Source organism: Oncorhynchus nerka, linkage group LG22 (genome assembly GCF_034236695.1).
Source record: "Oncorhynchus nerka isolate Pitt River linkage group LG22, Oner_Uvic_2.0, whole genome shotgun sequence".
In the NCBI taxonomy this organism is placed as follows: Eukaryota; Metazoa; Chordata; class Actinopteri; order Salmoniformes; family Salmonidae; genus Oncorhynchus; species Oncorhynchus nerka.
The window spans coordinates 72,431,460-72,575,638 of NC_088417.1; the positions used below are offsets into that span (position 1 = coordinate 72,431,460).

The following is a 144,179-nucleotide window of genomic DNA, read 5'->3' on the forward strand; positions in this document are numbered from 1 at the left end:
GAACATTCTTCAGCTGGATCCTCGCAACTAGCTATCGAGCGAAACAGCAACCCTGGTTGATTACTCCTGGCTAGCGTTTCCACCCACGTAGCTTGAAGCTAGCCCGGCCAGAGCTTCTAGCATACTCCTGGGCTACAATACCTTGACTACGACCGGTCTATCGATATCACTGCATGAAGAGGAATAAACAGACTCACCCCATCGCGACGTCCTCCAAAGGCTAACTCTCTAGCCCTCGCTATCTCCTTGCTTGCTAGTTCGGCACGCTAACTGCTAGCTTGTTTAGCCCAGGTCCGCTAACTACTACCTTGTTTACCCCGGCCTGCTAATCTGTTAGCTTTTAGCACAGGCCTGCTAACCGTCCCCGCCGCGTCCCAAAAACGCAGTGGCCCATATGTACTCTATCTCTTCCCGATTAAAAAAAAGAAAATTGTTTATACCTTCCGGAAACTTGCCTCACCCAATGTGATACGGAATCGCTATTATCTTTATTTTTAGAACACACTCAAGAACCTCCAGAAGCTAACCAGCTAGCTAGCTACAAGCTATTTAGTCATTGTTAGTTTTCTTAACCTGGATAACACTCGCCAGCCCAGCCCCCTGCCCCATCCACCGCTGCCCCCTGGACTCTGATCACTTGGCTACATAGCTGATGCACGCTGGACTGTCCATTAATCAAGGTACTCCATTCTGCTTGTTTGTTTTATCTGTCGGCCGAGTTGCCTAGGCAATGCCATCTCACCTGCTGTTGTTATGCTAGCTGATTAGCTGTTGTCTCACCCACTGTTTTAGCTAGCTTTCCCAATTCAACACCTGAGTTCACTGTATGCATCGCTGTATGTCTCTCTCAAATGTCAATATGCCTTGTATACTATTGCTCAGGTTAGTTATCATTGTTTTAGTTCACAATGGAGCCCCTAGTCCTATTCCTCACACCCCTGATACCTCCTTTGTCCCACCTCCCACATATGCGGTGACCTCACCCATTACAACCAGCATGTCCAGAGATAAAACCCTCTCATCATCACCCAGTGCCTGGGCTTACCTCCGCAGTACCCGCACCCCACCATACCCCTGTCTGTGCATTATGCCCTGAATATATTCTACCATGCCCAGAAACCTGCTCCTCTTATTCTCTGTCCCCAACGCTCTAGGCGACCAGTTTTGATAGCCCTTAGCCGCACCCTCATACTACTCCTTCTCTGTTCCGCGGGTGATGTGGAGGCAAACCCGGGCCCTGCATGTCCCCAGGCACCCTCATTTGTTGACTTCTGTGATCGAAAAAGCCTTGGTTTCATGCATGTCAACATTAGAAGCCTCCTCCCTAAGTTTGTTTTACTCACTGCCTTAGCACACTCTGCTAACCCTGATGTCCTTGCCGTGTCTGAATCCTGGCTCAGGAAGGCCACCAAAAATTCAGAGATTTCCATACCCAACTATAACATCTTCCGTCAAGATAGAACTGCCAAAGGGGGAGGAGTCGCAGTCTACTGCAGAGATAGCCTGCAAAGTAATGTCATACTTTCCAGGTCCATACCCAAACAGTTCGAACTACTAATTCTGAAAATTACTCTCTCCAGAAATAAGTCTATCACTGTTGCCGCCTGCTACCGACCCCCCTCAGCTCCCAGCTGTGCCCTGGACACCATTTGTGAATTGATTGCCCCCCATCTAGCTTCTGAGTTTGTTCTGTTAGGTGACCTAAACTGGGATATGCTTAACACCCCGGCAGTCCTACAATCTAAGCTAGATGCCCTCAATCTCACACAAATCATCAAGGAACCCACCAGGTACAACCCTAACTCTGTAAGCAAGGGCACCCTCATAGACGTCATCCTGACCAACTGGCCCTCCAAATACACCTCCGCTGTCTTCAACCAGGATCTCAGCGACCACTGCCTCATTGCCTGTATCCGCTACGGTGCCGCAGTCAAACGACCACCCCTCATCACTGTCAAACGCTCCCTAAAACACTTCTGTGAGCAGGCCTTTCTAATCGACCTGGCCCGGGTATCCTGGAAGGACATTGACCTCATCCCGTCAGTTGAGGATGCCTGGTCATTCTTTAAGAGTAACTTCCTCACCATATTAGATAAGCATGCTCCGTTCAAAAATGCAGAACTAAGAACAGATACAGCCCTTGGTTCACTCCAGACCTGACTGCCCTCGACCAGCACAAAAACATCCTGTGGCGGACTGCAATAGCATCGAACAGTCCCCGCGATATGCAACTGTTCAGGGAAGTCAGGAACCAATACACGCAGTCAGTCAGGAAAGCTAAGGCCAGCTTCTTCAGGCAGAAGTTTGCATCCTGTAGCTCCAACTCCAAAAAGTTCTGGGACACTGTGAAATCCATGGAGAACAAGAGCACCTCCTCCCAGCTGCCCACTGCACTGAGGCTAGGGAACACGGTCACCACCGACAAATCCATGATTATCGAAAACTTCAACAAGCATTTCTCAACGGCTGGCCATGCCTTCCGCCTGGCTACTCCTACCTCGGCCAACAGCTCCGGCCCCCGCAGCTCCTCGCCCAAGCCTCTCCAGGTTCTCCTTTACCCAAATCCAGATAGCAGATGTTCTGAAAGAGCTACAAAACCTGGACCCGTATAAATCTGCTGGGCTTGACAATCTGGACCCTCTATTTCTGAAACTATCCGCCGCCATTGTCGCAACCCCTATTACCAGCCTGTTCAACCTCTCTTTCATATCGTCTGAGATCCCCAAGGATTGAAAGCTGCCGCAGTCATCCCCTCTTCAAAGGGGGAGACACCCTGGACCCAAACTGTTACAGACCTATATCCATTCTGCCCTGCCTATCTAAGGTCTTCGAAAGCCAAGTCAACAAACAGGTCACTGACCATCTCGAATCCCACCGTACCTTCTCCGCTATGCAATCTGGTTTCCGAGCCGGTCACGGGTGCACCTCAGCCACACTCAAGGTACTAAACGACATCATAACCGCCATCGATAAAAGACAGTACTGTGCAGCCGTCTTCATCGACCTTGCCAAGGCTTTCGACTCTGTCAATCACCATATTCTTATCGGCAGACTCAGTAGCCTCGGCTTTTCGGATGACTGCCTTGCCTGGTTCACCAATTACTTTGCAGACAGAGTTCAGTGTGTCAAATCGGAGGGCATGTTGTCCGGTCCTCTGGCAGTCTCTATGGGGGTGCGACAGGGTTCAATTCTCGGGCCGACTCTTTTCTCTGTGTATATCAATGATGTTGCTCTTGCTGCGGGCGATTCCCTGATCCACCTCTACGCAGACGACACCATTCTATACACTTTCGGCCCGTCATTGGACACTGTGCTATCTAACCTCCAATCGAGCTTCAATGCCATACAACACTCCTTCCGTGGCCTCCAACTGCTCTTAAATGCTAGTAAAACCAAATGCATGCTTTTCAACCGATCGCTGCCTGCACCCGCTTGCCCGACTAGCATCACCACACTGGATGGTTCCGACCTTGAATATGTGGACACCTATAAGTACCTAGGTGTCTGGCTAGACTGCAAACTCTCCTTCCAGACCCATATCAAACATCTCCAATCGAAAATCAAATCAAGAGTCGGCTTTCTATTCCGCAACAAAGCCTCTACTGTGTTATTGACTTGTTAATTGTTTACTCCATGTGTAACTCTGTGTTGTCTGTTCACTCTGCTATGCTTTATCTTGGCCAGGTCGCAGTTGCAAATGAGAACCTGTTCTCAACTAGCCTACCTGGTTAAATAAAGGTGAAATAAATTTTTTTTTTAAAAGTGTGTATGTGTGGGTGTGAGAAGTCAGTATGAAATGAATTGTGTTGTATTCTTGACTTTAGAACGTTCTCTGAATAAACTGTACTAACCTTTTGTATAAGCTGAGTCTTTGACTAATTATTATTATACCCATGGTCTTACAAACCTCGGGAATTGGTCAGAGCTATTGATTGATTCATTGGGATTGGAAATTATCTTATCAATAGGTGAAACAAATCAGGGTGTGACAGACAGGTGCGACCAATTATCTCAATCATGGCTGCCCATAGACTCAGTCTGGCTAGGAGGGGCAGCCATGGGTTCAGGTGCTCCTCAATCTCTGATGAGGATAGCACTGTGGCTGTGCGCCTTGCAGTCCTTTTGTCAACTGGAAAATGTTATTACAACTTGGGACTATGTAAGAATACATTTCACAGACATATTTAACCATTGCCAAATTTGTGAAGTTGAGTGAGCGACATACTGTAGGTATACTAATCTCGGAAATCTCAGACCTAGTGGGAGGTAACCCGTCTGCCTAGGAAGACTGTGTAGCCGATGGGCGTAGCCTAGGGAGACTTACCTTACATTTGACTGCTTTATTAAAAACGGATTAAAAAATGGATCTCTAAACAAGTGAATTATTTATCCTTAGGCTCCCTGCGTGGTATGTATATAAAACATTTATAGATAGAATTTCACTAGATCATTTAACTTTTTCTAAATGACAAAATATAAGACACATTTACCTCAAAATTGTTTTGTTGGAGTGACTTAAAAAATGAAGATGAGACAGATAAAATGTATACAGTAGTTTAGCAAGGTTAGTGGCCGCCAGGGGGAAAAACTGTGACATAAAGCGCTAGGCAGATACTGGATTTCTGTGGCTTTACACCACACAGTGCTACTCAATTCCTCATGCACTATATCCTGTCTTTCTCTCTTTCTGTCACACCCTGACCATAGTTTGCTTTGTATGTTTCTATGTTTTGTTTGGTCAGGGTGTGATCTGAGTGGGCATTCTATGTTGTGTGTCTAGTTTGTCTATTTCTATGTTTGGCCTGATATGGTTCTCAATCAGAGGCAGGTGTTAGTCATTGTCTCTGATTGGGAACCATATTTAGGTAGCCTGTTTTGTGTTGGGTTTTGTGGGTGGTTGTTTCCTGTCTTTGTGTTTGTTGCTCCAGATAGGGCTGTTTCGGTTTTTCCACATTTATTGTTTTGTATTATGTTCCTGTTTAGTTTTCTAATTAAAAAACATGAACTTCAACCACGTTGCATTTTGGTCCGCCTCTCCTTCCCAGGAGGAAAGCCGTTACACTTTCTCCTCTCTCTTCCTAACAAACCCCCAAATTTGTGAGCTAACTTGGAACAAATAAAATAGTACAGGCTAATTTAACATGGTACATACTGTACATAAGCATAAGAATGATATAGACAATGATATTTTTTCAAATAGAGAAAGTTTCTATTAGATGTGTGGGCACTATTTCTCAAAACAAATGATAATTGGTCAAGTATATACTGGCTAAATTGTTTTAGTTCAAAGACAGCTTTGGTAGTATTATAAACCTTAAAATATCTGTTTTTGGTAGGCTACAGAATTTGAGAGCCCGTGAACCTTAGGCATTAGGTTCAAGCAAACCGGTTTCTCTCCCTAGTCAGAGGATGCATGCCTATTTCCCAGAATCTGATCACCAGCAGCAACCTATCCTCCTTATTTATGTTTAGAAAACAGATTTGAAGGCCACAATTGTGGGGGGAAAGAACTAATCAGGCAACCTATAATCACCCTTAGAATACTTCCAGAACCATCTTTATTTCTTATTTAAATTTGAGAAAATCTACAATAGAAATTGGCCCACCCCAGTCTTCATTCATAGGGATGGATGTGACATTGCACAGCAATAAGCTGGTTTATATATCTGTTATACATTTTTACTTCTTGATTTCAATATGGAAGGGAAACCAGGTACTGGTGTTTGTATATACTGTTTCCTTCATTGTCTTATGTCTGGTGGTGTCACTCCTATGCGACGCTCATCCCTAATCTGAGTATGTGCAGGCAGAATTGTTGCCCTATCTGATGTAAGACAATGGGAAAGGGGATACCTAGACAGTTGTACAACTGAATGCCTTCAACTGAAATGTGTCTTCCGCATTTAACCCAACCCCTCTGAATCAGAGAGGTGCGATGCCCTGCCTTAATCGACTTCCACGTCTTTGGCGTCCGGGGAACAGTGGGTTAACTGCCGTGCTCATGGGCAGAACGACAGATTTGTACCTTGTCAGCTCGGGATTCGATCCAGCAACCTTTCGGGGTTACTGGCCCAACACTCTAACCACTAGGCTACCTGCCGCCCCCAATGCTGTTTCCCGATGTGTAAAAGGCAAATTTATTAACTATATTAGAATAATTGTGTTATTCTTATACTATATTTTTGTGTAACAATTGTGTAAGAGTTCATTCAATTGGGGGAGGTGAGGGGGTAAGGGGGTGGATAGGATGGTCCCCCACGATGAAAGGGGGGCATGACTGAAAAAGAAGCACTGATCTAGCTAATGATTAGCACAAATACATATGGGCAACTCCATGCTTCAGCCTATCGTTTTAGACCCCTGCGCTACAGGCAGGGGTCTAGACTGCGACCATTTAGTGACCCTTTGAATTGGCTGTGCGAGTTACATTTTTAATTGGTTGCGTCATTGCGAGTTGTAAATTGTATTTTTTGGGTGGGCGAAAACCACGATTTGATCAAACAGTATCCTACGTCTTCAAGAAAGTGCTTTGATTTCTCAATAAAGCACTGTGAATGACCTTATAAGATGATTAGTTATTTATTCTATTGCATTACGCTGCAACCAAAATGTTGGTGCGACCAAATCATTGGCTGGTGCGAACCAAATGAAAAGTTGGGAAAACGCTAGTCTGGAGCCCTGGCTACAGATTATAACAGTTATTGCTAATAACTTCAACCAATCATGTAATAACATGCCAAAATCAATGTATTTATGTATTATTTCCATTGTTTTGATGGACATGGAATAGTCCCAGAAGTGCAAAACTCATCAATCTGGCACTCCAGGCAGGCTTAAGCAAACGCTCAAAGTATTTAAACGATTTCAAATACTATCTGAACCCAGATCTGAATGGCATCAGGGCAATTGGTGTCATTTTAACCTTGCCTGAAACCTGAAGACTTGCATTAGCTCCACAAGCTAACTCCGTGGGTTAGTCTCAGCATAGGCGATCAGTCTTGTGCTGCGCAAAAGTAACCCGGTCAGTAACACCTGCAACCATCCAGCTCAATCCCAAAATATATTTTTTATAAAAAATATCTTGTAATAGTGTAATGAAAACGTTTGTTTTGAAGATGACATATAATTGATGTTGTATTAATGTGGTATGAAGGTTATTATGAATGATCCTGCAACATTCATGAAGGTGTTATTAATGATTTCATAAAGGGCTTATGAATTCTTTATGCCTTTGGAGTTGCCAAAACACACATACTGGTATATCCCCACACATACAAACTTAACATGTATTCAAAACACATGCATGTACAGACTCACAGGAACACATAGGCATGTGACAAAATAACACACACACACACACACATACTCAGGAAACATTTTTTTCAAAATAAAAGTATATTGTATAGTGGTAACTGTTTTTTGTTGTCACTGTACCAAACCCTATGACACACTAAACACAGAACAGTATTGGAGCAGAACAGAGTCAGCCTTGCCCTTGTAGCAGTTTACGGGCAAAGTGCCTTACTCATGGCCACCAAGGCAGTAGGCTATAGCACCTGAAAAGTATTGTAGGTGTAATTAAACGTGTCTGAGACCTAAAGATTTGCGTAAGCTCCCTGAGCTAATGCCTACACTTAAGCTTAGCAGGGTAACACAGTTTTGTGGCCTGCAGTAGACCTAGGTTAAACACCATTCTGTCCCATTGGTCCTGTGACTTGGATAGGTACAGTATTTGTGAGGAGGTGAAATGGGTGGTGGAATGTAACAAATGCTTCCGTGATTAAAGGTTTTTTGATACCTGAAGACAGAGCCAGCACTTGCCTTTTGGGGGCCCTAAGCTAAATTTTGTTGGAGACCCCCCACCTTGTGGGCAAAACATTTTATTGGCCACCCCTCTTGACGATTTTAGAGATACATTTTAAAGATACTTTCCTGCAATTCTAAACATTATTCTTAAAAAAAAAATGTTGCTTTGCCTGGGGCCGGCCCTGCCTAAAGAGGTTAAAGTAGCAGGCCAGTTTGAATCCTAGGGCTGGGGTTACTCAACATTCAAGTGTAGTTCACCAAACTACCAAACTACCTCTGTTACAGTTCTAGACCCATCTGGGCACAGACTGGATTCTAGCCCAGGTGTCTCTAACCCGGTCAACCACAAACTCTCAAGCAAAGTTACTCACCATCATACACATCCTGTTGTGTGTATGGTGTGTCAGGGATTAGGTACTGTGATAGCAAATAGACCAATTCCAGTTGAACAATGCTAAAGCCAGGACTAAATTCGGACTGTGGAAGATCCGCAATGTAGGGTTTACTTTGAATGCGATATATACAACAGGGGTAACATTGCCTTTAATTGGTGCATAGACGAAAAGGGGCGATCAGATTAAATCAGATTAAATCCCGGCCAGAGTAAATATGTATTCAAGTGTGTGTGTGTGTGTGTGGGGGGGACATTTTAGTAATTTAGCAGACACTCTTATCCAGAGCGAATTACAGTTTGTGTATTAATCTTAAGAGAGCTAGGTGGAACAACCACATATCACAGTCATAGTAAATATTTTTTTCTCAATAAAGTAGCTATCAGCAAAGTCAGTAATTAGCTAGAATTTGATGGGGGGGTGAGGGGGTGTAAGAGTTTAAGAGGTTTTTGAAAGATGGGCAGGGACTTCAGGGGGAAACTGATTCCACCATCGGGGTGCCAGAACAGAGAAGTCCTTAGACTGGCCAAGAGACCAGAGGTGGTAAAACGGAGTGCTAGGGTTGGGGTGTAGGGTTTGAGCATAGCCTAAAGGTACAGAGGGGAAGGTCCTCTTGCTGCTCCGTAGGCAAGTACCATGGTCTTTGAATGGATGCAAGCTTCGACTGGAAGCCAGTGGAGTGTGCAGAGGAGCGGGGTGACATGGGAGAACTTGGGAAGGTTGAACACCAGACGGGCTGCAGCATTCTGGATAAGTTGCAGGGGTTTGATGGCACAAGTGGTGAGCCCAGCCAGTAGCGAGTTGCAGTAGGCCAGATGGGAGATGACAATGACAAGTGCCTGAATTAGAACCTGAACCACTCCCTGTGTGAGGTAGGGTCGTACTCTAAGGATGTTTTAGAGCATGAACCTGCAGGAGTGAGTCACTGCTTTAATGTTTGAATGACAGGGTGTTGCCCAGGTTGACGCCCCAAAAAATGTTGCACTCTGGGAGGGGACACCTTGGAGTTGTCAACTGTAATGGAGAGGTCTTGGAGCAGGCAGGGCTTCCCTGGGACAGAGCAGCTCTGTCTTGTCGAGGTTAAACTTGAGGTAGTGGGCCGACATCCAAGCTGAGATACAGTGCCTTGCGAAAGTATTCGGCCCCCTTGAACTTTGCGACCTTTTGCCACATTTTAGGCTTCAAACATAAAGATATAAAACTGTATTTTTTTGTGAAGAATCAACAACAAGTGGGACACAATCATGAAGTGGAACGACATTTATTGGATATTTCAAACTTTTTTAACAAATCAAAAACAGAAAAATTGGGCGTGCAAAATTATTCAGCCCCCTTAAGTTAATACTTTGTAGCGCCACCTTTTGCTGCGATTACAGCTGTAAGTCGCTTGGGGTATGTCTCTATCAGTTTTGCACATTGAGAGACTGACATTTTTTCCCATTCCTCCTTGCAAAACAGCTCGAGCTCAGTGAGGTTGGATGGAGAGCATTTGTGAACAGCAGTTTTCAGTTCTTTCCACAGATTCTCGATTGGATTCAGGTCTGGACTTTGACTTGGCCATTCTAACACCTGGATATGTTTATTTTTGAACCATTCAATTGTAGATTTTGCTTTATGTTTTGGATCATTGTCTTGTTGGAAGACAAATATCCGTCCCAGTCTCAGGTCTTTTGCAGACTCCATCAGATTTTCTTCCAGAATGGTCCTGTATTTGGCTCCATCCATCTTCCCATCAATTTTAACCATCTTCCCTGTCCCTGCTGAAGAAAAGCAGGCCCAAACCATGATGCTGCCACCACCATGTTTGACAGTGGGGATGGTGTGTTCAGGGTGATGAGCTGTGTTGCTTTTACGCCAAACATAACGTTTTGCATTGTTGCCAAAAAGTTCAATTTTGGTTTCATCTGACCAGAGCACCTTCTTCCACATGTTTGGTGTGTCTCCCAGGTGGCTTGTGGCAAACTTTAAACAACACTTTTTATGGATATCTTTAAGAAATGGCTTTCTTCTTGCCACCCTTCCATAAAGGCCAGATTTGTGCAATATACGACTGATTGTTGTCCTATGGACAGAGTCTCCCACCTCAGCTGTAGATCTCTGCAGTTCATCCAGAGTGATCATGGGCCTCTTGGCTGCATCTCTGATCAGTCTTCTCCTTGTATGAGCTGAAAGTTTAGAGGGACGGCCAGGTCTTGGTAGATTTGCAGTGGTCTGATACTCCTTCCATTTCAATATTATCGCTTGCACAGTGCTCCTTGGGATGTTTAAAGCTTGGGAAATCTTTTTCTATCCAAATCCGGCTTTAAACTTCTTCACAACAGTATCTCGGACCTGCCTGGTGTGTTCCTTGTTCTTCATGATGCTCTCTGCGCTTTTAACGGACCTCTGAGACTATCACAGTGCAGGTGCATTTATACGGAGACTTGATTACACACAGGTGGATTGTATTTATCATCATTAGTCATTTAGGTCAACATTGGATCATTCAGAGATCCTCGCTGAACTTCTGGAGAGAGTTTGCTGCACTGAAAGTAAAGGGGCTGAATAATTTTGCACGCCCAATTTTTCAGTTTTTGATTTGTTAAAAAAGTTTGAAATATCCAATAAATGTCGTTCCACTTCATGATTGTGTCCCACTTGTTGTTGATTCTTCAGAAAAAAATACAGTTTTATATCTTTATGTTTGAAGCCTGAAATGTGGCAAAAGGTCGCAAAGTTCAAGGGGGCCGAATACTTTCGCAAGGCACTGTATCTGCCAGGCATGCAGAGATGCATGTCACCACCTGGGTGTCAGAAGGCGGGAAGGAGAAAACTAATTGAGTGTCATCTGCATAGCAATGATTGGAGAGACCATGTGAGGATATGACAGAGCCAAGTGACTTGGTGTATAGAAGGGGAGAGGGCCTAGATAAGATGCAGGGATTTGCATTTAAATCTTGGTGGGAATAAATAAATAAATAAATAAATAGGATGCATGCCATCAAAGCCTCTACACAACACAACACAAAACAATACATTAATTGCACTATAACGGTGACAAACGGTGTCCACAAATTGTTAGGGCCTACATAAAGCTGTCCCAACAGCAGTCCCAACATCTTACCAATGCTACACCTGGCTATCAGAGGAGCCTTGTCTGGCAGCAATACAGTTCATTCAGCCACATTTACTATCGTTTTCAAAAACATAGCTGATATGGCTGACTTGCTTCAATAAATGTGGTTTCTAATGGCAATTGAAATATACAAACTATGGCATAAGGGGACGACAAGTGGATAAGAGGCAATCCGTAATTTCTAGGATGGACGTAGTCAATATAACTATTTGTTTAGCACTTTTGAAATGTACAGCGACAGAATTCAGAACATGCAAGGTTATGACATTTACATTTTTAGTTAAAGCAGGGTGTTGGTGAACTGGTAGAGTTGACCAACAGTCTAAAGTAATACAGAATTTCACGCCCTGATCTGTTTCACCTGTCTTTGTTATTGTCTCCACCCACCTCCAGGTGTCACCCGTTTTCCCCTTTAGTCCCTGAGTATTTATTCAGGTGTTCCCTGTTTGTCTGTTGGCAGTTTGCCTTGTCAAGTCAACCAGTGTGTTTTTCTGTGCGCCTGCTTTTTCTTATCGCTTTTTTGCTAATCCTCCCCCTTTTTTTTTTTTTTTAATCCTTTCCTGCCTTGACTCTGAACCCGCCTACCTGACCATTTTGCCTGCCCTGACCTCGAGCCTGCCTGCCACTCTGTACCTCCTGGACTGCATCTGGGTCTCGCCCTGTGCCTTTATACAGAAATTATTGGTATTTCAGTTGGTTGGGATATATTGACCAAATTATCAGGAAAGCTTTGGGTGCATTTCCTTTCAGAATTCACCAGAAACAACCATTCCACACCCATTTTCTCTTCTTTTTTTGTATAAAGAAATCTTGGACCTCCCTAGGTGTTGAACCCCCCCACTCTGCAAGATAAAGTTAACCCCTTGCCTACGGTTTACACTAGTTACCACAGCCACAAAGTCTACATTGGCTATATAGTAAAAGATCATGAAAACAAAAATTAGCTTTTTGGTCTTGATTTAAGGTTATGGTTAGGCATTAGGTTAGCAGTGTGGTTAAGGTAAGGGATTGTGTTAGGGTTAGGCTTAAATCCGATTTTAAGATAAACTTGGGTTTATGACTTTGTGGCTGTGGTAACTAGTGGCGACCCTAGGCTACAGTTGACAGGGCACGGATTGTCACCTTCCTCTGTTCTTCAATCTTCAGTGATGCGCGTGGAGGAGTCTGTGCGGCTCGGATAGGTCCAGTCTTCGCTGGTAAACTATGAAATTGATTCAGACTACATTTTGTATTTCCAAGGTCTAACCAAAGACAGTACAGTATGAAAGATAGGCTAAAACTGCTTCTCCAATAGATCCCAGATCATACTTGTCGGCGACGTCATGGCAACGTTGGTTAGAAAGTTTATGTGTAGAACACGTCATCGGGTCGTCTCGCGCCAAACTGCGCATGTGTATGTCATCAAATCAAATGCACTCCTTTGATATAAAGTTGTTTTAACGAAAATGAAAACGTGTCAGTTTGTCACTTTCACAAGGTTGGCGTAATAGCATGTTCAACTACTTAAGACATTGACTCGAATCTAGATTGTGCCTTTAGCTTTCGAGAAAATTAACAACTAATATTTTTTCACTTTTCTCATTGACTTCTCAAAACCCGGCCTGCGTTCCCGGAAGGCTTGCGATGTTGCGTCTCTGGGTTTAGAAACGCTGTGGTCTAACCTTCGGCGGTCTCTTTAACTACGACCAGTGAGAACATGGAAGTAGGAGCAGGGTTGCCATGTCGCCGTTTTCCTAAAATTGGGCTACTTTGAAAACGATGCCGCGGGAGAAAACATTTGTCGCGGGTTGCTGGTTTTTCTTAGCCAACTTATGCTTGATCCGAAAATGTGGTCGTAGGCGCCTATTTTAATTTTATTTTAATTTCACCTTTATTTAACCAGGTAGGCTAGTTGAGAACAAGTTCTCATTTGCAACTGAGACCAGGCCAAGATAAATCATAGCAGTGTGAACAGACACATGGAGTAAACAATTAACAAGTCAATAACACAGTAGAAAAAAAAGAGATAGTGTGACGCAATTGAGCTCAGTACTGCATCACCATGCTCAGCCTAAATTTTGTAAAAATGTGGAGGGCTCCCTATGGCTCTGCGTTGGCATGATCGGTTGACCGTAGGAGGGGTCGGGAGGTCCTGTATGAAAACAGTGACTTCCTTAATTAACAACTTCCATCACAATAGCTCTGCACTACTCCTTTAAGAGCAGGAGGTATGAATGCCCTGCCTTCGACAGAGGCGGTATCACTGTTCATGCTGCACGGCCAATGCAGACGGCAGATTGACCATGTAGCGCCTTTAAATTTCACCGCGGCCACCATGGCATTTCTCTTAAATAAATCTAAGTTATTCACTGTGACATGCTGCTGCTGACTATCAGGCAGTGAGCAGGCTGTTACCGAGGGAGTGGTGGGAAGGGGCAGGCCGGGAGTTTATGCGTGTGTGTTGAGAGCACTGGTTGAGAGAGTACTGCAGCAGACAGCTGAGTCACGGAGACCAGCTCACAAGTCGTGACATTTTTTTTTACCAGTTGTATGTAGGCTATTTATATTGTTCACTATGGACACATATTACCAACCCTTTTTATTTAAAAGATATTAACGCGCTAGAACTGATATAAAGGCGACAAAGCACTGGAAAACGACATTCAGCATACTAGAGCGCTTTAAGATACATTTGCTCAGAGGTAGCTTAATAAAGTAAACTGCATTATAATGTCGACTTGCCTATTGAAATAGCAAGTCAATCTCGCAAGTAGGCCATTTAGAACGGGTTGTACTCTTAAGGATCTGCCCCTTTTTTCCATTTTCGCCTAAAATTACATCTGAAATGACACCAAAATCAGACTGCCTGTAGCTCAGACCCTGAAGCAAGGAGATGCATATTCTTGGTACCATTTGAAACGAAACCATTTTTTAAGTTTGTGGAAATGTATAAGGAATGAAGGACAATATAACACAATAGATATGGTAAAAGATAATACAAAGAAAAAACCAACCGTTCTTTTGTAATTTTTTGTACCATCATTTTGAAATGCAAGCGAAAGGCCATAATGTATTGTTCCAGCCCAGGTGCAATTTAGATTTTGGCCACTAGATGACAGCAGTGTATGTGCAAAGTTTTAGACTGATCCAATGAAACATTGTAATTCTGTAAAAAAAAAAGAATCAAGACTGCCCGAATGTGCCTAATTTGTTTATTAATAACTTTTCCTGTTCACAATTGTGCACTTTCCTCAAACAATAGCATGGTATTATTTCACCGTAAAAGCTACTGTAAATTGGACAGTGCAGTTAGGTTAACAAGAATTGAAGCTTTCTGCCAATATAAGATATGTCTATGTCCTGGGAAATGTTCTTGCTACTTACAAGTTCATGCAAATCACATTAGGCTACGTTAGCTCAACCATCCCGTGGAAGGGACACCGATTCCGAAGAAGTAAAACATTAACATCTGGCACATGATAATGGCACCATTGCCAGAATAACTTAGCATTTGTTTTTTGAAGTGTTTCTTGCACAGAGATTGAGGTTCTCTGTCCAACTTTCAAAACATGTCTTTTTACTGCTCTAATTACATTGGTAACCCATTTATAATATCAATAAGGCACCTCAGGAGTTTGTGGTAGGCCTATATATAGTGCATTCAGAATATTTTCAGACCTTGTCTTTTTACAAAATGTGTTACGTTACAGCCTTATTCAAAAATGTATTTTAAAAAAATCCCTTATCAATCTACACATAACCCATAATGACAAAGCAAAAACAGTTTTTTTGAAATGTTTGTAAATCTATATTTTTTTTAAAACTAAAATATTATATTTACATAACTATTCAGACCCTTTACTCAGTACTTTGTTGAAGCATCTTTGACAGCGATTACAGCCTTGAGTCTTCTTGAGTATGACGCTACAAGCTTGGCACATCTGTATTTGGGGCGTTTCTCCCATTCTTCTCTGCAGATCCTCTCAAGCTGATGGGGAGCGTCACTGCACAACTATTATCATATCTCTCCAGAGATATTTGATTGGGTTCAATTCCGGGCTCTGGTTGGGCCACTCAAGGACATTCAGAGACTACTCCAGAAGCCACTCCTGCGTTGTCTTGGTCGTTGTCCTGTTGGAAGGTGAACCTTCGCCCCAGTCCGTGGTCCTGAGCGCTCTGGAGAAGGTTTTCATCAAGGATCTCACTGTACTTTCCTCTATTCATCCTTCCCTCGATCCTGACTAGTCTCTCAGTCCCTGGCGCTGAAAAATATATCCACAGCATGATGCTGCCACCACCATGCTTCACCGTAGGGATGGTGCTAGGTTTCCTCCAGATGTGACGCTTGGCATTCAGGCCAAAGAGTTCAATCTTGGTTTTATCAGATCAGATAATCTTGTTTCTTATGGTCTGAGTCCTTTAGGTGCTGTCGCGCTTTTTACTGAGGAGAGGCTTCCAACTGGCCATTCTACCATAAAGGCCTGATTGGTGGAGTGCAGCAGAGTTGGTTGTCCTTCTGGAAGTTTCTCCCATCTCCACAGAGGAACTCTGGAGCTCTGTCAGAGTGACCATCGGGCTCTTGGTCACCTCCCTGAGCAAGGCCCTTCTCCCCCGATTGCTCAGTTTTGCCAGGCAGCCAGCTCTAGGAAGAGTCTTGGAGATTCCAACCTTCTTCCATTTAAGTGTGATGGAGGCCAGTGTGTTCTTTGGGACCTTCAATGCTGCAGACATTTTTTGCTACCCTTCCTGAGATCTGTGCCTCGACACAATCCTGTCTTGGGGCTCAATTTCTTCGACCTCGTGGCTTGGTTTTTGCTCTGTAATGTAGCAAAATGTGGGAAAAGGGAAGGGGTCTGAATACTTTCTGAATGCACTGTACCACGGCTAAGGGCTGTGTCCTTGTTTCAGACATAAGGAAGTGGATGGCTGCAAACTTTCGACTTTTAAACTCGGACAAAACAGAGATGCTTGTTCTAGGTCCCAAGAAACAAAGATATCTTCTGTTGCATCTGACAATTAATCTTAATGGTTGTACAGTCGTCTCAAATAAAACTGTGAAGGACCTCGGCGTTACTCTGGACCCTGATCTCTCTTTTGAAGAACATATCAAGACCATTTCAAGGACAGCTTTTTTCCATCTACGTAACATTGCAAAAATCAGAAACTTTCTGTCCAAAAATGATGCAGAAAAATGAATCCATGCTTTTGTCACTTCTAGGTTAGACTACTGCAATGCTCTACTTTCCGGCTACCCGGATAAAGCACTAAATAAACTTCAGTTGGTGCTAAATACGGCTGCTAGAATCCTGACTAGAACCAAAAAATTTGATCATATTACTCCAGTGCTAGCCTCTCTACACTGGCTTCCTGTCAAAGCAAGGGCTGATTTCAAGGTTTTACTGCTAACCTACAAAGCATTACATGGGCTTGCTCCTACCTATCTCTCTGATTTGGTCCTGCCGTACATACCTACACGTACGCTACGGTCACAAGACGCAGGCCTCCTAATTGTCCCTAGAATTTCTAAGCAAACAGCTGGAGGCAGGGCTTTCTCCTATAGAGCTCCATTTTTATGGAACGGTCTGCCTACCCATGTCAGAGACGCAAACTCGGTCTCAACCTTTAAGTCTTTACTGAAGACTCATCTCTTCAGTGGGTCATATGATTGAGTGTAGTCTGGCCCAGGAGTGGGAAGGTGAACGGAAAGGCTCTGGAGCAACGAACCGCCCTTGCTGTCTCTGCCTGGCCGGTTCCCCTATTTCCACTGGGATTCTCTGCCTCTAACCCTATTGCAGGGGCTGAGTCACTGGCTTACTGGGGCTCTCTCATGCCGTCCCTGGAAGAGGTGCGTCACCTGAGTGGGTTGATTCACTGTTGTGGTCATCCTGTCTGGGTTGGCGCCCCCCCTTGGGTTGTGCCATGGCGGAGATCTTTGTGGGCTATACTCAGCCTTGTCTCAGGATGGTAAGTTGGTGGTTGAAGATATCCCTCTAGTGGTGTGGGGGCTGTGCTTTGGCAAAGTGGGTGGGGTTATATCCTTCCTGTTTGGCCCTGACTGGGGGTGTCCTCGGATGGGGCCACAGTGTCTCCTGACCCCTCCTGTCTCATCCTCCAGTATTTATGCTGCAGTAGTTTATGTGTCGGGGGGCTAGGGTCAGTTTGTTATATCTGGAGTACTTCTCCTGTCCTATTCGGTGTCCTGTGTGAATCTAAGTGTGCGTTCTCTAATTCTCTCCTTCTCTCTTTCTTTCTACCTGAAATGACTCCTTGCTGTTCCCAGTCCACCTGGCCGTGCTGCTGCTCCAGACCAGATTACTATTTTGATGGAAAACCAAATTTAGCTTCTTAGCCTATGTCGTTAGAAATTACTTAGATTTCCTTCTTAAAATGCTTGACAACCTTATGGATAAAGGGTTCATAAAATAAATGTGGCAGCTCCTCTCTTGCTGCGAAAACAAAATGTTGGGCTAGTTTTCAGGCTTCGTGAGTGGGTTTTGATAGATCATTGAGCTAGAAATTTCAACTGGACTTGGCAACCCTGAGTAGGAGGTATCTTTGAAAGTGAACGTAGCCTATTACAGTTTCGTCTTTGTTGGACCTAAATCTTTGTACGGCCTTATCTCTAGTCTAGACAAATATGTAGAATTTGAACTGTGACACTTGAGTTATTATTTTTGTCCCTAGTGTTGTGTTATGTATATTTTGAATGAATAAATATGATGTTTTAGTCAATTGAATCGGCTTAAGTGAGACACAAAGTGCATTTAGTAGCAGAGAGGTTTCCAAACAAGCTCACCTGAAACAGAAAACGTCGGTATTTCTGAATTTCTTCATGGTAAGAGAGGCCTACACGCAAGTGGCAACAAGTCTGTCATTTACATGCATTTCATCTATCGTCAATATTTAACCTTCATCTACAGGTGTGTGTTTTTTTTTTTTTTACATCCACAGGTGTGTGCTGTCTGGCACTGGTCAAGTAGCCATTGACTTCAGACTTTGAACTGTGACCCTGAACCTGTACTCCTGAGGTTCTCCAGGATGGTAGGGTGAGGGGCTGACATGATGGAATATGACTGAGGGGGCACAATATCAGATGTCACTTTTCCATTTGGAGAGGGGGTGTCTGGCTGAGGAAGAAGTAGTATCTCTGTGTCTGATGAGGGAGAGGAGGCTTTCTATGTGCCTGAAAAGAGACCCTCCCTGAACCTGGGCAATGGCCTGAGACCCATGTACACGGCGCATATCACGTATCCACAGTAATGTTTCCTGTTTGATGATCCTTTCATCATCCATCCTCAATCATTGATATTTGGTGTGTGTTTAGTAGGCATGATGTGAAAAGGGCTCGATCATTGTCCATGTGATGTTCTATGTACAGAGTCCAGCAGCAAAGAACAGAGTCTTACTCCAGCTGCTACTCTGTGGACAGTTGACTGTGAGACCAGAAACAGGAAGTAAGAACAGTCCTCCATGTTTGATCAGTCACAGACAGGATGCAAACTATGTTTAAGTGTGTTTTTATGGTGTAATTATGTATATATTTATGTGAGTATTTGTTCCTGGGTTTAGTGGGAATATAATGTGGATGTATGTCCATTTGTTTACAAAATGGTCATATCTATGTTTAGGCTCATGCACCAGTATGTGTAGTAGTTTCATCTCCCACTACCTCTCTAGGTCTCAAAGTTTCTTGCAGTGGAACTTCCTCCAAGACCAGAGCTGATCAAAAACCCAGATGAGAAGAGGCACCCAGCCCTGACTGTAGACTTCACCTTCAAGGTAGGCTGATGTACTGTATGTTCAGGCACAAATGTCAACAAGAATTGAGTTGATGAGTTAGAGAATTGCTCTTCTTTTCTCTTCTTTTTATTTCATTCTGTGGTTCCCAGGCCACCAGGAAGACACTGGGGAAGGATGATCTGAGGAAGTTTAAGATCATGCTGTGGAAGCGTTACCCAGAGTTGTTGTTCAGTGCGCTCCCCAGGGCATGGACATGGTGACTTGGTGGACAGGCTGCTGGAGTATTATGACCTAGAGGTGGCCCTGCAGCTCACCAAGGCCCTGTCGAAGGACATGGGCCTCAAGCGCCTGGCTGACTTCCCCAGGGACATTTGCAAAAGAAGTATGCACATCTTCTTTATTTTATTTGATGAATGTAATATACACTGAGCAAAAATATCAACGCAACATGTAAAGTGTTGGTGTCATGTTTCATAAGCTGAAATAAAAGATCCCAGAAATGTTCCATACGCAAAAAAAAAAGCTTATTTCTCTCAGATATTGTACACAAATTGTTTTTTTTTGCCTTTGCCAAGATAATCCATCCACCTGACAAGTGTCGCATATCAAGAAGCTGAATGAACAGCATGAACTGCATGATCATCACACAGGTGCACTTTGTGCTGTGGACCATAAAAGGCACAACATAATGCCACAGATGTCTCAAGTTGAGGGAGCGGGCAATTGGCATGCTGACTGCAGAAATATCCACCAGAGCTGTGGCCAGAGAATTTAATGTTTATTTATCTACCATAAACCGCCTCCAACGTCATTTTAGAGAATTTGGCTGTACGTCCAACCGGCCTCACAACCGCAGACACCTTGTATGGCATCCTGTGGGCGAGCGATTTGTGGTTGTCAACATTCTGAACAGAGTGCCCCATGGTGGAAGTGGGGTTGTGGTATGGGCAGGCATAAGCTACGGACAACGAACACAATTACATTTTATCGATGGCAATTTGAATGCCCAGAGATACCGTGACGAGATCCTGAAGCCCATTGTTGTGCCATTCATCCGCCGCCATCACATGTTTGAGCATGATAATGCACGGCCCCATGTCATAAGGATCTGTACACCCTTCCTGGAAGCTGAAAATGTCCCAGTTCTTCCATGGCCTGCATACTCACCAGACATGTCACCTATTGAGCATGTTTGGGATGCTCTGGGTTGACGTCTACGACAGTGTGTTCCAGTTCCCGCTAATATCCAGCGACTTCGCACAGCCATCGAAGAGGAGAGGGACAACATTCCACAGGCCACAATCAACAGCCGGATCACCTCTATGCAAAGGAGATGTGTCGTGCTGCATGAGGAACATTTTGGTCACACCAGATACTGACTGGTTTTCTGATCCACGCCTCTACCTTTTTTTACGGTATCTGTGACCAACAGCGTATAACATGCGTATTTGAAATGGCCAATGAACAGGAGAAATATACTAGATTGTGCCTTTATTCTCCTTTCCCCCTATTTTCTCTGTGCAGATGAGGTGCATTATGAGCTGAGACGCACTCTGCTGAAGAAGTAGAGCAGTATGCACGAGGGCTTTGCCCAGCAGGGAGAGCATAAGGCCTTTGACAGTATCTATAATGATCTCTAATTAACAGACGAAGGCAACGCTGGGCCTAATATCCAGCATGATGTCCGAAGGATTGACAAGTTTTCCACCAATCACAAGGAGAAGCTGATCACCTGCAGGCAAATATTTGACCCCAATATGATCTATGAGAAGCATGTCAGGTCTGTAGTCACCAATGGCATCGCCGGGGTGGGGAAGTCTGTGGCTGTGCAGAAGTTCATTATGGACTGGGCTGGGAGCGGAAGCACAAGCATGTCTACTTCCTGTTCCCACTGCCCTTCAAAGAGCTCAACCTCATGCTGGACCTAAAGACCTGCCTCCTGGAGATCATCCACGCCCTCTACCCTGAGACCAAGGTGCTGCCCACATTCGAGTGCGGCGACGGCAAGGTCATGTTCGTCTGTGACGGGCTGGACGGGTATGCACATCCCCTGGACTTTCACCGCACAGACTTGGTGTGATAGCACCGAGCTGACCATGATGCATGTGGTGCTGACCAACCTGATCAGGGGCAACCTGCTCCCCTCCTCCTTCTGGATCATCTCCCGCCCACTCACCTCCAGTCTCCTGCCCCCAGAAGCTGTGTACCAGGTGTTGGAGGTGCTTGGCTTCACTGACGAACAAAAGGAGTACTTCAGGAGGAGATTTGAGGACCTGGCGCAAGCTGATATGGTGATCGCCTACCTGACCACCTGCAGGACCCTCCACATCATGTGCCATCCCATCCGCCCATGTTCTGCTGGGTGGTATGCGGACTATTCCAGCTCACGTTCAGGGAGAAGGGGCCGGATGTAGAGCTGCCCAAGGGGCTGACCCTGATGTGCGTGGCGCCAGGGGCTCGGCCTCTCACACCCCAGAAGAGGAGAGGGACTTTCTGATGAAGCTGGGCAAGCTGGCCTTCACAATGCTCGAGAAGAACCAGATGGTCATTGGCAAGGCCACCTGGAATGACTGTGGGTTGGAGGTCGCTGAGGCTGTCACTAAGAGTGGCCTGTGCATTGAGTTCCTGATCGAGCAGTTTGTCATGTACCAGGAGAAGGTCCAGACCTTCATCCACCCCACCATCCAGGAATACCCGGCTGTCCTCTACGTGTTCCTCATCTGGAGGTGCACAGGGAAGAACATCCTGGAGCAGCCGCTGAAAAGCATGTTCTCACTCATGTTCAAGAACCCCAGTCTGCAGTGCCATAGAGAGAGGCCTGCAGAGCCCCGATGGAAACCTGGACGTCTACCTGCACTTCCTCTTGAGCATGGCCCTCAATAAGAGCAAGTGCTCGTCAGTCTCTGAGGACAGCCTCCATCATCAAAAAGAAGATCAAAGAAAACCATCACCCTGACAGAACGCCAACCTGCAGTGCTGTCTCTCCCGGCGCCGACAGAGATGGCCGCCTCGCTTCGCGTTCCTAGGAAACTATGCAGTTTTTTGTTTTTTTACGTGTTATTTCTTACATTAGTACCCCAGGTCATCTTAGGTTTCATTACATACAGTCGAGAAGAACTACTGAATATAAGATCAGCGTCAACGACCAAGAATATGTTTTCCGCGACGCGGATCCTGTGTTCTGCCTTACAAACAGGACAACGGAATGGATCGCATGCAGCGACCCAAGAAAACGACTCCGAAAAAGAGGGAAACGTAGCGGTCTTCTGGTCAGACTCCGGACAAGGGCACATCGGGCACCACTCCCCAGCATTCTTCTTGCCAATGTCCAGTCTCTTGACAACAAGGTTGATGAAATCCGAGCAAGGGTAGCATTCCAGAGGGACATCAGAGACTGCAATGTTCTCTGCTTCACGGAAACATGGCTTACTGGGAAGACGCTATCCGATGCGGTGCAGCCAACGGGTTTCTCCACGCATCGTGCCGACAGAAACAAACATCTTTCTGGTAAGAAGAGCGGCGGGGGCGTATGCCTCATGACTAACGAGACATGGTGTGATGAAGGAAACATACAGGAACTCAAATCCTTCTGTTCACCTGATTTAGAATTCCTCACAATCAAATGTAGACCGCATTATCTTCCAAGAGAATTCTCTTCGATTATAATCACAGCCGTATATATCCCCCAAGCAGACACATCGATGGCTCTGAACGAACTTTATTTAACTCTTTGCAAACTGGAAACCATTTATCCAGAGGCTGCATTCATTGTAGCTGGGGATTTTAACAAAGCTAATCTGAAAACAAGACTCCCTAAATTTTATCAGCATATCGATTGCGCAACCAGGGGTGGTAAAACCTTGGATCATTGTTACTCTAACTTCCGCGACGCATATAAGGCCCTGCCCCGCCCCCTTTCGGAAAAGCTGACCACGACTCCATTTTGTTGATCCCTGCCTACAGGCAGAAACTTAAACAAGAGGCTCCCACGCTGAGGTCTGTCCAACGCTGGTCAGACCAAGCTGACTCCACACTCCAAGACTGCTTCCATCACGTGGACTGGGACATGTTTCGTATTGCGTCAGATGAAAATATTGACGAATACGCTGATTCGGTGTGCGAGTTCATTAGAACGTGCGTCGAAGATGTCGTTCCCATAGCAACGATAAAAACATTCCCAAACCAGAAACCGTGGATTGATGGCAGCATTCGCGTGAAACTGAAAGCGCGAACCACTGCTTTTAATCAGGGCAAGGTGTCTGGTAACATGTCCGAATATAAACAATGCAGCTATTCCTCCGCAAGGCTATTAAACAAGCTAAGCGTCAGTACAGAGACAAAGTGGAATCTCAATTCAATGGCTCAGACACAAGAGGCATGTGGCAGGGTCTACAGTCAATCACGGACTACAAGAAGAAACCCAGCCCAGTCACGGACCAGGATGTCTTGCTCCCAGGCAGACTAAATAACTTTTTGCCCGCTTTGAGGACAATACAGTGCCACTGACACGGCCTGCAACGAAAACATGCGGTCTCTCCTTCACTGCAGCCGAGGTGAGTAAGACATTTAAACGTGTTAACCCTCGCAAGGCTGCAGGCCCAGACGGCATCCCCAGCCGCGCCCTCAGAGCATGCGCAGACCAGCTGGCCGGTGTGTTTACGGACATATTCAATCAATCCCTATACCAGTCTGCTGTTCCCACATGCTTCAAGAGGGCCACCATTGTTCCTGTTCCCAAGAAAGCTAAGGTAACTGAGCTAAACGACTACCGCCCGTAGCACTCACTTCCGTCATCATGAAGTGCTTTGAGAGACTAGTCAAGGACCATATCACCTCCACCCTACCTGACACCCTAGACCCACTCCAATTTGCTTACCGCCCAAATAGGTCCACAGACGATGCAATCTCAACCACACTGCACACTGCCCTAACCCACCTGGACAAGAGGAATACCTATGTGAGAATGCTGTTCATCGACTACAGCTCGGCATTCAACACCATAGTACCCTCCAAGCTCGTCATCAAGCTCGAGACCCTGGGTCTCGACCCCGCCCTGTGCAACTGGGTACTGGACTTCCTGACGGGCCGCCCCCAGGTGGTGAGGGTAGGCAACAACATCTCCTCCCCGCTGATCCTCAACACGGGGCCCCACAAGGGTGCGTTCTGAGCCCTCTCCTGTACTCCCTGTTCACCCACGACTGCGTGGCCACGCACGCTCCAACTCAATCATCAAGTTTGCGGACGACACAACAGTGGTAGGCTTGATTACCAACAACGACGAGACGGCCTACAGGGAGGAGGTGAGGGCCCTCGGAGTGTGGTGTCAGGAAAATAACCTCACACTCAACGTCAACAAAACTAAGGAGATGATTGTGGACTTCAGGAAACAGCAGAGGGAACACCCCCTATCCACATCGATGGAACAGTAGTGGAGAGGGTAGCAAGTTTTAAGTTCCTCGGCATACACATCACAGACAAACTGAATTGGTCCACTCACACTGACAGCGTCGTGAAGAAGGCGCAGCAGCGCCTCTTCAACCTCAGGAGGCTGAAGAAATTCGGCTTGTCACCAAAAGCACTCACAAACTTCTACAGATGCACAATCGAGAGCATCCTGGCGGGCTGTATCACCGCCTGGTACGGCAACTGCTCCGCCCTCAACCGTAAGGCTCTCCAGAGGGTAGTGAGGTCTGCACAACGCATCACCGGGGGCAAACTACCTGCCCTCCAGGACACCTACACCACCCGATGTTACAGGAAGGCCATAAAGATCATCAAGGACATCAACCACCCGAACCACTGCCTGTTCACCCCGCTATCATCCAGAAGGCGAGGTCAGTACAGGTGCATCAAAGCTGGGACTGAGAGACTGAAAAACAGCTTCTATCTCAAGGCTATCAGACTGTTAAACAGCCACCATTGAGTGGCTGCTGCCAACACACTGTCATTGACACTGACCCAACTCCAGCCACTTTAATAATGGGAATTGATGGGAAATGATGTAAATATATCACTAGCCACTTTAAACAATGCTACCTTATATAATGTTACTTACCCTACATTATTCATCTCATATGCATACGTATATACTGTACTCTACATCATCGACTGCATCCTTATGTAATACATGTATCACTAGCCACTTTAACTATGCCACTTTGTTTACTTTGTCTACATACTCATCTCATATGTATATACTGTACTCGATACCATCTACTGTATGCTGCTCTGTACCATCACTCACTCATATATCCTTATGTACATATTCTTTATCCCCTTACACTGTGTATAAGACAGTAGTTTTAGAATTGTTAGTTAGATTACTTGTTGGTTATCACTGCATTGTCGGAACTAGAAGCACAAGCATTTCGCTACACTCGCATTAACATCTGCTAACCATGTGTATGTGACAAATAAAATTTGATTTGATTTGATTTTTGCTAGGGGTTGGTGCTGAAGCTCACAGCCACAGCCGCTCTAACTTTGTGAATAACCACCGACTGGTAATACTCTGGCGACAGTATTTATAAAGACAAAGAGTGTTGTTAGGTTAAGGGAATTGGGGAAGAAACATATGGATACTTCAGGGTTGCTTTGTAACAAAAAAGTAATAGTGGAAAAGTGCAAATCTGTAATGTGAAAAGCAACCACAAGGTGGCAGTAGCAGTACACTATACTACTAAGAGAGGAAGTGAGGTCACTGGGCTACAGTGAGGGGTTATCAAAATAAGAGTCAAAGGGACGTGTGAAACCAATTAAGCCATTGAAAATGTATATTTATAGGCCATTACACATGTATTGACTATACACAAAATATAACATTGCCATTATGCTTTACATAAATAGTGAGCTAATGTAAACCCAATGATTGGGATCGCTCTGGATAAGAGCGTCTGCTAAATGACTTAAATGTAAATGTTTACAAGGTTTACACAAATGACATGATGCAAAGAATAACAGTAGATGAAGAGAAGTTCCCTTGAACTAAATTGTCTTTAACCTAGGTTACAGTTGTGAGTCAGTTCATTAAATAAATTAAATGTAAATGTGTATGGTCACAATTTTAATGTATTCTTTTTCATCCATCTTTTCTTAGTTGTCAGTTTTTTTTTTATCCTCTAGATTATTGCATTTATAATCCATACTTGACTATTGCCACGAGATACAGCAATAGAAGGGATTGTTGTCAATAAGTGTTCATTGTCTTTTTCACTTAACTATGGATGATACATGAGTGGACTAAGTCCATCCGTCTTCTCATTTCTTGCTAGTGTGTTTTGCTGTGATCCCTTTTCCTGTGTCTTTTCTCATTGTTCTCTCCTCGGTTTTGGGAGTGGGTGAAGGAGGGGGAAATAGAGCCTTGTGATTGGCCAGTGTGAAAGTCCTTTGGTCAAGCCCAGCTGGGCTGTTTATCACACAGGTAAAGGTGGACCTGAAGTCCTCTGCAGTCACGCTCTTAAACACCAGACTCCTCTGGATCACCCTGCCGTCCTCTGAAACTGACCTGAAACCGACACATTTATAACACTTAGCCAACACTCCTTCCACATATTATATAGTACAAGAGCTGAACAGAACACTTTGCCTACTCTACGCGTGTAAGAGTCATGGTTTGACATAGGTTTCAAAGCAAACCCCAGTACTTACTCTTCTGTTTCTGATACTCTGCCATCAGTGGAGGCTACATTTGGGAATGTGCCGTTGACCAGCCAGTAGACAAGGGCAAATTCATCAGGAAGGCCTGGGTCTGCCTTACATTCAATAACCAACCGCTTTCCTGTGTATGACAAGCACATCCTGTTTGCCAAAAACTGGTTCTTATCTACACCAGAATATAATTATCAGACCATACACCCAGAACCCAAGTTCTAAATCTCGGTGGTAAAGACTAGGGGTTCTGTGATTATAAACACTTCAGAGTATCCATGGCCATGATTGATATTACCATTTTAATAAAAACTGTGAGATAGCAGAATTCCTTACCTAGAACAGCTCCTGTTCTGGACCTTAAGAGCTGGATAATTCTGGGAGATGACACCTGTGTGTTATCTAGACAATAACAATTGATGTTAGAGACATTAGGAAATGTTGAAAAATCATGTAGGCAGGCAGATAGACACACACACACACCTGTAGAGACCTCTGAGGGCAGGACCCAGAAAAATCCCATGAAAGCTGTAGTGAAGAGATAGAGCAGACCCTAAGCCTTTGTGTAACAGGCACACAGACACAGAAATGTAGATGCACATGCAGCAGAAAGTAATCATATACCCAGTCAACATACATCAGTGAAGGTGTGTGTGAGAATGTTAGATCGCTTACCGGTGAGAGAAATTGTTAACTTCATACTGGGCTTCTGTCTGACTGCTGTGAGATGGTCAACAAATGCTGGTTCTAACAACACTACCTCATGTACTTACTATATATACACAATCACTTCCTCAACCACCCACCCTAAATAAACATGCACTCTGGCACACACACAGGGAATTCCCTGTGCGCAAGTTATTATGCTCATTTATGGCAGACTGAATAGGGTGGCTTTTGACACAATCAAGTCATGTTCATCATGCGTCCTAAATCATAAGCATAATATGAAGTGTGATTCATTTAACACATGAACATGAATCATTTAACAAATGTGAAATACTGGGGTTGAATACAGACAAATATTTTTTTAACATGCTGTATTTTCTCACAGAACTGACAACACAATATTTCAGTGGGCGACTCCCAATCCTGATCCAGTGGTTTCGGTCTGGTAAGTTTCTTTCCCAGAAATAGACATACAAGAAGGTATATACAAAACCCCCCAGGTCATGGGCTATTCTAGTAAATCGAGTCTAAATTAAAGTAAATGTCTATACCTGATCTGGACTGTGTCACGTTTATTAACAGAACAAAAACATGACAAGAAAGTAAACCCAACCAAAATGATCAAATGTTATTCACCTTCTTGCAAACACTGTCTTTTACAGTATCTGTTCCTGGAGAGCCATCTGGGCTGAATACAGACAGGAGAGGCCATCTGAGGGAGGCGTGAGGAGGGTATATTGGAGAAAGCAGTGCCCTTCTTAAAAATATGACTGTAGTAGGATAGGATACACTGTCTGAGACTAGTGCTCCTGAGGAACCAGAAACTCTCCCCCCAGCAGCCACATTCAACCAGGACCTTCACTAACAAAAGGCGCAGATTTAACACACAAAACGACTGTCACTCTGCAATGCTCCACTCATTCATCTGAGCAGTGTTAACTACTCATTGCCATAGAATCCAACAAATATCAACAAGAAAAGTTAAGACAAATTATTTTGGGAAAAAGCATCTCCATGAAAAAACAACCATTTTACTAAGCTAAGAAATGTACACTGCATTTGGTTTAGTTGCGACTGACTAAACAAAAATGAAACCGACATCTAAACCCAGATTACTTGTAAAATTCAAATAAATCTTAAATACAGATACTATGTGCCTATAAATCTATACAAATAGTACAGGTATAGACACAGTTTATAATAGATGTTCGTAGAGTCCATGGTGTGGCCTCCAAGTCTCCCTCAGTCAGACCAGTGCAGTATCTTCTCCATACGGCTTGTGTGTCCCTCTCCTCCACTTTCCCAGATCACTCTAGGCCCAGGATATAGTTGATGCCTTGCACAAGTCCAATGATTACGGGTTGCCAAGCAACAAGGTAGCGGAGCCAGTCCAGGAGTTGTCCATACATGACATGTGGCTTCTCCCAGCTTCATATTATGGGTCAAGGAGATATAAACAAGTGACGATCCCACCCCCGAACCAAACCAATTCACATATCCAGTCTGTGATAATATATTGAGATATCTTTCAGGACCTTAATATAATCAGGCTTGATAGTGGAGAATGGACAATAACATCTTCCAATAACTATATCCTACCCTTTTTAAAACCATAGGAAAAATCTCTTCGCCCTAGGGTGTTGTTTTAATTAAAAGTGTGTGAAATTAAATATGTTTGCCATGTTGTCAAGGATTTGGGAGGTGTATTGCGTGTTTCCCGTGGTAACACGATGTGTCACCTCTAAAGCAGAAGAGGCAGCAGCTACTAAACGTTGACAGTTTCTACAGCCGCTAACAGGAACTGGGTTAAATAACTCAATGTGTCTCCATGGAGACAAAGCCACATCTGTCCCATAAACCCACCCTTCCCATAATGTCCTGTTCCAGTTTGTGTTTACATGTAAATGTAGGTCAAAGTTCCCATGAACAACATCAACATAAACTTCCCAAAACTGCAGCAATTATAGGCAACACAACCTATTCCCATCATGGTCAAGCAGAGTGAAACTAACTACCTCTGTACTGTGACCCTCTGTACTGTGTGACCCCCTGTCGTGCTAACCAACAGAAACAATGAGTCACAATGACTGAGACAAATTGCAACATGAAAGCAAAAGATAGAGACATACACAATATGATAGAGAAACATATTAGACATTAAACCCTCATGAGAGCAGAAGAGCAAAGGATACGGGTTACTGAACATTCTCTTCAGGTCCACCTTCTCTTTACAGTACGGGCATGTCTGCTTCTTTCCCACGATGCACCATCCTCGTATGCAGAACTCATGGAATCTGAGGCAGAGAGAGTTAAGGAGCCAGGTATAAGGTGGAGGTGTGGTGTATTCAACCCTAAAACAAAACATGAGAATAACTGCAAAATATGGCCAAATATGACTTTAGGTCATATCTGGTCAAATGCTGTAGGCATAGCTCACTGCTTGGTAAAATACAGAATACTGGACGTTATTTTCCTACTTCCCTGTGGCACACTAATAACCATATCAGTAAGCTCAGACCAGTAAGTTATTAAAATATGACGTCATCAATGTGAACATAGAAACCACAAATGCCATAAAACATGTGACAATTCACCTCATGGAAGATTATTACAGGGAATCATTACAGGAGACGACATAGGGCACCATTATTTATAGAAACAGGAAGTGAGATGGGCACATGGTACAGTGTCACATCTCATGCGCATGTTTGTTCGGTCAATTTCCCTTTGGCTTTTGTGTTCGTACACCACGTTTTCCATGACAGACTGACAGTTACAGCTTTTATGCAACAGACAAACCAGTTCTACCACAACATCACGCTCCAACATGCATATTTATCGAGAGACTATTTCTTAGATGATAAAGGATACACATGGTTGCAGGATAGTCTGTAGGTGTTCTCGATGATTCCCTCCTCGCTGACGTCGACCAGAATGGGCTGGCCACATACAGCGCAGATACTGTCAGAGAGGTGCTTGGTGGGCATTCCAGACGCACTGTAGTACTAGAGAAAACAGGGACAGACAGAGATACAATGTAATGTTGCTGGACAGATTCACAGCCTTTACAACAAATAATGTTAAACAACTATCAACTTGACAGGCCTTGGATACTTACCCCCACTGTCGATGCCATGACGTCTGCACACATTTCAGCAAAGTCCCTACCCAGGACACCATAGTACAGACCATAGAACAGCAAGGACACACCAAAATCCATTGCGTCCTCCGGTTTTATTCTGAAAATAAACAGCAATATCAACACTATTAACATGATTAAAACGTTACAACTTCTCAAATAAAGCTCTGGCGCCACTTCTATAAATCAAAACGTATTTAAAAGATTCTGAGATAAAATGACTAACACAAGGATTGATCCTTGTTAACCACAAGTAGTCCATAAATACACAATTGTTCCAAGAAGTAACTAGAACTTACCTAAATATCAAGTTGATGCCAAACAGTGTAAACATGACGACAGAGTAGCCCACTATCCCTGTGGCATAGCTGATCTTGTAGAGGAGGAGGAACCATTTGTAGACCAGCCTGTCCACAGAAACAAGTGAACATTCAGACATATTTCAGCTAACTGAGGTGAATGTGAAGAGACATAGATCCGTTCTTTGACTAAAGTAGCACTTACTGCAAGACAGGTTGGGTTTGAGGCTTTTGACCTCTTACCATGACCGTTTAATCATGCATCACCTAGGCATTCTGTATATTATGAGGTATCCAGACCTGCCAACTTTTTAGAGTGCTAGACGCAATTGGCAAATTGGAGATTAAACTCACACGCATAGCCCTCGCCGAATTGGGGTTCTTTCCCCTAACGTTTTTCTTAGCAAATGCCCCCAAGTTTAGTCTCTAAAGTAGAGGAACGCTTGTCACCTCTCAAACAGGGCCAATCACAAGGGCCAGCTCACAAATATTGGCTTTTTAAACACGGTTCCTAATCAACACTAGAAGCAAAATAATTTGAAAACATAAAAACAAAAACAAACGAGCGCAACGACACAGACCGCAAACTGGCTACACAAAGCTTAAGTAGGCTAGAGCAAAGAGGATCTGAACACTGTTCACTAGAAGAGTCTGCTGTTTCAGCCTATGTAAAGGTGCCTATTGTATACATCATTTCAGATTTTAGAAATGGATCAAATCTCAAATCTAGTGGAAAGGTATTTTAGAAGCATTGCCTCTATAGCTAATACCGGACACTCATTCATTCGTCATCTTCTAAACTCCAGACTCCATTTAATGTCAAGATGTTTAGATTTATTTTGGATTATACTTTTACTTTTTTAACTTGATACTTTTTTGCTTACAGTTACAGTCTATCAGGTTGCGTGATCCTCGTAATGTTACGTGGAAAATACAACGAACGGGACGCAGAATTAAATGTGTATCACACTCGCTCAAATGCGACCAGTTAATTTTTCGTATTTGGATTTAATTTTTTCACTAGCAAATGTGATTAGTGTTTACCTTTCCACAACACACAGAGTCAAGAAATGGATTTGTCCATGTGTTTACGTACAGCTGACAGTCGGCAAACTCAGCATCACAACAAACAGGAGGGGCAGACACGGGGTATCTACGTCAAATAATGTATTCATCTCCATGTCCGTTAACACAAACTCTGTACATGTCTGTGTTGCAGCTCGGGAATTAGGATCCATGTTAGATTTACTCAGTGGATTTTAAAACGTTTTAAAAAATAAGGCCCTATTCATTTCTGCATACTTTTAACTCGGATCTTGTACATGGACAGAGAATTGCGTAGTTGGTACGCAAAATGCGTGCATGTTGGCAGGTCAAATGAGTGTGTGTAGACACTACTTGGCCTTGTGTATGGGGCCTTACCTAGGCGTAGTGCACTCCAGTGGCTTACGTGTGGCCCGGTAGGTAACGTATGCAGTGACGACAGAGAAGATGAACCACGTGACAAGGAACCTCCACCAGTGAAGCTTGGTGGTGAAGTACAGAGGAACCACCCACATCTGGAACAGAGTCACCAGCTAGAAGAGAACACACATTTTAAAGTACAGACGCACACAGACACTTATAGTTCAATTTGAGGCTGAATAACCCAGAGAACCAGACTGTGTAGAGTTGAAGAAGCTGGTCTGTGGACGTTTTGTCTGTACAGTACGTGAACTGTGATTTGGATTATTTGCAGGACATGCTGTGGGCTTCCTCTTTTGCACGCAAGTCAGCGTGTGTTTGTGTGTCTGAGTGAGCATGACTGTGCAGTGTGTGGGAGAGATTGTCTGTGTGTCTTACATTGTAGGACTTGGGGTGCCTCTGTTTCCATTGCACAAGGACCAGCTGGGCGATGACCAGCGTGACAATGAGGATCAGCACCATCTCAGCGTGCATGGCCTCATGACCCTTGTGTTTTGCATGCATCCTGGCATGCTCCAACCTATGAACACACACACACACACTACAATCAACCTAGTGCTCAGGCCTGGGTATCCAATATGATCATTCACTAAGTATCTGGATAGATTCTTATAATAGTTACATTCATACTAGTTTCCATTGGTAGGAAACATTGATAAACTAAGGGCTCTACAGTACATCAAAAATCTGACTGCATCAAAACAAGATAATGTTGAACCTGACTTAACTTTTGTGACGAACAGTTGAAGTCGGAAGTTTACATACACTTAGGTTGGAGTCATTAAAACTTGTTTTTCAACCATTCCACACATTTCTTGTTAACAAACTATAGTTTTGGAAAGTTGGTCAGGACATCTACTTTGTGCATGACAAGTAATTTTTCCAATTGTTTACAGACAGATTATTTCACTTATAACTCACTCTATCACAATTCCAGTGGGTCAGAAGTTTACAGACACTAAGTTGACTGTGCCTTTAAACAGCTTGGAAAATTACGTCATGGCTTTAGAAGCTTCTGATAGGCTAATTGACATAATTTGAGTCAATTGGAAGTGTACATGTGGATGTATTTCAAGGCCTACCTTCAAACGTTGTGCCTTTTTGCTTGACATAATGGGAAAATCAAAAGAAATCAGCCAAGACCTAAGAAAAAAATGTTGTCGACCTCCACAAGTTTCGTTCATCCTTGCGAGAATTGTCCAAATGCCTGAAGGTACCGCGTTCATCTGTATAAACAATAGTACGCAAGTATAAACACCATGGGATCACGCAGCCGTCATACTGCTCAGGAAGGAGACGCGTTCTGTCTCCTAGAGATTAACGTACTTTGGTGCGAAATGTGCAAACCAATCCCAGAACAACACAAAAGGACCTTGTGAAGATTCTAGAGGAAACAGGTACAAAAGTATCTATATCCACAGTAAAACGAGTCCTATATCGACATAACCTGAAAGGCCGCTCAGCAAGGAAGAAGCCACTGCTCCAAAACCGCCATAAAAAAGCCAGACTACGGTTTGCAACTGCACATGGGGACAAAGATCGTACTTTTTGGAGAAATGTCCTCTGGTCTGATGAAACAAAAATAGAACTGTTTGGCAATAATGCCCATCGTTATGTTTGGAGGAAAAAGGGGGAGACTTGCAAGCCGAAGAACACCATACCAACCATGAAGCACGGGGGTGGCAGCATAATGTTGTGGGGGTGCTTTCCTGCAGGAGGGACTGGTGCACTTCACAAAATAGATGGCATCATGAGGAAATAAAATGATGTGGATATATTGAAGTAACATCAAGACATCAGTCAGGAAATTAAAGCTTGGTCGCAATTGGGTCTTCCAAATAGACAATGACCCCCAGCATACTTCCAAAGTTGTGGCAAAATAGCTTAAGGACAACAAAGTCACTGTATTGGAGTGACCATCACAAACCCCTGACTTCAATCCTATAGAAAATGTGTGATTTCAGTACTGAAAAAGCGTGTGCGAGAAAAAGAGGCCTACAAACCTGACTCAGTTACACCAGCTCTGTCAGGAGGAATGGGCCAAAATTCACCCAACTTATTGTGGGAAGCTTGTGGAAGGCTACCCGAAACATTTGACCCAAGTTAAACAATTGAAAGGCAATGCTACCAAATACTAATTGAGTGTGTATGTAAACTTCTGACCCACTGGGAATGTGATGAAAGAAATAAAAGCTGAAATAAATCACTCTACTATTATTCTGACATTTCACATTCTTAAAATTAAGTGGTGATCCTAACTGACCCAAGACAGGGAATTTTTACTAGGATTAAATGACAGGAATTGTGAAAAACTGAGTTTAAATGTATTTGGCTAAGGTGTATGTAAACTTCCGACTTCAACTGTAAATCTAATTTGCAGTCAGAATGAATATGTGGGAAGAGACTGACCTCCACTTCTCCTCCGGTGACAGATGGGACAAGTCGACCTAAAGTGAAAACAAACCAGACATTCACAATTATTCCAAATGCTTTGAAATCAATTAGTTAGAAATCTACATACAAATACAGTCACATAGAACTTCTGAATTAAACAGTCACAATATATCTACAAACTACAATTATTGCATCAAAAATAGTAATTTTAAATCAGTCTGTATTCTGATCATGTGGGTTGGGAGGCTGTTGGTAGTGGACAGACATGTGAATACTAAAAGGGATGAACACTGCTGGCCAACAAAGAGCATAGGCACGGTTTCTGTCCATTATAGTTAAATGGTGAGAACACTAACTAGCCTCTGGTCCAAAACAGTTTTTAGAGAGCTCAGGCTACCAGGAGAGAGGATGGATTATGCGTCAACTAGATGACCTTTGACTCTGTCTGCCACATCAGCTATTACATGGCGTGACATCTAATGAGTACTAGCTACATCATTGATGCTATTGCAATAGGAAACGGGTTGTCAAGCAAAGGCAGCAATTTGGGGGCAGCTAAACCAGAATTATCAATTTAGTTATCTGTGGCTACTTATATAGCAACCTAGCTAAATAGTTAGCTTACGTTATCAGCTACCACGTACAATACAAGGGCGTGATGATGATGGCCCTTGAAGTTGTACGTTTGTGTTTTAGCTGACTGCACTATAATATTACTTGGTTTCCTAATGCACTCAATAGAGAAATGCACTCAATTATATCCTACCTGTCTAGCTAAAAGGGAAGAGAACTGGGAAGTTAACTAGCAAAGCTAACATCGTGTGACGTTCACTAGCCGGTGCAAGAGGCAGGTCTAGTCCATATTGGCTGCAACGCAATGTGAGCACTTTACAATTCACGCTGTTCGTTGTTTTCGGATTCTACAACGGTAACACATGTGGTACCCTAACCTGATTTGGCTCATCGTGATGTCCGAGTCCATGATCGTGTTCTACACCATCAACCTCCACCTCAAACACCCCCGCCATCTTCGGGAGTGCTGTCAATTCCGAACGGATGCCATTTCCGGTTTGGAAAACACGAGGGCCAATCAAAACACTGCACGCGAGTTCTTTTCCGTTTGTAAACAGGTTAGACAAAGATTTTTTATAACTAACCCAAGATGAATGTATAATTGTGAGAATAAACGAGACTGGAGATGAGCAGAGCCAAGCACGAGCTAGTCAGATCCTATTGTCGTATTCTAGCATTTGTTTGCATATGTCCGTTAGGGAACGCCTACTCTGAGAAGCGCGTGTGTGGAATAATCCGTGGTGTATTTAACATCCCTGGTCATCCCTATTGACACTGATCTGGTGGACTCACTAAACACAATTGCTTTGTTCGTAAATGATGTCTGAGTGTGACCCTGGCTATCCATACATTTTAAAAACAAGACAGTTGTGCCGTCTGGTTTGCTTAATATAAGGATTGTTTTAATTATTTGTACTTTTACTTTTGATACTTAAGTATATTTTAGCACCTACATTTACTTTTGATACTTAAGTATATTTAAAACCAAATAATTTTAGATTTTTACTAAAGGAGTATTTTAGTGGTTTACTTTTACTTGAGTCATTTTCTATTTAAGTATTTGTACTTTTACTCAAGTATGAGTTTTGGGTACTTTTTCCACCACTGTGAATAACTCAATTCGCCCTTGCACTCCTTGTAAAAAATATATATTTTTAGAAACTGTTAAAGTCTACAAAATGCAGTCCATTCTGTTACATATTCTAGTTTTGGAAACAGAAAACTGCATGGAGATCGATGAAAAATGTCGGCAAAAATCTATCTGCTTCATCTTCTTCAACTGCCGGCCACTGGGTTTCAGCTCATCACCATATTACCATATTTGGAAGTGAGTGGAAACACCAACCGGATGCTTCACGTGTATACATCTGGTGAAATATTGTTCTTTTATTTATATTTTGGAGAAAAACCACACAAGAAGTATACAAACAGGCAATGATAACATACACTAGGGGGTACAACAAAGGACAGATTATACAAAGACCTTAAAAAATAAACACATATTGATTGTTTTAAAAGCTTTCTTATTATAAGAATGTAGAATAGTCTTAATGTACTGCTCAAATTCCTCATAGTAAACATGGAAGAGTGCTTTTTTATTAGTGAATTTACATTTATGAATATGACATTTTGCCATCAGCACAAATACATTTATTAGGTAAAATTGTTTTTCGTTATCCTTACTATAGCTAAGGAATACAAGCAGCGCATTCTCCCATAAAAAAACAAAAGTCATCAAGAATATTAACAATGATAAAACTATGAATATCTTTCCATAATTTCTTTACATGTAGACAATGCCAAAATAAATGCAAAACTGTTCTGTCTCATTGTTCTATCTGTGGTATAGATGGGTTAGCTGACGTTATCACAAAACGATGCGCACGCTTCCGTGGGGCAGGAGTCAGCATGTTGTTGTGATTCTGGATAGCCAGATTGCTAACAAGAATGTCAAGAATGTGCCATGTGAGGAATCGTAAGTGGCTGGTTTAAACTCCTTTCATCATGTTCTTCATGTCAATTGTTAATATTGTAATGACCTGACTAGATCATAAATGAACAATTGTCCAGACAGAGGCTTGAGTTTGCGAATTGACGGTTTATTGAACCAACTTTACACAGGCTACTGTTTGGGCCGTAGCACACGCCAAATAGATGACAGATAACCCACAAGCCAATCGTGACCTTCTCTTGTGAAGCCCAGACGTAAGAGAGAGAGAACAAAGGCTGAACCTGGTCTTAACTTCCAATGCCCAACCCCCCTCCACGCCACTCCGCCAACCACCAGGATGCCCGGCATCAGAACATTCCAGGCATTCCCGTGATTGGCAGATAGCAGGTTGATTGACATGTCGGACCCCGCGAACACCACAACCACCTCCTAGCCTAGGACATAACACACAGCTGTCTGTGCGGGTCGCTACACAGCCCCCCCACCACAAAGTCCCTCGTCCCCGAGGGAACAAACAAAGTCTCTGAAGCGACCCGGAGGTCTCCTTTGCCTGCGTGGCCGTGATGGTCGCAGAGTGCCCCTCTGGGAACCAGGGGATGAAGGCAGAGATATGGGGGACAAGGAAGCGGGAACGGGTAATACAGTCCGTGGTTCTGGGGAACCACGAGGTGACAAAGGGGGAGACAGGGGAGTGGGCTGTCTGGAGCCTTGTCTGCGGCACCTGAGGGTGGGTGCCTGGAGAATGTCATTGCCAGAGAGGGGAATTGTGGGGGTTCCTGGGGTTTGGGGAGAAGAGGCCCCTCTGTATGGGGCTAACCTGTCCCGGTGCAGTGCCACCTTCTCCCCCTGGGAGGAAGCTGCACCCGGTACACAACCTCCCCTACCCTCTCCAGGACACTGCAGGGTCCCACCCAGTGACTGTCCAACTTGGGGCATCTGCCTTTTTTCCTTAGGGGCTGTAGACCCAGACCAGCTCCCCAGCCACAAAGTGCCTTCCCCGGGTGTGCACGTCATAGTTCCTTTTCTGCCTCACACCTGCATTCACCAGCTGCTCTCTGGCGAAGGTGTGGGCTGTCTCCAGGCGGTCCTGGAGTCTCCGGGCATACTCCGGCCCCGGAGGAACATGAGGGCTATCCAGGGGCCGACAAACGCCATCTCCGCAGGGGTGCGGATCTCTCTCCCCAGCATGAGGAGGGCAGGCGTGCAGGAGGTGGAGTCTTGGACAGCGGAGCGGCATGCCATGAGGACCATAGGCAGGTGCTTGTCCCAGTCACGCTGGTGTTTGGAAGAGACGATGGCCAGCTGCTGTCCAAGCGTTTTGTTGAAGCGCTCCACAAGGCCATCACTTTGAGGATGGAGAGGAGAAGTGCGGGTCTTGTGCATACCCAGCCTCTCACACATGGTGGCGAACACACGGGACTCAAAGTTTCTGCCTTGGTCGCTGTGGATGGACTCTGCAGCTCCAAACCTGCTGAACATCCCCGCTGTCAGGGCGTCGACGATGGTCTCTGCCTCCTGGTCAGGCAGAGCATAGGCCTCGGGCCATTTTGTGAAATAGTCCATGGCCGTGAGCACCCAGCGGTTTCCACTGTCTGTGGTGGGGAACGGCCCAACTACATCCACTCCCACCCTCTCCATGGGAGCCCCCACTGGGAACTGTTGGAGCTGAGCATGAGAGCGGCCTGGGGGCCCTTTCTCGCTGTGCAGTTGTCACAGCGGCGACAAAAGTCCTCCACATCCCTCTTGTGCTGCCCCCAGTAGAAGCCCTGACGGAGACGGCGCAGTGTTTTTGTGACCCCAAAGTGTCCAGTCCCCACCCCCATGAGTACTCTGGAGCACAGCCTCCCGCAATGCTTTTGGGACCACCACCTGCCACCTCTCCTCTCCCGTAGCTGACTCCTTCCATGCCCGCTGTAGCACGCCATCAGCCAGCCGCAGTCTCTCAAACTTCGACCACAACCCTTTGGTCGCGAGTGAGAGCGCTGTCACCTCTTCCCATGGTGGCCTCACCTGCGCCTCTACCCACTGTAGCACTGGCTGTAGGTCTGTGTCCCGTCCCTGCTGCTGCCGCCATTCAGCCACGTCGACAGTCTGCAGCTCACAGCAGACAGGCCCGCTCGCCCGACACACTGTGGCACAGACACCCTCCTCTGCCCGCAGCTCTCTCTCCCGTCCCTCTCTCCGTTCACAGTGGCGGCAGCCGTCTGCAGTACAGGGCCGACGGGACATGGCGTCGGCGTTGGAGTGGCGTGCCCCTGCCCTGTGCACCACCGTGAAGTCATACGGCTGAAGCTCCTCCAACCAGCGTGCCACCTGCCCCTCTGGCTCTCTGAAAGACATGAGCCACTGGAGAGCAGAGTGGTCAGTCCTTACAGTAAAGGGCAGACCACCCAGGTAGTACTTGAAGTGTTTGACGGAAGCCACAACAGCCAAGAGCTCCCGCCGGGTGACACAGTAGCGGCGCTCATGTTTGTCAAATGTTTTGCTGAAGTACGCCACCACTCTCTCCCCTCTGGCCCCACCTGGGCCAGCACCCCACCCATGCCCACATTGCTCGCGTCTGTGTCCAGGATAAAGGGCAAGGTGAGGTCAGGGGGCGAGCACGGGGCCTCGATCAGTGCACGTTTGAGGGTGTTGAATGCCTCCTCACACTCCACTGTCCAAGTGAAAGCCTTGTCCTTCGGCAGCAGGCGGTTCAGTGGAGCAGCAACGCTTGAGAAGCCCCGTACAAACCTCCTGTAGTACGAGGCCAGGCCCAGGAAGCTCTTCAGCTGACGCTGGTCGGTGGGGGTGGGCCAGTCTCTGACAGCCCCTACCTTGTCCTCCATGGTGCTGATCCCCTCTTTCCCCACTCGGTGGCCCAAGAAGGACACCTCTCTCCTCATGAAGTGGCACTTCTCGGGGTGGAGCTTCAGACCTGCGGCAGCCACCCTCTCCAGCACACGCCGTAGCGCCCCCAGGGCTGACTGGAAGGAGCTGCCATGGGCCAGGATGTCATCGAGGTATACCAGACACTGCTGTCGGGGGATGCCATCCAGCACCCTGTCCATCAAACGCTCAAAAGTAGCTGGAGCGTTGCACAGGCCAAAGCACAGGACCTTGAACTGCCAGTGTCCTCTGTTAGTGGAGAACGCAGTTTTGGCTCTGGCCTCTGGGGAGAGGGGCACCTGCCAGTAGCCACTGCGGAGGTCTAGTGAGGAGAACCAGGAGGACCCCCTAACCAGGTCCAGCGACTCATCGATACGTGGTATGGGGTATGAGTCCTTCCTGGTTACCTCATTCAGCCGCCTGTAGTCCGCACAGAACCTCAGCTTGCCCCCCTTCTTCGGAACCATGACGACTGGCGCCGCCCAGGGGCTGTCTGAGGGCTCAATGAAGTCTGCCCGCTGCATCTCCAACACAGCCTTGTCTGCCGCCTCCTGGCGTGCCAGCGGGATACGGCGGGGACGCATCTTGATGGGTCGAGCATCACCTGTGTCGATCTCATGCTGCACCAGAAGAGTCTGACCCACCTCTTCCTCACTCAACGCAAAGCTGTCTCTGAATTCAAACAGCAACTGCCACAACCGTTCCTGCTGCTCAGGGTCAAGACCAACACAGTTCCTCCCCCATATCTCCCTCACTGCTGACAGTGTCCTCTCCTCTCCCATCTGGGGTAGCTGGGTTGGGGGTGCGGCCCGGGCTCACAGAGGGCTGTGTCATGGAGGTAGCTGGGGAATGTAACACACCGCCGTAGGTGACAGGGGGACTGGGGAAAAGTCACACACAGCTGTGGGGGAGGGGCGCAGCCATGAGTCTCTGCTGCTTTAACTGTTGGAGTAAAGGGTTTGTTGGGTTGAGTGAATGTGACATTAGGGGGGGCCATGGTGACTTCCGTCCCTCCCTGGAAGCTCAGTGTGCCCCTATTTAGGTCTAACTGGCAGCCTGTGCTCCTAAGAAAGTCCAACCCCAGGATACAAGGGTCCTGCACAGCCGCCACCCACACAGGATGACGCACAGTCCTGCCCCCTACTGTCAGAGTCATTATTCCCTTCCCTTTCATGGGTGCCAGCTCACCTGTGACTGTGCGGAGCTGCACAGTTGTAGGCTCACACTGAGTCCAACCTGGCACAATATCTGGCCTCACCAGGGTTACTGTGGACCCAGTGTCCACCAGGGCGGAGCAGGGCACCCCCTCCACAGTGACATGACAAAAGTCCCCAACACAGGTCCGGCCCACCACAACAACAGGCTCCATCCGCTTGCCCTCGTCTGCTTCTGGGGGAAGTGGAGCCTTGCTTCCCTGTCTGTGCCGGTGGGCTCCTCCTGAAGATGATGGTGGTTGGGATAGAAAGCCAGGGGTCCGCACTACCCGGTCTATGCGGACCCCGAGCCGTTTCCCTGAGCTCTGGGGGACATGGGGCAATCTCGGCGCAGATGGCCTGGCTGGCCACAACCCCAGCAGACCCTGGGACCAGGGCTTGTGTTTCGTGCCGCCTGTAGCGACACAGCCCGAATGAGTTCTGTCATTTCGGCCACCCAAGCAGGCTTTTCCGGCTCCGGGCTGCTCTGCCCCCCCAGCTCGCACAGAGGGTGTGTCTCCCTGCACCCCCACCAAAGCCCCAGCTGAAGCCCCAGCCCACACCAGCTCCCTCTCCAAAGCCATCTCCAAGGCTGTCTGCAATGACTCAGGATGAGCCAGCTGGGTCTGTATGCGCAGCTCCGTAGGGGAGAGCGCCTGTATGAACTGGTCCCGTGCTAGCTCGCTCTGCACGGAGGGGGGCATGTGAGCATATGCCCGCCGAGAGAGGCTCTCAATGTCATTAGCTAGTACCCGTAGAGGCTCTCCAGGCTGCCTGCGTCTATTACTCAGTTCGGAGCGCAGTAGCCCGGGCTGTACACACTGTCCATAGCGCCTCCTCAGTGCTCCCACTAGAGCACCATAATCATGCCTGTCCTCGGGGCTAATCAATATCAAACAGGCCAGAGCTTCATCCGTGAGGCATAAAGCCAACTGCAGTGCCCTTTCTTCATCCGACCACCCCCTAAAATGAGCTAACAGTTCAAACTGAGCATGAAAAGCTTCCCAATCCGCCTTACCGGAATACTTCGGGGTCTTAACAGATACGGACGCAGCCGGGAACTGGGCGCCGCCATGTTTGTTTACATCCTGAGCCCCAGATTCCTCGTCACGCCGCGTCGACGTCGCCACTTCGGTCCGCCCACCAGAATCCGCGCGAAATACACTCGACGAAGCACTCATGCCCGCTTCAGCGGCCATCACTCTAACGTCCTCCCTCAAGCGGCCTCTGCGCTCCGACGCCCTGGCGATCTCCTCAGACAGAACCCCCGACGTCCATTCACACGCACCTCCTTGGCCATAATCGTCCCCTACCTCCACCTTCACTTTCAGATTCCCTCGAAGCATTTTCAATCCCGTTCTCACCTACGGTAGCTAGCCACATAAGTCAGCTAGCTAGCTGGCTAACTTGTATCAACGTTTTTACTTCTGACACCAATGTAATGACCTGACTAGATCATAAATGAACAATTGTCCAGACAGAGGCTTGAGTTTGCGAATTGACGGTTTATTGAACCAACTTTACACAGGCTACTGTTTGGGCCGTAGCACACGCCAAATAGATGACAGATAACCCACAAGCCAATCGTGACCTTCTCTTGTGAAGCCCAGACGTAAGAGAGAGAGAACAAAGGCTGAACCTGGTCTTAACTTCCAATGCCCAACCCCCCTCCACGCCACTCCGCCAACCACCAGGATGCCTGGCATCAGAACATTCCAGGCATTCCCGTGATTGGCAGATAGCAGGTTGATTGACATGTCGGACCCCGCGAACACCACAACCACCTCCTAGCCTAGGACATAACACACAGCTGTCTGTGCGGGTCGCTACAATATGGCTAACTAGCTAGCCAACAACTGTAAGGATGTATTTTAGAGACAACAAGTACTCATTACGCAAATGTATTTATGTTTTCAATAAACATTGGATATTAAATATAGCTTACTCACCAGATAATTTTCCATCAATGGATGTCGATTTAACTTGTTTGACTGCTGATTAAGCACTAAGGCACGGGGGATATTGTATATGGCCAATATACTACGGCTAACGGCTGTTCTTAAGCATGACGCAAAGCGGAGTCCGTTAGCTGTGGTATATTGGCCATATACCACACCTCCTCGTGCCTATTGCTTAAATAAATCCCCTTTGCGCATGTGCATAACTATAGATAAATCCAACAGGAGAGTTTGGGTCATGAAAGTTGGACAGAGGATCTCAAAATCTCTGAGCAAGAAACACTTGGACAAACTTTTTTTTTAAAACAATGTTAGGCTATTTTCTGGCAATTATGCCGTTATTATGTGCCAGATTTTAAGACTACAAACAGTTATAAAATTGCCTATTTCCCGAGGTTGACTTGTCATTTCAATAGGCATAGGCAGGCTACAGACTCAAATCTGGGTTTCTGATTGTAATTCAATTTGGCCATGGTTTGCTTAGATAGATGCAGGTAGCTTAGAGCCTCTTATAGGCCTACTGTACATCTTCAGATAGTCTACAGTAGCCTAGGCAAAATGTATGTAAGATGAAACTGAATGATTTAGCAGCTTGCTTAGTTCAAATTAACAGACTAATTTATTCAACATGAAAAGTTTGGCGATTTCGAGGTAAAAAGTGCTTATGTTTCCCAATAGCCTGCTGGAATAGGCTACTAAGGATGGGGTCGTAATTTTAATCACTGAATTAAATATTAATATGTACAGTGAGGGAAAAAAGTATTTCATCCCCTGCTGATTTTGTACGTTTGCCCACTGACAAAGAAATGATCCGTCTATAATTTTAATGGTAGGTTTATTTGAACAGTGAGAGACAGAATAACAACAACAAAATCCAGAAAAACGCATGTCAAAAATGTTATAAATTGATTTGCATTTTAATGAGGGAATTAAGTATTTGACCACCTCTCAATCAGAAAGATTTCTGGCTCCCAGGTGTCTTTTATACAGGTAACGAGCTGAGATTAGAAGCACACTCTTACAGGAAGTGCTCCTAATCTCATCTTGTTACCTGTATAAAATACACCTGTCCACAGAAGCAATCAATCAGATTCCAAACTCTCCATCATGGCCAAGACCAAAGAGCTCACCAAGGATGTCAGGGACAAGATTGTCGACCTATACAAGGCTGGAATGGACCTACAAGACCATCGCCAAGCAGCTTGGTGGGAAGGTGACAACAGTCGGTGCGATTATTCGCAAATGGAAGAAACACAAAATAACTGTCAATCTCTCTCTACCTGGGGCTCCATGCAAGATCTCACCTCGTGGAGTTGCAATGATCATGAGAACGGTGAGGAATCAGCCCAGAACTACACGGGAGGATCTTGTCAATGATCTCAAGGCAGCTGGGACCATGGTCACCAAGAAAACACATATACATGCCCGTCTGAAGTTTGCCAATGAACATCTGAATGATTCAGAGGACAACTGGGTGAAAGTTTTGTGGTCAGAGACCAAAATGGAGTTCTTTGGCATCAACTCAACTCGCCGTGTTTGGAGGAGGAGGAATGCGGTCTATGACCCCAAGAACACCATCCCCACCATCAAACATGGGGGTGGAAACATTATGCTTTGGGGGTGTTTTTCTGCTAAAGGGACAGGACAACTTCACCGCATCAAAGGGACGATGGACGGGGCCATGTACCGTCAAATCTTTGGTGAGAACCTCCTTCCCTCAGCCAAGGCATTGAAAATGTGTCATGGATGGGTATTCCAACATGACAATGACCCAAAACACACGGCCAAGGCAACAAAGGAGTGGTTCAAGAAGAAGCACATTAAGGTCCTGGAGTGGCCTAGCCAGTCTCCAGACCTTAATCCCATAGAAAATCTGTGGAGGGAGCTGAAGGTTCGAGTTGCCAAACGTCAGCCTCTGCAAAGAGGAGTGGGACAAAATCCCTCCTGAGATGTGTGCAAACACAAAGACCTATGTGATTGCCAACAAGGGTTTTGCCACCAAGTACTAAGTCATGTTTTGCAGAGGGGTCAAATACTTATTTCCCTCATTAAAATGCAAATCAATTTATAACATTTTTGACATGTGTTTTTTCTGGATTTTGTTGTTGTTATTCTGTCTCTCACTGTTCAAATAAACCTACCATTAAAATTATAGACTGATCACTTATTTGTCAGTGGGCAAACGTACAAAATCAGCAGGGGATCAAATACGTTTTCCCTCACTGTATATGTACTGAATATGCTTGTCAACAACAGCCAGTGTTATTTATTTTTGTTTACCTAAAGCCTAATCTGACTGACTGTTACCGTCAATCTAATACGTTCTAACAACTGATCGGCAATTGCGACAGAGCTCTGATAACTTCCAATTGAATTAACTAAACATGGCCATTAACAGCCTGCCTCATTGCCTGCTAGTCAACAGCAGCAAGTCACAGTGAAATATATGATTTTTTAAAGAGAAATGCCATGGTGGCCACAGTGCAACTAACTGTAGAAGTAGGCCAAAAACCCACAACCCATGACCAACACATTTTCACCCACGACATCAATTTCAAAGTAACCCAATTTCCAGGAAAACCGCAAACATGGCAGCCCTGTTTTTGCCCCATAGTTGTACAGGCCTCGGTTTTGTTGCTAAACAACCAACCCAAAGACTCTGTGGTATGTATTTGTTGTCAGGTGGAGGGAAAACTGTACATGTATGAAACTGTTCAGCTAAAGGTGTCTGACATTTTAGATAGACAGCTAATTCATTTGACCTTACTATGGCCAAAGTGAAAATTAAACATCTTGTTTCATTCACTTCACAGGTAAATTCTTGAATTTAACTGTCAACTAGCCAGCAGATCCAACCCGCTTGCTTACAGCTGCACTAGGGTCGGACAGGCTTCCTGTTTAGATTAAGACACTGCGGAGCCGGGGGCATGGTATGGCTCGGAAATCGTACCTCAATCCAGGGATGAGACATGCATTGTACTCCGAATTGTCCCATTATCCAAACTGTTAGACCAAGAAGATTGAACGACTGGTATCCTGTGCAAATTAACCTGCTCAATCTTCTCTGTCGATGAAGGGGGCAAAATCGGGGATTATGCCAAAAAAGGAGAAAGTGGGGGACAATAAGCAAGAACACACCCCTTCAACTGTAAATAATGCATAACTAAGTAGCCATGTGTTATGTTGCCGTGACACAGCCTTAGGAACTGTAAATTACAACCAACATTTAGATTAAACTGTAAATTACTAGTTGAGTTTAGATTAAGCTTGAACCCAGCCATGGCTGCTCACAGCTATATTGTTAATTGGTTTTGTATTATGATGTCCAACAGGTGTCTAAATTAGTGACAGTTGCCTTGTGATTGAAAACTGGACACAAATGTAATTAATTAAACACCAATTTATGTGAATGAGGAATGGGTTCTTTGTGACCGAAAACTAGACACAAATGTAATTAATTAAACACCAATTTATCAAAGATAAATAATACTTCACATTTTCACATGAGGGGAACATTGAACATCAGGTCACACTAGATGCCATATCTGTACAAAATGTGGAAAACAACACAATGAAAGAAATGACAGGATAATGTGTGCCCCATTTCTCTCATTTTGTGCACAAGTTTGTTTACATCCTTGTTAGTGAGCATTTCTCCTTTGCCAAGATAATCCATCCACCTGACAGTTGTGGCATATCGGCATAAGACGATTAAACAGCATGATCATTACACAGGTGCACCTTGTGCTGGAGAAAATAAAACACCACTCCAAAATGTGCAGTTTTGTCACACAGATGCCACAGATGTCTCAAGTTGAGGGAGTGTGCAGTTGGCATGCTAACTGCAGGAATGTCCACTAGAGCTGTTGCAAGATAATTTAATGTGCATTTCTCTACCATAAGCATTTCTCTACCAGAATTTGGCAGTACCTCCAACCAGCCTCACAACCGCAGTATGGCATCCTGTGGGCGAGCGGTTTGCAGATGTCAACGTTGTGAACAGAATGCTCAATGGTTGCGGTGGGGTTATGGTATGGGCAGGCATAAGCTACTGACAATGAACACAATTGCATTTTATCAATAGTAATTTGAATGCACAGAGATACAGTGACGAGATCCTGAGGCCTGTTGTCGTGCCATTCATCCGCCGCCATCACCTCATGTTTCAGCATGATAATGCGCAGCTCCATGTCGCAAGGATCTGTACACAATTCCTGGAAGTTGAAAATGTCCCAGTTCTTCCATGGCCTGCATACTCACCAGACATGTCACCCATTGAGCATATTTGGGATGCTCTGGGTTGACATATACAACAGCGTGTTCCAGTTCCTGCCAATATCCAGGAATTTCGCACAGCCATTGGAAAAGGAGTGGGACAACATTCCACAGGCCACAATCAGCAGCCTGATCAACTCTATGTGAAGGAGATGTGTCGCGCTGCATGAGGCAAATGGTGGTCACACCAGATACGGAATGGTTTTCTGATCCACACACCACTTCTTTTTTTAAGGTATCTTGTGACCAACAGATGCATATCTGTATTCCCAGTCATGTGAAATCCATATATTAGGGCCTAATGAATTTATTTCAATTGACTGATTTCCTGCAACTCAGTATAATCTTAGAAATTGTTGCGTTTTTGTTTTTGTTCAGTATAGTTGTTTTCATTAACTTACCAAGTGATTAAACATTTTTTACATTTAGAATGTTCGCATAGAAGATTGATGTGACAATCTAAGACGTCTCCTACATGCATTATATATTCAAAAGTATGTGGACACCCCTTCAAATGAGTGGATTCTGCTAAAACAGCCACACCCGTTGCTGACAGGTTTATAAAATCAAAAACACAACCATGCAAACTCCATAGACAAACATGGGCAGTAGAATGGCCTTAGTGAAGAGCTCAGTGACTTGGCACCGTCATAGGATGCCACCTTTCCATCAAGCCAGTTCATCAAGTTTCTGCCCTGCTAAAGCTGCCCCGGAAAACTGTAAGTGCTGTTATTGTGAAGTTGAAACGTCTAGGAGCAACAACGGCTAAGCAGCGAAGTGGTAGGCCATACAAGCTCACAGAACGGGACCGCCGAGTGCTGAAGGTGTAGCACGTAAAAATCGTCTGTCCTCGGTTGCAACACAGACTACCAAGTTCCAAACTGCCTCTGGAAGCAACGTCAGCACAATAATTGTTTGTCGGGAGCTTGATGAAATGAGATTCCATGGCCGAGCAGCCACAAGCCTACGATCACCATGCACAATTGCAAAGCATCGGCTCAAATGGTGTAAAGCTCGCCACCATTGGATTCTGGATCAGTGGAAACTGGGCGCTCTGTCACACCCTGATCTGTTCCACCTGTCCATGTGATTGTCTCCACCCATCTCCAGGTGTCGCCCATCTTCCCCATTATCCTCTTTGTATTTATACCCGTGTTCTCCGTTGCCAGTTCGTCTTGTTTGTCAAGTCAACCAGCGTTTTTGTTCTCAGCTCCTGCTTTTCCCAGTCTCTTTTTCTCACCCTCCTGGTTTTGCCCTTTGCCTGTCCGGACTCTGAGCCGCCTGCCTGACCACTCTGCACTGACCCTGGGCCTGCCTGCCGGCCTGTACCTTTGCCCCACCTCAGGATTGTTGACCTCTGCCTACCCTGACCCTGAGTCTGCCTGCTGTCCGGTACCGTTGCCCCACCTCTAGTTTACTGACCCCTGCCTGCCTTGACCTGTCTATTGCCAGCCCCTGTTGGAATATTAAAACATTGTTAAATTGACGTGTCTTCATCTGGGTCTTACCTTGATTCCTGATGAACTCGCCAAGGCTGTCCAACATCCAGCCTCCTATTTGCCGTATCCCTGCAGCCTTTAGCTCCAAAAATATGTCAATCACAAGTTAAAGGACAAATAGTAAGGACACGGTCCACCAAATCTCATTATGTGCAGATTACATATTGTTGTACCTTGAGAATTCATCACAATCCCTCCCTAATCTGTTAAGTATATTCAGACAATTCAGCAGCATATTGTCACGCCTTGGTCATTGTATTTTGTGTTTTTGTCATATGTTTGGGTAGGCCAGGGTGTGACATGGGTTTATATGTTATGTTTCGCATTGGGGTTTGTATTATTTGGGATTGCGGCTGATTAGGGGTGTGGTATAGGCTTGGCTGCCTGAGGCGATTCTCAATTAGAGTCAGGTGCTTTCGTTGTCTCTGATTGGGAACCGTATTTAGGCAGCCTGAGTTTCGCTTGGTATTTCGTGGGTGTTTGTTCCTGTCTCTGTGTAGTTCACCAGATAGGCTGTATTTAGGTTTCACGTTCTGTTTGTTGTTTTCATAGTATGAGTTATTTCATGTACCACGTTTCTTTCATTAAAGTCACATGAGTAACCAACACGCTGCATTTCGGTCCGACTCTCTTTCCACAAACGAAGAACGCCGTTACAGAAACACCCACCACTCACGGACCGAGCAGCGTGTAAACGGGTAGCGACAGCGACAGCTTCAGCAGCGAAAGGAGGACGTTATGGACGGTAGAGGCATGGAGTATACGACGTGGGAAGAAATCGACAGGTGGGCGGCCGACCCAGAGAGAGTGCAGGAGCCCGCCTAGGATTCCCTGCAGCAATGCGAAGAGGACTATAGGCGAATGGAGTCGAAAAGGAAAACACGGCGGCGCAGAGAGAGAGTGGCTGAGTCAGGAGTCAGACCTGAGCCTACTCTCCCTGTTAATTGTGAGGAGCAGCAATATAAGGACTTCTGGTCTTGGGAGAGGATCTTAGACGGAAAAGGACCCTGGGCGCAGCCGGGAGAATATCGCCGTCCCAAGGAAGAAGTAGAGGCAGCTGGAGATGGGAGCCGACGATACGAGGGAACACGGTTGGCAAGGAAGCCCGTAAAGCAACCCCAAAAAATTATTGGGGGGGGGGCTAGAAGGGAGTATGTTTATGCCAGGTAGGAGACCTGCGCAAACTCCCTGTGCTCACCGTTGGGCTAGAGAGACCGGGCAGGCACCGTGTTATGCTATGGAGCGCACAGTGTTTCCAGTGCGGGTGCAGAGCCAGGTGCGGCACATACCAGCCCTTCCTATTGGCCGGGCTAGAGTGGGCATCGAGCCAGGTAAGCTTGGGCAGGCTCGGTGCTCAAGAGCTCCAGTGCGCCTGCACGGTCCGGTCTATCCAGAGCCACCTCCACACACCAGGTAGCAGCTCCCGCACCAGGCTTCCTGTGCGTGTCCTCGATCCTATACCACCAGTTCCAGCACCACGCACCAGGCCTTCAGTGCGCCTCGCCTGTTCTACACAGCCAGAGCCTTCCTTCCCTCCTACGCTGTCGGAGTTTCCGCCTGTTCAGCGCAGCCAGAGCCTGTATCCTCTCCTGCGCTGCCGGAGCCTCCTGCCTGTTCGGAGCAGCCTGAGCTGCCAGTCTGCAGAGATCTGTCAGTCTGCCAAGTGCTGTCAGTCTGCATGAAGCAGCCAGTGCTGTTAGTCTGCCCAGCGCCGCCAGTGCTCCCCGTCTGCCCAGCGCCGCCAGTGCTCCCCGTCTGCCCAGCGTCGCCAGTCTGCCCAGCGTCGCCAGTCTGCCCAGCGTCGCCAGTCGGCCCAGCGTCGCCAGTCTGCCCAGCGCCGCCAGTGCTCCCCGTCTGCCCAGCGCCGCCAGTGCTCCCCGTCTGCCCAGCGCCGCCAGTGCTCCCCGTCTGCCCAGCGCCGCCAGTGCTCCCCGTCTGCCCAGCGTCGCCAGTCTGCCCAGCGCCGCCAGTCTGCCCAGCGCCGCCAGTCTGCCAGGATCCGCCAGAAGTGCCAGACAACCAGTCTCTTCCAGATCTGCCAGACAACCAGTCTCTTCCAGATCTGCCAGACAACCAGTCTCTTCCAGATCTGCCAGACAACCAGTCTCTTCCAGATCTGCCAGACAACCAGTCTCTTCCAGATCTGCCAGACAACCAGTCTCTTCCAGATCTGCCAGACAACCAGAATCTTCCAGTTCCGCCAGCCAGCCAGGATTTACCGGAGCCTACTACCTGTCTGAGCTTCATCTCAGTACTGAGCTTCCTCTCAGTACCGGGCTTCCCCTCGGTCCCGGGCATCCCCTCGGTCCCGGGCATCCCCTCGGTCCCGGGCATCCCCTCGGTCCCGGGCATCCCCTCGGTCCCGAGCTGCCCCTCTGTCCCGAGCTGCCCCTCTGTCCCGAGCTGCCCCTCTGTCCCGAGCTGCCCCTCTGTCCCGAGCTGCTCCTCTGTCCCGAGCGGCTCCTCAGTTATGTGGGGATCTGGGTGAGGACTATTAGGCCATGGTCGGCGGTTTCTTTCATTAAAGTCACATGAGTAACCAACACGCTGCATTTCGGTCCGACTCTCTTTCCACAAACGAAGAACGCCGTTACACATATCAAGTTATAAGATCAACCTCACTAAATAATCTCTGCTCACACTTAACAAAGCAATGTTCAATCTCAATATGAACTCAGGAAAAAAGAAAGGTCCCTTTTTCAGGACCCTGTCTTTCAAAGAGAATAGGTAAAAATCCAAATAACTTCACAGATCTTCATTGTAAAGGGTTTAAACACTGTTTCCACATGCTTGTTCAATGAACCATAAACAATTAATGAACATGCACCTGTGGAATGGTCGTTAAGACACTAACAGCTTACAGACGGTAGGCATTAAGGTCACAGTTTAAAAAAAAACTTAGGACACTAAAGAGGCCTTTGTGCTGACTGAAAAACACCAAAAGAAAGATGCCCAGGGTCCCTGCTCATCTGAGTGAACGTGCCTTAGGCATGCTGCAAGGAGGCATGAGGACTGCAAATGTGGCCAGGGCAATAAATTGCAATGTCCGTACTGTGAGACGCTTAAGACAGCACTACAGGGAGACAGGACGGACAGCTGATCGTCCTCGCAGTGGCAGACCACGTGTAACAACACCTGCACAGGATCCGTACATCCGAACATCCCACCTACGTGACAGGTACAGGATGGCAACAACTGCCCGAGTTACACCATGAACGCACAATCACTCCAATCACTCCATGCTCAGACTGTCCGCAATAGGCTGAGAGAGGCTGGACTCAGGGCTTGTAGGCCTGTTGTAAGGCAGGTCCTCACCAGACTTCACCGGCAATAACGTCACCTATAGGCACAAATCCACTGTCGATGGACCAGACAGGACTGGCACAAAGTGCTCTTCAGTGACGAGTCGCGGTTGTGTCTCACCAGGGGTGATGGTCGGATTCGCGTTCATCGTCGAAGAAATTAGCATTGCACCGAGGCCTGTATTCTGGAGCGGGACCGATTTGGAGGTGGAGGGTCCGTCATGGTCTGAGGCGGTGTGTCACAGCATCATCGGACTGAGCTTATTGTCATTGCAGGCAATATCAACGGTGTGCGTTACAGGGAAGACATCCTCCTCCCTCATGTGGTACCCTTCCTGCAGGCTCATCCTGACATGACCCTCCAGCATGACAATTTCACCAGCCATACTGGTTCTGTGCGTGATTTCTTGCAAGACAGGAACGTCAGTGTTCTGCCATGGCCAGTGAAGAGCCCGGATCTCAATCCCATTGAGCACGTCTGGGACCTGTTGGTGAGGGCTAGGGCCATTCCCCCATGAAATGTCCGGGAACTTGCAGGTGCCTTGGTGGAAGAGTTGGGTAACATCTCACAGCAAGAACGGGCAAATCTGGTGCAGTCAATGAGGAGTACTTGCAGCTGGTGGCCACACCAGATACTGACTGTTACTTTTGATTTTGACCCCCCTTTGTTCAGGGACACATTTCATTTCTGTTAGTCACATGTCTATGGAACTTGTTCAGTTTATGTCTTAGTTGTTGAATCTCAGTTGTTATGTTCATGCAAATATTTAAAAATGTTGAGTTTGCTGAAAATAAACGCAGTTGACAGTGAGAGGACGTTTATTTTTTAGTTTAGAATCTAAGATACCAATTATGACCAATTTTAAATACCTGGACATTGACATTTTTCATTCTCTAAATAAAAAATGATCGAAGAACTACAAACAAGTCACAATTGAACTTACAGCAGATCTCGACAGATGGCTTAATCTAACATTTATCTTTATCAGGTCAAATTTCGATAGTTAAAATGAATGTCTTGCCTAGACTCTTTCTTTGTTAGCATGTTTCCTTTACCCACACCATTTTGCCCAAGCCATTAGGGTACTGGGAAAAGATTAAAAGTTCAGTCTTTGAATTTTTTTATGGAAAGGGAAATGTCCCATAATTAAAATGACTACACTCCAGCAACCTAACGGTTTTGGGGTCTAGGTTTATACAACTTCAAATCATATGCTTTGTCTCTAGCCCCCCCGACACAAACGACTGCAGCATAAATACTGGAGGCTGAGACAGGAGGGGTGGGGAGACATTGTGGCCCCGTCGGATGATACCCCCGGACAGGGTCAAACAGGCAGGGTATAACCCCACCCACTTTGCCAACGCACAGCTCCCACACCACAAGAGGGATATCTTCAACCACCAACTTACTATCCTGAGACAAGGCCGAGTATTGCCCACAAAGATCTCCCCCATGGCACGAGCCCAATTGGGGGCGCCAAACCGGACAGGAAGATCATGTCAGTGACTCAACCCACTAAATTGACGCACCCCTCCTAGGGACAGCATGGAAGAGCACCAGTAAGCCAGTGACTCAGCCCCTGCAATAGGGTTTGAGACAGAGAATCCCAGTGGAGAGAGGGGAACCGGCCAGGCAGAGACAGCAAGACCATGATAGTTTGTTGGTGATGTGGACACCGGGGAATTGAAAACTCTCAACCCGCTCCACTACAGCCACGTCGATGTGAATGGGGGCATGTTCGGCCCTCCATTTCCTGTAGTCCACGATCTTCTCCTTTGTCTTGCTCACGGTGAGGTAGAGGTTGTTGTCCTGGCACCGCACTGCTATCGGTGATCAGGTGATCAGGCCTAACACCGTTGTGTCGTCTGCAGACTTAATGATGGTGTTGGAGTCGTGCCTGGCCGTACAGTCATGAGTGAACAGGGAGTACAGGAGGACTGAGCATGCACCCCTCAGGGGCCCCCGTGTTAAGGATCAGCGTGTTGTTGCCTACCCTTACCACTTGGGGGCGGCCCGTCAGGAAGTCCAGGATCTAGTTGTAGAGGGAGGTGTTCAGTCCGAGGGTCCTGAGCTTATTGATGAGCTTTGAGGGCCCGGTGTTGTTGAACGCTGAGCTGTAGACAATGAAACGCATTCTCACATAGGTGTTCCTTTTGTCCAGCTGGGAAAGGGCCGTGTGGAGTGCAGTAGAGATTGCATAGTCTATGGATCTGTTGGGGCAGAATGCGAATTGGAGTGAGTCTAGGGTGTCTGGGATAAGGGTGTTGATGTGAGCCATGACCAGCCTTTCAAAGCAGTTATTGGCTACTGACATGAGTGCTACGGGTCGGTATTCATTTAGGCAGGTTACCTTAGTGTTCTTGGGCACAGGCACTATGGTGTTCTGCTTGAAACATGTTGGTATTACAGAGTCTGACAGGGAGAGGTTGAAAATGTCAGTGAAGACATTTGCCAGTTGGTCAGCGCAAGCTCGCAGTACACATTGTGGTAATTCATCTGGCCCTGCGGCCTTGTGAATGTTGACCTGTTTAAAGGTCTTACTCACATCGGCTGTGGAGAGCGTGATCACACAGTCCTCCGGAACAGCTGGTGCTCTCATGCATGTTTCAGTGTTATTTGCCTCGAAGCGAGCATAGAGGTTTAGCTCATCTGGTAGGCTCGTGTCACTGGGCAGCACTTGGCTGTGCTTCCCTTTGTAGTTTGTAATGGTTTGCAAGTCCTGCCACATCCGACACGTGTCAGAGCATCCTGTATTGATGCTTTGTCTGTTTGGTGGTTCGTCTGAGGGCATAGCGGGATTTCTTATAAGCTTCCGTGTTAGATTCCCGCTCCTTGAAAGCGGCAGCTCTACCCTTTAGCTCAGTGTGGATGTTGCCTGTAATCCATGGCTTCTGGTTGGGGTATGTACGTACTGTCACTGTGGGGACGACGTCATCTATGCACTTATTGATGAAGCCAATGGCTGATGTGGTGTACTCAATGCCATCGGAGGAATCCCAGAACATATTCCAGTCTGTGCTAGCAAAACAGTCCTGTAGCTTAGCATCTGCTTCAACAGACCACTTTATGGATCTAAACACTGGTGCTTCCTGCTTTAATTTTTGCTTGTAAGCAGGAATCAGGAGGATAGAATTATGGTCATAGTGTCTCTGTGTGTGGAGTAAACGTGGTCCAGAGTTTTTTCCCCTTTGGTTGCATATTTAACATGCTGATAGAAATTTGGTAAAAACAAATGTAAGTTTCCCTGCATTAAAGTCCCCGGCTACTAGGAGCGCTGCCTCTAGGCAAAAGTTTTCTTGTTTGCTTATGGTGGAATACAGCTCATTCAATGCTGTCTTAGTGCCGGCCTCAGTCTGTGGTGGTATGTAGTAAACAACTACGAAAAATACAGATGAAAACTCTCTAGGTAGATAGTGTGGTCTACAGCTTATCATGAGATACTCTACCTCAGGTGAGCAATAGCTCGAGACTTCCTTAGATATTGTGCACCAGCTGTTATTTACAAAAATACATAGTCTGCCGCCCCTTGTCTTGCTAGACGCCGCTGTTCTATCCTGCCGGTACAGCGTATAACCAGCCAGCTGTATGTTGATAAGCTGTATGTCGATAGTGTCGCCATTCAACCACGACTCCATAAAGCATAAGATATTACAGTTTTGAATGTCCCGTTGGTAGTTTAATCTTCCATGTAGGTCATTGATTTTATTCTCCAAAGATTGCATGTTTGCTAGCAGAATGGAAAGAAGTGGGGTTTATTTGATCACCTACAAATTCTAAGAAGGCAGCCCACCCTCTGGCCCTTTTTTCTCTGCCTCCTCTTCACACAAATCACAGGGATCTGGGCCTGTTCCCGAGAAAGCAGTATATCATTCGTGCCAGGCTCGTCAGACCCGTGAAAGGAAAAAAAATATGGTGAGTAATCTCAGTCCTGATGTCCATGTAACGATTTACGCTGCGAGTCGGGAAGCAAGTTCAGGGAGTGAAAACATTTCATTAATAAATTAAACAAACACGTAACCCAACCAGCGCACCAACATGAAACAGACACAGATACAATGATGACTGGGGAAGAAACCAAATGGAGTGACAATTATAGGGCAGGTAATCAAGGAGGTGATGGAGTCCAGGTGAGTGTCATAATGCGCAATTGTGCGTGACAATGGTGACAGGTGTGCGCCATGACGAGCAGACTGGTGACCTAGAGACCGGAGAGGGATCACACGTGACAGTACCCCCTCCCCGACGTGGACCAAAAATGACGATCCCGGGGATCAGGAGCGGACCGGTCACCTCTGCTGAGGCGCGGGAAACCTGACGATCCAGCTGAGGCGCGGGAGCATGGCAACCTAGAGTGCCAGAGAGAGAGCCAACGTGACAGAACCCCCTCTCCGGTGCGTTTGGCTCCAGCTGTAGGACGCCAACCACAGGGACGATCCCGGGGAACAGGAGCGGACCGGTCGCCTCCGCTGAGGTGCAGACATCTGGGAATCCTTCGAACCCACCGGCTGAAGCCTCCCAGGTAGCTCCGGCCCAGACACTCAGACCCGATCATCATCAATCATGTCAATGCGGAGTTATATGGAGCCCTTTGCACAGCGATGCTGTACGGAGCTTGTTTTGGTCTCTGCATGCCTCCAGAGGTTCCACAATTACGTCATACGGAGACTCCGACCACATTTTTGGATCAAGCATACACTGGCTGCAAGGCGCTGCATGGTCAATCCGATGTCTGAAGTGGCAGTACAGCATTTACTGCAGATGCCAGGCCTTTCATACTTTTGCACTTAGCAGAGCAGGGCAGAGCTGTTGTGAAGGAAGTTGTCAAGGAAGTGAATTCGTGTTCATACTGGACCTCACACCCCCACCTAATGTCAACCAATCATGTCAATGCGGAGCTATAGACCCCTTTCCAGTACACAACACACTGACATCACCCACAGATGTGCAAGACTCTTGGCTGCAGTAAGAAAGCTATCGCCATCTGTGCCCATTCAACATAGCCTAGATTTACGTTTTTATTACTTCTAAACAAAATAACTTTTTGGGGTTCTCATATGCTTACAAAGATGTGTTGATTCTTACTTGAACAGTCGCTAAGATTATATTTGGCTGTGATCTCTGCAAAATAACTATTTTGGATGCAGACGTTGTTAGCTTGAATGCTAACGCTCATTAATATAGGCTGTAGCAAAAGTAGCCGAAGAGCCATTTTACTGGTTGAAGTGTTTTTTAACTTTTATATAACTAGGCAAGTCAGTTAAGAACAAATTCTTATTTTCAATGACTGCCTAGGAACAGTGGGTTAACTGCCTGTTGTATCTTGTCAGCTCAGGGGTTTGAACTTGCAACCTTCCGGTTACTAGTCCAACACTCTAACCACTAGGCTACCCTGCCGCCCCTAAAGTATAATGCAGTTGATTTGTGATGATGACACAAACATTATATTAAGCAGGACATTTATACCTTAAAATCTTTATAAGCCTTAATCTTTATAAGCCTTATTTATAAGCCTTAAAATCCAATTATAATCCAAAAGTAATGTGAAATGCACTCATAAACAACACGTAAATTGAGGCATTTTTGCTGGCATTCTATAAGAACTCCCCATGTTCTGCCACCAACTTGCATGCATTGCCCTCGTGCATCAATGTTTGCAAACACAGAAAGGGGTCTATATGGAGCCCTGCACATTGTTACAAAATTTGAGAGGCTTATGACGATTCACACCTTCCGACCACATTTTCGGATCAAGCATAAATGGGCTTTTACTCACCTGCTTCTCTCTGTCCGCTCTTCATGCGTGTCTATTCCGCCGTCAGTCTTTTTACACTGAACAAAAATATCAACGCAACATGTGAAGTGTTGGTCCCATGTTACATGAGCTGAAATAAAAAAATCCCAGAAAATTTCCAGATGCACAAAAAGCTTATTTCTCTCAAATTTTGTGCACAAATTTGTTTACATCCCTGTTTGTGAGCATTTCTCCTTTGACAAGATAATCCATCCATGTGACAGGTGTGAGATCATTAAACAGGTGCGCCTAGTGCTGGGGACTATAAAAGGGGAGGGTGCAATTGGCATGCTGACTGCAGGAATGTCTACCAGAGCTGTTGCCAGAGAATTCAATGTTAATTTCTCTACCATAAGCCATGGTAGAGAATTTGGCAGTACTTCCAACTGGCCTCACAACTGTGTAACCACGCCAGCCCAGGACCTTCACGTCCGGCTTCTACACCTGCGGGATTGTTTGAGGTGAGGATGGAAGGTGGTCAGGAGTATATCTTTCTGTAATAAAGCCCTCTTGTGGATAAATCAATCTGATTGGCTGGGCCTGGCTCCCCAGTGGGTGGGCCTAGGGCCGGTCCTTGCCATTCTAGTGTAACCAATGTGAAATGGCTAGCTAGTTAGCGGTGGTGCGCGCTATTAGCGTTTCAATAGGTGACGTCACTCGCTCTGAGACCTTGAAGTAGTTGTTCCCCTTGCTCTGCAAGGGCCATGGCTTTTGTGGAGCGTTTGGTAACGATGCTTCGTGTGTGTCAGTAGTTGATGTGTGCAGAGGGTCTCTGGTTCGAGCCCAGGTAGGGTCGAGGAGAGGTACGGAAGCTGTACGGTTACACTTGCAGCTTTACAGCAAAGAACAGCTTTTCTCTAGCCTAAACCATGCTTCAGGCCGTTTTAAACTAATCCTGGGTCGCTAATTATTGATTTGATAACAAACAACGTTGTTAAGTCATGTTACCTAGCTATCTAACAACTTGGTAACTTGACAGTAGGTTTAGGCAAATTTGATTGGCACAGGAAGAAAGACAAAGCGTCTGCTACTCAAGAGATGTGTTTCAAAGGTAGGATTCATATAGGTCTAATATAAGCCTAAACTATATTAAAACTTGATTTATTTATTGCGCTCCTTCAATTCTGAATGGTGCCTAACGAGAGAGAGGTGTGTGTGTGTTTATGAAAGTGAGGTAGACAGAGGGAGTGTCTCTGTTAACTGAAGGGTGTTTTCCCCTTACTGACACAATGACATGCTTGTATATTCCTTCCTCCCATTCCTCCAGCCAATTCACAGGTAGGACTTTGCACAAATGAGCAAATCACCCATTCTATGCAGTATCCTATTATATACTGAACAGTGTGAAGTTAAATTCAATGTGTTGTATTGAGTAGAAGTGTACATTTCAGTGAGCAGGTTTTTTGAGAACGTTTTTTAAAAAAGCGGCCGGGGGACGGGCAAATTTTTTTTTCTTTCACTGTGGTATTTGCGATACTACTTGGTATCGTTTGTAAAAATGTTGGTATCATGACAACACTACTGCCCTTTCTGCTCCTTCAGGTTCCCTCTGTCCCACATCCAGATGGAGACCACGTGGACTCCCATGTCAAATGGGTGGACTAGGAATGACTGCGTTGTATATTTACATGTTTCTGCTTTTATCTAGTGGGCAGTGCTGCAAACGTGGATATGCTATCGTTTTTAATATACTGTATGTACATTTGTATTTTACTGACTAGTTCTGTAGATATATACTTGTTGAAAATACTCTCTCTCTGCCTCCCTTTATTCCTCACTCTGCTCTGAGTGTTTGGTTCTCTCCTGAGCTCATTGAAGGCTCAGTTTGTTCTTGCTTGCACTGTTTACATATGTCTGCTAATGATTATCTATTACATATTGTATAGTATAAACAACAACAATAGACTGTGTTCAGTACATTTATTTCGGAAGTAATCAATCATAATCGGAAAGATCAATTCAATTCATTGATTTATCTTGTCTTGTTGGTGGCTCCTTGTTTTTTTTCACCACTCTGAACTTGTCCCACGGGGAACTTTAATGACTGCTGCTACCTGTTAGTTAACAGCCATCTCACCTGCAGCGCTTCCACTGGGGAGCATTGCAGTGTTCATTTTAATAGAGGCTTGGTAAGGAAGGCAAGGGCCACTGCCTGGTTTGGGCCTAGCCAGGCATGAAACACACTGAAATGGTTGCTTTTTAATTGGTCCTGTCCCAGGGGAGTAGAGATGTGTTATTTGGTTTGTGGGGAGTCATTCTAACCTAGCTCTGTGTAGTCAGCCGAGAGCACATGACCACAGTGATCCATTTTCTGCACACTGACGGAGCCCAAAACAGCAGTCAGCGGACCCCACTGCCGTTCTCGTCTACCCTTCTCAGCCTCAAGAATAACCGGGGAGCTTGGATTTCCACCAATAATGTGAGGTCATCTTCACACTAGGGACAATTACTCCATTATCGGTTAATTTTCCTGAAGAAACATGGAAAACCTCACAGTGAGTGTATTTGAAAAACTTTTCATAGAAAAGAAAGATGATGTTAAGAAATCGATTTGAAATGTGTCTGTATTCTAACATAATAAAAACAATTATGTAATAGAATTTATCTGCTTATAATACTCTAATAAACTTCAATTGTAAAGCTCCTTTCTTACATTATTTGCACGTTGCAACCCAAAGTGCTCTACAAACGATTAAAAAGATGCAAATATTTGTTGTATGCAAATAATGAAAGAAAAGGGCATTGGGAATGAATATGACCAGATGTACTAGAATAGAAGCCATTATCACTGATGGTCTTGGTGATATCTTTCCATTCTATCTAGGGATGGGCCTCAAAATAATATTACATGTTTTCTACTTATGTTCTCATAGTATATATTCCTGTTAAATGCTCAGATAATAATTCATTTAATTTGTAAAGTGATTTTTTTTCACACCCAAGGCGCTAAATTTTTAATTGCATTATAATGCAATTGTCCTACTGTATAATACCTGCTTGGTAATCCCATTTATGAATGTCAATGTTCTTGTTTATGCTACCCAGGGCAGACAAATTATTAGTGATTTGTGTCCTATTGTATAATAAACATTTGTATTAATTAAAGCAAGAATCCTTAATTGGAATCAATAACAAAGCATTTTCCACACACCTGTTTAGCAAAAAAGTTAAGGGATTTGGATGGAGAAATGTAACCACCCCCAAATGTATAGACAGAGCTATGCACGTAAGGACTGATTACCCATGATATCAAATGTATAGACGGAGCTATGCACGTAAGGACTGATTACCCATGATATCAAATGTATAGACGGAGCTATGCACGTAAGGACTGATTACCCATGATATCAAATGTATAGACGGAGCTATGCACGTAAGGACTGATTACCCATGATATCAAATGTATAGACGGAGCTATGCACGTAGGGACTGATTACCCATGATATCAAATGTATAGACGGACCTATGCACGTAAGGACTGATTACCCATGATATCAAATGTATAGACGGAGCTATGCACGTAAGGACTGATTACCCATGATATCAAATGTATAGACGGAGCTATGCATGTAAGGACTGATTACCCATGATATCAAATGTATAGACGGAGCTATGCACGTAAGGACTGATTACCCATGATATCAAATGTATAGACGGAGCTATGCACGTAAGGACTGACTACCCATGATATCAAATGTATAGTTTTTACTATGTTTTGAAGATATACAGTGATTGTTTACATTTACGTTGTTTACAAACAGGAGTAAAACAAGCTCATATTTAGGGTTCTGATGGGGTACGATAGTTGAACTAAGCTCATGAGGCAGTTATAAGTAATTTTCTTCCAGAATCAATGGGTATATATCATTCATTTATACATTAAAAAAGTTTATGTAGCAACTAATGATTCTAGTTTGGATTAATGTCATTTAGATTTGGAGACATTAAAGCAATAAGCTCCTCTCCTTGTGGTTTTAGCCGGAGCAATGGCGGGAGATAGTGAACAAGAAGATGCGCTTCCCTCTGGAGCTGATCAGTGCCATCCAGGAGGGGAACATAGTGATGGTGTGTGGCCTGCTGAATACTGGTGACGGTATCATCCGCCAGCTGGACGACTCCGAGGACCGGCTGTGGAGAGAGGCCCTGAACCTGTCCATCCGCCTGGGCAACGAGGACACCATGGACGCCCTCCTCCAGGGAATCAAGTTTGACTTTCGCCAGATCCATGAAGCTCTGCTGGTTGCCGTGGACACCAACCAGCCCCGCGTGGTGAAAAGGCTCCTCGACCGCCTGGACCAGGAGAAGGGCAACAAGATGGATGTGCGATCCTTCTCCCTGGCCATCTTCGACCACTCTATCGACGACTCGCAGTTCGCCCCAGGCGTGACCCCGCTGACCCTGGCCTGTCAGAAGGACCTGTATGAGATTGTCACCATGCTGACCCAGAAGGGCCACATCATCCCAAGGCCACACAAGATCTCCTGTGCCTGTCTAGAGTGTAGGAACGGACGACAGTATGACCTGCTGAAGTTCTCCCTGTCTCGCATCAACACCTACCGTGGCATTGCCAGCCGGGCCTACCTGTCCATCACCTCAGAGGATGCCATGCTCAGTGCCTTCGGCCTCAGCAGGGAGCTACGCAAACTCTCCAAGAAGGAACCCGAGTTCAAGGTTAGATCCTGTTTGTGCTTATGCCCATATAGTCCCTCTGCACAAAGTATGTGGTGTATTACCCTGGAACAAATCTCACGTGGACAGACTACGTAAACATAAATGACGCACAAATGTAATTCTGGGTTCACTGAGATTACCTTGAACATGAATATAACTATCCTGGGAAATAAATGTTTTCATTGTGAGTAACTATAACTTGTTACCATACCATTACCATTTTATTCGGTGCTGTAATGTGAAGTGCTATTAGATTGTTTATCTGCGTGATTGTTTGTGTTCTCTCTCTCCCCAAGCCTCAGTACTTGGGTCTGGAGGAGCTGTGCCAGGAGTTTGCGGTGGAGCTGCTGGGGATGTGCCGTAACCAGAGTGAGGTCACCACCATCCTGAACAGCTGTGGAGATGAAAGCCAGGACGCCCTTGACCAGCAGGCCTTCGAGGAGGGCATCCCCAACCTGACCCGCCTGAGGCTTGCCGTCAACTGCAACCAAAAACAGGTAGAGCCACAGTAATATACGGAGCTAGTAGACAAGACCATCCCTGGGTATTTTATACTGTACATAGACCTAGATTCTGAGTGGCGTTATTTGGGTTGCTGAACATGTTCAGTGAGATGAAAGGTGCATTCCTCTCCATATGTCCTGTTTGTGAATTGTGGCCGCTCTTTCTCTCTTTCTAGTTTGTAGCCCACCCTATCTGCCAGCAGGTGCTGTCCTCTATTTGGTGTGGGAACCTGTCTGGCTGGAGAGGCAGCAAGACGGCCTGGAAGCTGCTGGTGTCTGTGGGTATCTTCTTCACCATGCCCCTCCTCTGCCTCGTCTACTGGATTGCACCCAAGTCCAAGGTCAGATGGCCTAGTGATGTTGTATGGGCCTTGTGTGACTCTGTGTGGGTCTGTCTTGGGCCTGCAGATGTATGGGTACATTTTCTCATGTATTTGATTTAGCTTTGTATGTACTCTACTGTGTTTCTCTCAGGTGGGAAAGATACTGAAGATTCCGGTGATCAAGTTCCTTCTTCACTCTGCCTCCTACATGTGGTTCCTCATCACATTGTTGGGAGAGTCCATCACCATGGAGTTGTACAGAGATCAGTTTGCTTCGCGTCAGCAGAATATTCTGCACAGCTCATTCCACATGGTGTGGGTGGTCGGTGGGTTAGCTATTTCCCCCTTAACACCGACTCTGTTATTACTATGAATATTGAAATACCAATATTTATACAGTTTTACCTTTATGGTCAAATGGGGAAATTGACAATTGGGCATACAGCAGTTATCAGTCAAGTGACAAGTCCTCCCTCCATATTATACTGTCTATCATCTACAGGGTTCTTCTGGTATGAATGTAAGGAGGTGTGGATTGAAGGTCTGCGGAGCTACTTCCTGGACTGGTGGAACTGCATGGACATGATGGTGCTCAGCATGTACTTGGCCTCCTTCACTCTGCGTGTCCTCATCATGCTCAAAGGTCACTTCCTGTGCCAGGCCCCTGACGGGACTGAGGAGTGTGCCTACTTCACCCAGACTGGTGAGAGAAAGACATGGATTTGGGTCATTATCATGGTGTTAGATTTGAAATTGACGTTTTACCAGGATGAGGGTCCATTCCATTTAAATTCAGGAAGGAAACAGTAATTTCAGTTTATTTCCTGTTCCAGAATTGACTGAATTGAAATGGAATTGACCCCAATTCTGCAATACATATTCATGTTTCCTGGGGTAAGCTGGCTAATATTGTTTGCCACTGCCCTGTAGTGCGCCAGAACTGGCATCAGGAGGACCCCCAGCTCATAGCTGAGGTACTGTTTGCAGTGACCAGTATGCTGAGCTTCACCCGCTTGGCCTACATCCTGCCTGCACAGGAGTCCCTGGGTACACTCCAGATCTCCATAGGGAAGATGATCGATGACATGATGAGGTAGGATGAAATGCTCAGGCTATGCTGTCCACTGAGATGTTGTGCAATATATACTGTGAGGTACTGTCTGTATGTGATTGTGCTGTTTTCCTCACAAAATGAACCAATATTGGTTAGTTGATAGAGTCTCTTTTCTCTCCCTAGGTTCATGTTCATATTGATGATTATTGGAACTGCTTTCCTCTGTGGTATCAATAACATCTATGTTCCTTATGTCACCCAACCATATCTTGGAAGGTAAAGAATATTTTAAAGTAAACTATACTTAACTACATAGCTCCATAATTATCTTATTAAATCATTATGACAATCATAAACCTCCCGACCCTAACTCCATTCCTTAGGTTTAACGAGACCTTTCGTTTCCTGTTCTGGACCATGTTTGGGGTGGCCAACCAGGACTATGTGGACATGCCCGAGTTTGTGGTTGCAGAGTTTGTGGGCAGAATCCTTTACGGCATCTTCACCCTGGTGATTGTGATCGTGCTACTCAACATGCTCATTGCAATGATCACCAACTCCTTCCAGAAGATTGAGGTGAGAAAGATTGCACTCAGGAAACTTGGCTCTCAGTTGGTCCACCTCAAGGGCAGGACAGATGCCTTTGAATGGAAGAAACTGCATTCCACTGTAGCAGATAAAACTGTTTCAAAGCTCAAATTCTAGACCTTTATGATTACACAGTAAAGTTTAGAAAGGATTCTAGAATGTGCCCTGACTGCTGATTTCTGTACCTGTCCTCTCTCAGGATGATGCTGACGTTGAGTGGAAATTTGCCCGATCCAAGCTCTATCTGAGTTACTTCCGAGAAGGTCTCACTATGCCTGTCCCCTTCAACATCATCCCCTCACCTAAGGCCTTTTTCTACCTCATACGGTAGGTCAGGGGTCTCCAACCCAGTTCCTAGAGAGCTACCCTTCTGTAAGTGTTCGCTCCAACCCAGTTCCTAGAGAGCTACCCTTCTGTAAGTGTTCGCTCCAACCCCAGTTATAACTAACCTGGTTCAGCTTATCAACCAGATAATTATTAGAATCAGGTGTGCTAGATTAGGGTTGGAGTGAAAACTTACAGAACGGTTGCTCTCCAGGAACAGGGTTGGAGAGCCCTACGGTAGGTTATACTGTTATACAGCCAACTTCCTCTACCTACAATAGAACGACCTCTATCTCAAAGGTCAGTTTCGTCTCATATTTCCTGTTTTCATGTTTATCCCAGGGGTATTTTTCGTCAGATCTGCTGCTGTTGTACTTTGAACTCGACACCAGACTATCCCCCCATAACCTCCATGGTAAGAACTCCACCTCAGCTCATTTGACATGGCCTTGACATACAGAATGCAGACCAATGAGAATGTGTCTGTTCCCTTCGTTGTCCAGTCGAACGGGAAGGAGGTGGATGGTGGAGGGTCGGGGGAGAACCAGATACCTTATCGCCAGCAGGTGATACGGGCTCTGGTGCAGCGCTACATTGAGTCTGAACGTCGGAAGTTTGAGGAGACCAAGAGAAAAGGTAACACATCATGTTTCCTGACCCAGCCTTAGGGCATTAAAGTCTTCAGTTAAGACATGTTTATGTGTTAAAGGTCAGTTAAACAGAGAGGAAGTACTGACTTGGCCTCACACACGCATACTCTGTTTAGTACTGTATGTATGTAAATAGCATTGTGGTGCATTCAGTGTCATTGGTTTGGTCTGTTCTTTCCTCCTCAGATGTGGGTAATCGGATCACAGAGCTAAACAAGGTGGTGGGCAGGCTGCATGCTGAGATGAAGGCCATCATGCAGGTTCTGGTGGACTCTGGCCAGGCTGCAGGAGACATCCCCAACACTGATGGCTCCTCCATCCTGGGGAAATACATAATGGGAGCCAAGAACAACTTCAGGGGGTTCGACAACAGGCTGGACAACAAACACACACCTCTACGGGTGACTGTGGAGGTGGGACAACAGGGAAAAGTAGCGGAAGAGAAGGCTGGAGCAGTGGTGATGCTAGATGACAAAGGGATGGAGGTGGAACACGACAGAAAGGTGGAGATAGGAAAGGATGGAAGGACAGCAATGGGACTAGACAACACAGCGGAGATGGAAAAGGAGGCAAAGGATGGAGGGATGGTGGTCAAACAGGAAGTAAAGGTGGATGTGGGGCTAGATGGAGCAGAGGGGACGAAACAGGTAGGAGACATGGATGTTGTGAAGATGGAGGAGGGGAGAGCTGATGGAAGGAAGGGAGAGAGAAGGGTGGAGGAGGTAGTGAAGGAGTCAGAACAGAACATGGAAAATGGAGGAAAGGGAGAGGTAAGAGTGGAAGAAATGGTAAAGGAGACAGAGCACAAGATGGAAAGGAGAGGCAACAGTGACGGGAAGGGGGAGAAGGGGATAAATAAGGCACGCACCAATGAGATGGTGGAGAAAAGGGTGGAGGGAGAGGCCAGTAAGGCAGAAGTAAGGATGGAAGTGAAAGACAAAGGGAAAAAGGTAGATAGCAGTGTGGATAATACAATCAGGGACAAAGGAGTTGTAGGAGGTGACAAAACAGTTAATGAAATGGGAGGATGTGGGAATGAAGGTAAAGTAGACATGGGATTGGAAGATGTGAAAGAGGTAGAGAGGAAGGTCAAAGCGATGGAACTAAAGGAGAAAAGAGTGGTGGGGAAGATCAACGTGGCAGAGAGGTGGAATAAGGGGGAGGGGAGGGCAGTGGAGGAGAATGTGACTGAGAGGAAGGCTGCCAAGGCTGGCATGGTGGTGGTGGAGAATACTGCCAGGGCTGGGGTGAATATCCTGGGGGAGAAGGTGGTTCCTTCCCCGACCGGCAGCAGCAGCTCACAGGACACTGGCTTCGGCTCACAAGAAGGGGAGGGGTCCATCAATGGAGGACCAATGAGACCTGCATATCTGAGTGCATCATCTCCAGATTAGAGGTGTCAGCCAGTTAGCATTGTTTCAGTCAAATCCATAGTACAGTAATTGGTTGACCACAGGAGATGCTTTACATCAACGCAGCAATATACACTTGCAGTTGGTAGCATAGGAACATTTTGCTGTAAAAGGAGGTACAAACCATTCGAAGGTGTGTATACTGAACAAAAATATAAACGCAACATGTAAAGTATTGAATGTTCATTTCTCTACCATAAACCGCCTCCAACGTTGTTTTAGAGAATTTGGCTGTACTTACAACCTGCCTCACAATCGCAGACCACTTTTAACCACGCCAGCTCAGGACCTCCACATCTGGCTTCTTCACCTGAGACCAGCCACCTAGACAACTGATGAAACGGAGGAGTATTTCTGTCTGTAATAAAGCCCTTTAGAGGGGGAAAATGCATTCTGATTGGCTGTGCCTTGCTCCCAAGTGCCCAGCCCAGTCATGTGAAATCCATAGATTAGGGTATAATTAATTAATTTAATTTGACTGATTTCCTTATATGAACTGTAACTCAGTAAAATCTTTGAAATAGTTGCATGTTGCGTTTAGATTTTTGTTCAGTATATATTACAAAAAGCTATCTCACTTTAAATACAACTTTTCAAACCAATATTAAAATACCCAAAATATACATTGTGTCCTTGTGTGTTCATTATAAAGTAAAAAGTAAATTATTTCAGGAAGACTGGCTACAGTGCATTTGGAAAGTATTCAGACCCCTTGACTTTATCCACATTGTTATGTTACGTTCCACATTGTTACGTTATCTACACACAATACACCATAATAGGTTTTTAGACATTTTTGCAAATGTATTAAAAATAAAAAACAGAAATACCTTATTTACATAAGTATTCAGACCTTTTGCTATGAGACTCGAAATTGAGCTCAGGTGCATCCTGTTTCCATTGATCATTCTTGAGATGTTTCTTCAACTTGATTGGAATCCACCTGGTAAATTCAATTGATTGGACATCATTTGGAAAGGCACACATCTGTCTTTGTAAGATCCCAGTTGACATTGCATGTCAGATCAAAAACCAAGCCGTGAGGTCGAAGGAATTAACCGTAGAGCGCCCGAGACAGGATTGGGTCGAGGCACAGATCTGGGGAAGGGTAGCAAAAAATGTCTGCAGCATTGAATGTCCCCAAGAACACAATGGCCTCCATCATCCTTAAATGGAAGAAGGTTGGAAACACCAACTCTACCTATAGCTAGCCGCCTGGCCAAACTGAGCAATCGGGGGAGAATGGCCTTGGTCAGGGAGGTCCTCTGTGGAGATGGCAGAATATTCCAGAAAGACAACCATCTCTGCAGCACTCCACCAATCAGGCCTTTATGGTAGAGTGGCCAGACTGCCAGCCATCACGTCTGGAGAAAACCTCGCACCATCCCTATGGTGAAGCATGGTGGTGGCAGCATCATGCAGTGGGGATGTTTTCAGTGGCAGGGACTAGAAGACTAGTCAGTAAGTTGTATTGTCATTTTTGTTTTGTATTTAAATGCTACTTTAAATGTGTACATGACACTGCAAAAAAATTTCCCACGAGGACAATAAAGTCAGTAAGTAAGTCAGGATCGAGGGAAAGATGAACGGACGGAGCAAAGTACAGAGAGATCCTTGATGAAAACCTGCTCCAGACCGCTCAGGACCTCAGACTGGGACAAAGGTTCACCTTCCAACAGGACAATGACCTTAAGCACACAGCCAAGACAACACCAGGAGTGGCTTCAGGACAAGTCGTTGAATGTCCTTGAGTGTCCCAGACAAAGCCTGGACTTGAACCCGATCAAACATCTCTGGGGAGACATGAACATAGCTGTGCAGCACTGCTCCCCTTACAACCTAACAGAGTTTGAGAGGATCCGCAGAGAAGAATGGGAGAAACTCCCCAAATACAGGTGCCAAGCTTGTAATTTCATATGCGAGAAGACTCGAGGCTGTAATGGCTGCCAAAGGTGCTCAGTACTGAGTAAAGGGTCGGAATACTTATGTAAATGTGATATTTCAGTTATTTTTTTAAATTTCTAAAAAACAGTTTTGAGGTATTGTGTGTAGTTTGAGGGGGAAAGGATTTAATCAATTTTAGAATAAGGCTGGAACGAAACAAAATGTGGAAAAGGTCAAGGGGTCTGAAAATTTTCCAAATGCACTGTATACAGCTCTGACAGTCTCTTCCTTGTTGGTAAAGATGATGAATCTTTCCTCAGTCCCCCTTGCCCCCTCATCAGGCTGTTAGTCTGTTTGTATCTTTATGTTGCCTTGCGCAGGTCTCAGCTTGCAGAACACCTTCCTCTCCCCAGAGGTTGCTGCAGCAGCTCATTAATTCATCACCTGGAGCATCACATTCCCTCCTGTTCCCAGGCTTCACACAACACCGGAGTTCCTACACTGTGGAAAAAAACCCACCTGGCCTTTAGCTCCCAGTGGCACAGTAGGCTGATGTAGCATCAGGGACGGGCTGATATCATCCCACTGTTCCCATCACGGAGCTCTAGCTAAACATCTAGACCCTCCCTAGATTTGATCAGCACTTGCACTACTATGTATTGAATGATTGTAGGCCTTCATATGCGGATGTATACATAACTTCCAACCAATAGGACATCTTACAATACATTTCTAGGAGATGCCGCCATCTGTACATTATGTTGAGTCTCACTTGTAGAATGTCTCACACAATTCTGGGCTTTTACCTAGGGTGCTTTGTTGTTCCAGCTATTATCTACTTAATCCATGTTTATCTTTATTGCTGCATTGGTCTCTAAGGTCCAGTTGTATATTTTTTCTTAATTTAATATTTGTCTAGAAATGGTTTCACTTTTTACTTTTGCTAAGCACTTTAAACTGCATTTAAAAATAAAAAAAATACATGTGCTTGATAAAGTTATTTGAATAAATTTGTTAGGGGTTTGTCATAGAAATGAATGCCCAATCCCAAATGGATCCCTTACCACTTGTGAAGATCAGAGGATTTGACGAGTGTAAGCAATATAGTAATAGCTCCAACTTGCCTTCTGGTATTCTAGGTGGAAGTTTTGCCATATTTCTGTCATGGAAATTTGTGCTTTTCTTATAACTAATTTCTGTGTTCTATTTAAGTGCTGTTCTATAAACCAATTTCTGTGTTCATGCAAGTGGTTGACTGAACAAATCCTCTTATCAGTAGCTGCAATTTGGCAGTATGCCCAGACCTTGTTTTGAGAACAAACTCACATTATGAAACAGTATTGGTCGGTCGCATGAATGAAACGGTAATGATGAATGAATTATTCTAAATCATGTGTTAGGTTCTAAATAGCAGAGTAAGAACTCTACACACTATGAAAGCTTAAACCAAGTTTATTCACTCCAAAGGATCGAACAGCTGAACAAAGACATATCTCCACCAGTGGTAATACATATACCCCAATTTGAGTGGTCTCCTCCTCTTTAAACATTACATCTTTATTACTAGGCAGGAAATGGTTATACAGGCAATAAACTGTTCCTTCTCCCTTAAGGTGACCTGACCTCTAACCCCTTCCTCACTCATCCACAGGTCTCTCCCTTTATCAGTGCTGCCACATGTGACTTTTCCCCCTGCACTCAGCACATTCCAAGCTTCATTGCACCCACCATAAACATTCCTCCTACAGATAACCATTAACTTCTAGTGTAAACCCTATGGCACTGCTCATGTATCCAACATAACTAATGATTAATAATATTTCAAATCCAAACCCATCACATGCAAATATAACTTGTCTGTTTATAGCCGTATAGAAGACAACTGCTGGGTCTACCCAGGAAGAGCTTCTGGCAGACGTGTACTATGGTGCATTGAGTTGGTTGGAACCTCTCCAGCATGCTGGTAATTATTCATTTACGATTGACTTTGAGTATCCCGGTGTAAGAACTTTCCCACAGCATTTCTAATATCAATAACATTCTCAGATCTCCACAAGTGCATAGGGGTCCATTTCGGATTGGGCCCAACACTCACTATAGCACTTCTGGATTTAGGATTAGAAGATCCAGAGTGAAAGAAGCCCCATCTTCCTAATGCAATGCCTACCAAGTACCTTGTGCCCATGTACTGGTATTGCTTAACTACTGCAGTGGCGACCCGTCATTCAGGGCAGAGCCCTACCGGTTTAGCTAAAGTAATAAATAATCATTAAAATTCATTTTATTTTCATGTTACCTGTTTTGCATGTTATTTTGGCATTAATACATGTCACATATCAGTTTGCAATAAATAAATACAAAATATTGAGTTAATAAAGCTGCATACAAACATGGTCTCTTTTTTGCTTTCTTGAGTAAGGCAGCTACAAAATGCAGGTGTTTCAGCCTACCGCAGTGCTTTCTGTGGTGGTGGGGCAGCCAGAGGAAAATACAGAGCGTAGGGGTTGGTAATGTTCTCTAGTTGCGCCGTGATTGGCTCAGTGTTGTCACTCATGGGGACACTACGTCACTGCAAAATCTACAGGGAGAGCTCGAATATTCAAGCAAGCCCCTTGGGTGCTGCCATAGAGTTACATTAGAAGTGCCCATCCAAGAAGGCTCAAGGTCATTGGCCACAGATAAAATTACATATCTACAGGTTTGATTGAACTGATCATGTCAACATCATACTTTCAAAATCTTACCTAGCAAGCTAGCAGTCATCTTGAATCAAGTCGACAATCTACTGGCAAATCCTTTTCAATCCTTGTCATATGAAGAGAAATTATAGCTAAAACGTATCAGTGCTCATCGGCCATAAACATTACACAAGTTAGAAATCGCAAATTCAACAATGAGTGGTTTGGAAGGAATCATTGGCTAACTGCAAGCATTGCAGAGCAATCACTAACATGCTATTCAGTGGAGTGGATGTGTGGTGCAAGTCTGGGTTTATGGGTCTCTTTTCCAATCTTAATAAGGATAAACATTCAACATTGGCCATGCTGTCATTCCATCACGACTTCTGCCGCTTTCAAAACTGGAAACTCGGAACTGTAAAATCTCAGATCTGAAGATCACTAACGTCATGATTTGACCTTGTTTTATTCCGAGTTCCCAGTTGTTTTGAAAGCACCAAAAATCCAGAGAATGCCAGACTTATGACACAGTTTGACACAATTTGCCCATGAAGGACAGCATTGCAGAGCAATCACTAACATGCTATTCAGTGGAGTGGATGTGTGGTGCAAGTCTGTGCTCACTGTTCAAGTGAGCACAGTACAATAAGGTGAGTCCAAAAATGTATACCGCTGCATAAATGTAACGTCAGGGAGATAGTATTACTTAGCTACAGTATGTTGTGTAATAAGCTGTTAGTAGCCCATGTTTCTCACCCTAATAATTTGGTCCTTTTTCACCTCATAACATAGGCTACAGTTCAGACTTGGTGATGCACATGTAGCCTATAGCCTGTTTTAGAGTAATGTAATCAAATATTGTAAGAGCTTTCATGGTCTACTTATATGTTCCCTTTATTTATCCTACGGTTGACTTGGTGCACAGGGAGAACACTAAGGGCCCATGTTTTGAGTTCTGTCGCTGAAAATTTCAAAAGTGCTGAGCAAATAGATTGACTACGTCCATCCTAGCTTGTTCATTGTCTTAATCGGAATTATGGATTGCCTCTTATCCGCTCGTTGTCCCCTTATGCCATAGTTTGTACATCTCAATTGGCAGTAGAACCCACATTTGTTTAAGCAAGTCAGCTATGTTTATGTTTTTTTAAAGGTCAGTAAATGTGCCTGAATGAACTGTTTCGCTGCCAAACAAGGCTCTGCTGATAGCTAGGTGAAGCAGTGGTAAGATGTTGGGACTGCTGTTAGGGAAGCTTTATATAGGCCCTAACAGTTTGTGAGCACCGTTATAGTTCAATTAAATGTATAGTTTAGTGTTATGTAGTTTTTTTTGCCCCACCAACATTTACATGCTAAAATGGTCACTGAAGTACTGTATACCTTACCATAAGTACCACAGTACCACCCAATACAAATAATACACCATTGAAGTTAACTTCTTGAATGAAATCCTTAGATTTACATACTAACAATGGAGTTCACTTTCATTTTTTTTTTTTTACACCGAATTCTATACAAATCAAGCAGACAGTGTACCCAAGAGCGATAAATAGAAAACTGCCTACAGTTAATAATCTGTGATAAGGCAGACAAAAGCGCACCATGTACAGCATTACTTAGGCTACAGTAGCATGCCCACAAAACAACCATAATAGCCTGATCTATAAACCCCAAGCGTGAGCCTATGATCTGACATCAGGGCAGATAACTATGCCATTAACTGGCCTAAAGACAATCAGAGTGGGGTTCAATGATATTGAGGAGTTCAGTGGTCCACCGCAATAGTTAATTAACTAAAAGTGAGGATAGGAGAAGGAGTTAGGGGCCGGTCTAAGAGCCACACATCAGGCAGTCGTCACGGTTCTCCAGGGAACACACCATAGCGGCTCTGTTGAGCTCCTTGATCTCCTCCTCGTTCTTAACCGACAGAGACTCTTTCAGCTTCTCCTTGTTCAAGGTGAACTGGATGGGGTTGGCTGCAGGCTTGGTCCTCAGGTAGTACATGCCTGTCTTCAGACCCTGAGAAAAGAACAGCAGCGTTCGGTTTATATTTAGCACTGCTTTGACCCCCCCTAAAAGTGCTATCAATCACCCCAAGTGCCAGCTGTCCAGGGTCCTCGGCGTAGATGTCGGCCTGTCACTCATGACACAGGCTCGACACTTAGTCGGACTGCAACGCCTCGAGCAGCCATTTTAGCCCAGGGTTGAGGATAGCCCTGGGCTGGGACCATGTAGTGTTCTATAGATTTCAATAGTCAAGCAGACTCACCTGCTTCCAGCCGTAGAAGTGCATGCTGGTGAGCTTGCCGTAGTTGGGCTCAGCGATGTGGATGTTGAGGGACTGGCTCTGGTCTATGAAGGCACCGCGGTCAGCAGCCATCTTCAGAATAGTCTTCTGGGAAATCTCCCACACAGTCTTATACAGCTCCTTCAGGTCATCTGGGATCTCAGCAATGCCCTAAAGACAAGTAACAATGTAATTAAAACAATGACTACTGAAAAAGATAACACTTCAAATCTAACAAAAAGTCACACATGACATAACATACAAGACAATAGGGCATAATTGCACTCCAATTGCTCTTCATTGATTAGAGCTGTAATGTGATGGGTCTGGGTTCTCACCTGGATGGATCCGTTCTGACCAATCAGCTGGTTTTTCATCTCCTCGTTCCACAGCCCTCGCTCTGTTAGGTCCTTCAACAGGTGGGGGTTCACAATCTGCAGGTGACACAAAACCAAAACATTAGCGCTCACACACACCCCCCTACTCAAATCCTTAAAGTGTTTGAGTATGCTGTGTATGTCAGCAGAGGTCTAAGTGTCTGTGGAACCCCCAGAGAGTGATACTGACCTGGAACTCCCCAGAGAGGACTCTGCGGGTGTAAATGTTACTGGTGTAGGGCTCGATGGACTCATTGTTGCCCAGGATCTGGGCTGTGGAGGCGGTGGGCATAGGGGCCAGCAGCAAACTGTTCCTGACACCATGCCTGGAGAAGGGGGGGAGTGAAGTGGTGATGAGACAAAGGCTAGGATATATAAGTCCACATGGAGGGCTTGGTTGGTAATGTATGTGTTGAGACTAACTGTAGTTGCATTGGTAAAATGGAGGACAAGGTTGACAACTTACTTGGCAATCTTTTCCTTGAGAAGTTTCCAGTCCCACAGGTCAGTTGGGCTTTTGTCCCACATGTCATACTGAAGGATCTAAGGAAAAATGATAACAGTTTAAGCCCAAGACACCAACCAGAAAGGCCTGAAATTAACAAGTTAGCCAAAACCAGAAATCCTACACACACTATCTAACATCCCAGTTAGGTTTTAGTGTGGTGGTACTCACTCCTTTGCTGACAGGGGAGCCTGGGTAGGTTTGGTAGGCACCAAGCTCAGCAGCCAGCTCACAGCTGGACTCCAGAGAAGCGTAGTAGATGGTCTCAAATATCTGAGTGTTGAGCTTCTGGGCCTCAGCACTCTCAAAGGGGAAACGCATCAGAATGAAGGCATCAGCCAGACCCTGGACACCAATACCAATGGGCCTGTGGCGCTTGTTGGAGTTCTCAGCCTAGTTAGAAAGAACAACCGGCATGGGAAATCAGTTACAGGTCAACATGAAGACATAACTTGTAGAATCATCTGTCTTGCTGATCATTATTAGTACCACTACATTTAATTATAGACCGTACCTCGATCACAGGGTAGTAGTTGATCTCGATGATCTTATTGAGGTTCCTAACGATGACCTTGGTGACATAGGCCAGCTTGTTGAAGTCAAATGTTTTCTCTGGGGTGACGTACATGTTGAGGGCGAGTGACGCCAGGTTACACACTGCCACCTGAGATTGGGAAACAGCAACCAGATAGATTAGCATCACACTTTAAAAACAGCTGTTTTGTGTGATCAACATTTATTTTCAACAATATACAAATCTAAGGACGTCATTCAAAATGTTTTGGGATTAAGTATGGATATTCTCAGAAAGCAGCCTTGGGTGATAGATAGTAGGGATGGGCATTTACATTTTTGACCGAGTACTCGCATAATTTTCTTCGGTGTACTAGAGCAAAAACAATTACATTAAATCTACAGTGCATTCGGAAAGTATTCTGACCTTGACATTTTCCACATTTTGTTATGTTACTGCTATATTCTAAATTGGATTACATATTTCTCAACCTACACACAATACCCCATAATGACAAAACAAAAACAGGTTTTTAGAAATGTTTGCAAAATTATAAAAATATGACATTTACATAAGTAGTCAGACCCTTTACTCAGTACTTTGTTGAAGCACCTTTGGCAGCGATTACAGCCTCAAGTCTTCTTGGGTATGACGCTAAAAGCTTGGCACACCTATATTTGGGGAGTTTCTCCCCACATATTTTTGGCAAGTAGGCAAACATGCTGCCCCCCAAAAATACACAACACGCACCCTCTATCATATACATACACACATCACCTAGTGCCTTTACATGACATTACATTCACTGAAGGATTCCAGCTTTTAAAGGTTTCCATTAGCCGTTAATAGCCAGCTTTTGAGGATAATAATAATTTAAAAAAGCCGATGAATAAAATTGGCACCTGCCAATTGTCTGGGAGAAAATAAATATTGTGCCATTTCAGACACAGCCTCAGTAGTTCCAAAAGTTTAGGTAATCTGTTTCCCTCACCTCATCATGGCTGGTGTACTCTACAATCTCGGTACAGAGGTTACTGGACTTGATGGTTCCCAGGTTCTGATGGTTACTTTTCCTGTTGCAGGCGTCCTTGTAGAGCATGTAGGGGGTGCCCGTCTCAGTCTGGGACTCAATGATGGCGTGCCACACCTGTTGGGCCTTTACCACCCGCTTCACACGACCCTCTTGCTCATACCTGGGGTAAGACAGGACCAGTGAGACACTGCACACAAAGCTGAGACTGGTATGTATCTGGTATGTATCTCTATACCAGTCTTACCTGGTATAGAGATTCTCAAACTCCTCCCCCCAGCACTCATCCAGTCCAGGGCAGTCACTGGGGCACATCAGGGACCAGTCCTGTGGGTACAATACACCATGAGTACTGATATCTTGAAGATATCAGAAAGAAATAAAACCATTCCATATTCCTTTCTTTATCACTAAATTCCATATCCCGTTTGAACAATTCAGTTTGTACACGGATGTTGCTGCACACCTGGTTGCTCTCCACTCTCTTCATAAAGAGGTCAGGGATCCACATGGCGTAGAACAGATCTCTGGCCCTCTGCTCTTCCTTCCCCGTGTTCTTCTTCAGGTCCAAGAAGTCAAACACATCAAAGTGCCACGGCTCCAGGTACATGGCAAACGCACCAGGTCTCTGAGGAGAGCGGAATGAGAGAGGGCGTTAACTGTCTGATGAATGTACAGTAAACACAGGCCACAGAGTCTGAAAGACAGTATGCATGTTCTCAGAGCCATCAGCCTTGGGTGTAGAGGATGGGTTATCTCTGCACAGAAGGCTAATGCACATCTGTGAGGTCATCCTGTGGCCAGTCAATAACACAACCTCTAGCAAATCACATTTCTTTCTCACCTTGTTGCCTCCCTGGTCCACGTAGCGTGCTGTGTTGTTGTACACTCGGAGCATGGGAACAAGCCCATTGGAATTGCCATTTGTCTGAAAGAGAAACATGTAAAAAGCCTTAGTTAATGAGAGACTTGCCAAGCGTTACAATGAAAAGGCATTTCTGGTTATTTATAAAACGCCTTCCCCCACCATGTCGGAGCAATCAATCGTCCACTGTTCTGGTTCGTTGGAGTAGACATAGCCATCACTCTCTGCCCCTCATGACACAGGCTCGACACTTACAGTCAGACTGCAACGCCTCAAGGGCCAGTCTTATTTATAAAACGCAACCGTGTGATCCTCACCCCAGCGATGTAGCTGCCCGTGGCTCTGATGCAGCTGACTGCCACTCCGATGCCCCCTGCTGATTTTGAGATTAGGGCACACTGCTTCAGGGTGTCGTAGATGCCCTCGATGCTGTCGTCCTTCATGGCCAGCAGGAAACAGCTGAAAATCAACAAGGACAACCCATATAAAACCCATCAAGCACTTTTCTGGTTTGCACCTGGAACGGTCAATGTCTATAGTTTCTAAACTCAGCAAAAAAAAAAGAAACGCCCTCTCACTGTCAACTTCGTTTACTTTCAGCTAACTTAACATGCGTAAATATTTGAATGAACATAACAAGATTCAACAACTGTGACAAAGTGAACAAGTTCCACAGACATTATTCAATTTCTGTTAGTCACATACATGTTTCCCTGAACAGAGGGGTAGGGTCAGAAATCAAACAGTCAGTATCTGGTGTTGCCAGCAGCTGCATTAAGCACTGCAGTGCATCTCCTCCTCATTGACTGCACTGGATTTGCCCGTTCTTGCTGTGAGATCTTGCCCCACTCTTCCACCAAGACACCTGCAAGTTCCCGGACATTTCTGGGGGGAATTGCACTAGCCCTCACCCTCCGATCCAACAGGTCCCAGACATGCTCAATGGGATTGAGATCCGGGCTCTTTCTTTGCTGGCCATGGCAGAACAATGACATTCCGGTCTTGCAGGAAATTATGCACAGAACGAGCAGTATGGCTGGTGGCATTGTCATGGTGGAGGGTCATGTCAGGATGAGCCTGCAGGAAGGGTACCACATCAGGGAGGAGGTCTTCCCTGTAATGCACAGCGTTGAGATTGCCTGCAATGACAACAAGCTCAGTCCGATGATGCTGTGACACACAGCCCCAGACCATGACGGACCCTCCACCTCCAAATCGATCCCGCTCCAGAGTACAGGCCTCTGTGTAACGCTAATTCCTTTGACGATAAACACAAATCTGACAATCACCCTGGTGAGACAAAACCACGACTCATCGGTGAAGAGCACTTTTTGACAGTCTTGTCTGGTCCAGCAATGGCGGGTTTGTGCCCATAGGCGATGTTGTTGCCGGTGATGTCTGGTGAGGACCTGCCTGACAACAGGCCTACAAGCCCTCCGTCCAGCCGCTCTCAACCTATTGCGGACAGTCTGAGCACTGATGGAGGGATTGTGAGTTCATGGTGTAACTTGGGCAGTTGTTGCCATGCTGTACCTGTCCCGCAGGTGTGATGTTCAGATGTACCGATGTTGTTCCACGTGGTCTACCACTGCGAGGACGATGAGCTGTCCGTCCTGTCTCCCTGTAGCGCTGTGTTAGGCGTCTCACAGTACGGACATTGCAATTTATTGCCCTGGCCACATCTGCAGTCCTCATGCCTTCTTGCAGCATGCCTAAGGCATGTTCACGCAGATGAGCAGGGACCTAGGGCATCTTTCTTTTGGTGTTTGTCAGTCAGTAGAAAGGCCACTTTAGTGTCCTAACTTTTCATAACTGTGACCTTAATTGCCTACCGTCTGTAAGCTGTTAGTGTCTTAACGACATTCCACTGGTGCATGTTCATTAATTATTTATGGTTCATTGAACAAGCATGGGAAACAGTGTTTAAACCCTTTACAATGAAGATCTGTGAAGTTACTTGGATTTTTACAAATTATCTTTGAAAGACAGGGTCCTGAAAAAGGCAAGGTTATTTTTTCCCCTGAGTTTATAATTCAGTAATCATAGCCATTACATTGAGGAATGGCTTATAGTAGGATGGCTGTTAGTAAGCGCTTACCTAGACAGCTGTGGGCGGTTGGTGCCAGCATTGAAGAGTGTGGGGGAAGCGTGGGTGAACCACTTCTCTGACAGCAGGTTGTAAGTCTCGATGGCAGCATCAATGTCAGTCTTATGAATCCCAACTGCCACCCTCATGAGCATGTGCTGTGGTCGCTCAGCAACTACACAATAACAGGACAGATCAGCATGACGGCTGGAGCTCATCTGAACCACATATTTCCACAAGTTGCTCCGATAATGTGTCTGTTTGACCAAGTGTCACTGGTGATGAGCCCTAATCCAACGTAGCATATGTTCATGTCATGAAAAGAAGTCAATTCTGACAGGGAGGGAATGTATCTATGAGCCAACTCACCTTTCCCATCAATTTTCAGCAAATAGGACCGCTCAAGTGTCTATGTAGAAAAATACAAATTTGTTTACTCTCCTACAATTGCAGAATTGACTTAAATTGCTATTGCTCATAAACCATGTACTGTAAAAATTACCTTGAATCCAAAGAAGTTATAGGAGAAGTCCCGGTCAAAGATAATGGCCGAGTTGAGGCGGTCCTTGTTTTCTAGGACAATGTCGAGTGTTTCCTTGGCGACCATGGGAGAGTGCCGTTTGTTTAGTGGGTTGACATAGTTGTATAGATCCTCCACCACATCTGCAACAGCATTGACGAAGCAAATAATATGGTTAAAAATAGATTTTTCGGATACACTAGTTTGCAGTGCTGTAGTACGCAAGCCCAGGACTGACTCAAGTTCCGATTTTCATGACTTTTGACTACCATTGGTGAATCGGACTTGCATTTGCACTGGAAAGGCTACTATGATAAGCAGAATATTAACAGCACTGGGTACGCAGAGCAGCAAGGGTTGTTCTCTAGCTAGTAATAGGACTGATGTGCCACACCGGCACACGCTGCCCAGATCAGGTGAACTTCGGTGACACAAGCAATGAGTGTGGGCAGACAGGCTCCACTCCGCCACCAACCGTGGGCTAGACATGTACATCAGCTGATATCTCAAAGTGCTGTACAGAAACCCAGCCTAAAACCCCAAACAGCAAGCAATGCAGGTGTAGAAGCACCTTTGTCTCTTGAGTTTAAAAGTCTCTTCCCATAAGTATTGAAGTAGGCCGTCTTTGAATGTGTAGTGTCTCTCTACGCTCCCACTTTCCCATGTCTCCCTTTAGTTCACACTCTGGAATAAACATTAAAAATATATAAATATTTGTGGGCCATCACAAAAAAAAGTAGCCGAGCGCCTGTTACAATTATTGCAAATAATACTCTGATCAATGACAGGAGAAATAGCCAATTCAGTCTAGAGAACATTCATCCCGTCAAAACAAATTTGACATAACTATTGAACATTATATTGGGGCGGCAGGGTAGCCTAGTGGTTAGAGCGTTGGACTAGTAACCGGAAGGTTGCAAGTTCAAATCCCCGAGCTGACAAGGTACAAATCTGTCGCTCTGCCCCTCAACAAGGCAGTTAACCCACTGTTCCTAGGCATTGAAAATAAGAATTTGTTCTTAACTGACTTGCCTAAATAAAAAGGTAAAAAAAATATATAATCATTTAAATATATGTGTGTGAGAATGTGAATTAAGGACTTTTTTCCATAAGCTATTGCATATTTCAGGCAAATATGACCATTGTGCAACAGAAGGAAAATCATCCCGCCACTAGTTGTTGACAGACAGATTTCTGCCAAATCAATACAGGCGCAAATCTAGCAACAGATGATCATCGAGCCAGCAAACAAGCAAGCAAAAAATAAAACAGCAGTAGGCCTAACCAAAACACCAAATGTTTAAAGAACATAAAAAGTTGTTAAATATTAATGTGGTATACTTTGTTAAACTCAGACCCAGTAACTCAGACTTGAGCACTAGGCCTGACTTCAGCCATTGGGACTCTTAGGTGCTTCTAGCAACGCAGGTGTATTTACAGTGCATTCGGAAAGTATTCAGTACCCCTTGCGTTTTCCAAATGTTGTTACATTATCCTTATTCTAAAATGTATGAAATAATCTCCCCCCTTCAATCTACACACAATGGCAAAAAAACTCTAAATATATATTTTTGATTTACAAAAAATATCACATTTACACAAGTATTCAGACCGTTAACCCAGTACATTGTTGAAGCACCTTTTTTAGTGATTACAGCAGAGTACGACGCTACAAGCTTGGAACACCTGTATTTGGGGAGTTTCTCCCATTCTTCTCTGCAGATCCTCTCAAGCTCTGTCAGGTTGGATGGGGAGTGTCGCTGCACAGTTAATTTCATATCTTTCCAGAAATATTCAAACAGGTTCAAGTCCAGGAACTTGCTGGGCCATTCAAGGACATTCAGAGACTTGTCCCGAAGCCACTCCTGCATTGTCTTGGCTATGTACTTAGGGTGGTTGTCCTATTGGAAGGTGAACATTTAACTCAGGTCCTGAGTGCTCTGGAACAGGTTTTCATCAAGGATCTCTTTGTACTTTGCGCCGTTCATTTTTCCTTCGATCCTGACTAGTCTCCCAGTCACTGTCGCTGAAAAACATCCCCACAGCATGATGCCGCCACCACCACGCTTCACCTTAGGGATGGTAGCAGGTTGCCTCCAGAGGTGACACTTAGCATTCATGAAAACGAGTTCAATCTTGGCTTCTCATGGTCTGAGAGTCATTTACATGCCTTTTGGCAAACTCCAAGCGGGCTGTTACGAGCCTTTGACTGAAGAGTTGCTTTAGTCTGGCCATTACCAAAAAGGCCTGATTGGTGGAGTGCTGCAGAGATGGTTGTCCTTCTGGAAGGTTCATCCATCTCCACAGAGGAACTCTGGAGCTCGGTCAGAGTGACCATCAGGTTCTTGGCAACCTCCCTGACCAATGCCCTTCTCCCCCGATTGATCAGTTTGGCCAGGCGGCCAGCTCTAGCAAGAGTCTTGGTGGTTCCAAACTTCTTCCATTTAAGAATGTGGCCAATGTGTTTTTAGGAACCTTCAATGGTGCAGAAATATTTTGGTACCCTTCCCCAGATATGTGCCTCAACACAATCATGTCTTGGAGCTCTACAGACAATCCCTTCGACCTCATGGCTTGGTTTTTGCTCTGACATGCACAGTCAACTGCGGGACCTTATATAGACAAGTGTATGCCTTTCCAAATCATGTCAAATCAATTGAATTTACCACAGGTTGGAGAAACATCAAGGGTGATCAATGGAAACAGAATGCACCTGAGCTCAATTTCGAGTCTATAAATACTTATTTACATAAGGTATTTAAGTTCATTTTATTTTGCAAAAAATTCCAAAAACCTGCTTTCACTTTGTCATTATAGGGTATTGTTTTTATATCGATAAGGGGGAAAAGTATTAATTCAAGGCTGTAACATTTTTGTGTGTGAAAAAGTCAAGGGGTCTGAATACTTTCCGAATGCAATGTACATATACTAGCATTGGTTTCAATTGTATTGGGTTACACAAAAACAGTCAGTGGGAAGCCAGAAATTAAATACAATTCTATTTCAATTGCGCCGGTGGGCAGGATTGTTGATCAATATGGTGCAGGGAATTTGAGTCAATATCTAAATGAGCATATTATTAAACATACTTTCCAAGCATGGGTCTGTTATATACCATATTTCCCTCTGCTTACCTCCTGACAAAAATAAAAGTCAATTTGTGAACAAAAAATGTGTACCTGGTCAGAGCTTTTTTCCCTTCTTCCATGAAATAAGCAGAGATACACCCAGGGCACGCCCATGGCTTAGACATTACTTTTACACACCATGTTTTTCAAAAACCAAAGTGAGATTGTCAGCTCACTGGCAAGTTGGATATCTGAGCCAGTGAATGTGGTGGCTTAAAATATGCTACTTTGACCGAGCCTGATAACTGAGCAGTACGCATAACTTTTAGAACTAAGGTCAGAAGAATTACAGTTTGAGAGAGAGCAAGTGCGAGAGAGACTTACCGCTGAAAACCTTCTTGGTCTCCTTGTGCAGGTTGGAGACTGCGATGCGGGCAGCCAGGATGGCATAGTCTGGGTGTTTGGTGGTGAGTGTGGCAGCGATTTCTGCAGCCAGCGTGTCCAGCTCCACTGTAGTGACCCCATTGTACAGACCTTGGATGACCTTCATGGTGATCTGGGTCTGAAAGGTGTAACAGGCAGAGTATAGGGTTATGGTGCACACAGAAAATGCTACAATTGACAAACAATAGAAATACATTTAACATAAAATGTCAACTTACTGGATCGACAAAGTCAGAGTTGAGTCCATAGCACAGCTTCTGGATGCGGGAGGTGATCTTGTCAAACATGACACGCTCTTGGCGCCCATCTGAAAATGATGTAAAGACTGAAGTGTTAGTCAGAAATCACTTCGATAACATGAATGTGTGCCATGGAAAATGAACATTGAAGTGAATGTCAGTCACATTTCCCCAAAGCTTTAAAACTCATGACTAGTATCTATGCAGAATAAAAATATAAAAACACAACATGCAACAATTTCAAAGATTTTACTGGGATACTGTTCATAAGGAAAATCAGTCAATTGAAATAACTTCATTAGGCCTTAATCTATGGCTTTCACATGACTGGGAATACAAATATGCATTTGTAGGTTAAATGCCTAAAAATAAAAAATAAAGTAGGGGCATGGATCAGAAAACCAGTCGGTTTCTGGTGTGACCACCATTTGCCTCATGCAGCGCGATACCTCCTTCGCATAGAGTGGCCCGGGCTGTTGATTGTGATCTGTGGAATGTTGTCCCACTTCTCTTCAATGGCTGTGCGAAGTTGCTGGACATTGGCGGGAACTGGAACACGCTGCCGTACGCGTCGATCCAGAGCATCCAAACGTGCTCAATAGGTGACATGTCTGGTGAGTATGCAGGCCATGGAAGAACAGTCACTTTCAGCTTCCAAGGATTGTGTACAAATCCTTGCGACATGGGGCTGTGCATTATCATGCTGAAACATGGTGATGGTGCCGATGAATGGCACGACAATGGGCCTCAGGATCTCGTCACGGTGCCTCTGTGCATTCAAATTGCCATTGATAAAATGCAATTGTGTTTGTCGTCAGTAGCTTATGCCTGCCCATACCATAACCCCACCATGGGGCACCTTGTTACCAGCGTTGACACCAGCAAACCGCTCACCCACACATTGTCTGCGGTTGTGAGGCCAGTTGGACGTACTGCCAAATCCTTTAAAACGGCGTTGAAGGTGGCTTATGGTAGAGAAGTGAACATTCAATTCTCTGGCAACAACTCTGGTGGACATTCCTGCAGTCAGCATGCCAATTGCACACTTCTGCAAAATTAACAGGGATGGTAACAAATTTGTGCACAAAATTTGAGAGAAATACATTTTTTTGTGCATATGTAAATTTCTGGAACCTTATATTATAACACTTTACATGTTGCGTTTATGTTTGTTCAGCCAGCTAACGTCCTGTTTTGTAAACCAGAAAGCTGTTTTGGGGAAAAGTAACAAAATTGAAATACTTGAAAATGTTAGTTAGCTACTGTATATATTACTACTTAATTGATGGGATAATAAATCACTTCCAATCAAATTACCTATGTAGAGGTTAGCTAACCAACATTTTTAACAATTAGGCGCCAAGTTTGACAAAGACTGAGCATTCCTGTCTTGATCTAGTTAACGCGTTCAGTTCGATTTCTGAATTGGTGGGTGAAGTTACCTAAGCAACTAAATTAGCTACGTGGTCTTCAAAATTTTTTTCAATTAATACTGAGATGTGTTAACTACTGTTAGCCAACAACATTACATGTGTTATATTATAGCTAACTAACCTTAGCTAACTAGATGACTAGGTTAGCATTATAACTACGCAGAAAGCTAGATTAGCCAACCAGCTGACAGTAGCTAGCAACCAAACTAGGCGAAGTCATTCAACGTGGTTAATTTGAAAGTATATACTAACTACAGTAAAATATTCAAGCTTGCTTGTACGAAGAAGCATGAGATCAAGACACAGACAAATGACAAGTACAGTAATTTGCTATCATTCCTACCATAAAGGACCTACCTCGCTTTATCACATGCATGTTGACAAGGGTTGTTTTCTTGCCAGAGAAAGTGCGAAATATAAGAATAACACTAATACTGTATATAACTTAGAATGTACAAAAATACAATATTTTACGCTAGCAACCGCCGCTGACTTCAAATGAGGAGGACAAAGCGCGAATAACTGAAATAACCCGCCACAAACTCCTTTGGCACAACATTTGTAGCCAATCAGAGGAAGGAGGAAGAACGAAGCCACAGAACAATGGTTGGTTATAAACATCTTTGGAGAGGCCCAACTCGGCGGAAAATCTGTCTCCCTCCAGCAAGTGATATTTTTTTCGTTTCCGTGTTTCAGTCAGCTGTCACCATAAACAAAATCTGGCGGGATATTTTGAAACGTAGGCTAGGTAATTTGCTTTGTGGGTTGGTTAGCTTTGTTTGGCAAACACTGAATTAGACGACATCATCAACCTACTCTTTACAATACTGACTGATCAAATAAGGATGATGAATGCTCAGAGACATTTCTTAGAAGACATCTTACAGTAAGAGGACCATAAAACTATTTTAATAAGTTACATTCTTGAACAACATACTGGTATTCACCTTTGCACAAGTCGACTTTAAAATGTTTCCCAGCAAATACACGAATTGTTAGATTCTTTGTTATTCTATCTAAAAATTGGTATATTACAATAGACAATGTGGTTATGGTTATTTATTTTTTTAAACTTACAAAGTGACTGCATTGCTCCTCCTTGTTTTGACAAAATGAACAGTTTATTAAAAATGGCAGTGAGTCCATGTGCACAAGTTAGGCTATAGCACCCTCTGCTGTATGTTTCAATACCCTGTTTGTATAGAAGCCTGGCTTGTCAGAGAACCTTTGCAACAAAACATTATATCCACACTATAAATTGGGAACTGTGTAATTTTATAATGAAGGTACAATACAACTTTATATTATAAAGTACTAATATAAATATATTATAACCTTCATAAGCATATCTTCCACAATGACTCCCCATCTCTTCCTGTCCTGGGCTATTTGAATTAGGTGAGTCTTATCTGGTCATGAGCTCAGGCTCAAAAGTTTGCTGCTAGGTCATTCTTGTGCTTTTCATCTTCATCTGCTGGCTGTCCCCAACAGAGGTTACAGACTCGTAGCTGAAGGTTTAAGACGGGGATCAGCAACAAGATTCAGCCGCGGGACAATTTTTTCTTCAGCAGATGGTCGGAGGGCAGAACATAATTACAAATCATATGACCGCAAGAATCCCAAATAGATATACAGTGCATTCGGAAAGTTTTCAGACCCCTTGACTTTTTCCACATTTTGTTTCGTAACAGCCTTATTCTAAAATGTATTTGTTTTTTCCCTCAAACTACACACTATACCCCATAATTACAAAGCAAAAACAGTTTTTTAGACATTTTTGCTGGAATATCACATATACATAAGTATTCAGACCCTTTACTCGGTACTTTGTTGATGCATCTTTGGCAGCGATTACAGCAGAGTACGAAGCTACATGCTTGGCACACCTGTATTTGGGGAGTTTCTCCCATTCTTCTCTGCAGATCATCTCAAGCTTTGTCAGGTTGAATGGGGAGCGTCGCTACACAGCTATTTTCAGGTCTCTCCAGAGATGTTCGAACTGGTTCAAGTCTGGGCTCTGGCTGGGCCACTCAAGGACAATCAGAGACTTCACGAAGTCACAGATATCGGGTGCACCAACGGTAAAGGTGAGTTTGTACAAAGAGGGCGTGTTTATTTATATATATATATTTAAAAATTGTTCAATGACTGCACCTGCGTTCTAGCTTGGCTGACGTTAGCAAGACTTCCTGTGCTCTGCGCTCAACTGTAATTTCCCGGTCATTACCAAAAGTGCCCATTTCAATCATAATTGATGAAAATATCCAAACCACATAGATTTCTATGGAACTTTTCCTCTGAGCAATATATCGACAATCCAAAGATATTTTTTATTTCAAAGACATATTTAACGGTTTATGCTCTCGTTTGTTAGTTTTGCATAACATATTATAGCCCATTTTATATCAACTACCTGTAGGGTACTCTTATTCCCCTTGTATGACTTACAATGTGTCATGATGTTGATAATGAAGGGGGGCAGATGGTAGTGGCCTAGTAGTTTTTTGTATGCAATTTTAATATGAAAATTAACCAATGATATCAGGCCACACCCGGCCATGATTACAGACACCTGTATGTCTTTTGACATTATATAAATGAGTCATCCCGCAATGTTTGTCATTATACCCTGATGAAGACAGTTTGTCTGTCGAAACGTTGGACATAAATATTTTTGCATCGGAGTTCCAAGTGTTTGCGGCTCTCCTTTATTTTTTAAAGCGTTCCACTCCGCTAGCCAGCACCTCGCTATATAGGTGTGTTTCTTTCGCCTCTAGATTAGTCTATTACCCAGTAAACAGCACCCGACAAAAACCGACGAATTAAAAGACACTCTAAACAAGAACTTTGATGCCAAAGGGAAATTATAATTATTTTCCTGACACTGGTCAAAGACTTAAACAAGATTACATTTGAATATAGCCAAAGAACAATTGGAAGGCTTGAATTGACGGTTTAAGATAATTGTTTACGCCAAATAGATGACAGATAACCCACAAGCCAATCGTGACCTTCTTTGACAGACGTAAGAGAGAGAGAACAAAGGCTGAACCTGGTCTTAATTCAATGCCCAACCTCTCGAAAGGAACATCAGAACATTCCACATTTATTCAAAGTCGGACCCAGACGAGAATGCATCAACATATAGTCACTCTTAGTGATTACGTGCGTCAAGGCATTATTCCACGGGGACTCAGGTGAAAAATAACCATCATTGGGACAGCGCACAGATTTGTGAGCGCTGGTGTGCCATCCTGAACAAATGTTCTATTGATTTAATGACATTAATTGTTGACCAGTTGAAAAATGATATTATTGAAATGTATAACACGATTGAAGAGAAACGCACAGCTCTGCAAGGAGCTGTTAATGATGATGGCATATTCAATGAACTGATAAACTAACCAAGCGCTCCAGGACAAGCTGTCTCAGAAATTAAGGAACTTAAAATCAAGAAATTCAATCAAGTCTACTTCTGGAGAAACTCTGACAAACGAGGTCCTGCTCCTCCTCTCCATGACAGACGCAGGAGGGATGCCGCTTACTTCTATCCAATCCAACGCTCTACAACCTGCGCTTCCAGTGGCAGTTTTTCATCCAACGAGAGACTGGGCCGACGGAAGGGCGGAGGTGGTCGCGGACACGCGCACCGACGAGATGCCGCACCCGACCGGGTAAGAAGAAACTACTACCAGAGGTAGAGGGGCCCGTTCACAAGGTCCCAGAACCTATGGGTCTGGGTGTCTTTAATTTATCAAGCAAGATATTGAGCCCTGCCCATATCTCCTTGCTTAATAAAGGGTTATATTGTGTGCCTACTGACACCAGCAGTATGATCTCTTATTGAATCTCTTGATCCTCTCCCAGAGAACACTTTGTTAGTTACTTTTGAGTTGTCATACACAAATTCCACACGAGGCCGGTATTGAAGCTATGGAACATTTTCTTCTGCAACGTGACCCTAATGAACTACGCATGCATTATAACATTGTCTGAAATAGTACTCACACACAACTACTTCATGTTTCTAGATTATTTATTTATTCTGACAACGGGTATTGCTATGGGATCCCCCATGGCTCCTAACTATGCTAATTTTTATGTGGGTTAGTCTATTTTCAACCCTCATTTTTTTTTGCCTAACATAATTTGGAAACGGTATATTGATATTTTGTGTTCTGTGGAGGGGTGACGCAAAACAGCTCCAGGCGTTCCATGCTTTTATTAACTCCTGATCTGAGGATCTGAGATTTACTATGCAAACTGATTTGACGTGTATCAGATTTCTTGATCTTGTGTGACGATAATGTTCTATACAATGATCTTTACAGGAAACCTACTGATCGTAACAGTAAGAGGGATGATAGTTGTCACCAACTTCCCTTGAAAAACAGTTTGCCCTACAGCCAATTCTGTCGAATCAAAATAATTTGTAAAAAGCAGATGGGGGAAACAAAAATTAAAGATTATTACTGCGGATGAGAAAATTCAGAACGAAACATGACCTTAAGGTCGGTCTCGCAAAAATAAGCATTCTTGCGTTCTAACTACCCGCTGTTCAAAGTTCTCTGAACAAATTAAGGGAATCGTTCAAACTTTGGCATATTCTAAGATCCTATTATAGTATTGTTAGTGTTTTCGGACCTTCCCTTGGTTGTATTGTCACGGGGCAGAAATCTCAAATTTAAACTGATTTACCACCCCACGATATCGTCTTGCGCTGGAAACTACAAGTGCTCAATGCAATGGCACTTTCAATGTTGATCCTCCAAACACGGAAACAGATCACAATCAAAGGTGTTATCATGTGCTGCACTAAGGCAGTTATTTATCTTATAACCTGTCCCTGTTGTGTACATTGTGGGTAAAACAAAGCGCGAATTAAAAGTACGTATCTTGGAGCATCGCAGCACCATTAGGCGCAAAAACTTAACCAGTTGTGGCCCACTTTTTGGAAGAAAACCACTCGATTTCGTCTCTACGTTATATTGGCATCGAACATGTCACCCTCCCTAGGAGAGGGGGTGACCTGGACAATTTATTTTTTTAAACGAGAGGCTGCTTGGAGCTTTAATTTAAAAACCCTTGCTCCCTGTGCAGCTCTAGTTTAAAAAAACAAACATTTTATATCAACTACCTGTAGCTACTCTTTATTCCCCTTGTATGAAATACACTGTGTCATGATGTTGAAGGGAGGCAGATGGTAGTGGCCTAAATCAAATTATTTGCTGTTACAAACTGAACTACCATTTTTAATCTGACCTATTTCCAGGTCTTGTCCTTAGTTAATCTCTTTGCAGTCTTTTTACTGGTCCACTGACAACTCACACACTCACAGTTCCTGATGTGTGAACCACACCCATATCTGTTGATCTGGACTACATAGCAATTCCTACCATTGTCGCTGACTGTATTAACCCTAAACAATGTGCAGTCCCAGTGTCTCATACAAGTTTAAATGGAGAGGGAGTACTAAACTTGTGACATGGAATTATACTTTTCAAAATCAAGGCATGACACCGTTATAGGATCTGTCTGACAGTTTTAAATGTGTTATCTGTTCTAGAGTCCAGCACAACTGACTGGGTTTAATTTAGCTCATGATGTCACCAATCCCTCATCCCAGCCACAGTTTGAGTCCCACCCCTGCACCCGCACCAGACCCAAATATTCTCAGTAGAGAGCAGTGGGGTGGGAAGTATGAGTTAATGCTCTCCTGTATCGGACGGGGGAACGTGTGACTGTTTCCCTTCCTCTGCTACCGCAAACACATCCTAGTCAGTCTACTGTTGGTCTCCTTCAGCTCTCCATGTGAAGCTAGTACATGCTGATGCTTCAATAGTTGAATGATGAATCCTCTTGTGTTGGCTGGCAGCATTCCAGATGTAGTAAGTGATTATAAAGTCATAGTGCTGTTTGTAGGAACTGTCCTTACATGCAGTGTATACGTGCATCAGATCAGTGTATAAACAAACGAATGAGGAATGTCTCCGCTTGAATTATCCAGTTTCCCCAGCCTAAAACCCCAAACAGCAAGCAATGCAGATGTAAAAGCACAGTTGCTAGGAAAGACTCCCTAGAAAGTGGAACCTAGGAAGAAATCTAGAGGAACCAGGCTCTGAGGGATGGCCAGTCCCTTTATGGCTGTGCCCGGTGGAGATTATAAGAGTACATGGCCATTAAGGCCAGAATATTCTCCAAGATGTTCAAATGTTCATAGATGACCAACAGGGTCAAATAATAATCAGTGGTTGTAGAGGGTGAGACAGGTCAGTACATCAGTAAATGTCACTTGGCTTTTCATAGCCGGGCATTCAGAGGTCAAAATAGCTGTTTTCAACGCTCCCTACCGCACCTGCTATGTACTTAAGAGCTGTTACTCTAACTTTCTTGGTGGTTTATGTGATTTAGTGCTGATCGTTTTGATCATCAGAGGTGCTACACCGGAGGGGTCCCTTCAGGGTGTTGCCTTCTACCTGACAACTGACTTGGGTTGGCTGACCAGTGCACAGGTATGTCCCGTAGTGGAGACAGGGTGGTATATCTAGAGTTAAGTTTAGGCTGTGTGTGTGCCTACCTTTAATGATGTGTGTCAAGGCCCTTGCTGCTGGCCAACAAAGTAAACCGCATGTCTTCTGTCACCGTTACCATGTAGGTAACGATGCTCCTCCCAGATCTTCTACTCATTGGGGATTGGTGTTGGGGGGCTGCTCTGCACGGCCTCCTACAATAAGTTTGATAACAATGTCATCAGGTCAGTAGTACTATTCTATGCACTCTGAGGCTACAGGCATGCTGAGAAATTGAGTCAATTCTAACATTGTTCTGCTTTCAGGGACTGTCTGGTCATCACCATAGGCAACTGCAGCACCAGCCTCTGTGGGCTTCGCCATATTTTCAATCCTGGGTCACATGGCTTGGCGGAAGGGAGTGCCTGTTAGAGAGGTGGAAGACACTGGTAGCTCACAATGAGCAAATCACTCTTGAATTAAGAATACATTTATTTTATGTTTATGACATGGTAATCACAATACATCCAGTTATTATCATGGCAAATATAAGATCATTATTCTTCCGCCAGGTCCCGGTTTGGCATTTGTGGCATACTCAGAACCTCTTCCTCAACTGCCAGGCTCTGTTTTGGTCGATCCTCTCCTTTTTCATGCTGGGGGTTGACATTCTGGTAAACCACAGTGCTTTAAACCCACCAAATACAGACATTTAACACCCCGCTCCCTGTTTCTCTGGCCCTCATCCCTGTAGTTTGGTGACATGGAGGGTATCACCATGGCCATGCTGGATGAGTTCCTACAGCTCAGAGCTAACATGAAGGAGAAGTCTCTGTTCCTGGGAGTTCTGTGTTTCGACTTCTGTCTAATGGGACTGCTGTTGATCCCGTGTGTATTAGTGAGGAACTCTATATCATCTACTGCATCTTTATGTAATACATGTATCACTAGCCACTTTAACTATGCCACTTTGTTTACATACTCATCTCATATGTATATACTGTACTCGATACAATCTACTGTATCTTGCCTATGCCGCTCTGTACCATCACTCATTCATATATCTTTATGTACATATTCTTTATCCCCGTACACTTGTGTGTATAAGACAGTAGTTTTGGAATTGTTAGTTAGATTACTTGTTGGTTATTACTGCATTGTCGGAACTAGAAGCACAAGCATTTCGCTACACTCGCATTAACATCTGCTAACCATGTGTATGTGACAAATAAAATTTGATTTGATTTAGTGCTGGTGTCCGTCTCTCCATATGGAGGGATTTACTGGTTCACCCTCATGGACTCATTCGCCACTAGCTTTTGCCTCATTACCCTCTTCATTGGAATCTCCTATGGTACACAGCAACATGCACCTCAACTCCATACCCTGCATGCTACATTTTACATACTAACCACTATTCAGACATGCCCCACACTTACTGTATGTCATTGGTGTATTCAGATACTTTGACTAAGTGTCTGCATTCCTTAATATTCACATGCGTGAACCAGTTTTGCCAGGACATCATTGCAATGATCTGTCTCTGCCCTTCCTGGTGCCGCAAAGTGCTGCTCTACTTCAAGCATGCTGGGTATTCTGCACCTCATTTCTCCAATTGGTGAGTCAGGCAGATTTATTTGACCCTTGACCTTTACATTATATCTCTGGGAAAGCATCCCTCTCTGTCTGAAATCCACCCTCAGTGGTGAATAATTGAAAAACTGCCATCTATCCCCTTTCACCCCAGCTGTGTTCTCTATGGGCTTCTTTTCAATCACCCCTCAGTATGTCTGATGTGTGTGTATTTTATGAGCAAATTCTTATTGCTGATGTTTTCATTTCTGTTGCCTTTGTTTCACCCCACCTCTCTGTTTCTGTGTCCCTGTGCTTCCAGTTCATCTTGACCTATATCTTCATTGAGATGTACAACACCCAGCTGCACTATGGTGCCTACGTGTATCCCGCTGGGGCAAGGATCCCCATGTGGGCCATCGTGGCCATCAGCAAATAGTCTGGGACACAGACATCCGTATCGTCCGCCCCATTTTCTGTCTGTCATCACCCAGGCCATGTTACACTGCTATAGTAATTGCTCTAAGGCAGGTGTGGGGAACCTTTTTGCCATTTGGATATTTATACATTTATTCTGGGGCCATATTATTAACATGTGCTATTCTCTGCTTTATTCATGTTTTAATCTGACTTTAATCAGACATTGGTTTTAGTTTAAATATGACTTGTGTCCCTGATTATTTAGAAAAGTGCAAGTCCTATTTAAATAAATATTAGTATTGTAAATAATGTTATGATTACTTGTTGAAACTCACCTCTACTGCGATGGCTGAAACTGCTTAACTTTGACGAGGCGTTTGTCAGCTGGCAGTGAAGATGACTCTACTCACAGCTGGTTCTCCAGGTTTGTGTCAGACAGTCTTGAGCGGAATCGAGTTTTTGCAAGAGTCCGTTTAGGTCGTCCCGAACACGGATGCGCATTTCTCCTCAGAACAGTAAAATGCTCAGCGCTAACGTACTGTAGCGACCCGCACAGACAGCTGTGTGTTATGTGCTAGGCTAGGAGGTGGTTGTGTTGTACTGACCAGTACCCGGTGTTCGCGGGGTCCGACATGTCAATCAACCTGCTATCTGCCAATCACGGGAATGCCTGGAATGTTCTGATGCCGGGCATCCTGGTGGTTGGCGGAGTGGCGTGGAGGGGGGTTGGGCATTGGAAGTTAAGACCAGGTTCAGCCTTTGTTCTCTCTCTCTTACGTCTGGGCTTCACAAGGGAAGGTCACGATTGGCTTGTGGGTTATCTGTCATCTATTTGGCGTGTGCTACGGCCCAAACAGTAGCCTGTGTAAAGTTGGTTCAATAAACCGTCAATTCGCAAACTCCAGCCTCTGTCTGGACAATTGTTCATTTATGATCTAGTCAGGTCACTACATTGGTGTCAGAAGTAAAAACGTTGATACAAGTTAGCCAGCTAGCTAGCTGACTTATGTGGCTAGCTACCGTAGGTGAGAACGGGGATTGAAAATGCTTCGAGGGAATCCGAAAGTGAAGGTGGAGGTAGGGGACGATTATGGCCAAGGAGGTGCGTGTGAATGGACGTCGGGGGTTCTGTCTGAGGAGATTGCCAGGGCGTCGGAGCGCAGAGGCCGCTTGAGGGAGGACGTTAGAGTGATGGCCGCTGAAGCGGGCATGAGTGCTTCGTCGAGTGTATTTCGCGCGGATTCTGGTGGGCGGACCGAAGTGGCGACGTCGACGCTGGGTGACGAGGAATCTGGGGCTCAGGATGTAAACAAACATGGCGGCGCCCAGTTCCCGGCTGCGTCCGTATCTGTTAAGACCCGAAGTATTCCGGTAAGGCGGATTGGGAAGCTTTTCATGCTCAGTTTGAACTGTTAGCTCATTTTAGGGGTGGTCGGATGAAGAAAGGGCACTGCAGTTGGCTTTATGCCTCACGGATGAAGCTCTGGCCTGTTTGATATTGATTAGCCCCGAGGACAGGCATGATTATGGTGCTCTAGTGGGAGCACTGAGGAGGCGCTATGGACAGTGTGTACAGCCCGGGCTACTGCGCTCCGAACTGAGGAATAGACGCAGGCAGCCTGGAGAGCCTCTACGGGTGCTAGCTAATGACATTGAGAGCCTCTCTCGGCGGGCATATGCTCACATGCCCCCTCCGTGCAGAGCGAGCTAGCACGGGACCAGTTCATACAGGCGCTCTCCCCTACGGAGCTGCGCATACAGACCCAGCTGGCTCATCCTGAGTCATTGCAGACAGCCTTGGAGATGGCTTTGGAGAGGAGCTGGTGTGGGCTGGGGCTTCAGCTGGGGCTTTGGTGGGGGTGCAGGGAGACACACCTCTGTGCGAGCTGGGGGCAGAGCAGCCCGGAGCCGGAAAAGCCTGCTTGGGTGGCCGAAATGACAGAACTCATTCGGGCTGTGTCGCTACAGGCGGCACGAAACACAAGCCCTGGTCCCAGGGTCTGCTGGGGTTGTGGCCAGCCAGGCCATCTGCGCCGAGATTGCCCCATGTCCCCCAGAGCTCAGGGAAACGGCTCGGGGTCCGCATAGACCGGGTAGTGCGGACCCTGGCTTTCTATCCCAACCACCATCATCTTCAGGAGGAGCCCACCGGCACAGACGGGAAGCAAGGCTCCACTTCCCCCAGAAGCAGACGAGGGCAAGCGGATGGAGCCTGTTGTTGTGGTGGGCCGGACCTGTGTTGGGGACTTTTGTCATGTCCCTGTCACTGTGGAGGGGGTGCCCTGCTCCGCCCTGGTGGACACTGGGTCCACAGTAACCCTGGTGAGGCCAGATATTGTGCCAGGTTGGACTCAGTGTGAGCCTACAACTGTGCAGCTCCGCACAGTCACAGGTGAGCTGGCACCCATGAAAGGGAAGGGAATAATGACTCTGACAGTAGGGGGCAGGACTGTGCGTCATCCTGTGTGGGTGGCGGCTGTGCAGGACCCTTGTATCCTGGGGTTGGACTTTCTTAGGAGCACAGGCTGCCAGTTAGACCTAAATAGGGGCACACTGAGCTTCCAGGGAGGGACGGAAGTCACCATGGCCCCTAATGTCACATTCACTCAACCCAACAAACCCTTTACTCCAACAGTTAAAGCAGCAGAGACTCATGGCTGCGCCCTCCCCACAGCTGTGTGTGACTTTTCCCCAGTCCCCCTTTCACCTACGGCGGTGTGTTACATTCCCCAGCTACCTCCATGACACAGCCCTCTGTGAGCCCGGGCCGCACCCCCCAGCCCAGCTACCCCAGATGGGAGAGGAGAAGACCCTGTCTGCAGTGAGGGAGATATGGGGGAGGAACTGTGTTGGTCTTGACCCCGAGCAGCAGGGACTGTTGTGGCAGTTGCTGTTTGAATTCAGAGACAGCTTTGCGTTGAGTGAGGAAGAGGTGGGTCAGACCCATCTGGTGCAGCATGAGATCGACACAGGTGATGCTCGACCCATCAAGATGCGTCCCCGCCGTATCCCGCTGGCACGCCAGGAGGCGGCAGACAAGGCTGTGTTGGAGATGCAGCGGGCAGACTTCATTGAGCCCTCAGACAGCCCCTGGGCGGCGCCAGTCGTCATGGTTCCGAAGAAGGGGGGCAAGCTGAGGTTCTGTGCGGACTACAGGCGGCTGAATGAGGTAACCAGGAAGGACTCATACCCCATACCACGTATCGATGAGTCGCTGGACCTGGTTAGGGGGTCCTCCTGGTTCTCCTCACTAGACCTCCGCAGCGGCTACTGGCAGGTGCCCCTCTCCCCAGAGGCCAGAGCCAAAACTGCGTTCTCCACTAACAGAGGACACTGGCAGTTCAAGGTCCTGTGCTTTGGCCTGTGCAACGCTCCAGCTACTTTTGAGCGTTTGATGGACAGGGTGCTGGATGGCATCCCCGACAGCAGTGTCTGGTATACCTCGATGACATCCTGGCCCATGGCAGCTCCTTCCAGTCAGCCCTGGGGGCGCTACGGCGTGTGCTGGAGAGGGTGGCTGCCGCAGGTCTGAAGCTCCACCCCGAGAAGTGCCACTTCATGAGGAGAGAGGTGTCCTTCTTGGGCCACCGAGTGGGGAAGGAGGGGATCAGCACCATGGAGGACAAGGTAGGGGCTGTCAGAGACTGGCCCACCCCCACCGACCAGCGTCAGCTGAAGAGCTTCCTGGGCCTGGCCTCGTACTACATGAGGTTTGTACGGGGCTTCTCAAGCATTGCTGCTCCACTGAACCGCCTGCTGCCGAAGGACAAGGCTTTCACTTGGACAGTGGAGTGTGAGGAGGCATTCAACACCCTCAAACGTGCACTGATCGAGGCCCCGTGTCCCCCCCTGACCTCACCTTGCCCTTTATCCTGGACACAGACGCGAGCAATGTGGGCATGGGTGGGGTGCTGGCCCAGGTGGGGCCAGAGGGGGAGAGAGTGGTGGCGTACTTCAGCAAAACATTTGACAAACATGAGCGCCGCTATTGTGTCACCCGGCGCGGGAGCTCTTGGCTGTTGTGGCTTCCGTCAAACACTTCAAGTACTACCTGGGTGGTCTGCCCTTTACTGTAAGGACTGACCACTCTGCTCTCCAGTGGCTCATGTCTTTCAGAGAGCCAGAGGGGCAGGTGGCACGCTGGTTGGAGGAGCTTCAGCCGTATGACTTCACGGTGGTGCACAGGGCAGGGGCACGCCACTCCAACGCCGACGCCATGTCCCGTCGGCCCTGTACTGCAGACGGCTGCCGCCACTGTGAACAGAGAGAGGGACGGGAGAGAGAGCTGCGGGCAGAGGAGGGTGTCTGTGCCACAGTGTGTCGGGCGAGCGGGCCTGTCTGCTGTGAGCTGCAGACTGTCGACGTGGCTGAATGGCGGCAGCAGCAGGGACGGGACACAGACCTACAGCCAGTGCTACAGTGGGTAGAGGCGCAGGTGAGGCCACCATGGGAAGAGGTGACAGCGCTCTCACTCGCGACCAAAGGGTTGTGGTCGAAGTTTGAGAGACTGCGGCTGGCTGATGGCGTGCTACAGCGGGCATGGAAGGAGTCAGCTACGGGAGAGGAGAGGTGGCAGGTGGTGGTCCCAAAAGCATTGCGGGAGGCTGTGCTCCAGAGTACTCATGGGGGTGGGGACTGGACACTTTGGGGTCACAAAAACACTGCGCCGTCTCCGTCAGGGCTTCTACTGGGGGCAGCACAAGAGGGATGTGGAGGACTTTTGTCGCCGCTGTGACAACTGCACAGCGAGAAAGGGCCCCCCAGGCCGCTCTCATGCTCAGCTCCAACAGTTCCCAGTGGGGGCTCCCATGGAGAGGGTGGGAGTGGATGTAGTTGGGCCGTTCCCCACCACAGACAGTGGAAACCGCTGGGTGCTCACGGCCATGGACTATTTCACAAAATGGCCCGAGGCCTATGCTCTGCCTGACCAGGAGGCAGAGACCATCGTCGACGCCCTGACAGCGGGGATGTTCAGCAGGTTTGGAGCTGCAGAGTCCATCCACAGCGACCAAGGCAGAAACTTTGAGTCCCGTGTGTTCGCCACCATGTGTGAGAGGCTGGGCATGCACAAGACCCGCACTACTCCTCTCCATCCTCAAAGTGATGGCCTTGTGGAGCGCTTCAACAAAACGCTTGGACAGCAGCTGGCCATCGTCTCTTCCAAACACCAGCGTGACTGGGACAAGCACCTGCCTATGGTCCTCATGGCATGCCGCTCCGCTGTCCAAGACTCCACCTCCTGCACGCCTGCCCTCCTCATGCTGGGGAGAGAGATCCGCACCCCTGCGGAGATGGCGTTTGGTCGGCCCCTGGATAGCCCTCATGTTCCTCCGGGGCCGGAGTATGCCCGGAGACTCCAGGATCGCCTGAGACAGCCCACACCTTCGCCAGAGAGCAGCTGGTGAATGCAGGTGTGAGGCAGAAAAGGAACTATGACGTGCACACCCGGGGAAGGCACTTTGTGGCTGGGGAGCTGGTCTGGGTCTACAGCCCCTAAGGAAAAAGGCAGATGCCCCAAGTTGGACAGTCACTGGGTGGGACCCTGCAGTGTCCTGGAGAGGGTAGGGAGGTTGTGTACGGGTGCAGCTTCCTCCCAGGGGGAGAAAGGTGGCACTGCACCGGGACAGGTTAGCCCCATACAGAGGGGCCTCTTCTCCCCAAACCCCAGGAACCCCCACAATTCCCCTCTCTGGCAATGACATTCTCCAGGCACCCACCCTCAGGTGCCGCAGACAAGGCTCCAGACAGCCCACTCCCCTGTCTCCCCCTGTGTCACCGCGTGGTTCCCCAGAACCACGGACTGTATTACCCGTTCCCGCTTCCTTGTCCCCCATATCCCTGCCTTCATCCCCTGGTTCCCAGAGGGGCACTCTGCGACCATCACGGCCACGCAGGCAAAGGAGACCTCCGGGTCGCTTCAGAGACTTTGTTTGTTCCCTCGGGGACGAGGGACTTTGTGGTGGGGGGCTGTGTAGCGACCCGCACAGACAGCTGTGTGTTATGTGCTAGGCTAGGAGGTGGTTGTGTTGTACTGACCAGTACCCGGTGTTCGAGGGGTCCGACATGTCAATCAACCTGCTATCTGCCAATCACGGGAATGCCTGGAATGTTCTGATGCCGGGCATCCTGGTGGTTGGCGGAGTGGCGTGGAGGGGGGTTGGGCATTGGAAGTTAAGACCAGGTTCAGCCTTTGTTCTCTCTCTCTTACGTCTGGGCTTCACAAGGGAAGGTCACGATTGGCTTGTGGGTTATCTGTCATCTATTTGGCGTGTGCTACGGCCCAAACAGTAGCCTGTGTAAAGTTGGTTCAATAAACCGTCAATTCGCAAACTCCAGCCTCTGTCTGGACAATTGTTCATTTATGATCTAGTCAGGTCACTACAGTACATTTTGTAGAACTCAAGGAGAGGGGGGGTTGTTGTACCTGGGGTTGAGCTTGTCATTGCTTTGCAGCTCAATGACTGTGTTGTAGGCCATCCGGCACATCTGCTGGTTTGACGTTAAACGGGGTTGTAAATATGTTCAACTCCAGTGTACTTTTCACATCCTTAAACAGCTCACAAAATTACTTTTGCCAGCTTTCCACACTCACCAGCATATTCTGACGTAATCTCAGGCTCGTGTCCTTGCAGAGTAGGAACATGTACCGTTACCCCTTTCTAGTTGGACTTGCCACAGCTTTAATTTAGCTTTGAACGATTTCATGCTGGACAGCAGATCGCTGAGAAGCTGGTTCGGCCTTTGGAGCTTGATGTTCAAGTCAGACAGGTACTTGGTTATGTCCACCATGAAGGCCAAATCACACATCCGCTTGTCATCACTCAGTTCCACAACAGGTTTCCCCCTTCATGAATTGTTTTACGTCATCCTTCAGTCATAAAACCGCGCAAGCATGTTTCCACGGCTCAATCAATCATGGCACCTCAGTGGTAAACCAGATCACCATACTCCGATTCAAGATCACTCAGTAGCTCCTTAAACTGGCAGTTGTTCAGCCCTTTATCAAAAGATACATTGATGTACGACACTACAGTTGCCATTACATTGTTCGGCTTCAGCGACTGTGCACACAGACTTTGTTGTTGTATGATGTAGTTGCATACAATTAAATCATTTTGATCAAGACTGAGAACGAATTAATTTTTTTCACTAATGCGGTTAACCGCTTTTTCGAGCCAACCATGGCTGTCGCTCCATCTGTATTAAGGCCACTTAATTTTTCAAACTGTAGCTCAAATTTGCTCATAGCCGAGACAAGTCCTCACCTCTGGTGGTGCGATGCATGGCTTCCAAAGACAGCAATTCCTCCCTTGTGTCAAACTCCTCTAATACCATGCACAAATTGGGCATTATTTGGTGTCAGTCGTTTCATCACATGCCAAAGAGAAACTCAATTTCTTGTGAAGTCCTCCAATGTTTTGTGCCATGTCAGTTATCCGCTCCGTGAAGATTCTTTGAGATAAACTGACAAATTGTTCCAAAGTAACTTTGTCTGGTGCTAGGAACGCTGCAGTGGCAAGGATACACTTACAAATTCTCCTTCCGAATGAGGTTTCAGTTTCTTTGCGATAAGTTCGCGCACCACAACTTGCTTGCATAACCTCATTTGGATGGGGAAATGTTTTGTAAAGTCGGCTTGTTGGGTACCAAAACCCCGCTGAGGAGCAATGACTTTATCCACAAAAAGTTGTCCTTGCAACTCATTCAGTTTAGAATGTTTCGAGCTGTAATGATGCTCCAAATTTGCCTTTTTCATTACTGCAAGTGCATCCCCACAAACTAGGCATACAGGTTTGCCTTTCTATATTAATTTGTCTTGGAAAACATTACACTCTGCATTGACTTGTCTTTACTGTAGCCATTTTTCTGATGTACAGGTGCTCGATGATGAGCTGTCTGGTAGCGCCAAGGCCTTGGAGGTGGATGGATTTGTAAAAATTGATTTGTGTAAAAACGATGTCTAGAGCTTTCTTTTATATAAATGTATTTATGAATTGTCTCGGGGCCTGATCAAATGGTCTTGAAGGCCGTATAAGGCCCGGAGGCCGGATGTCCCCCACCCTTGCCCTAAGGGGACAAATAAAGCTGTATTGAAATGGCTTGAATACTGGAGCCACACTAAGAACACATGAAACCCTTGAAAGTTTAAAGGCTGCCAGTGTGCAAATAATGTAGGGCAGGAGTCACAAATTACATTCAGCCGTGGGCCGATATTTCCTCGAGCGGATGGTTGGGAGGCCAGAACATAGTTAAATAATTTGTACACTGCAAATTGACTGCAGTAATACCAAACAGAAAGTATTTGACAAACAGATGGTTCGGGATGAGTTGGACCGCAGAGTGAAGGAAAAGCAGCCAACCAGTGCTCAGAATATGTGGGAACTCCTTCAAGACTGTTAGAAAAGCATTCCAGCTGAACTGTCATCAAACCAAAGGGTATCTACTTTGAACCTCAAATATAAAATATATTTTGATTTAACACTTTTTGGTTACTACATGATTGTGTTATTTCATAGTTTTGATATCTTCACTATTATTCTACAATTGTAGAAAATAGTGAAAATAACTCTTGAATGAGTAGGTGTCCAATCTTTTGACTGGTACTGTATGCGTTTTTGCTCAGAAAAATCACCCGTCGACCGCCTATTGTGAAACCCTGGGTTTACATTAGTAAGGAAAATATACAAAGTCAAATCCCATTCATTATAAAAATCTATTAATCTCTTTCTCTCTCCATTCATTATTTTAAGAAATCTATTTGACCTCAATTCCTGGAGGGTGAACAACAATGGAGGGGGAGAGGAATGAGTAGAGGGTGAAGGCTCTGTTCACGGTAAACCTGACAGAGACACGTTCAACCTTGAGGTGGATTTCACAGCTATGACATGGGAAAATGGGACAGGCATGACCCTTCTTCACTGGTGGAGGTGGAGAGTGTATCATCACCTACAGAGCGGTGTGTATGAAGAGACCGATAATGGATTTCACTGTCCAGGAATCTTGCCCTGCAAGCCAGAAGGATACTTTTTTGGCATTTACTGTAATGAAAGGCCTCCTGCAGGGATGGGAGCTGGGATTAAACAAATAGGACAAAACACACTTCACGACAACACTACATGAAGAGAGCCCTAAAACAGTATAGCAAGGCTGCAACACATGACTTGCAGCTGTCGGTTCAGGTCTTGATTTGCAAAAAAGTTGATTTGCTTTTCTGATGTAATAATATACGGCTAATCTGTAAAGAATATGTTATTCCCGTTGTCTTTCTTGTTAGAGCTGCCAAATCCTGCACAACTAATAATTTTAGGTACTGTTACCATGCAGTTGTCGAAATAATTGATTCGGTGGTCTTCCAACATGGCCGCCAGGAGGCCTCGTACGTCAACCCTATTTTTTTTGGGGGCGTCTGGTGGATGTGCGTCTGCAACATTTTTCTGCGGTTTCTTTCTGCCGCGAGTCAGCGGACAATTCAAAACCGGGGTTGTACGATATCGGATTGAGATAAAATAGAAGAACGACAGTTACTGATTTGTATTTTGTTTTAATAATCTGATAACACACCAAGATGCCACCCAGAAAACGCAACTCTGGAGCAGCACAGGACAAGGAAATTAAACCCAGCATAGAAAATGCCTCCTCGGACAAGCCTGATTTTATCGACAGAAAGGTAAACTTCCCATCTATCCATCGTATTTAACAAGATACCGAGTCAAATGAATTGTGTAAAACACTAGCTACCCTGTTATGTTACTGGCTAAAATATAACGTTATTTTCTGTACGTAAAATTATAATTGGTAATTGTTTGCGAGCTAGCTACCAACAACATCCCATACGAAAACAGGTCGAGTCGAACAGCTGGGAAAACATGTCACTGTTGTAGTTACAGCATTTGGGAATATGTGGCATGCCACTCGTTTTGTTAGCTACTGTACGCTAAGGATCTTGGGTACTGTTGTCTTGCCAAATAAATTAGCTAATATGATGGGGCTTTCATATGCCCCCCACTAAAATGACTCCAGTCGATTTGATCTCGGTTCATAGATATTATTTCCCACTTCAGTAATCTTCTTCAACATTCGTAAGTAAGCATGGACACAACATTTGGGACTGGATTATGCTTTCTACCATTAAGTGTTAGAATTATGGCGTTAAAACTAGCTATAATCCTTAGTTAAAACGATAACAAAGCAGTTACCTACCTCTGTTTTTGGTCAAAAAGCTGAGGGGTTGGCCTGGAGAAATGCAGAGGCTAAATGTAACCACTCTCAAATTCAGACTGGCTATCAATGATATCAAAAGTATAGCTTTTTAAGGCATTTTACGCTTACATTGTTTAAACATTGGAGTCAAACAAGATTCTATTTTGTGTTCTGGTGTGGTATGACAGTTGAACTAAAATCAATGGGTTTTTATCATTATGTCCAAAAGGCATGTAGCAACTAAGGTTTACAGACAATGACTAAAACCCACGAATGCCACAACTAACTACCTGTACTCATTGCTCCCCTCACAAATCATGACTGTCAAAACAGTGTATGGTTTATTTAAATGTGTTTAACTTTCTTTTTTAACTTTTTTTGAACCATCAGGCACAAAGAGAAGGATGCTGACTTTGTGACTGACAGATGCAGTGTGTGATCGTGCCTGGGCAATATGGAAGGCAGTTCAGGCCTCAGTGGACAAAGTCCCTGTACGTATCCACTCATTGTCCTCAAGTTACTAATAGAAAATAAACTTTTTTTTAAAAATCTACTAATACCATTTCTGTATGCTCTGATGGATAGAATATAACAAGTGAATAAACAACTGAACAATAACTATTTGTCTCTGATATACATTTTATTCAAGGTTATTCACAGAGAGATTGACGATACATTACATTTTTCTTCTCTCTCAACACAGGACACTCAAAAAGGCTTTGTGGTGCTTGCTTGTTTGTGGCTGTGACTGACTTGGAAGTTGCAAGTTTTACCTTTCACTCAAGTCCAGAAGGCAGTGGATCTGAAGTAAGTATAGTGGGGTCTTTGTCAGCGCCAGTGCCCAGATCAGATCAGTTCTTTGTTCCAGGTGGAAAGAAATCCTGCAGGGCTGCTGGATAATGTTCCTTTTGGCAAAAGGTGAGTCAGTGGTTGTTGATCACTAATGTTGCAAATTTGTTTTTTTTACAAGGCGAAGAGCAACAAAGACATATACTTTCCCTCTTCATGCCTAGTCAGAGTTCTGGCGAGGTGAACTGCAGGTTTCTATCCATGGGTCTGTTTTCCCCCATGACGCTGTTAAGACAGGCCTGTGTTATGATACTGCTGCTGATGTGCATTGTCTGTGCTATCTGCAGGAAGGGTTCTAGCAGATGGGGGATGATGTGGTCATATCCTTCCATCTGATGGCATGTGTGTTCTGGAGTTCTTCATCAGGCGCTGCCCTCCTAGCCTGCTGCAGCCACTTTACAATAAGACTTTTTGACCTTCAGTCTCGGACGTCCCCTTCCTACTGCAAGCCTCATGCCCTCACATTGACATTCTCTTTCATTTACTTAAGACAAACACCAAATCCATCCACTTATAAGGTTGAGACGTTGTCATTTGTCACACAGAATAGGTGAGGTTCAGACAGTAAATTTACATGGCTGAGAATTCTGTGTTTGGGTTTTCTGTGTCTGTCATCTCATTGGTCATCTGTTGTACTTGTGTTCCAGGTGAAGAATATGTACCAGACCAGTTTCTCTGCTTTTCTGGACTCCATATGCCTCTCTGGGACTCAGGACCTTCCCCAGGTAGGATGCAAACACTGCATTAAATGCTGGAGCTTATTGCTATGCCCCAAGTTATATAGAAATATGTCAACAATGGCCTCTATGGGACGGAGACACACAGACGGAGGACCGAGCACGCCCCTATTCACATCGACGGGGCTGTAGTGGAGATGGTCGAGAGCATCATGTTCCTCGGTTTCCACACCACTGATGACTTATGGTCCAATCACACCGACACAGTTGTGAAGAGGCACGACAATGCCTCTTTCCCCCATGAGGCTGAGCAGATTTGACATAGGCCCTCAGATCCTCAAAGTTTTACAGCTGCACAATCTAGAGCATCCTGACTGGCTGCATCACTGCTTGATATGGCAACTGCTCAGGATCTGATCGCAAGGCGCTACAGAGGGTAGTGTGTATGGACCAGTAAATTGCTGGGGCCGAGCTCCCTGCCATCCAGGACCTCTACACCTGGCCGTGTCAGAGGAATTCCCTAAAAATTGTCAGACATCGGCCACCCAAGTCAGTCTGTCCTCTGCTACCGCTTGGCAAGCGGTACCAGAGTGCCAAGTCTGGGGCCAAAGGGCTCCTGAACAGCTTCTACCCCAAAACCATAAGACTGCTGAACAGTTAATTTAATGGCTACCCGGACTTTCTGATTTTCACCCACTACCTACATAGTACTTCAATCAACTAACCAAACCTACATGTACATATTACCTCAATCAATCCCCCCAACTACCTCGTACCGGTACTCCTTGTGTATATAGCCTCTTCATTGTTATTATTTTAGAATATACACTACCGTTCAAAAGTTTTGGGTCACTTAGAAATGTACCTGTTTCTGAAAGAAAAGCTAATTTTTGGTTAATTAAAAAAACATCAAATTGATCAGAAATACAATGTAGACATTGTTAATGTCGTAAACGACTATTGTAGCTGGAAACGATTTTTACTGGAATATCTACATGGGCGTACAGAGGCCCATTTATCAGCAACCATCACTCTTGTGTTCCAGTGGCACATTGTGTAAGCTTATCCAAGTTTATCATTTTAAAAGGCTGATTGATTATTAGAAAACCCTTTGCAATTATGTTTGCTGAAAACTGTTGTGCTGATTTTAAAGAAGCAATAAAACTTGCCTCCTTTAGACCAGTTGAGTATCTGGTGCATCAGCATTGGTGGGTTCATTACAGGCTTAAAATGGCCAGAAGCAAAGAACTTTCTTCTGAAACTTGTCAGTCTATTCTTGTTCTGAGAAATGACGGCTATTCCATGCGAGAAATTGCCAAGAAACTGAAGAACTTGTACAATGCTGTATACTACTCCCTTCACAGAGCAGTGCAAACTGGCCCTAACCAGAATAGAAAGAGGAGTGGGAGGCCCGATGCACTTCTGAGCAAGAGGACAAGTACATCAGTGTCTAGTTTGAGAAACAGATGCCTCACATGTCCTCAACTGGTAGCTGGTAGCAGGGAAGAGGTGACTCTGGGATGCTGGCCTTCTAGGTAGAGTTGCAAAGAAAAAGCCATATCTCAGGCTGGCTAATAAAAAGAAAAGATTAAGCTGGGCGAAAGAACAGACACTGGACAGGGGAAGATTGGGGAAAAAAGTGCTATGGACAGACGAATTTGAGGTGTTCTGTGCTTGAGGTGTTCGGATCACAAAGAAGAACATTCGTGAGATGCAGAAAATGTTGAAATGTGCTGGAATGAGTGCTTGACGCCATTTGTCAAGCATGGTGGAGGCAATGTGATGGTCTGGGGGTGCTTTGGTGGTAGAGTGGGAGATTTGTAAAGGGATCTTGAAGAAAGAAGGCTATCACTCCATTTTGCAATGCCATGCCATACCCTGTGGACAGTGTGTAATTGGAGCCAATTTCCTCCTACAACAGGACAATGACCCAAAGCACAGCTCCAAACTATGCAATAACTATTTAGGGAAGAAGCAGACAGCATACACATGGAATCATGTAGTAACCAAAAAAGTGTCAAAAAGATCTGTGTATTTTATATTTGAGATTCTTCAAAGTAGCCACCCTTTGACTTGATGACAGCTTTGCACATGCTTGGAATTCTCTCAACCAGCTTTATGAGGTAGTCACCTGGAATGCATTTAAATTGTTCCTTGTTAAAAATGAATTTTCCTCAATGTGTTTGATCCAATCAGTTCTGTTGTGACAGGGTAGGGGTGGTATACAGAAGATTGCCCTATTTGTTAAAAGTCCATAGTATGCCAAGAACAGCTCAAATAAGCAAAGAGAAACAACAGTCCATTATTTTAAGACATGAAGGTCAGTCAATCCAGAAAATTTCAAGAACTTTGAGTGCAAAAACCAAGTGCTATGATGTAACTGGCTTCACAGAGTTCAAGTAACAGATATCTCAACATCAACTGTTAAGTTTTTTACATTTTTATTTACCTAGACAAGTCAGTTGGAACAAATTCTTATTCACAATGACGGCCTACCCCGGCCAAACCCTGAACGATGCTGGGCCAATTGTGCGCAGCCCTATGGGACTCCCAATCACGGCCGGATGTGATACAGCCTGGATATGAACCAGGGACTATAGTGACTCCTCTTGTACTGACATGCAGTGCCTAAGACCGCTGCGCCACTCGGGAGCCCAAACTGTTCAGAGGAGTCAGTGGGAATCAGGCCTTCATGGTGAATTGCTGCAACGAAACCACTACTAAAGGACACCAAGTAGAAGAAGAGACTCGTTTAGGCCAAGAAACACGAGCAATGGACATTAGACCGGTGGAAATCTGTCCTTTGGTCTGAGTCCAAATTTGAGATTTTTAGTTCCAACCGCTGTGTCTTTGTGTGACGCAGAGTAGGTGAACGGATGATCTCCACGTGTGACTCGCATGGAGGAGGAGGTGTGATGGTGTGGGTTTGCTTTGCTGGTGACACGGTCTGTGATTTATTTAAAATTCAAGGCACACTTAACCAGCATGGCTACCATAGTATTCTTCAGCGATACGCTCATATAGATAGATATATCTCTTTGGAACATACAGTTGAAGTTGGAAGTTTACATACACCTTAGCCAAATAGATTTAAACTCAATTTTTCACAATTCCTGACATTTAATCCAAGTAAAAATTCCCTGTCTGAGGTCAGTTAGGATCACCACTTTATTTTAAGAATGTGAGATGTCAGATTAATAGTAGAGAGAAGGATTTATTTCAGCTTTTATTTATTTCATCACATTCCCAGTGGGTCAGAAGTTTACATATGCTCAATTAGTATTTGGTAGCATTGCCTTTAAATTGTTCAACTTGGGTCAAACGTTTTTGGTAGCCTTCCACAAGCATCCCACAATAAGTTGGGTGAATTTTGACCCATTGCTCCTGACAGAGCTGGTGTAACTGAATCAGGTTTGTAGGCCTCCTTGCTCGCACACGCTTTTTCAGTGATGCCATCTATTTTGTGATGTGCACCAGTCCCTCCTGCAGCAAAGCACCTCCACAACACGATGCTGCCACCCCCGTGCTTCACTGTTGGGATGGTGTTCTTCGGCTTGCAAGCTTCCCCCTTTTTCCTCCAAACATAATGATGGTCATTATGGCCAAACAGTTCTATTTTTGTTTCATCAGACCAGAGGACATTTCTCCAAAAAGTATGATCTTTGTCACCATGTGCAGTTGCAAACCGTATTCTGGCATTTTTCTGGCGGTTTTGGAGCAGTAGCTTATTCCTTGCCGAGAGGCTTTTCAGGTTATGTCGAAATAGGACTTGTTTTACTGTGGATATAGATAGTTTGTACCTGTTTCCTCCAGCATCTTCACAAGGTCCTTCGTCTCCTTCCTGGTCATGGTGTGGGGTGGCATTTATTTGGGGGGCCGCACAGCCCTCCATGTGCTCGCCAGAGGTAGCCTGACTGCCATTAGGTACCGAAATGAGATCCTCAGACCCCTTGTGAGACCATATGCTGGTGCCGTTGGCCCTGGGTTCCCCCTAATGCAAGATAATGCTAGACCTCATGTGGCTGGAGTGTGTCAGCAGTTCCTGCAAGAGGAAGGCATTGATGCTATGGACTGGCCCGCCCGTTCCCCAGACCTGAATCCAATTGAGCACATCTGTGACATCATGTCTCGCTCCATCCACCAACGCCACGTTGCACCACAGACTGTCCAGGAGTTGGCGGATGCTTTAGTCCAGGTCTGGGGAAGAGATCCCTCAGGAGACCATCCGCCACCTCATTAGGAGCATGCCCAGGCGTTGTAGGGAGATCATACAGGCACGTGGAGGCCACACACACTACTGAGCCTCATTTTGACTTGTTTTAAGGACATTGCGTCAAAGTTGGATCAGCCTGTAATGTGGTTTTCCACTTTAATTTTGAGTGTGACTCCAAATCCAGACCTCCATGGGTTGATAAATTTGATTTCCATTGATCATTTTTGTGATTTTGTTGTCAGCACATTCAACTATGTAAAGAAAATAGCATTTAATAAGAATATTTCATTCAGATCTAGGATGTGTTATTTTAGTGTTCCCTTTATTTTTTTGAGCAGTGTATATAGATTATATATAGCTGGCACTAATCAGGTGCCATTAATACAGGTAACGAGTGGAGGACAGAGGAGCCTCTTAAAGAAGAAGTTACAGGTCTGTGAGAGCCAGAAATCTTGCTTGTTTGTAGGTGACCAAATACTTATTTTCCAGCATAATTTGCAAATAAATTCATTAAAAATCCTACAATGTGATTTTCATTTTTTATTTTTTTTTTTTTCATTTTGTCTGTCATAGTTGAAGTGTACCTATGATAAATTACAGGCCTCTCATCTTTTTAAGTGGGAGAACTTGCACAATTGGTGTCTGACTAAATACTTTCTTTGCCCCACTGTATGTATGTATATGTGTGTATATATATATATATCTATCTCTCTAACTCTGTATCAACTGTTTATACCACCCCCTTGTCTCAAGTAATGTAATTCCTCAGTATAGTGTGCTGTATGTAAGCACACTATACTGTGTGCTTGCACAGACTTGACAGAGATAATAACCATGCCACTTTGTGAAACTGACCTATGATATTTGGTTGATACACCCCAGTGTGGGCAGACTACTATATGACATACTGATGTAGTCCATATAACTCATTAATGTATTTTCCTTCTCTTCATCAGAGGTTCACCCTTGGTGTCTGGTTGTATTACAGAGTCATGGTGTCCATGCTGAAATCGGTAAATGACATGGTCTTATTTCGGTTTTACCTCCATATTTTCTTAAATGTCTGACAAATCTATTTTTTCCCCTATAGGAAGAGAAGAGTCTGTCAGGGCAGAATTTCAGGTATGCAACATAACAAAATATGCTAATCTCACAAGAATTAAAAGGATTAGTTCTTAAATTAGACTTAAACAAATACATTAAAAAAATAGAAATCAAACATAACAGTGTACTGTTAATCTATGGAGTGTGCTATTGCCCATTTTCTCTGACCTAAGTCATGTGATTTCCATGACAGTAAACTCCTGAATGAATGCACATTCCACACCTCACTCCTTGCTTGTGCTTTGGAGGTCATAATGGCGGTAAGTCTCTCCAGTACCACATTCACTCACTGCTAACAGAGTCATCTGGATGAACCTAGTATTGATCATTCTACCAGCCTTTAATAGCCATGTACTAACTTCTCATTGAACATTTCTAATAATATTGATAGAATTAGCAACAAACATGCATGTTACAATGTACAGTATATAATTCCCCTTTAATAACATGTATATACTGGATCATAATCAATTGGACACAGATGAGCTATCAATTGTCTAGTGCTCCTTCAAGAATGGCTACAACAATGGTGGTAGTGTCCCCGTGAAGACGGACCTGTTTTTCCCGTGGATCCTGGATGTGTTCCGGCTGACAGCGTTTGACTTCTACAAGGTGATTGAGAGCTTCATCAAGGTTGAGCCCAGCCGGAGTAAAGACATCGTCAAGCACTTGGAGCTCTGCGAACACCTCATCATGGAGACTTTCCTGGAGAAGGGTACGTTACTCACAGCCAGTCTCATCACCACATGGTACTAGGGCTGGTCGGTAAAAAATATATACCGGTATTCATTCACGGACCAGTTTGGATTTTTACTTTACCTTATATAATGGTATTTTTAATGTTTGATTTCTTACATTAAATAATTCAGTCATGACTCTGGGGAAAAATGATGGCAATCATGTGTTTTTAGTGCCAGTAAGAAACTGCTAACAGCTGAGAACTGCTAGCTAGCACAGCAAGTCAACAACTTCGGGAGGGTAAGCTTGCCAAATAATTGAAAACAGTCAGGAGAATCGTTTTTTTTGGGGGGGGGGTACTAAGACAAAAGAAATGTGACACCGCGTGTAAGTTATAAAAGATAAAAGTGAATGCTGTAATTCAACAAATAACTATGCAAATGGAAACCATTGGTTGAGTACAAGATTGAGGCTACAAAAGAGGATTTAGATTCCTATGTAATGTTCTACAAATTGGCCTACTTCACTGTCAGTTTTGTCATATTATTTTTGGCTGAAGTTTGGTTGAACAGTATAAAGCAATCATAATGGAGAAAGCCCATTGAACACTTACAATTAATTTGTTGTCATGTACTATCCATAAAGCATGTTTAGAGGTGTATTACTTAGAAACATCAAGCATCAGTGTTTGTTGTTGACATGTCATCCCTAAGTTTTCTTATCTTGCCAATGAAAAAGTAATTAAAGTTGTTGGCAATATCAGTGGGTTTTGTGATGAATGAGCCATCTAATTCAGTAAATGATGGACACGAGGTGGCTTTTTTCCCCAATTTAATTTGTGTTCCAAAGCTTTTTACTAACATTCTTTTATATAATGTATTTGTCATAGTATAGTTTGTTGTTATTTTTATTTAGCTTAGTCACATGATTTCTTAATTTGCAGTACGCTTGCCAATCAGTTGGGCTGCCAGACTTATTTGCCATACCTTTTGTTACGACTATCTGGAGTTTGTCGGTGATTTACTAGGAAAGAAGACTAGTCAAATTCCTCCAAGATTGTTGTGTGTCTTTCAGAAAAACCCAACACATGCTCCAGGCAGAGAAAATATTTAGAAATGCCCAGACTTGATGCACTTAGCATTACCCTGGAGAACAAGCCTTTTCCTTAGTGTCTCTCCTTCCTAGTTCCTTGGAAAAGGAACTCTTACATTCTCTGTAGACTAGAACTTCTATAGCCTAATATTCTTAGCTGCACAATATCTTAATATTTTCTTCAGGGATTTGAAATTCAAACAAGGATGTTTCTGTAAATCCCATGCACAAAACTGTCTTAAATGACACTTCAGATTTTCCCGTCTTTTGAGGCTATAAGCAATGTGTGTAAAGTGTCATCTTTTGAGCGCAAGCAGGGTGTTGAGTACATGAAGACATTCACTTATGTTTTGGAAAGATTGTGATAATCCAAAATTCTCTTATTCCACGTTAAGTAGTTTTCAAAGGAAATATTGTGTTTTGGTGTCCAACCTCAGTCCTCTATTGAAATGGTGTTTGATTTGACTGTGTTCTTGGTCCATTTGAAATGGTCTACGGAAACCATTTCAGTTTACGCCCATGTTCGGACACCTTGATACCCACATACAGTACATGCAGTCTCTCTCAAACACACACACACACACATTCTGTCCTTTAGTTACACTGCAATAGTGGTGTTTAACTTCACCCTCCCAGCTCCCAGGCAACCCTCTCAATGCGTCTCATTGACCAGTTAACTAGTAAGGCATAATTAAAGCAAGGCAATATCCCGGAGCTGCTAGTAAAGTCTACATACTGTAAGACAATTTATCTGGTGCCAGTTATCTTCTATACATTTATACTTGATCTAGTTTCAGTGTTGTTAATTAGGCTGAGTACTGTAACGGACAGGAACAACCAATCACTCTTCCAGCGTTTTATAGATGTGTAGGACTGTTTGACTTGTTTTGTGTTTATATCACCTCTTGTATGTTTGAGGATTGGTGCCAAATCCCAACAGTCAGCACACTTTCCCCACAAAAGCGTGTGCTCACTTGACTGCTTTGGTTTCACAATCCTTTCCATCAGGTGAGTGAGTAGTGAAGAGCAGTGTGTCTGTCATGTAGTTTAACCCCCAGGGCCCAAACTGCATGGTGATCTTTCAGCTGAGAGAATGGGAAGTTTACCAACATAGATATTCTCATAGTAAAGCCATGGATTGCTCATATGTATCACCTTACATGGTGTTAACAAAGAAACCCAGATATGAAATACTGAGTTGAAACCCAATCTATGAATAAATATAACAGGCCAGATGTTTCTCACATTTCCCACATGGCTGATGCTGTTGAGCAGTTTTCTGGTTATAGCCATCGGATGTGGTTGTCTGGTTTTCTATGTATCTTAACAGGGCCAGAATGTGTTCCTAGCCTTTTCTCTTTGGTTTAACTTTGGGGGTTTTCTATGTAAAATAGCTAACCAGTGATCTTAGATCAGGCTTAAATCCACTTTCTTACTTTGTTTTTGTTTCACACTCTTAGTCATTGTTATGGTCTCTATGGCAACATTGGTTATGGTGTGCCACTCCTTAAAATAATGATTCAACCAGTTATCACTGGCTAGCCAGACATCCGTTATCATGCTTGGTAATGGTTTGAGGTGGTTTCTGTGTGCACTAGCTATTTGTTGTTAGTTGTATGATTCATGTGAGCAGGGGAGGATGTATTATTGCTACGCTAGTGAGGCAATGTCATAAAACTGAAAGACTGATAACCACCTACCTTTGTAAAATGCTCTAAATATCTCAAGATATTTATTACCCACAAATCAATATATGGCATGCAAAGGTAAACCTGGGTAATGTCATACATTTACCACCATTTTGTTCATAGTGACTTAAGAAAACAGATGAGAACTTGTTTGCTTTCTTTTTATTCATTCAAGGCACCGTCACTATTGGGAGAAATAGTTTGCAAGTCAAATATCTTGCACTATAGTGCTATTTCATAATTTTGGTTGTTAATCTACTGAATTTAGTCACAGGTAAAACACTGACAACTGCCTGGTATCAAGTTTTTCAATAGAGCAACATGTAGAGGACCCCGGCCACTGTTTGACAAGTCACAAAGTGTGTTGTGGGTACATTTTCACTTTTTTGTTTTGTTTTGTAAATCTGTAGCTCCAGGGTTTCCTCCCCCAGACCTGCATCATGTAGGCTAATCCTCACACTCGACACTGCTATTGATGCAATACTTAAAGGGATACTTCTGGATTTTGTTAATGAGGCCCTTTATCTACTTCCCCATTGTCAGATAACATTTGTATTGTTCTGTGTCCAGTATGAAAGAAGTACGAGGTAGTTTTGCAAGCCTATACTAACTAGGATTTGCACAATGACTGGAAGTATATGGTTGCATGCTAGCCAAAATTCCAAAGTACCCCTTTAACACGAGAACACTCAGAGCTGAGTCACTGTACTTAGTGCAAGGATGGTACCCTTAATGCAACCGCTCTTTAGGGTTTTCTCACTTTGTTCCTGTGATGCCATGGTTCCTATAGAATCCACTCAAGACCACTCATCTCCCATCTGTTACGATCATCTGGGCGTATTGCACCAAATATTGACTCACTGAAATATTGATGTCAAATATCGCACTGATGCTTCATTAATTTGGCTCATGTGGGTGATGTCACACGGTGGACTCTAGGTAAAATTGAGTCCTTGGGTTGTTCTGAATGATGCTCTGGCTCTGCAGCATATTTGTCTGAAGACCCATGTCCAGCTTATTCTTGTTGCGAACCGCCATAGATTTACGTTTGATGGAGTTCTGGATGGTCTCGGAGGTGAAGTAGTAGATGACTGGGTCGAAACAGCAGTTGCTGACCGCAATGCAGAGGGCGATGGGGTAGATGGTCCTCACCACCGACTCCACAGCGCATCCTTTCAGCAGCTTGGTGCGGACCAGGGCATAAAACACCAGGTTGACGTTGTAGGGGATGAAGCAGAAGCAGAAGATGAGAAGATGGACCACGATCATCCTCAGGATGTTGGTCTTGTTGAGCTGGCCCCCACGGCTGATAGCCTGGGGCTGGCGCAGTGTCTGGAGGACCGAAACGGAGCAGAAGATGTTGAGTAACAACGGAATCAGGAATCCCACTGTCTCAATAAACACCACCACCTTGGACAGACTGGACTTCCACTGCTTGTTGGAGAAGTTTTCAAAGCAGTAGTTGACGGAGGAGTTTTTGTACCTGAGCGAGGTGGTGTCGAGGAGGAAGCCTGTCGGAAGGCTGCCAGACAGCACCAACACCCAAACAGCGCAGCAGGCCAGCTTGGCGTTCCGCTTCGTCCGCAGCGCCTGCGATCGGAATGGGTGGACGATGGCCAGGAAGCGGTCCACGCTGATGCAAGTGAGGAAGAGAATGCTACCGTACATGTTGGTATAGAATAGGGAGACAGAAAGCTGGCAGAGCCCCCTGCCAAACGGCCAATCCTGGTTGATAAAATAGAAGATTCTGAAGGGCAGGGTGAGGACGAAGAGCAGGTCGGACACTACCAGGTTCATCATGTAGGTGGTGGTCTCGTTGCGCAACTTCAGCGTGCAGGCAAAGATGTACATGGCAGCCATGTTGAAGAGCAGCCCGACTATGAAGACCAGGCTGAAAACCGCTGTGTACAGGGTGTACTTAAAGCCATCACTCTTAATACAGCTCATGTTGGTTTGGGTCAAACCAAGAGCACTGATGCCATCAGTCTCTAGAGTGCTGTTATGCATCTTTAGAGAGGAGTAGAGGATGGGAGTGTTGATGAATGTCAATACAACAATGGGAATGTTTTTGTGGAAAGCATCGATCACTTGTACAAGTTAATTCCAAAGAATGGAGCACTGAAGTGTCCTTAATTTCAGTCCTTAATTTCATCAGTTATGTCATTTCCAATCTTCCCCCAGCACAAGAGAATACTAGCTCAAAAAGTAACCACACCTTCTCTCGTATCCAATGTTCATAAGCACAATGTCCTCATGTGAACACCACCATGTCCAGTGTTTTTTTTTAAATAACAGCAAGTAATTCCATCAATACCTGTGCTTATATCCAAAATGACAAGACCAGTCCCCTGTTAATCCATTGGTACGTGTATGATGTATCACGTAATTCTAAGATCCCAAGCCTGTTTTTATGTCCTCTGTGAACAGCCTTGATGTTGGCTTCTCGGAGTCTGGATCATTTCTCCTCTCACCCCAGAGTCAGCAGTGTTTCTTGCTTCAGTGAGAGAGGGGGAGTCATGTGCCTCTCCTTGGGTCTGTGAGCTGAGCGTCTGAGAGGCTCTGTGCTGCCTCTCTGGGTCCCTCCAGGCCTCTGGCAGCCCTCTTCCTGTCTGATCCCGCTGCAGCCCCTGGGGGCATGGTGCTCCTACTGACCCTACACTTGTAGACAGACGGGCTCTGCTGTAGACTGTCTGTTCTGTCCACCAGAAAATACAGCCTTTCCAGGCCTAACAGTCAGTGGAGTCAGTCTTCTGTTCTGAAGCTGTACCACAGACTAAAGCTTAACTGACTACTTGCTTACACACTGGGAGGAGTAGGCTACCACCCATCCAAGGCCCTCCCACATCTGACTGCTTTAGCTATGTAATCACCTTAGAGATTTGTCTCTGGCTGGGCTTGGCGGGAGACGGGTGGGGTTCTGAATGTTTAAAGACGTCCTCCAGTAATTATTTATTTAATTAACTTTTCCTGTTTATTTATACTTCAGATATCACTGTACACACACCAAAGGGTAAAACGATATGCTTTGAGAAATCATTTTTTAGAAAACGATACTTCAAGGAGTTGGTTTGATGAAGTTGTGATGTCATCGGCCTCCCCCCTTGCTTGAGGGAACAGTGGAGCAATAGAGAACAAAAGGGGAAAGGCTCACCTCCACACTTGTGCCATGTCATGACTTACCTGGACTACCTATTGATTTGCCTTTTTGTTGAGTAAATCAGGTGTGAGGTGAAAAGGATTTGTTAGCTTGTTTTGGTGCCCTTTAGCATTCTTTCAGGATCTCATGAAAATATCAATGAAATGTATGTAGGGTGATTTGTTCAAACTTTCAAAATCCTTTATATATTGGATTTTCATCTAAGAGCTAGCTTACTCCCGAACAGTGGACATTTTTCAGTTGATTGCTCTATTTGGCGAAAGGAGTCAATTAAGTCCTACTCTCCTGTCAGCCCCAGAGCACAGTGTACTTTCTATTAGTCAATGGTGTCAGTGGGCAGCGGCCTCAGAACGACAGGAAGGGGAAGGTTCCAGTGATGGCAAGCCTGAGCGTGCAGACTAATGAGATGAGGCAGGGGACTAGGTGCGGTTTTCTCTGACTCAGATACAGATGTGCTGTATGCTTTTATTTATGTGCATGTGGAAATGCATGTATTAAATAAAATATCACACCTTTTGATTTTCATTCAAAATGCTGCTTGAAAAACAGCCTCATTGTGTCTGTGGCTGGATCTAGTTGCTGGTGAAGTCTCACTGTAAACCATGTAGGCCTACTCGTACAAGTACTTGGAAGTATGGCTAGATGGTACACTATCCTTCTCTCATTACATATCAAATCTGCAGGCTAAGGTTAAATCTAGACTAGGTTTCCTCTATCGTAATCGCTCCTCTTTCACCACAGCTGCCAAACTAACCCTGATTCAGATGACCATCCTACCCATGCTAGATTACGTAGGTGTAATTTATAGATCGGCAGGTAAGGGTGCTCGAGCGGCTAGATGTTCTTTATCATTTGGTCATCAGATTTGCCACCAATGTTCCTTTTTATAGGACTATACTCCTCTGTAAACTGGTCATCTCTGTATACCTGTCGCAAGACCCACTGGTTGATGCGTATTTATAAAAACCCTCTTAGGCCTCACCCCTCCCCCATCTGAGATATCTACTGCAGCCCTCGTCCTACACATACAACACCCGTTCTGCCAGTCACATTCTGTTAAAGGTCCCCAAAGCACACACATCCCTGGGTCTCTCCTCTTTTCAGTTTGCTGCAGCTAGCGACTGGAACGAGCTGCAACAAACACTCAAACTGGATCGTTTTAACTCAATCTCTTCATTCAAAGACTCAATCATGGACACTTACTGACAGTTGAGGTCGCTTTGCATGATGTATTGTTGTCTCTACCTTCTTGCCCTTTGTGCTGTTGTCTGTGCCCAGAAGATAGCCCTATTTGCGGTGTGGGTGAATGGATGATCTCTGCATGTGTATTTACCACCGTAAAGCATGGAAGAGGTGTTATGTTATGGGGGTGCGTTGCTGGTGTTACTGTCTGTGATTTATTTAGAATTCAAGGCACACTTAACCAGCATGGCTACCACAGCGATATGCCATCCCATCTGGTTTGGGCTTAGTGGGACTATCATTTGTTTTTCAACAAGGCAATGACCCAACACACCTCCAGGCTGTGTAAGGGCAATTTGACCCAGAAGGAGAGTGATGGAGTGCTGCATCAGATGACCTGACCTCCACAATCCCCCGACCTCCACTGAATTGAGATGGTTTGGGATGAGTCGGACAGCAGAGTGAAGGAAAAGCAGCCAACAAGTGCTCAGCATATGTGGGAACTCCTTCAAGACTGTTGGAAAAGCATTCCAGGTGAAGCTGGTTGAGAGAATGCCGAGTGTGCAAAGCTGTCATCAAGGCAAAGAAATATATTTTGATTTGTTTAACACTTTTTTTTTTTTGGTTACTACATGATTCCATGTGTGATTTCATAGTATTGGAGTCTTCACTATTATTCTACAATGTAGAAAATAGTAAAACCCTTGAATGAGTAGGTGTTCTAAAACTTTTGACCGGTAAGGTAATTAAAGTGAATAATGTTTCTGATAAGATCTGATAACTGTGTTCCAAAGGTCAAACCCAACATGACCAATGGCAACAAGGAACAGGGGTTGTTAACCCTGTGGGTTAGGCTAGCCTCATTGAATAGGGGTGTGAAATTCTCTTGTTATTATAGGAAGGAACCTAGTCGGTAACAATTTTTCAAATGTGTCAATGATGAATTCATCTATTCTTGACAGTCCGTTGAAGGCTAAACAACGTTGTTGACCCTGAGAGTGGCTCTGGCAATAGTCAAAACTTGTTCTGGATGGGGTAGGGCAATATAAACTGCTTGTTCCATACGAACACACATAATGTTCAGGATTGTAAGGTCAAAACAGACACATTCTTTCCCCTCTTGCAGTTGAACCCTTTGTCAGGACAGCATACTTGAGATTGAGGGAATAGCTGAAACCAGAGTCATTCAGTGTTTTCTTCCCTCAGTGCAGTCTGAGGACACAGCTGGGCTGTAGAATAACCATTAAAGAAGGCGGTTCCGTGTCTAATTTCGAGTCCTGTTATGTGGACCACATAACAGTGAAAACACAGGTTAATTCCAAACAACTGTCACTCACTGTGCTCCCATACATTAGTGCACACATCCAAATGAACTTATGGTCACTTCGCATCAGGGGTTAGTTTTCAAAAGTCTGCATTTTCCAAATCCAGACCCTTCCCGGAAATCTGTGTTTTTAATAGATTTCACCTGCGTTCTAATTAAACACACTGACAACGAATACATGGGTCCACTCAGGAAAATATGGGTCAGTTAAAGAGGGTGCTATGTGGAAACAACTTTGTTTTCTTTAACCTATGTCATTGTAAAACCAGCAGCATACCACTCTGCATCCCACTGCTGGCTTGCTTCTGAAGCTAAGCAGGGTTGGTCCTGGTCAGTCCCTGGATGGGAGACTAGATGCTGCTGGATGTGGTGTTGGAGGGCCGGTAGGAGGCACTCTTTCCTCTGGTCTAAAAAATATTCAAATTCCTTATGGTAGTGATTGGGGACACTGCCCTGTGTAGGGTGCCGTCTTTCAGATTGGACGTTAAACAGGGGGCCTGATTCTGAGGTCATTAAAGATCTCATGGCACTTATTGTAAGACTAGGGGTGTTAATCCCGGTGTCCTGGCTAAATTCCCAAGCTGTCCCTCATACCGTCATGGTCACCTAATCATTCCCAGTTTACAATTGGCTCATTCATTCCCCTGTAACCATTCCCCAGGTTGTTGCTGTAAATTAGAACGTGTTCTCAGTTAACTTACCCGGTAAAAAAAAAAAAAAAGTAGTCACAACATTCATTCATCTGAATGATATAATAACCTCCATTCTTGTACTCAACAGTGTTGATGACATACGAATGCTGTAGGTGCATTGGAAAAATTACAAGCTCGCCATATGCATTTAATGAATTCATTATTCAAAAGGCACTCGCACATCTGAGCAATCTTTTTTGCAGGTGCATGGTAACAGTTGAACAAGATGAAGGAAAAGGGAAACCGCACACTGTATTCGTCAGAGCTTTTGTGTGTTTTTTTTATAAATAGCACCCTTATGTAGACCTAGCCCCACCCACATCCGTTCCACGCATCGAAAGGGGTTGGATTTCATTATTTTACATTCTTCATTGTAACCACAATGTAACAAATAATCTAACTCTGGTTCAAACAAACTAGTGACTTGCTACAACATTGTCAACATTAAATATGCACACTTACATGCTGACTAGAGCGAGCACGCACGTGCGTTCCTGTTGATTTTTGTCCATCCACAACAGATGCGTTCAGCACGTGCAGGTTGAAATATCAAAACAAACTCCACCGCCTATATTCATTTGGGGACCGGTCAAAACGCATGAAACATTCATGTCCATTTAGACAGCTAGCTCGCTTGCTGTCGCTAGCTAATTTGTCCTGGGATATAAACATTAGGTTATTTTACCTGAAATGTAGAAGGTCCTCCTACTCCGACAATTAATCCTAGTTAGTTTCTAGTAATCCCTCCTTCAGTATGGCGGTTGGCAACCAACTTTAAGGTGCATTTCGTCCACCAACTGGGCTGGAGTGTGGACCTCAGTTCAGCTTTCAATCACCCATGTGGGTATATGCTCCTAAAACCAATGAAGAGATGGGAGAGACGGGACTTGCAGCGCATCGAGCGTCAAAAAATGGAACCAAGTTGTGTTTCACAGACATGTGCGAGCAGTTTGGATAAAATGATTGAATAACATGTAGGTGTACATTTTATTTTTGCAATGTGGTCAGCATGTTAACCCATCTTACTTCCTCATCTCACTCTGGCAGCTGAATCCCCTTTCAGCGGGAACACTGGACAAAGGGAGGACCACAGCAAGGGCCGCAAGCTGAGCGTGTGCTGGAAACACGTTGCCAATGCCACTGACAGACTTCCTGCACATACACCCTCCCTGGTTGTTTTTTTTTCCTGTGTGGAAAAATAACAATACTGCATTTAACATGGCCCCTGTGCTTTAGGAACAAGTTCCATGACCTTGGGATTACATAGTGTTGATGTTTTCGTAATGCTGTAGTGCCTATCTTATGAATGCTCTTCCATGTGTGTTTCTCCCTAGGACTGTCCACTGTTTGAGCTGCTGAGACAAACTCGTGAGGAGGGTCCAGTGGAGCAGGCTGAGCCACCTGCCACCCTCAACCAGTGATGTGATTTAAACCAGACTTATGGTTCCATTCATCTTCCCCTCTGTCATTTGGTTTGTGTGAATTAAACTTGTAAATAGGCCAGTGAATTAGAACTCTGCCTCTACGAGGAGCATCTTGGCTTTGAGGTTTTATTTGTATGAGAAAAGCCTGGGATGTAAAGCTTTACAAAATACAGGGCGGATGAGGTCGGAGAAGACACCCTGACTGGAAAAGTTGTGTACACAATTCTCTGGTGTTGGAGAAAAGCCTGGTACTGTACAGTAATCATCTTAACCTTTCACTGGAAGTGCCAAGACCATCGATTTTCCTCAAGTCTAATGGTGTGACTGTGGTACACCTATTTGTAGGGCCCTGAGGTTTACCTGGTCAGAAAACGTTGTAGTCCACCTCTTTCTCAGATTATTTGTAGGTAGGATGAAGGGAAAGGGGGCCTGGGAATTCATATAGGAAAGTATTGAGAGGGAAGTAGCCTCCAGTCCTACTCTGAAATCTCCTTGGTATTTTACGGGCAATGTTCCCCCCCTAAACTGTGCCCATGTGCAGACTGCTACACAGAATAAATATCAGCCCACGCAGAGAAGCACGAGATTGAACCTCACTCAAATTTCTGCTGTTTTTCCCCTTAGTTCACATTATCAACATTTCTCTTTACTGTGGGAATTGGGATCGAATCAATGCAATATTAGCCACTTTCAATGCAACATACCGAAACAAAACGAACTAGACTTAGTATGCAAAACTAACAACGCAAGAGATTTTGTTGTAGGCAGAGCACATTGGAGTAGGATTATGTTGCATTGACACATGACTCAGCCCGTACTCTACACAGGCCGGTTCCGCATAACCAATCAGAACTGCAGTAGGTCTATATGCAAATAGACCATTGCCATATGGATCTGTGCCATTCTCTTTGAATTGGACTGTGTTTATAGCATGAGCGGTCGTGAGTAGATGCACTTGTTTTGAGATCAAAGCGAGAGCTGCATGTAGCCACGTGCACATTTGTTCATATCCTTTGCTAGTTAGTAAGTTTTTAGGCCTCTTATAGATAATTTGTAGTCAGCAATAGGGGAGTGATCGCTTCCTACACTAGCACAAAACATGTACATTTCTAGTACATGTTGAAAAGTGAGTCAGGTAAAGAGCTTTTTTGTCTTAAAGGGGCAGTGTTGTAATTTTGAGAATGAGCTAAGTAGCAAATAGGCAGAGGGTAACATAATTTGTCTGATTCTCTGATAATGGTATAGGAATAATAATGCATTTTTATTTTGTAAAGTGGTTTCTTGCATCAAACAACATTTTCAGTTCCTTTGTCTGAAGGACAAGTGGATAAACAGGTTAATCGCAAGCTCTGCATGTTTAGTCTCATACAATGTGAACACCACACATTGGCTGATGGTAGGCTTAGATTATGATCAAATAGCCATAGTGGCCTACTTGACCACCGTCTAACGTAAAGCGGGTACAGCCTCAGTGTTCACAGTAAACATGCGCTGTAATTTTCACAATGTTCAATTTGCTCCGTGCCAAAAAACATTTGAGGGAACATTGTTTGAGTATTGTCTGTTATGCTAGCTATTTTTTTTATGTAGAATTGGGCAATATTACGGTGGCATAGTCTATCAAGGATGATTGACAGCCATCGTCAATGGTGACGACATTGTGATGTGACAACAGAAGATACCTATTTCAACTTGACTGGCACCATGCAGTAAAGAGCAAGGCAGTGCATGGGTGACATTCACAGTAAATTGCCTATATTGCTATTTTCTATAGCCTATTCAAATAAATGTTATATTTACAGAATGCAAGAGAACAATGTAGCACCAGCTGTTCTGGATGACTGTGATAACGCTCTCGGTGGCCGATGTGAGTAAGACCTTTAAACAGGTCAACATTCACAAAGCCGCGGGGCCAGACAAATTACCAGGACATGTACTCAAATCATACATGGACCAACTGGCAAGTGTCTTCACTGACATTTTCAACCTCTCCCTGACCGAGTCTGTAATACAGTTGAAGTCGGAAGTTTACATACACTTAGGTTGGATTCAATAAAACTCGTTTTTCGACCACTCCACAAATTTCTTGTTAACAAGAAAAGTTTTAGTTTTGGCAAGTCGGTTAGGACATCTACCCTGTGCATGACAAGTAATTTTTCCAACAATTGTCTACAGACAGATTATTTCACTTATAATTCCAGTGGGTCAGAAGTTTACATACACTAAATTGACTGTGCCTTTAAACAGCTTGGAAAATCCAGAAAATTATGTCATGGCTTTAGAAGCTTCTGATAGGCTAATTGACATCATTTGAGTCAATTGGAGGTGTACCTGTGGATGTATTTCAAGGCCTACCTTCAAACTCTGTGCCTCTTTGCTTGACATCATGGGAAAATCAAAAGAAATCAGCCAAAAACATTGTAGACCTCCAGAAGTCTCTTTCATCCTTCAGCAATTCCCAAATGCCTGAAGGTACCACGTTCATCTGTACGAACAATAGTATGCAAGTATAAACACCATGGGACCACGCAGCCGTCATACTGCTTAGGAAGGAGACGAGGTCTGTCTCCTAGAGATGAATGTACTTTGGTGCGAAGTGTAAATCAATCCCAGAACAACAGCAAAGGACCTTGTGAAGATGCTGGAGGAAACCGGTACAAATGTATCTATATCCACAGTAAAACGAGTCCTATATCGACAAAAGCTGAAAGGCTGCTCAGCAAGGAAGAAGCCATTGCTCCAAAACCGCCATAAAAAACCCAGGCCACTATAGTCCCTGTGCCCAAGGAATCGAAGGTAACCTCCCTAAATGAACTGCCCTGTAGCACTCATGTCGGTAGCCATGAAGTGCTTTGAAAGGCTGGTCATGGCTCACATCAACAGCATCTTCCCGGATACCCTGGACCCACTCCAATTCGCATACCACCCCAACAGATCCACCGATGACGCAATCGCACTCCACACGGCTCTTTCCCACCTGGACAAAAGGCACACTTATGTCAGAATGCTGTCCATTGACTACAGCTCAGCGTTCAATACCATAGTGCCCACGAAGCTAATCACTAAGCTAAGGACCCTGGGACTAAACACATCCCTCTGCTACTGGATCCTGGAATACCTGATGGGCCGCTACCAAGTGGTAAGGGTAGGCAACAACACGTCTGCCACTCTGATCCTCAACACTGGAGCCCCCCATATTATTTTAGTAATGTGCAACCTACCTCCATCGCATAGTAGCCTAGGCCTAATAAGTGAGGAGGATGTGAATCAGTTTAATTATCCAGTTCTATGGACAGCAAAGTTGCTTGCTCTGCAGACTGTAGCCCATGATTTACAACCCATCACACGACTCGCAGGCAGTGCCAGCGAGTTTCGTTGACTGTATATCCCTCGCTCCATCCGTGCGCTTCGGCACTCAGACCTACTTATCTCTTTCGTGCCACGGTTACACCAGAGTGGAATAGGCTACTAGAAGATATTTGGCTACACTATACTCCCAAGTTTTTGTCAATGTCATGGTTCCTCTTGTGCCTCTCATAGCATGTGAGCTCGTGCTATCCGACTCTTATTATTATTATTATTATTATTATTATTATTATTATTATTATTATTTTTAATGGATGGCCACTAGGGGGCGATAATTGTCTACCAGGCGATCATGATAGGACAAAAGTTGACATCGCCCAACCCTAATCTTATGTCAACCCAATTTATGTAGACTAGTAAAACTCATAACCCATACTCCTACTGGCTGCCCCTCACTCTGTTAGCAGCTTTGGGCCTGTGCGTTCTTATCTGGTTTAGACATGCTCTGAATCGCCCTTTAGTTGTAATTGATGCTGGGTCATAAGCGATTGGCTCAAACACTCACAAACTTTGTTTACATGCAGACGATGAATGTAAACAAAGCTGAGGTAAGATGGGGTCAAGCTGTGTAGCAGGGATGGGTGCCAGAGATCTGAGTAGTAAGTGTTTGTTTTTTAAGTGGCATACCTTCCAGGCTGGGGATGGCAGGCAAGTGTTGTAATTCTGCCCAACTGATTGATAATCACCAATTTGAGGTTAAAAAGATGCATTGATTTGCACTTGAATTCTCACAAAAAGGCACTGTCCTCACCTTGTCCTCTTGTAACTGCATTTAGGAACAACATTGCATTTTATTAAAGTTGTTGAGCCCTGACAAAGCAGAAACTGAGTAGTTGTGGAATGTTAAGTATGTGAGTGGGTGAATTGAACAGGGTGGGGGGGAAATAGGCTTGTCTGGCCACATGAACACTGACCGACTGTAACACATATCAAAGCCCTGAGCTTTAAGAAAGACTGGTCAGAAGTCAGGTTGAAAACCTTTCAAAGTTTTCTCTAGGATATTGACCATTTAACCTTTTACATTGTGGTTTAAGAAATCGATGTGCATCACTGATCCATCTCAATGTTATGACTTAATACTTGTGATATTGTTTTTCTAATATAGTTTTTCTCTCTCAGGTATTTTTCCCCTGTGCGCCCCAGAAACCGACCCCAGCCGGCACCTGAATCTCCAGGCCCTCCCTCCTCTCAGCCCCCTGCCACGGCAAACCATCAGACCCCTTGACACCCCCAAGTCAAACTCTCTCAGCCTCTTCTACAAAAAATGTAAACATTTCACTAGATAATAGTTGGGTCTACAGTAGTCCTCTGAGGTGTTTGTGTATGACTGGCTGTGTCTTTGTAACTGGTTTCTAACTTGTTGTCTGTGTTCTGTAGTGTACCGTCTGGCCTACATGAGGCTGAAGATGCTCTACACACACCTGCTGACCTCTCACCCTGAGCTGGAGCCAATCATGTGGACTTTGCTTCAGCACACACTACAACATGAGTATGAACTGATGAGAGACCGCCACCTGGACACACACATACTTGAATGCAATTCAGACATGCAATCAAAACACACTAGACATTAGTGTTGTAATGATACCAAAATTGTATTAATGATACCAGGCCAAGTGTCACGATGCTGAGTAGTATCGCAATACCACAGGGGGAATTCAGTGGCCCCCGACACTTGTTCTCATTTTTTAAAGTTATGTGCATGTGCTACACAACACGTCACTGATATTCACACTTGTACTCAATACAACACATATTGAATTTAACTTCACACTGTTCACTGTGTAATAGAATTCTGCATATAATGGATAATATTTGCAAAGACGTACCTGTGATTTGACTGGAGGGATGGGAGGTGGGAATATACTGTGGCAAGAAAATGTGAACCCTTTGGAATTGCCTGGACTTCTGCATAAATTGGTTATAACATTTTATCTGATCTTCATCTAAGTTTCAACAATAGACAAACGCAGTCTGCTTAAACTAGTAAAACACAAACAATTATACGTTTTCATGTCTTCATTGAACACACCGTGTAAACATCCACAGTGCCGGGTGGAAAAGGTATTTGAACCCTTGGATTTAATAACAACTGGTTGACCCTCCTTTGGCAGCAATAACTTCAACCAAACATTTTCTGTAGTTGCGGATCAGACCTGCACAACGGTCAGGAGGAATTTTGGACCATTCCTCTTTCCAAAACCGTTTCAGTTCAGCAATATTCTTGCGATGTCTGGTGTGAACCGCTCTCAAGGTCATGCCACAGCATCTCAATCGGGTTGAGGTCAGGACTCTTCATCTGACTTTTCTTCTGTTGAAGCCATTCTGTTGATAGTCTTCTGTTTTGGGTCGTTGTCCTGTTGCATCATCCAACTTCTGTTGAGCTTCAATTGGCGGACAGATAGTTTGCAGGAGAATGTAAGGCTATCTTGATAAACTTGTAAATTCAATTTTCCGTCGATGATAGCAAGCTGTCCTGGCCCTGAGGCAGCCCCAAACCATGATGCTCCCTTCACCATACTTTACAGTTGGGGTGAGGTTTTCATGTGGCTGTGCTGTGCCTATTTTCACCACACAGTGTTGTGAGTTCCTTCCAAACAACTCCACTTTTGTTTCATCTGTCCACAATATTTTGCACTACAATATTTTGACAGCAGTGGCTTCTTCTGTGGTGTCCTCCAATGAACACCATTCTTGTTTAGTGTTTTACGTATCGTAGACTTGTCAACAGAAATGTTAGCATGTTCCTGAGATTTCTGTAAGTCTTTAGCTGACACTAGGATTCTTCTTAACCTCATTCAGCATTCTGCGCTGTGCTCTTGCAGTCATCTTTGCAGGACAGCCACTCCTAGGGAGAGTAGCAACAGTGCTGAACTTTCTCCATTTATAGACAATTTGTCTTACCGTGGACTGATGAACATCAAGGCTTTTAGAGATACTTTTGTAACCCTTTCCAGCTTTATGCAAGTCAAGCATTCTTAATCTTGGGTCTTCTGAGATCTCTTTTGTTCGGTGCATGGTTCACATCAGGCAATGCTTTTTGTGAATAGTAAACTCACATTTTGTGAGTGTTTTTTATAGGGCAGGGCAGCTCTAACCAACATCTCCAATCTCGTCTCAGTGATTGTAGTCCAGGTTAGCTGACTCCTGACTCGAATTCACCAAAAGCTAATTGATTAGCCTAGGGGTTCACATACGTTTTCCAACCTACACTGTGAATGCTTAAATTATGCATTCAATATAGACAAAGATATACAATACTTTGTTATTAGTTGAAGCACACTGTTTGTCTGTTGTGACATAGATGAAGATCAGATCACATTTTATGACCAATTTATACAGAAATCCAGATAATTCCAAAGGGTTCACATACTTTTTCTTGCCACTACATGCGTAATGATCTACATATCATTGTGGTCGTAAAGGGAGAACACTGCATGAACCAACACCCTCCTCCCTTCCTCATACACTCTGTCTCCCTCATAAATGGACACACCCCTCTCTCTCCGGAAGGGCCAGTATGTGTCCATCGTTTTCTACAACCTGGTGTTCATGCAGAAACTGACGACCAACATCCTGCAGAACGCCTCTCCAAGGGTGAGACAGACAGTCAGTGCCCCCATTTGGCATCATAACATACTTCACATGGTCCTGATCTCTCATATGCATGTTCAAAATGACTGCCTACCTAATGTGCTAGTATTCTCTGACACACTCACTACGGTCTCCCTCCCCCAGCCCCCCACAATGTCTCCCAACCATCACATCCCCTACAAGTTCCCCAACTCCCCCATGAGAGTGCATGGCAGCAACAACGTCTATATCTCTCCCATGAAGAGCCCATCGCGTATGTCTCCAGGGGTCATGACCCCACACACCAGGTCAGTACCCTACCACCCATGAACCAGACTGACTCACTGAGTGGGGATGTGAGTGAGATGCACAGACATGGCTGAGGTACAGCTCATTATACAGATGTTTCAGTTCCAAACTGGCAAAGATACGAGTATCAATTTGAATTCATATGATTTATATTATTTTGTTATGGTACTGTCCATGTTTGATTTTAGCCTTATCAATATATTTCTTTTTTTCAAATTATATGAATCATTCTTTTTCTTTTTTTAGAATCCTGGTATCGATCGGTGAATCCTTTGGGGTACGTGATCACTTTCATCCACATAGTGGAAAAGATTCTTTCCTAAAATGGACCAAAACATAAATTGTGTCCAGTGCACGAAAATGACGTTCTCTACATCTTGTTTCCTCTGCAGACCTCTAAGTTCCAGAAGATTAATACAATGGTGAACAACAGTGGTTGGTCCTTGAAGAGGAGTTTGGATATGAGCTCTGCCCCTGAAGAGGTTATGCGTTGACATTGATGGACAGGACGAAGCTGACGGGAGGTAGGACACTTCCCCAGCTAACTAGCTTGAATTACGGTTATACTTGACAGCAGAATGTTGTGTTCATGCAGAGGTGAGGCATGGCTGGTACATGTTGCTGTCTTCTTGCTCTCTTCTCATCACAGGAAACCTGATGGAGATTTGACACTGATACAGAGGCTTTCAGAGATACGTGAGTTAGCGTTTTATTTTCATCCTCAAGTGCTGGAGTCTCTTAACTGTAATGAAACTCAATGTCTCTGTTTGTTTCCAGGCTCCACTTGGACCCGCATGCAGGAACAAAATATGAAGGAGGATGCAGAGTCCGAGAAGGACAAGCCTTGAATTTAACTGAAGGACTTACTGTCCAGCATTATTTGAGAATATAGATGCCAGATACTACTTTCTAACCCCCAAAAAAAAGTTTGTGTGGATGTTTTAGATGAGTGCTTTTAATATATGTGTATCCTTGTTATTGAAATAAATTGTTATGGGAGATCCTGTGAGTATCACCATGTTTTATAGAGAGACACTAGTTTTAAGGGTCTGCTACAGTTGCAGCCAAATATATTGGTTCCCTTGCACTTTTTTACAATTATTTCCTATTTCTTCTATAATAAATTGAACTTAACATGCATTTGGTCTCCACACCTTGTTATTGGATTTTCAACATTGCAGAACCAATTTTATTTTTTGTAAACTTAAGTTTTTCATTAGGAAAAGTAAGACATGACATGGACAAACTTCTTTGCACCCATGGGGCTTGTTCTTGGTTATACAGCCTTTACCAACATAACTGCAGACAAACACTTCTTGTAGCCATCAATGAGCTTGTTGTACATTTCTCCTGGCAATTTGGGCCACTCATCAGCAGCAAACTGCTGTATGTTTGAGGGGTGGCCTCCACCAAGTGCTGTTTTCAGATCTCACCATAGGTTTTGGATGGGTTTCAGATCTGGCCACTTTGCTGGCCACTGCAGAACAGTCCAGCATTTCTTCTTGAACCATTCCTGGGTGCTTTTTGAGGTGTGTTTGGGGTCACAACCTTAAGTTGAGATCCTGTTTTTAGACACTGGGTAGAACTCCAAAACACCTTGATAATCTGTTGATTTCATTATTCCTTGCACATGTTCAAGGCCTCCAGTACCAGAGGCAGCAAATCAACCCCACATCATTATCAATCTTCCCCATGTTTGATTGTGGGTAGGGGTTTCTTTTAATTGAATGCTTAATATGGTCATCGATAAACAGCTGAACTGTATTTTTCAATGGTCCACAGAACATTTTCCCCAGGATTTAGAAGTTTAATCAGGATTTGTGTATCCTTCAGTATTGTCTATATTTACCAGTGACCCAAATGAAGCATTCAAAGAAAAGAGCGCCCTCCCTACAATCAAACATGGGGGAAGTTCGATAATGCTGTGGAATTTCTTTGCTGCCTCTGGTACTGGGGGCCTTGAACGTGTACAAGACATCATGAAATCGGTAGATTATCAAGGTGTTTTGGAGTGCAATGTTCAACCCAATGTCCAAAAACGGGGTCTCTTGAAAGATGTTGGTCTTTCAGCAGGACAACAACGCCAAACACATTAGAAGCACCCCAAAATGGTTCAAGAAGAAGCACTGGACTATTCTGGAGTCCAGATCTGAACTACATCCAATACCTCTGGCAAGAGCTGAAAACAGCAGTTGGTGGAGGCACCCCTCAACCGTTGAAGAATTATAGCAGTTTTCTGCTGAAGAAGGGGCCTCATTGCCAGTTGAAAGAAGCAGCAAGCTCATTGATGACTACAAGAAGCATTTGTCGGGAGTTATCTTGGCCAAAGGCTGTGCAAACAACAACTAACTCCGGGGAGCCAATCATTTTGTCCATGCCATTTATCTTTATTTTCTAAAATAAATATGAACATTTAAATAGACAAAGAATCCAATAACCAGGTGTTTGAGAAGAAATGGGGATTTCTTTAAGAAAAGTGCAAGTGTGCCAATATATTTGGTCGCAACTGTATACAAAATCCTTGTTTCTTGAAAAGTCAGGGTGTATAATTTTGTATAATTTCAGCCACTAGTTTTGAAAGTGGTGTTCACGAGCCAAAACAGACCCCCCCCCCCCCTTTTTTTCTTGAGTACTACGTCATCCATTTTGTGTGACGTTACAAATTTTGCAATTTGTATGATATACAATTTTTACAATTCGTGTGACATGTTATGAATCCAATTTGTGCAATATGATAATTTGTGCAATATGATAATATGAATTGAAGTAACCTCATAATTCTGAACAGGCACACCTGCATATGTTTTTGACAAACTATACGCATCTTAAGTTCATGGACATCCTGACATGTTTTATAAATCATGTTACAACCTTTAACTCAATTTGCTTTCTAAAGCATTAAAGATTGCAGCCTTGCTATAGTAACAGTTACCTTTTCAATATATCAAATCCATAAACTTGTATTAAAATCTCCTCTCCACATTGACTTTTGAATGGCTACATAGGAATGTTTGGTTTTATGTATTAAGGACATTCTTTACAGTTCAAAGGGACTCGGTAGCACTTTTTTACAGTACAGAAAAGACTTAGAAATAATACTTTGGGTAAATGTGCAACTCAATATTAGGAAGGTGCTGCTATCGGAGTTGTGCATGTTGTCATAGAGAGAGGACTCATCACGGATATAACTCGTTTTAGCATGGACATTGCCATTGAGGGTTTCCACCATTTTAAAGTAGTCTACTGGGTGGGGATTCCTATAAATTAGGAGCGATCAGTCAATGACGAAAATTGACTTCCTTAAAATGGAGAGCCTCAATGGTGCTGCCCACGCTGCAGACGCTACTGAAAAATGGCAAAGATACATCCTCTATCACAATGGCCTGTTCAAACGTGTGTATGCCCTCTCATTGGCTAGAATGGTCCCACCTGATCTTGCCTTCCACCTGCTTTCCATCTTTGAGGACATGTTGGAGTGGTCACTCCAATATCTTCTCAATATAATAAACAACCTTTGGTTATGGTTAGGTTTTAGGGTAGTGTTGTCCCAAGGATCCCACTTTGCATCTACCCACGAGTACGTCATGATTCCAACTTTCTACACAGCCAGGGGGCGCTACATACATGACATATTGTCTCAGTCTGACATAGTCCTGAAATGTGAACCATTCTTTGCCTAAGCAAACTACAGTGGGTTGAATGTAATGGACTGGTCAGATAGAGGGAAAACATGATTCTATCAGGGATGTTCAGGTGTGTGAGGATCTTCTCCTGGATTCCTATCATCATCATCATCACCTCTGTGGTGTTCAGGTCATATTATGCCCACCTGGTTCAACTTTGTTGCTATAAGTACTTCTAACATGTGCTTTCAGTATTCCGAATGTTGCTTTAATTCTCATGTAAGAGTCAAGGCTGAGAGTGAATGTTGTGAGTAGTTCAATATTATATTTAGACTTTGGTAGCCTAGCCTACTGGATCTACATTGTTTTTTCACCACACAATATACAATATTTGAAAAATGTTGGTTATTGTCATATTTGCTTAACTCTGTCAATATCAAGGAAGGTAAAACAACTGGCAAGAGGACAAGAAAAGGGGCTTTCAATATATTTTGCCACACATGCAGTCGTCACAACATCCCATTATAAGAGTCTACATAAATCAAAAGAAAGTGTTATGTAAAATTGATTCATTTTATCTAACTAGGATGAGGTGTACATTTTTTACATTTTATTTAACTAGGCAAGTCAGTTAATTACAAATTCTTATTTACAATGACAGCCTACCGGGGAACAGTGGGTTAACTGCCTTGTTCAGGGGCAGAACATCAGATTTTTACCTTGTTAGCTCAGGGATTTGATCTAGCAACCTTTCGGTTACTTGCCCAATGCTCTAACCACTAGACTACCTGCCGCAGATGTAATAGTTGTTCCCCTTTCAGAGTTACTGCTGAGGTGGTGTAGTCCCTTGAATTCCCAAAAACTTTTTACATCCATTTCATTTTGTTCAACATCAATCATTTTCTAGAAGGAAAAACACTGGTGCCCTGTGGGTTCTTGAAAGGCTCATACATGATGTATGGTATATATTTACCGAAAACTGAAAAAAGTCCTCAGTTTGAATTACCGGGAGGAAACGAGAAGTCTCTGTGAGATCTCCAGGAGGATCTGCTGTTGGCTCTCTAGTCTCTCCTCGATCTCATACCTCGGTCTGTCTGAATAAGAGAGATGGAACTGGGGCCATACATATCAAAGGAGATTGATAATAATTAACAATTGTAATAACCAGTATGATATGGTAATTCAAACTGAGGACTTTTTCAGCTTTTTCACCGAAAATAGATATATATTCACCGAAAGCTGAAAATGTCCTCAATTTGAATTGACATATCGAAGAATTACCACTTTGAGGAAAGACTAGAGAGCTAACAGCAGATCCTCCTGGAGATCTCAGAGACGTCTCGTTTTCTCCCGCTCTGTGTCCGGAGGTACAGTAAGCAGGCTGATAATGATACAATAGAAATACAAAGCAGAGTACCTCAGTCCAGCCATTTGAGTCTGGTTACCTGGACACAGATTAAGCCTTGGACTAAAATCATGCTCGAAGGTGCATGATCTGTTGAAAGAGTCTCACATCTCTCCTAACCTAGCACTATAGTCCTGAATGGATACTCTCCTCAATGTATGTTTTCCCTAGAGGTTCAGGTATACTTCACCTACAGTAAACGGGTGCAATTAATGGGATAGACACCTCTTGAGTGGAGGGTGCGTTACAATGTGGCAAATAATATCTCTAATCCCCATAGTAATTCATGTTAGTCTGTGTCCCAACACTTCTTCCCCTCAGGTGTAGCTGAACCACTTCAGTCCACAGCTTCCTCTTTCATTTCAGCGCTCAAAACACTCAATTGGGCAAAGGAATATCCTAACTGACAGAGAAATCTGAGCATGCCTCCCTCTTTCCTCCCACCCTGGCCCTAAGGGCTCTATGATTTAAAGATGAAGTGCTGTGTGACATCAGAGGGCAGGATAGCATGGCCGCTACCTAGCACAGAGGAATCTAGCTGTGCTAAGGGATCAGGCTTGCAACATTTGTATCATGGGGGTGGAAGGGAGTGTAGGGTGTGGGATCTTGTAGCCCCCTCTGGCTGCATTTTAATCCCAAGCGGAATGTCAATTTTATTTGTATAACATTTAAGTATATTAAATAAACGTACAATGATCTAAATGCTGTGCGTCTGCAGCCAATCAGGCTCTGCCAAATCTGCCACCACTGCTCCGCCTGTGAAATATAAGTCTTCTGTCCTTGTTCTTTGCCCCCTCTCCTCTTCGCAGGGGAAGTAAAAAGAGGATATATTGCTCTCTCTCTCTGTGTGCCTGTGTCCAGAGCCCTAGAAAATGGTTGCAACATTTATCTGTGTCAACACAAGAAATCCTGGAAAAGTGTTTGATGAGGGCAGGAAGCAGATGCTTTGTGTCTTACTACATCCCATCTACAGCATACTGTATGTAGTAAGACACAGAGCATCTGCTTCCTGCCCTCATCAAACACTTTTCCAGGATTTCTTGTGTTGACACAGATAAATGTTGCAACCATATTTGTGCCTTAAATTCAAGTGCTCTGTTTCATTTCTCTGCCTTTCAATCTCAATCGGAATGTCAATTTTATTTGTATAACATTTAAGTATATTAAATAAACTTACAATGATCTAAATTGGGACACTTTTATACTTAAGTATATGATTTGAGGGGAGGTGGTAGATCAGCCTTAATATTGCTGCATCATTTCCAATCCCTCCTATATATTTGTGTCTGTATATATGCATAATTTTTATTTTTGTAAATATATTTTCCTTTATTTTCCCTTAACCCTACCAGCCCTCCCTAATTGGAGTAAACTAATGGACAAAAACACTTAGGCTTCTACTTCCAGCTTATACATATTATATGTACTTGTGCATGTGACATTATAAATTGAAACTGTATACATTTTACAATTTACCGTATATTTTACAATAGTTATCTTTTGTATGTTTTAATCCCATCCTTCAGCTACCCTCAACCCCTCCCATCTACTGTGTCTCTGAAGAGCATCCAGTTTTAATTTGTATTTGCCATATATTTTTAACTGTGCTGTTACACAAAAGATCTGAACCTTTATACATTTTACAGACACAGTATGTTTTACATTAGTTATCTTGTTGTTATTAGTCCCACCCTTCAGCTCCACTCAACCCCTCCCATCGATCTCTGAACACCATCCAGTTTTGATTTCTATTTGCCATATATTTTTCAACTGTGCTGTGACTTAAATATATTTAGTATAGTATATTAGAGCAAAAAATCTATACTTCAAATACATTTTATGTATATTTCTCATAAATTATACTGAATTAAAATATAAATGCAACAATTTCAAAGATTTTACTGACTTATCGTTCATATAAGGAAATCAGTCAATTTAAATTAATTCATTAGGCTCAAATCTATGGATTTCTCATGACTGGGAATACATAAAAGGCAAGGGTGTGGATCAGAAAACCAGTCAGTATCTGGTGTGACGGCCTCATGCAGCACGACACCTCCTTTGCATAGAGATGACCATGCTGTTGATTGTGGCCTGTGGAATTTGCTGGATATTGGCGGGAACTGGAACACGCTGTTGTACACGTTGATCCAGAACATCCCAAACATGCTCAGTGGGTGACATGTCTGGTGAGTATGCAGGCCATGGAAGAACTGGGACATTTTCAACTTCCAGGAATTGTGTACAGATTCTTGCGACATGGGGCTGTGCATTATCATGCTGAAACATGAGGTGATAGCAGCGGATGAATGGCATGACGATGGGCCTCAGGATCTCGAAAAATTCCATTATATACTCAAACTGCCAAATGTTGATCTACTGTAGAGGAAGTCATTCATTAATTTATTCTCTCTCTCTCACAGGCCTGCTAAGTTACATGTGCTCTTCCTCATGCTGATGGCTCTGATGTTCTTGGTGACTGTTTTTTCTGGGTACCACTACTGGCTGGTGGCCAAAAACAGATCCACATTGGGTAAGTACAAATGCCTTTATAGCTACATCAAACTGCAGCTTAACATGTGAGATTATCATTAATTTAGTTGAATCTAAAATCATTTTAAGCATGAAATACATTTTGTACATATTCTTATCTTATCGCAACATGCAGGGGTTTGGGTGTGGTTTTATGGAACAGTTTGTCTGTTTGCTTGGGTATTTGTCTCATAGGCAAACAGCCAATCCAAGGCATCTAATGTAGATGGACGTCTTGGAGCGGTGCCGAACACTATCCAGCAGGGAAGAGCTCTGTAGTGCCTGACCCCTGAGAATCGCATAGCCAGCTACTGTTCATCTGCCTGTGTCTGGATGAATGGCCCATCCATTCAGTGAGCTCTTGGAGCAATAGGAAGGATTGTGGTGAATACTGTAGTTTCTATGTGTCTATGGCAACTGGAAGCTATGTTTTTCTCTCTGATTAAGATCATTTAATAGGTAATTATAGCACTTGGTAGAAACCGAAGTGGCTCTTTAGGAAGTGGCTCTTTAATTGCACTGACAATTAGCAGTAATGACGTCATGTCTTGGTGCTGGTCACAACAAATACATGACTGTATATAAGAGCAGTCTTCCATTGGTGAATATTTTAAGCTGTTCTAAATGGGGCCTCTGTCTCGGTTGAATCTGATCCCTTGTTTTGGGAAATCACCATGTCTGTTGTTAATGTCTAATTCAACAATGTAAGTGTATGACTACTGGGTGTACGGTAACAACCACACATACTGATTGACCTATGAGGTACAGTGCCTTGCAAAAGTATTCACCCCCCTTGGCATTTGACTATTTTGTCATTTAAATCCATTTCATTTGGATTTCATGTAATGGACATACAAAATAGTCCAAATTGGTGAAGTGAAATGAAAAAAAAAAACTTGTTTCAAAAAACATTTAACGGAAAAGTGGTGCGTGCATTTGCATTCACCCCCTTTGCTATGAAGCCCCTAAATACGATCTGGTGCAACCAATTACCTTCAGAAGTTACATAATTAGTTAAATAAAGTCCACCTGTTTGCAATCTAAGTGTCACATGATCTCAGTATATATACACCTGTTCTGAAAGGCCCCCGAGTCTGCAACACCACTAAGCAAGGAGCACCACAAAGCAAGCGGTACCATGAAGACCAAGGCGCTCTCCAAACAGGTCAGGGACAAAGTTGTGAAGAAGTACAGATCAAGGTTGGGTTATAAAAAAAATATATAAACTTTGAACATCCCACGGAGCAGCATTAAATCCAATAATAACAAATGGAAAGAATGTGGCACCACAACAAACCTGCCAAGAGCCGGCCGCCCACCAAAACTCACAGACCAGGCAAGGAGGGCATTAATCAGAGAGGCAACAAAGAGACCAAAGATACCCTGAAGGAGCTGCAAAACTCCACAGCAGAGATTGGAGTATCTGTCCATAGGACCACTTTAATCCATACACTCCACAGAGTTGGGCTTTATGGAAGAGTGGCCAGAAAAAAAGCCATTGCTTAAAGAAAAAAATAAGCAAACATGTTTGGTGTTCGCCAAAAGGCATGTGGAAGACTTCCCCAAACATATGGAAGAAGGTACTCTGGTTAGATGAGACTAAAATTGAGCTTTTTGGCCATCAAGGAAAATGCTATATCTGGCGCAAACCCAACACCTCTCATCACCATGAGAACACCATCCCCACAGTGAAGCATGGTGGTGGCAGAATCATGTTGTGGGTATGTTTTTCCATCGGCAGGGACTGGGAAACTGGACACAATTGAAGGAATGATGAATGGCGCTAAATACAGGGAAATTCTTGAGGGAAACCTGTTTCAGTCCTCCAGAGATTTGAGACTGGGACAGAGGTTCACCTTCCAGCAGGACAATGACCCTAAGCATACTGCTAGAGCAACACTTGAGTGGTTTAAGGGGAAACATTTAAATGTCTTGGAATGGCCTAGTCAAAGCCCAGACTTCAATCCAATTGAGAATCTGTGGTATGACTTAAAGATTGCTCTACACCAGCGGTACCCATCCAACTTGAAGGAGCTGGAGCAGTTTTGCCTTGAAGAATGGGCAAAAATCCCAGTGGCTAGATGTGCCAAGCTTATAGAGACATACCCTAAGAGACATGCAGCTGTAATTGCTGCAAAAGGTGGCTCTACAAAGTATTGACTTTGGAGGGGTGAATAGTTATGCACGCTCAAGTTTACTGTTTTTTTGTCTTATTGCTTGTTTGTTTCACGATAAAAAATATTTTGCATCTTCAAAGTCGTAGGCATGTTGTGTAAATCAAATGATACAACCCCCCCAAAAATCTATTTTAATTCCAGGTTGTAAGGTAACAAAATAGGAAAAATGCCAAGGGGGGTGAATACTTTCGCAAGCCACTGTACATATAGATTTGCACTAATTACAGGTACTCACTCACTCAATAATCATTGTCAAGACACCCCACATGTTCGTTCACTGGTGTACCAATTGGTCATCTACATGTCATAGCAGTCCGGAAATAGGTTAGGTTGGTTAGTATGATGACAGGCAGCCTTGCTAAATGGTCTGTGGACAAGACATCTTTCGCTCTCTAAGCTCTTCATGGATATGGAATTTAATCATATTTCCCGATATTAATCTTCGTAGATTTGATTAACTGTTCAAATTAATAGTGGTTCCTTTCCCCTCATTATATTCCAGACTGGCAGAATGCATGATAAACTGGTGACTGTTTGAAATCGAACATGCTCTCTATTCTTGCCACTTAACACACTTTAGAATGACATTCACCACAATGTAATTAATGTGCCTGAAAATCATGCCAGTGCACCAGAAATGATGCAGTTTGTAGTGCCACCTAGTGGCCAGAGGGTTTATCACGTTGAGCACTTTGTATTATTATGTCTCTGAACATTTTCACGAGAGCCTCAGTGAATGGTGTTTGCAGAGCAGAGGTATTGTTTCTGTCGGCGTTTGCCGTGTTGACATTTCATTTGATTTATTGCATGATTTCAGCTCGAGAGACCTCCCTGACATCCTAGGGAGAGAGACATTCCATGAGGTAGAGTCTGGTGACTTCACTCTGTATCAGTGTCAATAAAAATGGTGTACTTAAAAATAAAAAGTATTTGCATGATGAGGAATATGTTCAAAACCTTTACTTATTTTTAGTTATTAGCTAGTAGTAACTTCTGTGTTGTCTCAACAGAATTTCGGCCAGGCATACAGTGCTATGACAAAGTATTTGCCCCCTTGCTGATTTTTTTTCTCATTTTTTTTTCTTCACATTTGTCACACTTAAATGTTTCAGATCATCAAACTCATTTAAATATTACACAAAGATAACCAAGTAAACACAAAATGCAGTTAAGTGATTATTTTATTTATTAAGGGAAAAAAGCTATCCGAACCTTCAAGGCCCTATGTGAAAAAGTAATTGCCCCCTAAACCTAATAACTGGTTGTGCCACCCTCAGCAGCAACAACTCTGCAATCAAGCGTTTGTGATAAATGGCAATGAGTCTTTCACATCGCTGTGGAGGAATTTTGGCCCACTTCTTTACACAATTGTTTTAATCCAGCCACATTGATTGGAGGGTCTGAGCATGAACCGCCTTTTTAAGGTCACGCCACAGCATCTCAATCGGATTCAAGTCCGGACTTCGACAAGGCCACTCCAAAACCTGTTTTTTTTAAAGGCATTCAGAGGAGGACTTGCTGGTGTGTTTTGGATCATTGTCCTGCTGCAGAACCCAAGTGCGCTTCAGCTTGAGGTCACGAACTGATGGCCAGACATTCTCCTTCAGGATGTCTTGGTAGAGAGCAGAATTCATGGTTCCATCAATCACAACAAGTGGTCCAGGTCCTGAAGCAGCAAAGCAGCCCCAGACCATCACACTACCACCACCATGCTGACCCCAGACCATCACACTACCACCACCATATTTGACTGTTGGTATGATGTTCTTTTTCTGAAATGCTGTGTTACTTTTACGCAAGATGCAACTTGACGCACACCTTCCAAAAAGTTCAATTTTTGTCTCGTAAGTCCACAGAATATTTCCCCAAAAGTCTTGGGGATCATCAAGATGTTTTTTGCCAAAAGTGAGACGAGCCTTTATGTTATTTTTGGTCAGCAATGGGTTTTGCCTTGGAACTCTGTCATGGATGCCATTTTTTCCCCAGTCTCTTTCTTATGGTTGAGTCATGAACACTGACCTTAATTGAGGCAAGTGAGGCCTGCAGTTCTTTAGATGTTGTTGTGGGTTCCTTTGTGACCTCTTGGATGAGTCGTCACTGCGCTCTTGGGGTAATTTTGGTAGGCCTGCCACTTCTGGGAAGGTTCACCACTCTTCCAAACTTTCTCAATTTGTGGATAATGTTCCCTCACCGTGGTTTGCTGGAGTCCCAAAGCTTTAGAAATAGCTTTGTAACCCTTTCCAGACTGATAGATGTCAATTACTTTGTTTCTCATCTGTTCCTGAATTTCTTTGGATCGCGGCAGGATGTCTTGCTTTGTGAGATCTTTTGGCCTACTTCACTTTGTCAGACAGGTGCTATTTAAGTGATTTCTTTATTCAACAGGTCTGGCAGTAATCATGCCTGGGTGTGGCTAGTGAAATTGAACTCAGCTTTCCAGAAAATGTGATTAACCACAGTAAATTCATGATTTAACAAGGGGGGCAATTACTTTGTCACATAGGGCCATGAAGGTTCGGATTGCTTTTTTTCCCTTAATAAATAAAATGATCACTTAACTGCATTTTGTGTTTACTTGGGTTATCAGTGTGTAATATTAACATTTGTTTGGTGATCTGAAACATTTAAGTGTGACAAATAAATAAGAAATCAGGAAGGGGAAAATACCTTTTCACCGCACTGTATGTGAAGATGACGCCGTATCCTCTACAAATGTGATATATTCCATCCTCAAACCTGCTCTGAAAGAAAAGGGGAATGCTTTGTCAATACATCCAATAGACTGAAGAATTTTCTCAGAATGTAGTTAATCATTCACTGTTATATTTCTATGGGTTTTATCTGTGTATTCCTTGTCAAAAGGGAAATGTATGTCTGAGCTTCTTTTTCTCTACTTTTCCACTCTGAAATGTCCAAATTGTGCATACCATAAAATTCCACTTTAGATCTGGTCAGCGTTTCTCGAGTGGTTTGTTTCTTCTGAGTTTTATGATACATTAAAACAGTTTGTGGCAATAATAATGACAATAGAATACATTGAAAAAACTTTTTTTTGTATTTGACTTTAGACTTTCTGTTGAGGGAAAACAACCTAGAATTAACTACCATAACTGAATAAATAAAATGGCAGCAGTACATGCAAGCTCGCTAGACTAGTTCCTAAAAGACCTGCATGGAATGTGCTTTTCTTGTTTCCAGGAAAATCTTTGCATTGTTTGTGTCAGACTGAGGAGCACAGGTTAAGGCGGAGTACACAGCAAAGCAGCATTCTTGAGCAGGGTAACAAGTCCTTTTGAAATAAGCGGACAAATTGACATCAGACAGAGAGAGGGACAATTCAATGGTTGGTTCTCATAGTATGGTATCCCAATGAATGGCCCTGGAGGGCTGACTAGTCTGTCCCAAGGTATCTCTGGCCAAAGTGTGTGGGAGCCACAGGGTACACCTCGGTGGTCAGTATGGTGATTTCTGGGAACTCTTGAATGATGGACACAACCATTAGACTTGCAGTGCTTTCAATAAGACTGAGGGCTCTATTTTAACAAACATAATGCCATGGTAAATCTTAGCGCTGGCGGAAGCGTTATAGGGAGTGTGTCAGTAATAATAGCTATTTTCACAACTGGAATTAAGGGTGCAGTAGCTGGTGATGGCACGAAATGGCTGGGTTTTGATTAAAAAAAAGTTGTGAGTGTGTCAAGACTTGTGTCAATGCTTGGACCCTCACTGGCCAATCAGAACATGCTCCGTGGCTAAATACACTAAATCAAATCAAATTTTATTTGTCGCATACACATGGTTAGCAGATGTTAATGCGAGTGTAGCGAAATGCTTGTGCTTCTAGTTCCGACAATGCAGTAATAACCAACAAGTAATCTAACTAACCATTCCAAAACTACTGTCTTATACACACAAGTAAGGGGATAAAGAATATGTACATAAAGATATATGAATGAGTGATGGTACAGAGCGGCATAGGCAAGATACAGTAGATGGTATAGAGTACAGTATATACATATGAGATGAGTATGTAAACAAAGTGGCATAGTTAAAGTGGCTAGTGATACATGTATTACATAAAGATGCAGTAGATGATATAGAGTACAGTATATACGTATACATATGAGATGAATAATGTAGGGTATGTAAACATTATATTAGGTAGCATTGTTTAAAGTGGCTAGTGATATATTTGACATCATTTCCCATCAATTCCCATTATTAAAGTGGCTGGAGTTGAGTCAGTGTGTTGGCAGCAGCCACTCAATGTTAGTGGTGGCTGTTTAACAGTCTGATGGCCTTGAGATAGAAGCTGTTTTTCAGTCTCTCGGTCCCAGCTTTGATGCACCTGTACTGACCTCACCTTCTGGATGATAGCGGGGTGAACAGGCAGTGGCTCGGTGGTTGTTGTCCTTGATGATCTTTATGGCCTTCCTGCAACATCGGGTGGTGTAGGTGACCTGGAGGGCCGTTTCCGTACCAGGCGGAGATACAGCCCGCCAGGATGCTCTCGATTGTGCATCTGTAGAAGTTTGTGAGTGCTTTTGGTGACAAGCCGAATTTCTTCAGCCTCCTGAGGTTGAAGAGGCGCTGCTGCGCCTTCTTCACGATGCTGTCTGTGTGGGTGGACCAATTCAGTTTGTCTGTGATGTGTATGCCGAGGAACTTAAAACTTGCTACCCTCTCCACTACTGTTCCATCGATGTGGATAGGGGGGGGGTTCCCTCTGCTATTTCCTGAAGTCCACAATCATCTCCTTAGTTTTGTTGACGTTGAGTGTGAGGTTATTTTCCTGACACCACACTCCGAGGGCCCTCACCTCCTCCCTGTAGGCCGTCTCGTCGTTGTTGGTAATCAAGCCTACCACTGTTGTGTCGTCCGCAAACTTGATGATTGAGTTGGAGGC

At 44.5% G+C, this 144,179-nt stretch overlaps 5 protein-coding genes and 3 pseudogenes across 5 annotated transcripts in view; 3 read left to right on the forward strand and 5 right to left on the reverse strand.

Annotated features, from left to right (window-relative positions):
• Positions 1-8,845: 8,845 nt before the first annotated feature.
• Positions 8,846-21,988, forward strand: LOC115104693 (protein NLRC3-like; annotated as a pseudogene).
• Positions 21,989-27,903: 5,915 nt separating this feature from the next.
• On the reverse strand, positions 27,904-35,719 carry LOC115105641 (E3 ubiquitin ligase RNF121). The gene is made up of 9 exons (XM_029627885.2): positions 35,595-35,719; positions 34,660-34,697; positions 32,629-32,770; positions 32,209-32,363; positions 30,787-30,894; positions 30,467-30,587; positions 30,220-30,353; positions 29,541-29,642; positions 27,904-28,776 (listed from the first exon to the last, which is right to left on the reverse strand). The coding sequence occupies exons 1-9, from the start codon at positions 35,670-35,672 to the stop codon at positions 28,656-28,658; spliced, it is 999 nt and encodes a 332-aa protein (XP_029483745.1). The 5' UTR covers positions 35,673-35,719; the 3' UTR covers positions 27,904-28,655.
• Positions 35,720-60,308: 24,589 nt separating this feature from the next.
• LOC115104694 (short transient receptor potential channel 2-like) lies at positions 60,309-68,203 on the forward strand. Its single transcript, XM_029626045.2, has 13 exons — positions 60,309-60,550; positions 62,034-62,726; positions 63,023-63,223; positions 63,406-63,570; positions 63,704-63,878; positions 64,055-64,255; positions 64,483-64,645; positions 64,790-64,882; positions 64,990-65,182; positions 65,394-65,521; positions 65,861-65,933; positions 66,022-66,154; positions 66,355-68,203. The coding sequence occupies exons 1-13, from the start codon at positions 60,536-60,538 to the stop codon at positions 67,560-67,562; spliced, it is 3,441 nt and encodes a 1,146-aa protein (XP_029481905.2). The 5' UTR covers positions 60,309-60,535; the 3' UTR covers positions 67,563-68,203.
• Positions 68,204-70,900: 2,697 nt separating this feature from the next.
• Positions 70,901-86,066, reverse strand: LOC115105642 (ribonucleoside-diphosphate reductase large subunit). Its single transcript, XM_029627887.2, has 18 exons — positions 85,865-86,066; positions 84,054-84,142; positions 83,776-83,953; positions 80,306-80,466; positions 80,173-80,212; positions 79,816-79,978; positions 78,035-78,176; positions 77,697-77,780; positions 77,319-77,480; positions 77,100-77,179; positions 76,814-77,015; positions 75,823-75,972; positions 75,480-75,701; positions 75,270-75,346; positions 74,994-75,129; positions 74,765-74,860; positions 74,409-74,597; positions 70,901-74,158 (listed from the first exon to the last, which is right to left on the reverse strand). Exons 1-18 carry the CDS (start codon positions 85,881-85,883, stop codon positions 73,970-73,972), a joined length of 2,379 nt encoding a protein of 792 aa, XP_029483747.1. The 5' UTR covers positions 85,884-86,066; the 3' UTR covers positions 70,901-73,969.
• LOC115106065 (small nucleolar RNA SNORA17) lies at positions 77,880-78,001 on the reverse strand (annotated as a pseudogene).
• An 18,858-nt stretch (positions 86,067-104,924) lies between the features above and the next one.
• On the forward strand, positions 104,925-130,537 carry LOC115104782 (retinoblastoma-associated protein-like; annotated as a pseudogene).
• Positions 114,584-117,338, reverse strand: LOC115105644 (lysophosphatidic acid receptor 6-like). The gene has a single exon (XM_029627888.2). It carries the CDS (start codon positions 116,514-116,516, stop codon positions 115,431-115,433), a length of 1,086 nt encoding a protein of 361 aa, XP_029483748.1. The 5' UTR covers positions 116,517-117,338; the 3' UTR covers positions 114,584-115,430.
• Positions 130,538-142,309: 11,772 nt separating the features above from the next.
• LOC115104783 (uracil phosphoribosyltransferase homolog) overlaps positions 142,310-144,179 on the reverse strand; it is a 16,193-nt gene continuing 14,323 nt past the window's right edge. Inside the window, exon 7 of the mRNA XM_065006819.1 lies at positions 142,310-142,804. Coding sequence (XP_064862891.1) covers positions 142,665-142,804 — 140 coding nt within the window. The 3' untranslated portion in view covers positions 142,310-142,664. The remainder of the gene's footprint in view (positions 142,805-144,179) is intronic.

Excerpts from the sequence above, each read along its gene's own strand:
- LOC115105641 (XM_029627885.2), bottom strand. The coding sequence starts at position 35,672 with ATGGCGGGGGTGTTTGAGGTGGAGGTTGATGGTGTAGAACACGATCAT. Across the intron at positions 30,895-32,208 it reads CTGGAGTGCACTACGCCTAG|GCTGGTCTACAAATGGTTCC; the intron begins GTAAGGCCCCAT and ends TTCTGTGGACAG. Across the intron at positions 30,588-30,786 it reads GGCATCAACTTGATATTTAG|AATAAAACCGGAGGACGCAA; the intron begins GTAAGTTCTAGT and ends GTTTATTTTCAG.
- LOC115104694 (XM_029626045.2), top strand. Across the intron at positions 63,571-63,703 it reads GGATTGCACCCAAGTCCAAG|GTGGGAAAGATACTGAAGAT; the intron begins GTCAGATGGCCT and ends TGTTTCTCTCAG. Across the intron at positions 64,646-64,789 it reads ATGATCGATGACATGATGAG|GTTCATGTTCATATTGATGA; the intron begins GTAGGATGAAAT and ends TTCTCTCCCTAG.
- LOC115105642 (XM_029627887.2), bottom strand. Across the intron at positions 75,973-76,813 it reads AGTACACCAGCCATGATGAG|GTGGCAGTGTGTAACCTGGC; the intron begins GTGAGGGAAACA and ends TCCCAATCTCAG. Across the intron at positions 74,861-74,993 it reads TCCTCTCTGGGGAGTTCCAG|ATTGTGAACCCCCACCTGTT; the intron begins GTCAGTATCACT and ends TGTCACCTGCAG.
- LOC115105644 (XM_029627888.2), bottom strand. The coding sequence starts at position 116,516 with ATGCATAACAGCACTCTAGAGACTGATGGCATCAGTGCTCTTGGTTTG.